Consider the following 115,258-nt stretch of genomic DNA (forward strand, 5'->3'; position numbering starts at 1 on the left):
CCCTTTTCTAGAGTTATTTTGATTTTATATCCCAGGTCGCAGATTAGTTGAGTTGACTCGGAGTTTTTATTTGACTATTTTTTTTAATTGTTTTTTTTTTAATTTTATCATTTCATATTAGATTGTTGGGCCTTGAGCTTTGTGTTTTTTCTTTCTATCTTTTTTATAGGATTATATCAATCTTATATCCTAGGTCATATTATAGTTAAGTTAACTCGAGATTTTTTTTCAATGTTTTTTTAATTAATTTTTTTTTAGGTTTGTCTTTTATCATTTAGCTTGTTTGAGAATTGATCTTTATTGTTTTATTCAACTTCTTTTATATGAAGTTACCTCAGTCTCATGACCACACTATGAATTGGACATGCTAACTTGAGTCGGGTTTAAAATTGATTCTTTTCTTAATTGATCATTTAACATTTGATTTATTGATAATTAAACTTTGAATTTTTTTTTATTTTCATATTTGTTAAGTTATTACATTCTTATTTGTTTTTTTATCAAATAAAATCATTGAGACTTTTTTATAACATTTAGAGGATATCGCAAATATTTTTTTTTTATTGATCATTAAATTTTTTTAATCATATTATTAAATTAATTAAGATTATTAAATTCATTCGAAACAATGAACGAGGTCCTATATTTTTTTTTTATTTTTTAAAAAAGGCTATCATAATCTAGATACTTTTCTTTTTATACTTTAAGAAAAAATTAAATTATTCCACGGCTTAAGACTGGTCACCTATTTAGTTTTAACAAACCAATATCTTATGGATACAAGGATGATTCCGCTTTTTCATATTGGTTTTTGTTGTTGGTCAAACACCATTTTTTAAAGGTAGTTTAAGTAGATTTTTTTTTTTTGGGTGAAATAATATCATACTGATTTTATCGCTATATATATATATATATTGAAATTTATTATTTTTTCTATATGGAAATTGATTTCTATATTTGTCGTAAGCGAATATAATGTTTATGTTTATCGTTATAAATAAATATTTTAGGGAACTTTTGATTATTTTTTAATATATTCTAGACAAGCTTAGAATATATATTATCTTTTTTAACTTTGACAAAATATGCTTATGTCGAATCAGTCAAGAAAACAACAACTCGCAAATATCGAGTTCCAAGTTGGAGAAGATTGATGTGATAGAGAAACTTAAAATAATAGCAACCTTCGTGATTCTATCAAGATTTAAGATAACCGTGTAATCATCATATTATATCATTTCCATATAAAATCATCTACATTAGGTTTATATATATATATATGAAACACCGTTGTTATGTAAATATTTGGACAATAATAAAGCTAGAAGCTGTCGTGGTAAAAATCAATTGCAGCCTGATCTAACAACATTATTGTTGTTACTTGCGTAGTTTTTGAATTCGGTCCGATAGATTATTGGAATTATTGACTTGGACGTTATTGATTTGGTCTACAACGTAATAACTGAATAATAGGCAGGAATTGTTGCTTAACCTGTCAAGTAAGCTAGTTTGTAGGAGTTGATCAGTTCAATTCTGTTTTGATTTGTTTTCCCTTGTATTTCGATTTTTCTGTTTTGTAAGGCTTTATAAAAGCTATAGCTATCTTTGCATTTTCAAATAATAAGAAGTATTAGTTTCCTTTATTTGGTATCAGAGCATACATGGACCTGATAAAGGAACAATTTGAGTGTTTGAGAGGAAAAACACAAAACAGAAAATGGCAACTGATTCAAGAAGCTTCACAACACCATGTGTTCCAAAATTCGACGGAGACTATGATCACTGGAGCTTGATCATGGAAAATCTCCTGCGTTCTAAGGAGTATTGGAGCATTATTCAATCTGGTTTCGAAGAACCACAGGGAAATGAAGTCATAGACGCAGCACAACAAAAAGCAATCGACGACGCAAGACTCAAGGATCTCAAAGCAAAGAATTATCTATTTCAATCCATAGATAAGAGCATATTGAAAACCATCACTCATAAGGAGACTGCCAAGCAATTGTGGGATTCCATGAAAGTCAAGTGTCAGGGAAGTGCTAGAGTGAAGCGAGCTCAACTGCAGCGACTTCGCAGAACATTTGAGACTCTAGAAATGAAGTCAGGAGAAGGTGTGTCTAGGTATTTTGCAAGAGTTATGACTATTGCTAATGACATGAGGAATTGCGGGGAAGATATGCCCGATGTCAAAATCATTGAGAAAATACTTCGGAGTCTCATAGAAAAATTCAACTTCGTAGTATGCTCAATTGAGGAATCAAAAGACATTGACAAGCTCACAGTAGATGAATTACAAGCATCTCTACTTGTACATGAACAAAAGGTGGTTGAGAAGAGGAGCGAAGAGCAAGTTTTACAGGTGATGAACGAGCCAAGGAATGCACAAGGAAGAGGCAGAGGGATATTTCAGAGAGGAAGAATTCACTCTAAAGGACGGGGAAGAGCTAGACCTTTTGTCAACAGGTCAGCCATTAACTGCTTTCGATGTGGAAAGCAAGGACATTATCAATTTGAATGCTCGAGCTCAGAAAAGGGAGTAGTCAACTATGCTGAATTTGACGAGGAGGAAGAACTACTCTTAATGGCACACACAGAAGTGAGCAAAGCTGAAGGAGTCATCAACTATGCTAAATTTGATGAAGAAGAAGAACTACTCCTGATGGAGTACACAAAAGCCAATAAAGCTGAAGAAGCTGAAGACAACTATGCTTCATTTGATGAGGAGGAAGAACTAATTTTGATGGCACACACAGAAGCTAGCAAAGCTGAAGGAAAGGGCATTTGGTTCCTCGATTTCGGGTGCTCAAATCATATGACAGGAGATAAAACTTGGTTTATTGAGCTTGATGAAAAGTTCAAACACTCTGTCAGATTGGGAAATAGTTCGAAAATGGCAGTTGAAGGAAAAGGCAATGTCAAATTTGAGGTGGAAGGTATCACACAAACCGTGTCAAATGTATATTTTGTCCCCAATCTCACCAACAATTTGCTTAGCATTGGCCAGCTACAGGAGAAGCGCTTGGTGATCTTAATCAAATAAGGAACCTGCAGAATTTATCATCAACAAAGGGGCTTGATAATAAATACACAAATGACTGCAGATCGCATGTTCCTGGTTTATGCGAAGATGAAGCCATTGCCTGGTAATTATTTGAAGATGGAAGAAGAAGACTTGGAGATTCTCTGACACAGGAGATATGGGCACCTAAACAACAAGTCTATTCAAATTATGCAGCAGAAACAAATGGTGAAAGGACTGCCAAAATTCAAAGGAGCAGCAGACAATGTTTGCAAAATATGCAATGTGGGAAAGCAACAACGTCAAGAATTTCCAAAGAAAAGCAAATGGAGAGCATTGAATAAATTGGAATTAATTCATGGAGATCTTTGTGGACCAATCACCCCAATCTCCCATAGTGGCAAGAGGTATTTGTTGGTGCTGGTAGATGATTTCTCTCGAAAAACATGGATTTATTTTCTTGCAGATAAATCAGAAACTTTTAAGACATTCAAAATTTTCAAATGTTTTGCTGAAAAAGAAGCAAAAACAGCCATTTGTAGTTTCAGAACTGACAGGGGAGGAGAATTCACATCAAATGAATTCAATAAATTCTGCCAAGACAATGGCATAAGACGACAACTAACAGCAGCTTACACTCCCCAGCAAAATGGAGTTGCGGAACGAAGGAATCGGACCATCATGAACATGGTACGATGCTTGTTATCTGAGAAGGAGATGCCGAAATCTTTATGGCCAGAAGCAGTTAGATGGACAGCCCATGTTTTAAATCGCAGTTACACAAAGGCAGTCAAAGACATGGTACCTGAGGAGAGGTGGACAGGAGTAAAACCAGATGTAGAATACTTTAGAGTATTTGGTTCTATTGCACATGTACATGTCCCTGAACAAAAAAGAACTAAGCTTGATGATCACAGTCACAAATGCATCTTACTTGGAGTCAGTGACGAATCTAAGGCCTACCGTTTGTATGATCTAGTGACAAAGAAAATAATCATAAGCAGAGATGTCATATTCGAAGAAGGTGGAAAATGGGAGTGGAACCTGAGTACAACAGAATCAGAGCAAAATGAGTTAGCTTGGGGAGATGATGATGATGATATTACCACAGAAGAGTTTGAAGGTGAAGAAACTGATGGAGAATTTAATGAAGCAGAAGTAATTCCAAAAATTGGGGAGTCTTCAAATTTTGGAATCCCACAACAGACAAGAAGAAGAAGAGAGCCTGTTTGGATGCGTGATTATGAAAGTGGTAATCGCTTTCCTGAAGAAGAAGTGACACGACCAAAAGCTTGATGTCTTTTCCCAAGTGCGGGAGTGTCGAAGTAATAAATAACCCGGTAAGACCGGGGTCGAACCACAGAGAGGTTAATTGTATAAATTATAAATAGCAAGACAACAACAACAACAATAATTATTATTATTATACTCAGTACGTGGCGTTGTTATACCTAAGAATGATCTAAAAGATCGGGTCACAGGTTTCCAGCCTATATACTGAGTTTATGAAAAGATCAAAGATATATATTATATAATATAAACAGAATGTAAATAATAATAATAATAATAATAATAATAATAATAACAACAACAACAACAATAATGAAGAGAAGGAAGAAATTAATGAGAACTTTGAGTTGAAAGATTAATGTAAGGATTAAACAACGATAAAAATAAATGTCAAGGTTAGAGGATCTACTAATGGTACTTCAAACAAGTATAATATAAACTCTTATTACTCAATTGGAAACCACACATAAAGGAGGTTCCAATCAGATTATAAATTGTTAACATGATTACATTAGTTATCTTATTCGAATAAAGCTAATACTTGTAAATGTTGGCAGGCATTCATGATTATAACTTATGTTAACAACAAATCAAGTTCCTTTCATAGCTCAGGTGTCGGTTATACCATACAGTATGGGCTATGAAAGTACCAAGTATTTGTTGTACCAAGTGTTATACAACATAAATCTAGATTAACCATTTAACAAGCAAAGTATTAAAAGTGAACAAGAAAACAAATATAAAACATGTTAGTATCCAACATTAAGGTCCATGTTAAGTTTATATTATATTTATTCTTACACCATTAGTGTACCCTTTTCACCTTGACATAATTAACTTAGCTGAACATAATGAAAGAAAGAAACATAAATGAACAAGATAAGAACATAAATGAGAAAGAGGTTAACTAAGTAAAGGAAAGGAAATGAAGTGCATAAACTTGATATTAATGAAAGCAAGACATAAGCAATACAAAGAGAGAAAGCAATAGCATGATCTTGATCTGGAAACCAAGATGCCTTAATACATGGTAAGTGCCTCCTTTTATAGGCCAAAATTTGGAACTATTGATTTGTTGACTAATTGATGAGTGGGTGGCCACATCTTGACTTTGGTGACAATCCTTATCTTCTTGTCTGAACAAAACGTCATTGCTAACATCATAATTTGCCCAGAATCCTCAGGAATGTTCTAGGAAATTGTCTCAGCTTTCCAACAAAAAAAAAATGAGGTCATTTGGACTTCTAGAACTCAAGATATGGGCTGAACACTAAATAGTGTCTGGGCTGCAGGACAGCTTCGGACTTCTTCATTGTTCCTTCAATTTGGACTTCAAAAAGGCCTTCTTATATCTTGGGCTCCCATGAAAGTTGTAGGCCTTTGTCTTACCTTTCCATCCATATAAAATGGACCTAAATCCGAGATCTAGAGCTCCAGATATGATCCAATTACCGAGCAATGTTCCGGTTTGGACTGCACCGATATCTCTTTTCTAAGTTTGGCCATCTCTTTGTCCTTTCACTTTCAATACTTAAACTCATCAATCAATCCTTTTATTTATGTATTAGGCCTGCATTTAAGATGAGCATTTACCATAAATTAAGGTATCTTATTGTTGCTACCCAATTTTTGACCCATGTTTTTGACATATTTTCAAAAATCCAAAAAAATAGAGAAAAACAATGAAAATACAAAAAAATATGTTTTTAATATATTTGCATTGTTTTTAGCATTTTCAACGTCGTCTAAAAAAAAAGAATTTTAAATTTTCAAAAGTTTTTGGAACGCGTTTGACTTTTCACGCATCATTTTTAAAATCATTGATTTTCCTCATCGAGTCGACGTTGATATTGCTCGTTTTCAAAAAATACAAAAAAACAAGAAAAATCAAATACAAAAAAGAGAAAAAAAGAAAGTTAAAGGGAGAGGCAACCTAAGGATTTATTATTTTATTTTATTATTTTTATTATTATTTTTTTTTTTCTTCACCTGAAACCAGCCGCTCCCCATGGCCCGCTCCCTTTTATCCCTCTCTTTCGGCTGAAAATTAGGGACTTAGCCCCCACCCATGGTTTTCTTTTCCTGGTTTCCAGCCGACATGGAGGCCCCTCCTCATGAGGAGAGCCTCTATTTCTTCTCATCCCCAGCGATGTCAAAGAGGAGGAGGGGGATTGGGAAATTTTTTAGGGAGGACCCGAGGGCAGTGGGCAGAGACCCACGGATGTCCCTCACCTTTTGAATTTTATTCTTCTCCCTGAACCGGCCAAGAAACACAGCCGAGAGCAGCCTTCGAAACCCATTTTTTTCTTTTCTTCCTCAGCCTTTCCACGGCTCTTCTCCCTTAAACCTGCCAAACAGCCGCCGCCCAAGAGTTTTCTTCTCCATTTTTTTTCCAACGCTGCAGCCGCTCACTTCCCCTTCACCCTCGTCTACCACGGCCAGTGTTTCACCGGCACCATAGCAGCACCTCCACCAGACCTCCACTTCACCCATCGCAGCCACCGAACCAGCTCCCCCTAAGCCGTTCCTTCGTCCCTTGGCTAAACCACCACAACTCCCCCCTCGTGGTCCTCTGATTTTCTCCACCCGGCCGGCCAAACGACAGCAGCAACAAGATCTGCCATCGGCAGAAGAAGAAACCCACCGCTGGAAACAGAGAACAACAGGGAAACAACAACAGCGACAACCCCATTCTCGTGCAGCAGCGCCGTGTTCCCCCAGCAGCGCCACCCCTCGCGGCCGTCACACCTTCTCGCCGCCCGATCTACCACCTGAAACAGAGGAGAAGACAAACCGACCCGCCTGAAACAGAGAAGGGAGGAAGAAAGAAGACCGGAGCAGATCTGGAGAAAAAGGAAAACAGATCTGTAAAAAAAAAAAACTAAAACCAACTGCCTTGTGTATCTTTGGATCTTTGCAGGTGACGGTGACTCCCACCGACGGCGTGGGAAGACAGAGAAGGAGGCGATCCAGAGCCCCTGCTGCTGGATTTTTTTTTGGGTGGCGGCGCGTGGATCCACGCGCCACCAGTGGCGGTGGTGCGTGAGATCCACGCGCCACCACTGTTCCTGCGCCCAGAAATCCTGCCGAACACTGTTCCCGCTGCATCCCTGTAATTTCAGTCGATTTTGGGGTTTATTTTTGTAATTGTAAAATTATTTAATGTAATATTTGTGTAATTTTTGAGTTTTTTTATAGTTTGTATTTTATGTAAATGTGGATGTAAAAAAAGAAAAGAAAAGAAAAGAGGAAGTGATAAATAATAATAAAAAAAAAAAGAAATGTTTGTGTGTGTTTGTATTTTTTTTAAGTATGTTATTGAATAAAAAAAAAAGGAATTTAAATGTTTTTTTTTTTGGGCGGGCTGGAACATCAGCCCAGCCCATGCGGCTGGGCTGAGTCCATATTTTTTTCTTTTTGGGCCGGAACATCAGCCCATGGGTCTGGGCTGAGTCTGTATTTTTTTTTTTTTTTGGGCCGTAACATCAGCCCAGCCCATGCGGCTGGGTTGAGTCCAGCCCTGTTACCAGAGGGATGGAACACCAGCCCAACCCATGAGGCTGGGCTGAGTCCAGCCTTGTGGCTGGGCAATACAGGTCCAGCCCAAGCTATTTATTATATGTATATATATTTATTTATTTATTTTGTGTTTTTTTTTTTTACATATAATTTTTTTATATGATAAAATTGCAAGAATAAAGAAGAATTTAATATTTTGATTTCATCACGGATAAAGAATCATGAACTTACATGTAAGTTGTATTTTCTGAAATTCGATGAAAGAACAGAATTTTTAAAGCTTCTTTAACACATCAAGTCCACAAAGCAGCTTACCTCAGGTAGGGTGCATTAGGGGTGCTAATACCTTCCCTAACCACAACCAGTCCCGTACCCGCGATCTCTGACAAGACCAGTACATCAGGTTTCCTAGTAGCCCTAAATGAATTACTAGGTGGCGACTCCAAAGAACCAAATCAGCAAAACAGAATGAAAAATCGCCAGCCGATGGCGCGCCCGGATTTTTTTTGGGGTGCGACAGAATGGCGACTCCACTGGGGACGGTATTGTTTCTGACATTATTGGACTAAGCTTTGCATATTTGATGTGTTTATGTTTTTGCATTTTTGTCTTATTTTATTTTTGTTTTACCCATGCATTTTGTAGAATTGTCTCATGCATCACATAGTGTAATTTTTAAAGCACACACAAGCTTCAGGTTAGGAGGGGGACTAGCAGCTTACCTTACGACTTTTAGTCAAGGTTTAAGTTTGTGTAAACCCCAACTCTTCGTTGAGTGCCAAGATTGGTAAAAGTTGGACATGTGCCATCTCACTGCCTACTGGCCCCTATATTGCCTTCAAGAGGGTAATCCACTGGGACAACAAGAGACCCTTTTTAGAGACCGAATAGTAAACTACATTTTGTCTCACTTAAAAAGATTAGAACCTGCCCTGTAGGATGTATGCTCCGTAAATATTGTTTTGCATCCGAGCAAGCCATCTTGAACTCAAGACTTGTGGGTGACACCATTGGCAGTCACTCGAAAATTTTTCATTGTAGAGTGTTCATCTTTGGGCAAAAATCATGATTTCTTGTTTCCATCATACAAGAGTTACGACCATATTGTCCCTCTCGAAGGGCGAGTTTATCAAATAGGGTAGATTAATATTTCATAAATTTATCATGCATGTACCGTTTGAAAGGTAGGTCCGCACAAGCTGTGCTGCACGTGATTGAAGAAAGATGATGGACAGGTGAAGAAAGGTGTCGTCGATAAAGGCTCATTATAACGATTAAGGTTGAGAGCCAGTCAAAGGTGAACATAGCTAGACTCAGATTTGCTTGAACAAGTGTTTGAGTATTTAAATGGAAAGAGAATGTCTGCACAGTCTTCTGTGGAACACTGTGCGCGATTTGTCCACGTCCAAGTGAAGCTGTATCTCTCCTTTCAGTCATATAAACAACAGCAATGCTTCAGTCATCAACTAAATGACAACTCTGATTCTTGGTCCAGTTGTAACTGTTAAGTGTTCATCGCCTCCCACATCATCTAATAGAACAAACGACTTACTAGTCTCCTGTTTCATGGTGCGAGTTAGTCTGCTTTGAAGTTACCCTAATTATGAGCTCAATTCCAATTCAGCAGCACAAGGTGTTAGTCTGAAAATCAATGATAGGAATACTGGAGTCAATCTCTACGTGTGGACACGATACGCAAAGCTATACATTGTAGAATCTAGGCAAAGGAGTCAGGCCTGGTCCTGAAAATATATGAGTATGAGAGACGTCGTCGAACTTCTCTGCAACGTGTGGCACGAGCAAAAGATAGCATGTACTAGGTGAGCGCGCGTGAAAGGACTGTAGGTATATAAGCCCAATGATCTCGTCTGAAAATATGAGTGAGTCGTCGAACTTCAACGTGCAGACCAACTACGCTTTTCTACGCAAAATGACGCGACGTGTGACCACTTGAGATGATGCTGCAGAGTTGAGCCATGCGTCAGTGTAAGAGAGGATCTTACTACTAATACATATGCTACATATTTTTCTCTCGTCAATTTAGCACGAAGAAATTGTAGGCATGTTGAAGAGCAGATTTGGTTTTGAAAACATGGAGCAGACAGTCAAACTTAACGTTGCAGAGATCCGTCTAGGAATCTACTTTGAGGATTTGTAATTGGAAATCCAAGAAGGGATGCAGTGTTCAGATTGTCCAATTTTTTTTCCTACCAGTATTGGCATTAAAACGCAAAAAGGTGGTTGTTTGGCGTGTGCGCACGTCAATGAGAGAATCAGCGAGAAAAGTGGCGATAGAGAGTTGTGGATTCATCAGTTTTCTCTTTCCAATTTTGACAATATATGATTCATACATTTTGTTTTTTGCGCAGTGCACATGGATTACTAGATATTTGACGGGTTTCCAACAATCCTAAAACCACAACAAATTGGAAGATTGAAATGATGTTGTGAGGATTTTGCGAAGGATTGAACAAAGCTATGAAGAGAGGAAAGATTGAAGGATCCTGCATGGATTCCAGAACCCATGATGAGAGGTGAATCAGAGATGACTTTGACAGTGTGAAACTTAATTGTATGTGGTCTAGCCAGGTCTCACGGTAGCATCAATTGTCAAATGTCTTTGCCAAGTTTGACATTCTCTGCCGCTTAAGTTTGTCGACCTGCATCTGCCAGATTCAAACTTTTACTTGACTCGACAAATGTCAATGCAACCAAGCCAGGATTTTTCTGGGTGGTGTTAGTCCAGAAGAGATGTGATGTCCTGGTGGGGTCCTCAACCATTTCAATTCAACAGTTGCAAGAATTTCAAGAACGGAGTCTCAAAGTTGGTGAGCAAGGGACAAGTGGAGCTTGCAAAGGAGGGTGTGTTCATTGGCTATATTTCGCCCCGAACATCAGTCAAATGACAAGTGTGATCGAAAGTGCTTGGAAAAACACAGATATTGCCAGAAAAGTTGATTCAAGAATGGAGATGAACAGTCAATCATATTGTTATGGAATTCTGCATTTTGTTTTGGGATCAATCTCATCCTTCAACGAAACATGTCTTGCTTTTGTCTTTTGTTGTTTTGAAATCAACAGATGTTTAGCATTTTATTCTGACAAATATTTTGATCAAACTCCAACATGCGATAAGGCTAATCAATCTGAAGATTAAAAGTGTTTTTGATTTCAAGAAATGACTCATTTCTTGTTTTTGAAATGACATGAGGTTGACAAACAATTTTGAGCCTTACATGAAACTAAACCACACATCATATAGCTAAGTTTTAGCAGTATGCATAATGACATGTAGTGGATTCGATAGTTATGGACTCGTGAATCATGGATCTTACAAGTCCAAATCTTTAACTGGATGGGGTCAAAATTTATCGGTTCTAACGACTTAGCTTGAAATGAGAAAAAGGCCATTTTTTGATATCCTTCACTTTCTAAAATATTATATCCTTTGCAGTCCCATTTTGAGCCTGGTGAAATATTTTCTTTTCAAAAAGAAACCTGACTAGGATCACACCCAACTAGGGGGCAAATGAGAGATATGTTGGAGACATTGATATAATTAATGGATAAAGAGGAAGGCTTAGAACAAAAGTCCAATGATTGAGAGAGAGCTAGAAGAAGACAATAGACTAGGGCATATAAGTAAGTTTTGAGGAAGGATATAAAAAAGAATGAAAAAAAGAAGAAGTTGAAATTGCATTCACTTAAAGACAAGTAAAGATAAATGAAATAAGAACGTTTATCAAGTCTAGGAAGAGCAAAAGAAATTTCATCAAGGAAAGGCAGAACAAAAGTCAATACATGAAAAAAGACTAAGTTTATAAACATGATTTTGGTGTCCATTATAAAGCTCTGATGTTATCAGATGATTAAGGTTGGTTATTCATCAAGGAAAGGTGGATTTGCATTATGACTTATGTTTGAAGAAAAGTCTGAACTTTAAGGCTAACACAGGTTATATGTCGTTTCCTCTATAAAAGACAACGATATAAAAGAGTTGATGAATAATTTATGTTGATCGCTAGGTTCTTTAAACCTCAACACCTTTTTGAGCCTGTGAAATTCCTTTCTTTTCATATAGCCATGAACCATAGTTGCTGCATTACATGCTTTTAAAGCCCTTTTGATCAAGTAAGCAATTGGAATCGATAAATGGCGCTCTTTCAAACTTTAAAGAGTTTTTTTCCATAAGGGTCGTGACTTCAATGAATTAAGCGTATCTGGCTTATTATGCATGTAAATAAAATAAATGCTAAGAAACAACTTTCTTGATAAAGCCTGGGCATAATTGTTTTTGAAATTCATAAAAATGTCACCTCATCACTGACCATCAAAAGATATACCCAATATCAAGGATTCAAATTGATACAAAGAACATGGAAAAAGCCATTTTTAATCCTACATTGGGTCAATTTCTGTTTTTTCAAAATGCCATGACAATCAAAGGACTATGTATTTCGAATAACGTGTGTTGGGTCTTTGATCAAAAAGCTTGATTTTCAAAAGAATTTCAAAAAGGACATCTCTGATTTCATTTCAACAAACTAGACTTTGAATAGACGTGATTTTTAAAGTATGAGAGTTGATTCAGACAAGGAAGATTATCAAACACAGAAGAACAGTGATTGAGTATGCAAAAATTGTTTGATTCAGAAATGACAATTGAAGTTCGACACTCTTGAAAAGTTGAGCAGCTGGGGGCAACAGTGAACTTAAGAAAGGAAAACAATAGTATCCAGATCAGCTTGGGGCAAAGAAAGAATCCATGATGAGTCATCAAAAGTCCATCAAAGTCATCCCTGGCATTCACAAAAGCCATTTGGTTGTAAACAGAAGAATGAGCATGTTCAGATCAACTAGGGGCAATGATGTTCAAAGACATATCCATGATTAGTAAACTTCAGCAGCAATTGATGAGCAACACATGCACTTGAAGGAATTTTCATATCTTCATCTTGGTCACTCTGAAAATGGTTATGACTCCTGACAGATGTTTTTTCCGGGTGAGTGCATTTTGAATGAACATCGAACATATGCACACCACCAGAATTGACTGTGGAACAATGCTGCACTTGAAGGAACAATCTCATATTGTTATCCTTTGAAACATGGTTATCGACAGACGTTACCTACGCACGCTACTGCATTGAATGAATGTTCAGAAAGGCACCCACCCCGAAGACTGACTGTATGGGACAATTTGTTTTGAAGCCAGATGAGCACTTCACCGCATGAGTATGGGTGATAGAAGTGGCATCATTGATGAGGCCGAGGCATTTCTTTTCACAATCTGATTAGAAGAGTTGAAAGGAATCTATTAAGAAAACACTGAGCATACAACCATGAGCCTTTGTACTGCAAGCTATGAGATGCATGACTGAATGACTGAATGAGTTCCAAGAAGCTGATGATAACGATGTACTACATGAAGAGTACTGTTTCAACTAGAGGCAAGTTCATGACTGATAACAATTCTGATGGGTATTGGCATGATGCACACAATCAATCAGAGGATAATTCTCAGAAGAAAAGCAGGAAGAGAAAATCCTTCATGATGAAGTAAGCAGTACCACCACTTGGGGGGCAGAGGTAAATGAATTTCGATGCAAGTCAGGTAATTGTCGAAGACAGCTCGGGATGGCACTGCATTTACAAGCTGAATGGATGGCTAGCACATGAATGAGTCATGCATCGGCAGAAAAAGAAAGCTTTGGGATACAAACAAGGGCACGCCATGATGATGGATAGCATCAAAAGAGGGGGGGGACCCTATATTTCAAATCAGGTAAGGATGCATGCATATCATCTAACCTCAAAAAAAAAAAAAACCATTTGCACATATTTTTGAATTGTTACAAGAAAATCCTAATGAGGTCCAGCAAGATGTTGGAAAGAGAAAGAAGCATGGTGTGTGTGATAATAAAGAATCGGTTTTGATCATGAAAAAAAAAAAATAAAGGGATGATGGGATGAACCCTACCATTAGGAAAATCCAAAGAAATAAAAGATCACCCTTGCAGTCAGGAAACACCGAGTTTTCAAAACCTTATGATTGGGAATTAGCAGGAATCACAAGTTTTCCAGCTCTTCTTCTGTCATCCCTTCAAGGACTTTGCCAGGGTAAGTCCTATTTTTTTAGATTTTGTCATATCACATTCTTTCTATTTTGGGTAGGTCACCCATCATAACGAGACCACCTTTTTTCATATTCTTTCACATGGGGTAGGTCACCATTATAATGAGACCGCACTTCACATTCTTCCATTCTGGGTAGGTTCACCCATTACAATGAGACCGCACTTCACATTCATTCTATTTGGTAGGTCACCCATCATAACGAGACCCACTTTCATATATTCTTTCACATTGGGTAGGTCACCCATTATAATGAGACCGCACTTCACATTCTTTCCATCTGGGTAGGTCACCCATCACAAACGAGACGCTTTTTTCATATTATTTCCACCTGGGTAGGTCACCCATTACAATAAGACCGTTTTTTTCACATACTTTCGTTCCAGTTGAATGAGTTGCCAGATGGGATCTCATGTAGCTTTTGGTTAAAGGGAATTTCATATGGGATTTCAGGTTGACGATCTACACATGAATTTAGGTTCTGGTTAGAGGGATTGCCGAAGGAATTCTCAGTCTATCCAACCACACACAGGATTTTGGTTCTGGTTAGAGGGGATTGCCGAAAGGAATTCTCAGTCTATCCCAACCACACACATGGATTTTGGTTCTGGTTAGAGGGGATTGCCGAATGGAATCTCAGTCTATCCACTACACACACACCTTGGTTATGGTTAAAGGGGATCGACGAAGGGCGATTCTCAGTTTAACCTAATTGAAAAGGATTTTGGTTCTGGTTGAAGGGGATCGGCGAAGGATCTCAGTTCAGCCAACCACACACACCTTGGTTATGGTTAAAGGGGATCGACGAAGGATTTCAGTTTAACCTAATTGAAAAGGATTTTGGTTCTGGTTGAAGGGATCGACGAAGGAATCTCATTAGCCAACCACACAGACCTTGGTTTATGGTTAAAGGGGATCAACGAAGGGATCTCAGTTTAACCTAATTGAAAAGGATTTTGGTTCTGTGTTGAAGGGGATCGACGAAGGGATCTCAGTTCAGCCCAACACACACACTTGGTTATGGTTAAAGGGGATCGACGAAGGGATCTCAGTTTAACCTAATTGAAAAGATTTTGGTTTCTGGTTGAAGGGGATCAACAAAGGGATTCAGTTCAGCCAACCACACAGACCTTGGTTATGGTTTTAAAGGGGATCAACGAAGGTGATTCAGTTTTAACCTAATTGAAAAGGATTTTGGTTCTGGTTGAAGGGTTGATCAACGAAGGGATCTCAGTTCAGCCCAACCAACAGACCTTGGTTATGGTTATAAAGGGGATCGACGAAGGGATCTCAGTTTAACCTAATTGAAAAGGGATTTTGGTTCTGGTATGAAGGGGGATCAACGAAGGGATTTTCATTTCAGCCCAAACCTACACAGACTTGTTATGGTTAAAGGGATCGAGAAAGGGATCTCAGTTTAACCTAATTGAAAAGGATTTTGGTTTTGTTGAAGGGGATCAACGAAGGGATTCAGTTCAGCCCAACCACACAGACCTGGTTTATGGTTAAAGGGATCGACGAAGGGATCTTCAGTTTTAACCTAATTGGAAAGGATTTTGGTTCTGGTTGAGGGATCGTCGAAGGGATCTCAGTTCAGCCAACCATTCATTCACATTTTATTTTTTTTCACTTGGTTATGGTTAAAGGGTGATCGACGAAGGGATCTTATTTAACCTAATTGAAAAGGATTTTGGTTCTGGTTGAAGGGGATCAACGAAGGGATCTCAGTTCAGCCCAACCACACAGACCTTGGTTATGGTTAAAGGGGATCGACGAAGGGATCTCAGTTTAACCTGATTGGAAAGGATTTTGGTTCTGGTTAGAGGGGATTGCCGAAAAGGAATCTCAGTCTAGCCCAACCCTACACATTCCTTGGTTATGGTTAAAGGGGATCAACGAAGGGATCTCAGTTTAACCTAATTAGAAAGGATTTTGGTTCTGGTTAGAGGGGATTGCCGAAAGGAATCTCAGTCTAGCCCAACCTTACACATTCCTTGGTTATGGTTAAACGGGATCGACGAAGGGATCTCAGTTTAACCTAATTGGAAAAGATTTTGGTTCTGGTTGAAGGGGATCGGCGAAGGGATCTTAGTTCAGGCTAACCACACAGACCTTGGTTATGGTTAAAGGGGATCGGCGAAGGGATCTCAGTTTAGCCTAATCACGCAGAATCACTAGATCGGATTTCAGGTTAATCGAGCTACACATCGATTTTTGTTCTTGTTAGATCGCTATCTTCATAGATGGGATCTCAGTAAACCCAATCAAAAAGGAAGGTCGCCCGTGAAAAAGACCCAGTGTGAGTGTGTGGGCAGGTCGCCCCTGAAAACAGACCAGTGTGAGTGTGTGGGCAGGTCGCCCCTGAAAACAGACCAGTGTGAGTGTGTGTGGGCAGGTCGCCCCTGAAAATAGATCAGTGTGAGTGTGTGGGCAGGTCGCCAAAGATAATGAAATCATTTTCCTTTTGTTTTCTTTACAAAGCTTACATATGTAAAATTTTGAGAGTTTGCTTCGTAAGCATTGTAAGAGGGGGCATCTGTTGCTACCCAATTTTTTGACCTATGTTTTTGACATATTTTCAAAAATCCAAAAAAATAGAGAAAAATAATGAAAATCCAAAAAAATATGTTTTTAATATATTTGCATTGTTTTTAGCATTTTCAACGTCGTCTAAAAAAAAAAGAATTTTAAATTTTCAAAAGTTTTTGGAACGCGTTTGACTTTTCACGCATCATTTTTAAAATCATTGATTTTCCTCATCGAGTCGACGTTGATATTGCTCGTTTTCAAAAAAAAAAAAAACAAGAAAAATTCAAATACAAAAAAAGAAAATAAAAAAAGTTAAAGGGAGAGGCAACCTAAGGATTTATTATTTTATTTTATTATTTTTATTATTATTTTTTTTTTCTTCACCCGAAACCAAGCCGCTCCCCATGGCCCGCTCCCTTTTATCCCTCTCTTTCGGCTGAAAATTAGGGACTTAGCCCCAACCATGGTTTTCTTTTCCTGGTTTCCCAGCCGACATGGAGGCCCCTCCTCATGAGGAGAGCCTCTATTTCTTCTCATCCCCAGCGATGTCAAGAGGAGGAGGGGGATTGGCAAATTTTTTAGGGAGGACCCGAGGGCAGTGGGCAGAGACCACGGATGTCCTCACCTTTTTGAATTTTATTCTTCTCCCTGAACCGGCCAAGAAACACAGCCGAAGCAGCCTTCGAAAAAACCCATTTTTTTTCTTTTCTTCCTCAGCCTTTCCACGGCTCTTCTCCCTTTTATAACCCGCCAAACAGTCGCCGCCCAAGAGTTTTCTTCTCCATTTTTTTTTCCAACGCTGCAGCCGCTCACTTCCCCTTCACCTCGTTCTACACGGCCAGTGTTTCACCGGCCACCATAGCAGCACCTCCATCAGACCTGCCACTCACCCATCGCAGCCACCGAACAGCTCCCCCTAAGCCGTTCCTTCGTCCCTTGGCTAAACCACCACAACTCCCCCCTCGTGGTCCTCTGATTTTCTCCACCCGGCCAAACGACAGCAGCAACAAGATTCTGGCCATCGGCAGAAGAAGAAACCCACGCGCTGGAAACAGAGAACAACAGGGAAACAACAACAGCGACAACCCCATTCTCGTGCAGCAGCGCCGTGTTCCCCCAGCAGCGCCACCCCTCGCGGCCGTCACACCTTCTCGCCGCCCGATCTACCACCTGAAACAGAGGAGAAGACAAACCGACCCGCCTGAAACAGATAAGGGAGGAAGAAAGAAGACCGGAGCAGATCTGGAGAAGAAGGAAAACAGATCTGTAAAAAAAAAAAAACTAAAACCAACTGCCTTGTGTGATTAGTACTTAAAAGTGCATGTTTATCAAGGTTTTATATCATCATTTTGCACTTGAAGTATCAATAACTCCTTAACTAAAGTATGTTTTATAATAACAAGTTTGATATTATAAGATACCTTAATTTATGGTAAATGCTCTTTTTAAATGCAGGACTATCACATAAATAAAAGGATTGATTGATGAGTTTAAGCATTGAAAGTTAAAGGACAAAGAGATGACCAAACTTAGAAAAGAGATGTCGGTGCAGTCCAAACCGGAACATTGCTCGGTAATTGGATCATATCTGGAGCTCTAGATTTCGGATTTAGGTCCACTTTATATGGATGGAAAGGTAAGACAAAAAGCCTACAACTTTCATGAGGAGCCCAAGATTTGAAAAAGGTCGTTTTGAAGTCCAAATTGAAGGAACAACGAAGAAGTCCGAAGCTGTCCTGCAGCCCAAATACTATTTAGTGTTCAACTCATATCTTGAGTTCTAGAAGTCCAAATGACCTCATCTTTTTTTTGTTGGAAAAGCTGAGACAATTTCCTAGAACATTCTTGAGGATTCTGGGCAAATTATGATGTTAGCAATGACGTCTTGATCAGACAAGAAGATAAGGATTGTTATCTAGTCAAGATGTGGCCACCCACTCATCAATTAGTCAACAAATCAATAGTTCCAATTTTTGGCCTATAAAAGGAGGCACTTTACCATGTATTGAGGCATCTTGGTTTTCAGATCAAGATCATGCTCTTGCTTTCTCTTCTTTGTATTGCTTATGTTTTGTTTTCATTAATATCAAGTTTATGCACTTCATTTCCTTTCCTTTACTTAGTTAACTTCTTTCTCATTTATGTTCTTAATCTGTTCATTATGTTTCTTTCTTTCATTATGTTAGCTAAGTTAATTATGTCAAGGTGAAAAGGGTACACTAATGGTGTAAGAATAAGTATAATATAAACTTAATATGGACCTTAACGTTGGATACTAAACATGTTTTATATTTGTTATCTTGTTCACTTTTAATACTTTGCTTGTTAAATGGTTAATCTAGATTTATGTTGTATAACACTTGGTACAACAAATACTTGGTACTTTCATAGCCCATACTGTATGGTATAACCGACACCTGAGCTATGAAAGGGACTTGATTTGTTGTTAACATAAGTTATAATCATGAATGCCTGCCAACATTTACAAGTATTAGCTTTATTCGAATAAGATAACTAATGTAATCATGTTAACAATTTATAATATGATTGGAACCTCCTTTATGTGTGGTTTCCAATTGAGTAATAAAAAGTTTATATTATACTTGTTTGAAGTACCATTAGTGGATCCTCTAACCTTGACATTTATTTTTATCGTTGTTTAATCCTTACATCAACTTTACATCTCAAAGCTCTCTTTATTATTACTATTACTATTATTATTATTATTGTTGTTGTATTGTTATTTATAATTTATACAATTAACCTCTCTGTGGTTCGACCCCGGTCTTGCCGGGTTATTTATTACTTCGACACTCCTGCACTTGGGAGAAGACATCAAGCTTTTGGTCGTGTCAAGTTTTTGGCGCCGTTGCCGGGGAGGTAAAATTCTTGTATAAATTATAATATTTATTTTATTTTCTCTTTTCACTTTTCATTTTATTTAAACTTTGTTTCTTTTGTTTTCTTTTGTTTCTTTTTCTTCTCCTTTTCTTTTCTTGCTTTTATTCTCTTCTTACACGTGCATGAGAGTTTTGGTCACGTACATTAAGTGGTAGACTTTGTAGGGTATCCTCATCATTTTCAGAAAATATGGCCGAAGAAAGATAATCAATCACTTCATAATGGGAATAATGAGAATAACCGTATGAGAACACTTAGAGACCACATGAATCCCACAAGAACAAGTGCACCCTCATGCATAGTTTTCCCTCCTGATGCATCTCATTTTAATTTTAAGCCAGGCATTATTCAACTTTTACCATCTTTTCATGGCTTAGACTTAGAAAATCCATACTTGCATTTAAGGGAATTTGAGGAGGTCTGTAATACCTATAATGACTCAAATTGTAGCATGAACACCATTTCGATTAAAGCTTTTTCCTTTTTCATTAAAAAGATAAAGCTAAAACATGGCTACAAAATTTTGAGACCAGGATCCATTCGTGCTTGGGATGATATGCAACAACAATTTTTAAAGAAGTTTTTTCCATCTCACAGAACAAACTCTTTCAAAAGACAAATCATCACTTTCACTCAAAAGCCAGGAGAAACATTTTACCAATGTTGGGATAGGTATCGAGATTTGCTTAATACTTGCCCTCATCATGGTTTTTGAAACATGGAGATTGGTTTCACATTTTTATGAGGGTTTAACACCTAGAGATAGGCAAATGGTTGAATTGATGTGCAATGGAACTTTTGAAGATAAAGACCCTAATGAAGCAATGGAGTACCTAGACTTGCTAGCTGAAAATGCTCAAAATTGGGACACCACAGGTACTTATGAGGCACCAGGTAAAACTCAACCTCATACATCTAGTGGGGGTATGCACAACCTTAGGGAAGATCATGACCTCCAAGCCAAGTTTGCATCTTTAGCTAGAAAAGTCGAGGCACTAGAATTAAAAAAGAGTGGTCAATTAAAATCTGTTCGAGACATCGTGTGTCAAATCTGTGAAACAAATGAGCATGCAACCAATGATTGTCCAACTTTGCCTTCTTTTAAGGAATGCCTCCATGAACAAGCCCATGCTTTAAACAGTTTCCAAAGACCCAAACATAACCCATACTCACAAACATATAACCCTGGTTGGAGAAATCACCCAAATTTTAGTTGGAAGAGTGATAGCAACAATGCACAAACTTCACATCCACCGTTTCAAGCACACTATAATTTTCAAAATTCTCATGGATATGCACCTCCTTATGCTCCACCTCCTAGAAGAAATCTTGAGGACACATTGCATGCATTCATTGAAAAGCAGGAGACAATCAACACTCAACTTGCTCAAAGCATGACCGATTTTAAAGATGCTCTTGCAAAATTAACAACTGCTCTCAGTTTCCAAGAGAAAGGTAAGTTTCCTTCTCAACCACAGCAAAATCCAAAGGGGCAATACAATGTAAATGCAAGTGGTTCTGGAAGCCAACACATGGATCAAGTCAAATCAGTCATCACTCTTCGTAGTGGTAAGGTTATTGAAAAACCCATTCTTGAACCTTGTGAGAAAGATGATGAGTCTATCTCTGAGGGTAAGGAAGAGGTTGAACCTGAACATTGCAAAGAAAAGGCTGATTCCCCGCCAGCACTTCCATTTCCTCATGCCATGACCAAACAAAGGAAAGTCAATCACAACTCTGAAATCTTTGAAATTTTCAAACAGGTAAGGATCAATATACCTTTGTTGGATGCTATTAAACAGGTTCCTTCCTATGCTAAATTTTTGAAAGATCTATGCACTGTGAAGAGAAAACTGAATGTGAAAAAGAAAGCATTTTTAGCCGAACAAGTAAGTGTCATTCTTCAGAACAATAATGCTTTGAAATATAAAGACCCTGGTTGTCCTACAATTTCTTGCTTTATTGGAGAACATAAAATTGAAAGAGCCTTACTTGATCTTGGAGCTAGTGTGAATTTACTTCCATATTCAGTTTTTCAGAGTCTCAATCTAGGTGAGTTAAAACCAACTTCTGTAACTCTTTTACTCGCCGATAGATCTGTAAAAGTGCCTAGAGGAATAATTGAAGATGTGTTTAGTACAAGTCGATAAATTCATTTATCCTGTGGATTTTATTGTCTTGGACACGCAACCTGTTGAAGCATGTAATTCATTTCCTATTATTTTAGGACGTTCGTTTCTTGCAACTTCTAATGCATTGATTAATTGTAGGAATGGACTCATGAAGTTATCTTTTGGAAACATGACATTAGAGATGAATATTTTCAACGTTTGCAAGCAGCCTGGAGATGATAATAATTTACAAGAAGTAGATCATATTGAAGAATTAGTTCGTGATCAACTTGAATCTACTTTGAGTAAAATTGAGTTGGATGAATATGAAGATTTGCAAATGATTTATTCTCAGGAAGAAATCACGGATGAAAAAGGCACCGAAAATATTGATGCCGATCTTTTGTCAAGAGTGACAACAGATTTGATATCTGACATCACACCAATCGATGATTACTTTCCTGAAGAATCCTTACTTTCTCTCAGTTCAATGCCTTGGTTTGCTAAAAATATCAATTTTCTTGCAACAGGAGATTTGCCAGCTCACTGGAGTACCGAAGACAAAGGAAAGTTTTTGAACGAAGTGAAGAACTTTTACTTAGATGACCCTTACTTATTCAAAAATTGTCCTGATCAAATATTTCAAAAATGCATTCCCGACAATGAGGTAAGTAATGTCATTAAACTTTGTCATTCTGAAGCATGTGGGAGTCAATTCTCATCAAGAGAGACGACTGCAAAAATCTTACAAAATAGATTTTATTGGCCCACCATGTTCAAGGACACACATGCATTCTGCAAAACTTGTGAAAATTGTCAAAAAGTTGATACTGGTCAAAACATTTTGCTTTATAATTCTCAACTCCATTTATTTCCTGAAAAACTAAGATCAAGATGGAGCGGTCCATTTATTTTGAAACATGTGTATCCTTATGGGGCCCTTGATATTGAGAATCCAAAGAATGACAATGTTTTGAAGGTAAATGAACATCGTTTAAAAGCTTACTTTGATGAGTTTCCTAGTGAAAATGAATCCATTGGTTTGAATAATCTTATTGATAAAGGTTGATTATTTTGTTTTTCTCACATTTTTTTTTGTTGCTTTTTAGTGTGACTTTTGTTTTGCTAGTCTCTCACCCCGGTCAAATGGCGGATAACGGTACTCCGTGACTCTTAAGTCGGTTCTTTCAGTTTCCCAAATAACTGATATTTGTATATATTTGTACAATTCTCTGCTCTTTCTCCCTTCTTTGAATATTTTCCCCAATTCTAATTTTAAAATGGACACCACTCTTGAAAAGTTGAAAAGGTATTTTCCCGCTTTGCCTCCAAATGCGATTAATAAAATTTACCGTGCTAGGTGTGCAAGATTGAGGTTGTTAATGAATCATGGAATTCCTGAAGATATTCGTTGGTTAATTGAAGCAAAGGTCCGATTATCAGGTGAGTCCTCCAATTCTTTCATTTCACACATGCCTGGAACAGGTAAAAGCACTTTTGCAAAGAAACGTCGTGCAAAACGACTGAAAGTCTGTCATCGATGTGCCAGATGGACTTGTAATGCGACATGTCGTTCTTTAGGAATGGTATCTGTAAACCGTGAAGATAAAATACAATTCATTAAGGATGGCCTGAGTAAGGGGTTTTTAGATAATCTTTTGTTGACCCTTGAGACGCATCCTAGTGGAGATGTGCATCGTGTAATTCATGATTTATGGCCACAATTCCATAAAGAACATGATCGACTTACTCTTGGGAATCTGACTAAAAAAGACCCTGTTTGCCAGTTTTTAAGAAAACTGGATGGGAAGCCTATCCCCGACCCATAGAGGGCGTTTAAGCCGTTCTTGGACGTAAAACCAAGGGAAGATGTGAGCCACAATCACAACTACCTGTGCATACATGCTTTGTTAAAATAAAGTAAAAAGCTTAGATTAGATTTGAGCCTTCATCTGTGAAACCTTGTGTCTTTTGGTTTTATTAATAGCATATTATTTTGTTTTGTTACTTCTTATGTTTGTTTAAGTGTGTTTCAGGTTTGTCATTGTTCGCTATTTCAGGTGATGTCTTTTATACTCTATATTTCTACCTTCGAACATTGAGGACAATGTCTCGTTTTGGTTGGGGGGAGAGGGTGGTAGTTTAAAAAAAAAAAATACTAACTTGCTAACTGTTTTTGCTATTATTAAAACCATTTGACAAAATTGTTATTAGGATGGCAGAGTATGGAATCAATTTTATTGACTCTAGAGACGCATCTTAGTAAGTTTCATTACCAAGGTCTATCATAATACTTCTTGAAATATTCAGGTTTACAAACTCTCACATTGTTATCACTTGATTCTGCTCCTATACTCATTTAACAAGTATTATTAAACCTTTATTTTCACACACACACTTTAACATATGATTGTGGGTTGCACATTGGATTATTACATTAATTATGTTCTTTTGTTGAAGGTAACAACTAAGGGAAAAGGATAGTATATAATCTTTCAAAAAAAAAAAAAAGAAGAAGAAGAAAAAAAAAAATAGTATTGATGATAATAAAACGTGGATAAGTTTGGTTTCGTAGCCTCCCTAACCTAAGCAATTAAGCCCGAAGGGGTGTTTTAACACCTAATACCCTAAAGTCAACTGACTTGGGAGCTATTGGCCCAAAGCTTGTTACATGGGTTAAGGAGAAAAGCTTAAGGGAATCAAACATTGCACTATCTACGTATCAGTATCTGCAACCCGAGTTGTTAAGCTCGTAGGGGTGTCTCAACACCTAATGCCCTAAGACCAACTGGTCTGGGAGTCATTAGCCTAAAACTCGTTACATGGGTTAAAGATACATTGTGTTTTAAGTTGTATGTCTATAAAAATAAAAAATAAATAAAAAGAAGAGAAAAAAAAAATCTCAACTCAAGGAAGTTCACCTTAAACATTTGAACATAATATTGTTTTCTTCCAACAAAAGCCCCATCATCTATGTTTTCATTGAGCACACAAAAAGAAGGTTTATTAATATCTTGTTTACGAAGTATGAAGCAGGAATATAAATTTAATGAGAGTTGTTTATCTGGATAGATTAATGGAAGTTGAATGATGAATGCCTTGCTTGCAAATTGTTTCTCTATTTTAACGCTTTAGATTACTAGGGACTAGTAATAAGCTGGTTGGGGGGTGTGATTAGTACTTAAAAGTGCATGTTTATCAAGGTTTTATATCATCATTTTGCACTTGAAGTATCAATAACTCCTTAACTAAAGTATGTTTTATAATAACAAGTTTGATATTATAAGATACCTTAATTTATGGTAAATGCTCTTTTTAAATGCAGGACTATCACATAAATAAAAGGATTGATTGATGAGTTTAAGCATTGAAAGTTAAAGGACAAAGAGATGACCAAACTTAGAAAAGAGATGTCGGTGCAGTCCAAACCGGAACATTGCTCGGTAATTGGATCATATCTGGAGCTCTAGATTTCGGATTTAGGTCCACTTTATATGGATGGAAAGGTAAGACAAAAGCCTACAACTTTCATGAGGAGCCCAAGATTTGAAAAGGTCGTTTTGAAGTCCAAATTGAAGGAACAACGAAGAAGTCCGAAGCTGTCCTGCAGCCCAAATACTATTTAGTGTTCAACTCATATCTTGAGTTCTAGAAGTCCAAATGACCTCATCTTTTTTTTGTTGGAAAGCTGAGACAATTTCCTAGAACATTCTTGAGGATTCTGGGCAAATTATGATGTTAGCAATGACGTCTTGATCAGACAAGAAGATAAGGATTGTTATCTAGTCAAGATGTGGCCACCCACTCATCAATTAGTCAACAAATCAATAGTTCCAAATTTTGGCCTATAAAAGGAGGCACTTACCATGTATTGAGGCATCTTGGTTTTCAGATCAAGATCATGCTCTTGCTTTCTCTCTTTGTATTGCTTATGTTTTGTTTTCATTAATATCAAGTTTATGCACTTCATTTCCTTTCCTTTACTTAGTTAACTTCTTTCTCATTTATGTTCTTATCTTGTTCATTTATGTTTCTTTCTTTCATTATGTTTAGCTAAGTTAATTATGTCAAGGTGAAAAGGGTACACTAATGGTGTAAGAATAAGTATAATATAAACTTAATATGGACCTTAACGTTGGATACTAACATGTTTTATATTTGTTATCTTGTTCACTTTTAATACTTTGCTTGTTAAATGGTTAATCTAGATTTATGTTGTATAACACTTGGTACAACAAATACTTGGTACTTTCATAGCCCATACTGTATGGTATAACCGACACCTGAGCTATGAAAGGGACTTGATTTGTTGTTAACATAAGTTATAATCATGAATGCCTGCCAACATTTACAAGTATTAGCTTTATTCGAATAAGATAACTAATGTAATCATGTTAACAATTTATAATATGATTGGAACCTCCTTTATGTGTGGTTTCCAATTGAGTAATAAAAGTTTATATTATACTTGTTTGAAGTACCATTAGTGGATCCTCTAACCTTGACATTTATTTTTATCGTTGTTTAATCCTTACATCAACTTTACATCTCAAAGCTCTCTTTATTATTACTATTACTATTATTGTTATTATTGTTGTTGTATTGTTATTTATAATTTATACAATTAACCTCTCTGTGGTTCGACCCCGGTCTTGCCGGGTTATTTATTACTTCGACACTCCTGCACTTGGGAGAAGACATCAAGCTTTTGGTCGTGTCATTGTGTATCTTTGGATCTTTGCAGGTGACGGTGACTCCCACCGACGGCGTGGGAAGACAGAGAAGGAGGCGATCCAGAGCCCCTGCTGCTTGATTTTTTTTTTGGGTGGCGGCGCGTGGATCCACGCGCCACCAGTGGCGGTGGTGCGTGAGATCCACGCGCCACCACTGTTCCTGCGCCCAGAAATCCTGTCGAACACTGTTCCCGCTGCATCCCTGTAATTTCAGTCGATTTTGGGGTTTATTTTTGTAATTGTAAAATTATTTAATGTAATATTTGTGTAATTTTGAGTTTTTTTATAGTTTGTATTTTATGTAAATGTGGATGTAAAAAAGAAAAAAAAAAGAAAAGAGGAAGTGATAAATAATAATAATAATAAAAGAAATATTTGTGTGTGTTTGTATTTTTTTATGTATGTTATTGAATAAAAAAAAAGGAATTTAAATGTTTTTTTTTTTTGGGCGGGCTGGAACATCAGCCCAGCCCATGCGGCTGGGCTGAGTCCATATTTTTTTCTTTTTGGGCCGGAACATCAGCCCATGGGTCTGGGCTGAGTCTGTATTTTTTCTTTTTTTTTTTGGCCGTAACATCAGCCCAGCCCATGCGGCTGGGTTGAGTCCAGCCCTGTTACCAGAGGGCTGGAACACCAGCCCAGCCCATGCGGCTGGGCTGAGTCCAGCCTTGTGGCTGGGCCAATACAGGTCCAGCCCAAGCTATTTATTATATGTATATATATTTTATTTATTTATTTTGTGTTTTTTTTTTACATATAATTTTTTTATATGATAAAATTGCAAGAATAAAGAAGAATTTAATATTCTGATTTCATCACGGATAAAGAATCATGAACTTACATGTAAGTTGTATTTTCTGAAATTCGATGAAAGAACAGAATTTTTAAAACTTCTTTAACACATCAAGTCCACAAAGCAGCTTACCTCAGGTAGGGTGCGTTAGGGGTGTTAATACCTTCCCTAACCACAACCAGTCCCGTACCCGCGATCTCTGACAAGACCAGTACATCAGGTTTCCTAGTAGCCCTAAATGAATTACTAGGTGGCGACTCCAAAGAACCAAATCAGCAAAACATAATGAAAAATCGCCAGCCGATGGCGCGCCCGGATTTTTTTTTGGGTGCGACACTTATAATATCAAACTTGTTATTATAAAACATGCTTTAGTTAAGGAATTATTGATACTTCAAGTGCAAAATGATGATATAAAACCTTGATAAACATGCACTTTTAAGTACTAATCAAGAAGAATCAGAAGAAAGCCTAGCCTTTCACATCTCCAACGATGATCGAATACATTTTGATGAAGTGGTGAAAGAAAAGAAGTGGCAGGAGGCCATGAAGCTTGAAATAGAAGCTATTGAAAGAAATCAGACCTGGGAGCTTGTGTCACTGCCACATCAAGCAAGGAAAATTGGTGTCAAATGGGTTTTCAAAACAAAGTTCAATGAAGAAGCCAAAGTAGATAAATGTAAAGCTAGACTCGTCGCCAAAGGATACTCACAGAAAGCAGGAATTGACTACAATGAAGTGTATGCGCCAGTAGCTCGATGGGATACAATCAGAATTCTGTTGGCACTAGCAGCTCAACGTGGATGGTGCATCTTTCAACTTGACGTAAAGAGTGCTTTCTTGTATGGTGAATTGAAGGAGGAGGTTTATGTTGATCAGCCGGAAGGATTTGTCATAAAAGGACAAGAAAATAAAGTGTATCGACTAAAGAAGGCTCTCTACGGTTTAAAGCAAGCTCCAAGGGCCTGGTTTAGCAGAATTGAGAGTTACTTTAAGAAGGAAGGATTTGAGAAAAGCAATTATGATCACACTTTGTTCCTGAAGAAAAATGGAGATAAATTGTTGTTGGTAAGTCTTTATGTAGATGACTTGATTTACACAGGAGATGATGAGCATATGTGCACAAATTTTAAGTCGTCCATGCAGAAGGAGTTTGAGATGACAGACTTGGGAAAAATGAAGTTTTTCCTTGGAGTTGAAGTCTATCAAAACAAGGAAGGAATTCATCTATGCCAAAAGAAGTATGCTAAGGAAGTCTTGGAAAGGTTTAATATGTGGAACTGCAATGCTGTAAAGAATCCAATAGTTCCTGGCACAGTCTTGTCAAAGTTAGGCAGCAAAAATGTTGATGCAACACCGTATAAACAGCTGATAGGTTGCCTAATGTACCTAACGGTAACTCATCCTGATTTAATGTTTGTGGTATGTTTGATTTCTCGTTATATGGCTGATCCTAAAGAAGAACATATGATGATTGCTAAGAGGGTACTAAGATATCTAAAAGGAACTTTAGATTTCAGAGTCTACTACAAAAGGAGCACAGATGCAAATCTGCTGGGATACACAGACAACCACTATATAGGAGATGAGAATGACAGAAGTCTGCTGGGATACACAGACAGCCACTATGCGCGAGATGTAGATGATAGAAAAAGCACTTCAGGCTATGTTTTTCTTCTAAGTGGAGCAGCAATATGTTGGAGTTCAAGGAAGCAAGGAATTGTCACTCTATCATCCACAGAAGCTGAATATGTGGCTGCCACTGCATGTGCATGTCATGGAGTTTGGCTTAGAGGAATTCTGCAGGAGCTAGGCGTAAAACACTGTGAGTGTGTCAATATCATGTGTGATAATAGTTCAGCCATTAAGTTGTCAAAGAATCCAGTTATGCATCAAAGAACAAAACACATTGATGTTAGATATCATTACTTGCGCAACCTGTCAACTGAAGGAGCTGTGAGGTTGAGTTTTGTTGGAACTAAGGATCAAGTGGCAGACATAATGACTAAACCAATTAAGTTGAACCAATTTGTGCAACTCAGAAGTTGGCTTGGTGTTCGACGGCTTGAAGAAGTAAACTGATGCATTTTCTGTTTATGGGGAGGAATTTGTTGGAATTATTGACTTGGTCGTTATTGATTTGGTCTACAACGTAATAACTAAATAATAGGCAGGAATTGTTGTTTAACCTGTCAAGTAAGCTAGTTTGTAGGAGTTGATCAGTTCAATTCTGTTTTGATTTGTTTTCCCTTGTATTTCGATTTTTCTGTTTTGTAAGGCTTTATAAAAGCCATAGCTATCTTTGCATTTTCAAATAATAAGAAGTATCAGTTTCCTTTATAGATTGATCTAGGATCCGATCAATTCAGAATTGGAATCGAACTGAATTGAAAAAAAAAATAGAAAAAAAAAACCAAATGTGACCTGGCAAGTTGACCCAGTGACCCGGCAAGTCCCGGTCAAAAACCTGATTGTAACCAGTTGACTTTTATTTTTTTACTAAACCGATATCGTTTTCATTTTTAAAAAAAAATTAACTCTGGGCAACTTGGTTAAAATCTAGAACTAGGGCCCTGGACCAGGCTGGTCACCAGATCAAGTCTGAAAACTATTGTTGCTTGTAATTAATGATTTAATTTTTTTTTTTAAAAAACGTGTTTTAAAAAAATTAAAAAATATTTTTTATTTTAAATTTTTTTTTATATTTTAAAATTATTTTGATATATTATATTAAAAATATTTTTTAAAAAATAAAAAATATTATTTTAAATTAAAAAAAAAAACATTTTAAAAAATAATGACTCCAAGAGCCACGAATATCCCCTGAGATTGCTGCTTTCCTAGCAGGCAACTGTAGAGGAGGTTGAAATAATTGACCACTTCAATATGCTTGACATTGCAACAAATTAAATATAATTATATTTGTAATGGAAAGGTCATAAGGAACCCTTAATTCTACTTTGGCGTACGTACTGCTGATAGAGAACAATATCAGAATTTTTTATTTCTGTAATTAAGTCAGCTAAACAAACTCCACAGGAAACATTAGAAAATTGATTCTTCAAATCATTAATTAGTTTCATTTTTATATTCTATAAATCAATAAACTAGCAGGATATTTATGTTCTTCACTTATAATATCAATATATATCCCAGTGTCGCAATTGAGGTCTTGGCCTAGTGGTGGAAGAGACTTGTTCCCTTTCTCTACATCAGGGTTCAAACTTCATTGTGCACGTCTGTCACTCCTGCGGTGCCTTACATGCTCACTAAGTTTGCAGGATGTTCAGTGGACCGTGAGATTAGTCGTGGTGCACGCAAGTTGGCCCGGACACTCACGTAAATAATATATATATATATATATATATATATATATATATATATATATATATATATATATATCCGGTGTCAAGGTACATAAGATTTGTTTATATTAAATTTTAAAGTTAATGATAGCATAATAACTATAGCTATAAAACTCAGACCAACTAAATAAATCAATCCGAAACTTAGCTGATATAGACCTGAATCGATCCGGTTTATATTTATATATATAAATATATGAAGATTGTTCAGACTAACCCAATAAATAAATGATTAATTTTGTCTTATCCAATTAAAAACCTGAGTTGATTTGCAACCCTATCAACTTAGAAAAAAGTCTTATTGATATTTTTTTTAAAAAAACAGTTAGTCAAAAAGAAACTGTCTTTTCTTTAAAAAAAAAAAAATTGAGTTAACCTAGTCAAACACTCTTAATTTATTATCTAGGTCTTGTCATGGATTGATCCCTTGTCAAGTTTAAAATATATGATTTAAACCACTTTTATTTTTATATGTTTTAATGAGATAGTTTTATAATTAAAAAAAAATTATATCAATATTTTTGAAAAAAATTTGTTTTTTTAGAAATGTCCCAATGACACCTTATATTTTGAAAATAAATAAACTCACTTTATAATTATGACAAATTTATTTTTTATTTTTATTTTTCAAATTTCTATCCTTTCTATCAAGAGAAAGTAACTAAATGCTTAAAAAAAAACCACTACGTATAACATGATTAGAAATGGGATGGTGCCGTATCTTTTGAGGGATTAGAAGTGTGACGACAGCAAACGAACTAAAGGAATGCAGGGAAGGTAGGAGAAGTGAGAGAAACTGATGGGCAATTCCAACAAGTCAATTGACTTTCCAAGAAAAGGCTTAGTAAAATGAAGAGAAAGAGCAATCCACAATATCTAAATAATGTATTAGGATGTTTTTGTTTTTTCAAAAGTAGTTTTTAAAAAATTATTTTTTAAATTATTTTATGTTTGTTTGTTATTATAAAAGTTGATAAACAAAAAATATTTTCAAGTCAAAAAAATTTAGCTTGAACGGTTGACACTTTTTAAAAGTTGTAAAAAAATTTAAAAATATTATATTATTTATTGATTATATCAAATTTAATCCTTTAAAATTTAATTTTTATATTAACTTTGGTCATTATTTTTATAATTATTATTTGCTTTTATCTTATCATTTTTTAATTAAAATTTTTTAACTATCAAATTTGATTTTTATTATTTTGATTGTTATTTATTTTATTTGAAATAATTTATAAAATAATAATTATTATTATTTTAATTTCTTCATCTTTCAATTTTTTATTTTTAGATTTGATCTCTATTATTTTGATTATTATTTATTTTATTTAAGATAATTTATGAAATTATATTTTTTTTTCAATTTCATTCTCATTCAACTTTTTAATTTGTAAAATTTATTCCTTATTATTTTAATAAACTTGAAAAAAATAAAATATCAATAAGTTATTTTTTCAGCTCATTTTCCATAACATAACGAAACACTGAAAAATATTTTCCAACTTATTTTTTATTATACTACTAAATATAAAAAAATAATTCACTTTCTAAAAGTGTTCCAGCAAACAAACGGCCTTCTTACTCATGGAGGCCTCCTTCAAAGGATGGGATTAATTTAAAGATATGAGGATAAAAAGACAGAAAAATACGTGAGGCAAGAACTGATATTAGATAATCCAAGAGATCATTTCAAGCAATTTGAAATCAGCCCACTAAATTCTGAACCATCATCTGATCAAGAACTCCTTGATTCTTTTCCAATACTACTATTAAGAAATAGAACTCTTAGCAGTTGAATGTAAGTGTTAAAAGGGAATGACATTACTATTTCTGATAATAGAAAATAGGAAACTAAAACCTATCTGGCCAGACAAGATGTTCAAATTATCTGATTATGAAAAGGAAGAACAACGACCGCAACGAGCATGGAGGACAGAACCTTTCGAGGGAAGTGAAATGATACGCAGAAAGCAGAATAATCCAAGACATCATGGTTAAGGCAGTAGAGTAGCTTACGTGAAAGTCACTGATCTAGTAGTTCTAGGTAGGTATTAAGAAAAGAACGCTTTGTCAAAATCTAATCTGTATGGTTCCAGTATTTTATAGTTCTTTGTCATTAGAAACATGCATAGCTTAGTTCGGTTGAACAATGAAGTTCAAATCGTGGAAACTCGGACAACAGATGATGCATGACTCCAAGTATCCAATAGCATTTATGAGTGCAGCAACAGAAATCACAACTTCAGAGGTCAAATTCATAGTTACACCACCTGTGCTGAAGGTTTGTTTCAGAATTACATGAAAAAACAAACCAGTAGAGTGGAAAGGGCACGGAATACGGGAAAGTGCACGCTACAATGTATTGATTTCAGAAACAGTAAGTGCCCTTGCATTCCCGTGAAAATTGATTCTGCGTCAGCATTCACACGGTATTGTATCCTGCACAAATGCCATACAGAAGCCACAAAAGGAGCCAATTACAGCAAAATTCACGGTAGCTCTCAAAGCAAAACATTAATTATAGTTTCAAAGACTACTTGTAGACCAAAAGCATGATTCCCAGTCCCAAAGGGGGCACAAAAAGGATTTAGAAAATTAGTAAAGAATCCAATCAGGTGTCGATTGAAATATATGAATCAGAGCAAGAGCCTTTATAATTAAAAGTTGGGTAGTGATTTAAAATGAGAGAAGAAAATTAAAAGCCATACCAGAAAAATTCCACTTCAAAAACATTTTTCATCATTGTCTTCAACGTCTTCCTCGTCTCCTTCTTCTTCAAGCAGTCTGGCACCACCACCTAAAACTAGGAAGGGTAGAAGCGCATCCTTACTGTTAGGATGGTCCCACTCCACTGATTCCCACCATTCTTTTGGATCTACATAGATTTCTTCAAGAGAAGGGGGAGGAGATGGCCGGCCATTGTCAAGCACGGGAAGGCAGAGTGGCATCCTCTTCAGCTTCGGACAATCTCTTACTATAATAGTTTGGAGAGAGCTGCAAATCAGATTTTCCCTACATATGCTTTTCAGTTCTGGTAACAATATGAAGCTCAAATGTCTTAACTTTGGGAGATTGGATTCAATGGAACGGCAGCTACTGCTGCTTTCTTCACCCATAACCCAGTCTACTCTTGTTTCTATTATCTCCTCCATTTTGTCACACCTCTCGACTGAAATCATTTCCAGGTTTAGGAGGTTCGGCAGCAAGACAAGAGGGAACAGCTTCTTCATACTTGTACACCCATAACAATAAAAGTCTTTGAGATGAGAAAATATGTCATTAGATGGAAATGGTAATGGAGTAGAGCAGAACCAAGAAGATGAAAGCAAACTCTCCATTCTATCACAAAACACAATTTCAATGTACTCCAGCTCAGCTGTATACTGTGGTGATAAAACATCACATAAACTTTTTGCATCAATACTTTTCAAAATCACCAGTTCTTGAATGTCAGTTGGGAACTCTAGGCAACTTCGATTATTGAAGTTACACAACCATACTATTTTACTTCTGCCAGAAAATTCCAAAAAAGCTAAATGGTCATTATTCCATTGTCCTACTAAAAATTTGTATGTGCTTAGTGATAGGGTCTTATTCCAAGATTTGAGATACCCCACGAAGTCGGAAAAAAGTTCAAAATGACATTCCAAAGTTTCCAACTTCCTCAAGCATGCTAATTCCTTTCCCTCAACTATTACTGGAGCGTATTGTCCATTCACCCAATCATCTAATACAAAGACTTGCAGGCTAGAAAGTTTAGGTAATATTCCAGTAGGAAACTCTTTTTGTCTACATCCATTGAGTTTAAGATACCTGAGGTTGGATAGGTATTCCATGTCTTGAGGCACGTTTTCAAGTACAGTATCAATGAGATCCAACCTCTTCAGTGGCCTGAGCTTTTTTAATGATGGAACATGCCTCAACTGCTTGCATCCTTTGAGCAATAATGCACGAAGACTCACCAAATCAGAGCCGGAATCTGGTAACACTTCAATGCTTGTCCTGGACAGATCAAGAATCTTGAGCCTGTTCAAATGCTTAAAAAAAGAATCTGCAATAAATTTCAAAGCGTCATTACAGGGTAACAATAAGGTTGAGAGATGGGGACACCATGGTGAATGGCTAGGAGAAATTTCCTTCAATTTACCACTTGTCCAGGACACTCTTACAAGATCCTCTTTCCACTTGTCCACATCTCGTAATTCTTCGCCAACCATGATTGGACAATTCATTAGCTGTATTTGGTGGGTCATGTCCCTAATTAAGTCATGCATCCTGACACCTCTACAACCATTATAATCATCACAACTTTCCAGTAAACAGACATTTTCAAGTTCATTGAGCATCGTATGGCCCTCGTCAAATTCTGCTTGCCTGCTCTTAATCCCATAGATTATTCCCTCATCAATCAAATAACCTATCAAGTCATCCCTACTGATCCCTTCAGGAAATAATGCACAGTATAAGAAACATTGTTGTAGTGCTAAATCATCTAAGCGATCATAACTGAACCTCAATAACCTGAATCCTTCATCTTCCATGTCCCTAACTTTTGATTCTTTCAGTTTCTCCAATGTATTCCTCCACTCATGTAGGTCATCCACCCCCCTCATGCTTCCTGCCATTGTAATAATTCCCAGTGGCAAACCAGCACACTCCTTGGTAACCAATTTTGCTATTTGCTTAACTTCTGGAGAAAGTTCTACATCATGCTTAAGTTTCTCCATAAACAAAGTCCAAGCTTCATCACAAGTGAGAGGCTCCACTTTGATTTTGTGTATGCAGCCCATCCCTCGACAAACTTTTAATGATCGAGTTGTAATAATCAACTTGCATCCATCCTCTTGAATGGGAATGCCCACCTTTTCCGGATCAAAAGTGTCCCACAGATCATCCAAAATGAGGAAATGCGGTCGTTTCGTCCCTAATGCTTCTGAGAGTTCCTGAGCTCTTTGCATCTCGTTGTCTTCATTTGAAAGATGTAAAGCAAGGCATTTTGCAATACGATTCTGCAATTTATAAATGCTAAAATCTTGTGACACGGTGATCCAGTGAACACGATGGAAAGTGTCTGATTTTCTTCGAAGCTGATAATAGATATGTTTCACCAGTGATGTTTTACCCACACCTCCCATCCCATAAATGCCAATACAAAAGACTTCATCATTCATTAACCAAGACCAGATGGCATTCTTATTCTCTTCAAATGCTTGACCAACTAGCTCTCTAATGGGTAATGCATCTTCTCTAGCATCCCTTTTGTTGAGAATACGGCCCCCAAAAGAGCTAGCAACAATCTCCACTAATGCTTCTTCTGTCTTGTTATCTGTATCATCATCATCCTCCGTTGACAAATTAGCTCTGATTTTAAGTTTTTTGTTGGCACCCTCCGTAGCTAGAAAGGCTGCTTCTTGAACATGTTTAGGCACCCGTCGACAAATGGCAACACCATGGCCTGCAATACCTGACCAGTGCCATTTGATCCTCGAAATGGAAGTACGAATAGCAAAAAGATGCCCACAGAACACACACCTCTTGCTGCAATCATTCATCTCCTCAACATGAGCCCAGAATTCATCATCTGAAACAACCATTTTTCTCCTTTATCCTTCAGTGTCTCTATAAGAAATTTGTCAAAACAACGAATTAGAAAAATAATGAAAGTTGAATTAATTGGGAAAAAAGAAGAAGAAAGAAGAAGCTAAAAAGCTTGAACAAACTCTTCTTGTTTAGAAGTAAAAAATAACAAAATAAACATGGATATGATTATATCCATACATGAAAATAATAGGAATAGGCAAAGGAAAAGGACAATTTATTAGACAAAAAAAAGAAGGAAAGAACTTGATTATTTATAACTGAGAAATCATGGCGACAAATGAAAAGATTATAAGATTATTGGGTTACCTGGCCTGATGAAGATGTTCTCCAAAATGAATATCTTATTTAACTCATGGAAAGAAAGGGAAAGGGTGAATTGAAGAAGGAGGAATTCATTCTTCTTCCAAACCACGCAACTCAATATGTTTTTATTTGATTTTCACCTTCCAATGAGCACCCTCACGCGCCATCAGCCCGCACCAAATTAAAATAAATAATTATATTTTAGAATTAACTCTCTTCTACTCCTTTAAGCATATGGATTTTATTAATTTCCTCTCGAAGATTTTTCATCTACTAATTACGTCCTCCATATTTTATTCATTATTTATCAAATTGCAGTGGCATTATTTTATATTTACGAGATGGCATGCTCGTGCCTTGTTGCAGATTTATAAAATAAATATATTTAATAGTATTATAATTATGAATCAATGTTATATATGTAATAGAAACTAAATGTATGATGAAACCAATATTTTATAACGGAAAAAAAAATTATGCTGGTAATAAAAACTTAGAGACTAAATAAAATGATTTGTAGCAATTCACAGTGTTTTGTAAGGAAAAATATTGTGCTTTAACCACATGATTTAGCTTTTATATTAATAAAAAGCAAAAAAATTGCAAAGCTAAATTATCTACCAACTTAATATTAAAAAAATCAACAAAGATAATTTTGGAAGGAAAAAAACCCATGAGAAAAAACATTGTAGTAATTGACAATGTTTTGTGAGAAAAACTATAGTGTTTTTTCCAATACAATCGATAAAGATAATTTTAGAAAAAAATCATAAAAAAAAATCATTTAGATAAATATTATAGCAATCTACAATGTTTTGTAAGGAAAACAACAATGCTTTCCTCATATGATTTAGTTTTATTGTAATTATAATTTTTAACCAACTCAATATTTTAAAAAAAATCGATTAGGATAATTTTTGGAAAAAAATCATATGGGAAAACATTACAGCAATTCACAGTGTTTTAAAGGAAAAAATTACAAAACTAAATTCTCAATCAGCTCAATATTAAAAAAATCAACAGAGATAATTTTGAATAAAATAAAATAAAAACAAAAAAAAAACAAGGATAAAAAAGCAATGCTAGAAACACTGTAGCAATTCACAGTGTTTTGTAATGAAAGCTACAGTGCTTCCTCATATGATTTAGTCTTATTTGTAATGACTTGTAATTGTAATTCTCGACCAGCTCAATATTAAAAAAAAAATTAAAATAGACAATTTTGAAAAAATCATAAGAAAAAAAAAACTATCTAAAGAGACAATGTAGTAATCCACAATGTTTTGTGAGTAAAGTTACAGTGTTTTTCCCACATGATTAAGTTTTATTACAAAGTTAAATTATAATCAGCTCAATATTAAAAAAAAATCAACAAAGATAATTTTGAAAAAAAAATATTACAAAAAAAACACAAAACAAACTCGGAAAAAAAAAACCATGTGAGGAAAAACTATATTAATCTATAGTGTTTTGTGATGAAAGTTACAGTGTTTTCCCCACATGATTTAGCATTACTTGTAATTGTAATTCTTAACTAACTTAATATTAAAAAAATAAAATTGACAAAAAAAAAATTTAGAAAAAAAAATATGTGGGAAAAAACATTGTAACAATCCACAGTAATTTGCGAGGAAAGTTATAGTGCTTCCCTCACATATTGTAACAGTAATTTTTAACTAGCTCAATATTAAAAAATAAAATTAAAAAAGATAATTTTGGAGAATATCATAAGAAAACAAAAACAAAACAAAACAAAAAAAACCATATGGAGAAACACTGTAACAATCAATAATGTTTTAAAGAAAAAAATTACAAAACTAAATTTTCAATCAGCTTAATATAAAAAAAATCAACAAATATAATTTTGGAAAATAAAAAAATAAAATAGAAAAACTATATGGAAAAACACCGTAACAATCCACGGTATTTTAAAAAGAAAAAAATTACAAAGAAAAATTTGTAACCAGCTCAATATTAAAAAAATAAAATTAACAAAGATAATTTTCGGAAAAAAGGGGGGGAAGGCGCAAAAATGACAAAAAAAAAATGCATTGTGGATTGTTGTTATAATCCACAGTGCATTGGGTGTGGGTGAACAGTGAATTCCCCACACCCTTTAGCTTATTACTTCATATTAATGATATTTAAAAAAAAAAAATTGCTCTTTTCATCCTTGTAACAAACAAGTCCAGGAAAAAAAAAACAAAAAAAACAAATTCACAGATCACCTTCCTTCCTCTCTCTCAGCAAATAGTGTGTTAGAGAGAGTGGTGGCTTTTGTAATTACAGTGGTAAAAAACTAAAATAGTTTTTATTATTATTATTATTATTTTCTTTTGGTTTCGTATAATAAAATATATGTTTAGTTAAAACTATGATTAAAATTATTATTGTCTAAAAAACAATTTATATGTGTTTTGATTAAGTTGTTTTTTGTAAGTGCTTGTATTTATAAAATTATCAAGGACATATATGAATTTTCAAGTTGTGATTAGCATTTGTGAGCATTTTTTTTTTTTTTTGTAATACATAAAAAAATAAAAATGTTATATTATTGTTGTTCTTCAATCATCTCATTAAACTATTTGTTATTTCATCACAAACATAATTCATTCAAGAAGGCCTCTAGTTACCTTCGCTTTGAGAATATGGAACAACATTAGCTAAAAAATCATTATGAATAAAATTAGGATTGCGATCATATTATGTAAATACAACATCTTCTTATGACTTCCTCCTAATATAGTTATGTAGTGTCATTGATGCCACTACAATATACACTTTTGATTTGTACAGATATGACAGCATGTTTTATAAAAATTTTCATCTTTGTTTTCACACTTTAAATGCACGTTCAATGACATTGCAAAGTGACGAATATGCACAATTGAATCGCTCTTTTCGGCTTGTTGATTGCACTCAACGCCAAAATTTTTGAAAATGATATCTCTCACATTTATATGGACCAAAGATATTCATACTTATTTTGGTACCCAACATCAACCAAATAATATTTCCCTACAATAACAAGTAAGAAAATTATAGCAAATTTAATAAACATATTTTAAATTTAAATAACAATTAATTATTGTCATATATTTACCTTCAAGAGGTTTTGAAAATTTTATAGTTTGATTGTCAATAGCCTCAAGAAAAAAAAAAAAAAAGTATCATGATCACTACCTTCTCATCCTGCCCAAATAAATATGAATTGCATATTAAAACTACATGCAATCATTACGTTATATGTTGGCACATCTTTTCTATCAATAAATGATATTTGATTTTCTTAAGAAAAAGAAGCACGGACATGTTTGTCGTCTATCGCACCTGTCGCACGTCGGAAAATCCCGCGCGCGGCATCGGCTGGCGATTTTTTTATTGTTTGTGTTTTGCTTGGTTCGTTGGAGTCGCCACCTAGTATCATGGTCACTAGGAACCTATGGTCTGCGAGAGTCTGAGTAAGGGACTGGTTGTGCAAGGGGAAGACGCATCACCCCCAGTGCACCCTACCTAAGTTAAGCTGCAATGTTGTTTGATTGTTTTTTTAGGTCGAATTTCTATTTGTTGGTCTCTCTAAGGTTCAAGGCAGATCTCCCCTCGTGAGGAAGTCTCTACCTTATTCAGTTAAATCCTAACCATTCTAAAGTCTTAATTTTTAAATTGCTTTTATTTACACCTTGTATCTTTAATAACCGAGGATGTACATTATCGCGTAATTTTACACCCCACAAATATTAAAGTCTACATTCGAATCCTAGAAAAAAAGAATTGGAAAAAAGTTTTTGATATTTTGGCCAAACCCTAATGGATAGTCATAAACTAGTTATGATATCCATTTTTTTTATTTTAAAAAACGTGAGAAAGATGCATTTTTTTGTGAAATCATGCTTGGAAAATTCTTTAGGACTTGGCTGTATGCAATAAAATATTTTTCTTCTTCTTTTTTTATATATTTTTTCTTTCGGAGAAAACCGGGTATTTTAATACCGGACTTGTATCTTACAATGTAAGTATACAACTCAATATTAAACAAAACTTGGTAGAAAAATATTTGAGAAAATTACAATTTTTTTAAAAAAATGATTTTTTGATTTTTTTGTTTTTTTTTGTTTTTTTTTTTAAAGTATATAATATAATATTATATATTAATTGCAGAACGTGAACAGTAGGTTCACGTTCTGCATGCAACTTCACCGTTGCAGGGGCGGAGCAAAAGCAGGAGGCAACCTTGCGGAGGAGAAGAAGCTGTTGTCACTGGCCTGGCGTGAGGTTGGAGGTGGTCTAGGTAGTCTTTCTGAAGCTGGTTGCGGCGTTGATGAGAGCATGGTGCTGCTGCTGCCGGTACTGGAGAAGGAAGAAAACGAAAATAGTGGTGCTGATTGGTTGCTGCTGCCGTGGAGGAAAAAGGAGGAGCTTTCGGTGGAGAGGGTGGAAGACGAGCTGGTGGCAGCGTTGGTGGGGAGCTTGGCCACCGAAGTTACTACTGTGCAGGAAGATGAAGTTTGCAGAGGAGAGAGACACGCTGGATGGAGAAGAAAGAGAGGTTCACGGTGGCTTCTTGGTGGCCGGTTGGAGTCCTATGGTGGAGCTGGTGTTCGTGGTGATGTATAGGCTGGGTTTGTTAATTATCTCGCCGGAGTAAGCAGTTGTGAAAGGGATGGAGTGAGTTGCAGAAGGCTGACGGGGAAATAAGAAAAATGGAAACAGGGGGAGGCTTTTTTTTGCGATATTTGGACCCCATTTTCTCCCCCCTCAGAGCACGAAATTGGCTCATATTTATACGCATGGAAAGAGGGTAATCTTGTCTTCAACGGGGAAAAATTCTCAGCCCTTGATTCGACTCGAGGAATCCAAGCCGTTGGTTCAAAGTGTGCACCTCGAACTGCAAAATTTGGCAATCCAAGGCTGCAGACTGCCCGAGGGTGCCACTTTGGGCTAATAAACGGAGCCGTTTCCAAGATTTTCGACCCGACCGGACCACTCCACGGGATAAAGGGATTTCAGGGGAACATGTCGGTGCATGCCTTGTCGGATTTGGGGAACAAACGAGGTAGAAAATGCGCCTAGAAGTCTGCCACTCGGGCAGCTTCACGGAGAAGATGATGAACAGTACCCGCGTTTTTTTTTTTTTAATTTTTTTATTTTAAACACAAACACGGCGCCGTTTTCCAATTCTTCAATTTGACCCCCGGATTTTATCAATTTGACCCCTATAGTTTGACGCCTTTTGCAGATTGGTCCTTGGCTTTGGATTTTGTCAATTTAACCCCTAATTGGCCCCAAAACTTCAATTTGCTTTCAATTTGGCCCCTGATTTCAATCAATCATCTTGGTAAAAATTAAATTTGGTCTCGTATAATTCCATTCTTCTCAATTAAACCCAAATTAGGCTCCCAAACTTAATTTTTTCACCAATTAAGCTCCAAATAAAATTAATTTGACCCATTTAAAGTATAATTAAGTCCTTGCACTTAATTAAATCCTTCAATTGGACCTAAATTAATTCTTAAACATAATTAAAAATTCAATTTGGCCCATGATTAAATCAAATTAGCCTATTAAAATTTAATTATGTCCTTGGACTTAATTTTTATGCAAATTCGTCCAATAATCATTTAATTTAACCTTGAATTTGCATTGTATTCCTAATTTTTTGGGCATAATGGGGGACAATTATGCCTTGAATTTCCTCCAAAAATTGCAATTTGATTTCCCGACTTACCTTCTCCGCGTTGCCAGCCTTTATTTTATTTTTTTGAATTTTTATTTTGAAAAACATATTGATTTTTGGGGAATAACCCAGAATTGGGTTATGACAGCACCAATGCAATTCTACAAAACAAAACAATAACCAACATTTCATAAATAATGGCTAGTGGAATCTGATTTTTGTGACATTAATTATTATAAACATGATATGTCTAACCTTAAAATGAGGCAAAAATCTCGGATTCATCGTAATTTCTCTTTAAGTGTTTAAAAAATCAGATTCCTCTCGTTTAATTATATCTATCACAAGCAAACTAATTGTCTTCAACACTTCATTAAAATATCGACTCACAATTTCACCAGAATGTTGAAAAATTTCTTAGACTTGCTTATTTTTTGCACCTAATGCAATGGTGTACAAAAATATTGACACCTTCTTAATAAAACTTATCCTTTTTTAACCCATATTGTGTTTTCAAGTCATAACAAAGGTTTTGTAATGTAGTTGCATCCACCTAAATATGTTAACACGTTGTTTCTAGTGTCCTCATATAACTTCATTCAACTATATGATCCCTGTATTATATGAAATCATACAAAGTTTTTTATGCACATAAGTAGCATAATATATGTGTAAAGCATCAGTGGTGCTTAACAATTGTTTTTTACGATCAAACTCTTGTAGCCAAAACAATTCATCCTTGTCATTAGTATAATTTTCATTTTCGTTTCCATCACTATCATCATCATCATTAGTTTCACTGGAATCATCCCCATCATTGCCACCAACATTAACTCCTCTATTACCACCACCATTACTATCATTGGCAACTCCACCACTACAACTGGTACCACTATAATTAATATGATCAATTACACAATTCATCACATTGTAATAATTGTCATCATATTTAACACCAAACATAGTATGAACTCATTTATTTGTCATATCTATCTACACAAATTCAATTACAAACATTTGTGTTCATAACAATTCATATCATAAATAAAATAAAATAAAATAAAAATCCATCACTTTTTATATATCAATTGACAACATTATTTATCAGTTTGAAAGATATGGAGAAAAATAATATCATGTTATAGATTAATAACATCAGTTTTATTCATAACATATATGGAAAAAAAAAATTGAACTTCATGTTTTTTTTTTGCAAGTTTGGAAATGGTAAGCAAAGGATGACAAGGAAAAATACACATTAGATTATATGTATGATTTTTCATGTGAAATAAAAAATTCAATCAACTGCCTTTGACTTAAATATTTGGATTGACTAGAAACTTCATTCGATGTTGCATATCACTGAAATGTATGTAAGCAAAAAACCATCATAAAAAATAGTTTGAGGACAAACTTTAGTAAAGAATTGCATATAATCCATGCAAGATTGATAAAAAAGATATGGTTGGGCTTGTATTGAAAGATCATTGAACTTCATTGGCATTGAATTTAAAAATAAATAAGCCTTTTTTTTGCACTAAAAGTTATGGAAAAAATTGGAGGACATAAGAGTAACTTACAACTACAATTAATTTTGTAGGAGCTCCCAAATCTGAAAGTTTTCTTGTTGTAGTGTATTGAAACATTCATGAAGGTCATTTCTTATATTGAAGTTACAACATGCATTATATAGGAATATGCAAGTATTGTAGGATTAAAAAAATGACAAAAATGCTTTCATAAGTTTTAGTAAATTATTATAACCAAACAAATAACATATAAATTATAGTCTATATCAATGTACTAGGAAATGTTTTTACAAATTGACAAAATACTCTTACCATATGTCAACTCTAATTACGAATATGCCTGATATATATTTTTTACAAACTTTTTATGCATTATATCCACTACTCAATTGTCATTATTCCTATTTCATATTAGTACGAGTAATTTCTTTAAATGCTTTGATGAGGTCATAAGTAAATAATTATTGAACTTTGGTTTGCTTTTCAGTTGTATGTACTCCAATTTCTTTTCAATCTACAGCCTTATATATAATTACTGTCAAGAACAAATTGTTGGAATAGTTTTATTTCACATGACTTGTATCACAAAATTCAAGCATTAATCATATTGTTTTGTCTAAAGCTAGACATGATAAAAAAAAGAAATATAGAGTTGTTATGCTGAGAACCACGACTTTATTAATTATTGATGTTATAAAAAAAATTGTCAATTCAATTTACTTGTTGTAATTTCATGTTTTGGTTTTCAATTCTTTCTTCTAGTGTCTCATTATTTTTTTTATCCTATTATGATTTTGAACAACTTAAAAATACATAAAATTTCTAATTTTATTGGTGATGTGATTTCACCTTAATGTTTCATAAAGGATGATACTGGGAATTCAATATATAATTAGATCCATATTGTTATTGCTATCAATAACATTACAATAATAGAACTAGCTGGGATTTGAAATTTTTCTCCATGGATAAGAACATTCATAATAATTCATCATCAGCATAACAGCAGACAACACCACAAGTTTACCAATATGGTTGTACATTTAAAACATATTAGATTAGCAATCCGCAAATATAATTAAGAAAGGTAGTTCTCTACTGAAATTAGCATTACTCTTCATACAATACATCATCCTTAGGAGTCATTGCCCTATTATTGCAAACATGCACATCATTTGGCACCACAACAAAACTCTCGTAACATCCAGTTGTTAATGCAATTGACAATAAAATATTTGAATTAACCACGACATAATTGTTCAAGACATAACAAAAACTGAAAGCAAAATTAAAGCAATACTAAACTTGATTTAGTGCTTTTGACTTCTCTGGTATATTTTTTTAAGCCATTAATACTTCCTATCAATATCTCCAATTGATGCCTACATCTCTCTTTTATTCCTCATAGACAAGTACTTAGTAGCAAAACAGTATAAGTCATCACCAAAAGTAATTTCAAGTATGGAATGGGCCTCTATCATAACCTCACTAATATTATACCCTATCTTATCCCTAATATCATTCCTGGTTGAAACACAATCAAGTAGTTGATCCCAACATGAAAGTAATTAAACTCCAAATTCATAAGGTTTTTTGCTTTTCTTTCTACTTTGCCCATCGTATTGTTCTCTTGCTTTTCTCTTTCAATTGCTATTTGTGGTACTGTTATTTCCCATATAACTCCAGCAACTAAATTATAGATATTGTCTACATAATTGGGAATGACATCTTTCTCTGAATCACCACTTCCTTTCTCTAGTTTTTCATTTTCAATAACATTAACATCCTAAGTGATTTGATTCACAACATCATCATCAAATAAAGTTCTAGAAGGTAGAGTCCAATTAAGTGTAATGTCTAGTTGTCACAACATTGCTGAACATTCTATCAAACTTAATGCAAAGTGAAGGGTCAATCATAACATGTCTAAACTTTTTAAACCCTCTGATTTTCTATATAAAAGAAATATAATACATTAAATGCATAAACATATAAAACATGCTAAATATTTGAAGACACAGGATAAGACAAAAAAGGTATCAATAACTAACCTGAGTTTTTTCTCTCACCACTCATTACTAGCACTAATAGTTCCAAGTTCACTATTTCATCCTACTTCTATTTCATAAATCATTTTTTTTCAAATCCTCCAGTTCTTTTTTGCACCATCCCATTTGTTTTTAAATTGAGTCTTACTAAAAATATGACCATTTTTCTCTTTGAAGACAACCATTTCCATTCGACCTTATCGAAATGAGTGTTTGGCCTCATTCCTCTATTAATAGCGACAATACAAACATTATAGAGTATATATAACATCTCTTTAATCCAAAATGCTTTATCCAAGCTTTCAGCATTTTTCATTGATTATTTTTTTCTAGCCTAATTCATCAACCACAAAGGGACACAAAAGCATTTAAACTTTGCAATGATTATTAAAGATGTTATATACACAAGAATTCTTACAAAATTGATATTAAGAAATGTGATAATGTTGTCATCGATGAAGTTAATTTAAATAAATATCCCTATTGTGTTTATTTATGCAATAGATATATATATTAATGACAATGATTAATATGGTAGATAAATTAACCTGAAGTTATAATCCTCAAAACTCCATAGCTAAAAAGAAATAACGATAGAACCATAATAAACATAATAATAATAGTTGAGCTTTCCCAGCTAACATTTCCCTTTTAAGTTCCGACTATTAAGCTACAGTCCACGTGTGTGTGTGTTAATCTCTATGAAGAGTATGAAACAATTGTTATAATGACTAGTAGATAATATTTATTGTGGTTCAGCAATGTTAACGCTCTTGGTTGTTGAGAATTAATTAACCAAAGCAATATTGATGAAGTAGACGTTGCAAAGCAATTTAAGCTGAATTTAAGAATTGATTTTAAACAGAAAGATCGATGAAAAAATAAAATGAATTTATTATTTTTTTATTTTCAAGACAGTTTGAAAATCATCTTTGTGATTTCACAAATATCACCCATATAATGCACTGTGAATAAAGTCTATAAACATGAGATGTAATTATAATGCAAAAGCCCAAAAGCAAATATGGAACAAATACCAGTTTGTAATTACTTTGTAAGGGCTTTGAAACATGCAGATAAATCTTCACAGTGATTGTACAACCATGTTACAAAGCAAGCAGGGTTAGAACAAAAGAACTTCAGATGATATGCATTATAGTTCTAATTTAACAAGTTCATGACCACGAAATAGACATTATTTGGGTACTAGTCTTTAACAATCCAAATGCAGAACAGGGAAATGAAAGAAACATAGAAGATATGAAACGTATAATCTATTACTCATACCCAAACAAATAAAGCATGGAAACCATGTTAATGGCGAAGTATTAAAAAACCCAGTAAAAAAAACAGACAAGAAATGAACGAATCAAAATAGAATTATCAGATTTGTAGCAAAACTCAAGGTGGGTGTAAGACGGTGATCGCAACCAGATTGAGCGAGCTTTTGCTATCAATAATAGATGGGTTTATAGAGTTGCAAAGAAGAAAAACAAATCAGATATAATTTGATATTATTTGATTTATAAAATAAAACTGATGTTTAACTTGTGGACACCACTCTCCTACAAGCACACAAAACCACAGCCCACTCCTTTCTCATTTCAAATCACAGCACCACTCTTTTCAAGGCAAATTCAGCGACCCAACGCCTTAGAAAACCGACCCGTGTGTCAAATATGTGAAAGAACAGTTCATCCAGCTCTTGACTATTACCACCAATTTGATTTCCCATACCAAGGCAAACATCCTCCAGCTGAGCTTCCAACAATGGTGGTTGGAACTAACTCTTTTTACAAACATCAGGTTTGGTGTGCCGACAGGGGAGCAAATGCTCACATCACATCATAAGGATGGAATGTCACATCAATACTTGTTTTGAAGACTTCAGCTCGCACAAAATCTGTCTTTATCCAGTTCAGTCAATAGGTTAGAGATTTTTTATGCTTGTCCATCAAGGAAAGCCAAACAATTACCTTTTTATTAGTCAATCTGTCAGTCTACGGTACCTCTGTCATCAGTTCTTTCAGATCTTTGGACTTCACCTGTACCCTTTAGATTCTGCTACTCAAAACTCAAATGATGAAATGTCTGTCGGTTCCTTCTCCTCCATTACAGAATACAGATAGAACACTCTTCACAAAACTCATAGATTGATCACGTTTTACCCTCATTCGAATTACCAACTCAGACAAATCTCGACGGTCAACGGAACATGAGACAGCCCCTTACCACAACCATCATCACTAGGTCCCGGACAGGTCATAATATGCCCAAAGAGTTTCCTAACTACGAGGTTTATCATTCTTCCACTAAACATCCTTCGTGTGTCTTCTCTAGTGTTTTAAATGAAACAGGAACCTCCTTGCTTTACACAAGCAATGTCTCGTCCAGAGTGGCGTGGAAATTAATATCGCAGTGTTTTAAATGATTTATCATTGTAAAGTTTCTGTATAAATCAATATCAATAATATACTGTCGTGCATTGAAGTCAAACACTACTTTCAATCTTCCCTCTTTTAGTTTTACATTTTCAACCTCTTTGTTTAGTTCCCTTGAAGAAGTTGAAACTGTTTTTGCGCATGGCATGATCTTAAGCTTTCTATTTTTACCATTAATAACAAGAAAGGGTGTTTCTTGAACATCTTTAGGCACCTTTTCGCAAATCCTAACGCCACGCCCTTTGATCCTTGAAATTGAAGTACCAGCGGAAAATATATAGCCACAAAACGCACACTTGAAAGGACAATCATCCAACTTCTCCGCGTAATCCCAAAATCGATCGTTAGTCTTGACCATTTCCTCCTTTTTGCCTATAATCATATGGAAAAACTCAGAACCATTAACTGAGAATGGAGCTTATTCTGGTTCAAAAGACAGCAACAATTTGATAACTTTAACTAATTTCTGTTCAATAATTGTCCATCGATCAGGTGTCACAGAACCTACCATGCAAGATAACAGGTTGTTTCCAGAAAGAATTTCACCAACAGAAGTGCATATTCTACCATCTATAATTTATTCGAAAAGTACAAAAACTACACAGCAAGCATCATTGCATATTATAATGATCAGTTCTTGAATTCCTTTGGGATGTACTGGGAGATCTCTTTTTTTATTATTATTACAATGACATATCCCGTTGAGCTACAGCTTAGAAGATCTACTCTTTTACTGATATTTCAGTTATGCAGCCGAACTTCCTAACTCTGCATTTAGTAACCTGGAAAGAAAAGGATCCGTGATTCTTCCTTTCCAGCTATAGTCATCGACACCAGTAATCATTGTATTGTAAGTTTTATTTTTATATACACACTACAAATATGTTGATGTATTGCAGATATTGTTTATTAAACACAAGTACATTGAAAAATTCTAAAACCCAGCCTGAACCCAAAAGAGCAGTAGAAAGGAGGGCAGAACCAAGCAATAGCAAGAACATGTGCAAGTAAAATTGAGCAAGAATGAGAAATGTAGACGTTCAATTCATGGTATTGGCAACGTACATGATATAGCAACGTTACTGTTACAATCCCAATAGCCTTAATGAGTTCAGTGGAAGAATTCATGACTTCAAAAATAAAACACAAAGATACGTTTTCCCCAAATCATCCAATTATAGAAAATAATAATTCGATAGAAAAAAGGTAATTACACAGATCATAAGGGGAAAAACACGGACTAAAGGAATCCCTAGTGAAAACGAAGTGATGCTGATGAGAGTGAATACCATTATCTTCTGGTTTACTGCTTGGGAATTGCATGATAGCATATCGCACATCAAGATTATATAGAGGAGTCAAAGGATATTCTTATCATTTGGCTGGTCCCACTCCACAGATTCCCACCATTCTTTTGGATACACCTGGATTCTTCCAATAGATGGAAGGCCATTTTCAAGCGGGGCTAGAGAGAGAGGTATCCTCTCTAGCTTGATGCAGTAAACAACTTCAAGTTCTTGGAGAGCAAATCATTACCCAACTGCAAATGCTTTTTAGCTATGATAAATTTCTCAATTTCAAAAGCTGCAACTTCAGCAGACTGTCTCGTTCGGCTGCTATTATCTCCCCCATTTTGTCACAAAATTCAACTTCAATCACTTCAAGGTTTCTGAGGCTCTGTAACAAGCCAGAAGTAAACAGCTTTTTTTTAATTGGACAATAATCACCTCAATTGTTCCAAGACAGGAGAAGGGTGCCATTAGATGGCAATGGTTGTAAAGAAGCTCCTTCTCTGCCAAAGAGGACAAGTAAGTTCTTCAACCAATAAAGATGAAGGGTTTCAAGTCTTTCAAGTATATCGGTGGAAAATTTGGATAACAAGAGCAAGCAGTCTATGCCATCACACTCACAAATTACTAAAGACTTCAGTCCAGTTGCTTGTACATTGCATAAGTTTCTGGCATCATGGCATTTAGCAATCAACAGTTTTTGTATGCCTCAGGAAGTGCTAGAAAATCTCCTCTCAGCCCAATATTGCAGTTATATAACTGAACCTCTTTACTTGTATGTTTCTTTGAAATTGTAGAAAGTATAAAATATGTTATGACATGGCCACCTAGTTGTCCTAACATGAACGTACCTGATAGCTGCCTCTCTTCTAGAGATTTTTGGAGACACTAGTTGAAATCAATGACATCATAGAAATGGCATTTCGAAGATTCCAGCTTCCTCAAGCCTGCTACTTCCTCCACTTCAACTGATCTGAAACCTCCCAAAGACTGGTGCAGGCAGAGAAATTGTAAATTGGAGAGATTAGATAACATAGTGGCAGGAAATTCCTTGAGTCTAGTTCTGTCAAGATTAAGATACCTCAGATTGCACAGCAATTCTAGCCCATGAGGCATCTCTTCAAGTGTAGCATAACAGAAATCCAACATCTCCAATGTCTTGAGCTTCGCAAATGATGGTACATGTCTCATCTTGTAACAGCCCATCAGCAACGATGCAGTGAGACACGCAAGACCAGAGACGGAACCTGGTAATTCATGTATAGCAGTAAAACAGAGGTCAAGAACCTTGAGCCCACACAATTGTTTGAGAAAAAAATCCGTAATTAATTCCAGTTTGTAGTTTCCACATAACAATAAGGTTCCAAGTTTGGGATACCTTGGTGAAAGGTTAGACGGAATTTCCTTGATGTCAATCTCCATTAATTACACTGTCAAGGTCCTCGGTCCATTTCTCCTCATCTGGGAATTCTGTTAATTGAGCACCAGCTTCAACCATGGCTCTTGAATCATAATTTGGAGGGCCATATCCCTGATCAAGTCATGCATCTTGACATATCTATAATCTTCAGTTATAAAACTCTCCAATAAGCATGCACTCTCGAGTTTATTAAGCATGGAGTGGCCTTTATCAAATTGGGATTGCCTGCTCCCTATTGCTTCTATTATTCTCTTAACAATCAAATACTCTATCACTTCATTTCTGTTGATCTTGGAATCCTCTGGAAATAACGCACAATGTAAGAGACATTGTTGCAATAATGAATCATTCAAGTGGATATAACTAAATTTCAACATCCTGAACACCTCAAGTTCCATGCTACTTTGTCCAAGTTTTGATTCTTCCCATTTCTCTAGTTCTTTCCTCCACACATAAGCATCTTCCACTCCCCTCATGCTTCTCGCCAAAGTTTTAATCCCAAGGGGCAAACCAGCACATTCACTCGCAAGAAGTTTGGCCAAAGGCTCCACATTGATGTCATAACTCCCTAGTTCCTTGGCAAACAAAATCCAAGCCTCATCCTTAGAAAGAGGCTCCAACTTGACCACGTTCTCTAGGCAACCCATCCATTTACAAACATCTGATGATCGAGTTGTAAAAATCAACTTGCATTCTCTCTCTCCAATAGGGATTCCCACCTTCTCTGCGTCAAAATGATACCACAAATTATCTAAAATCAGTAAAGATTTTTGTTTTGAAACGAATGCTTTTGAAAGTTTTACAGCCCTTCTCTTCTCATCAACTTCATTTGAAAGATCCAAATCAATGTTTTCGGCAATCCGATTCTGTAACTTATAAATGCTAAAATCTTGTGTTACTGTAATCCAATAAACATGACGAAAATAGTTTGGTCTTTTTAGAAGCAAATTATGGATATGCGTCACCAGTGTTGCCCTCACCACAAACACCAATAGTTAAAACCTGCTCCTTATTTAACAGACACCAAAGATCATCCGTATTTCCTTCAAACGCTTGACCCACTTGCTCCGTTATCGGCCATGCATCTCCTCTTGTCTCGTGTACCCCTTCTGGAATCAAATCTACAGCCATGCTCTCTCTGCCACTCTGCCACAATTCAAATCATCGTTCTCCGTTGACAAACCATATATCTCACGCCAATTTTTTTCAATTGATTGACCAACTAGGTCCGTTCTTGGAAATGTATTTCCACTAGTCTCATGTGCATCAACAATATTCCCTTCAAGAGAGCTGCCCATTTTAACAAGCTGGACCAATTCTCCAGCACTCTTGTTCTCTATTTTATCGGTGCTTTCAACTTCCATTAGCATCTCTTCTACATCTCTCGCAAGAGTTTCAAATTTTTTCTTCTTTTCTTGGGAAGAAGTTGAAATCATATTAGCCACCCCATTATTGCTTGAACTTGGCATGGTTTTACGTTTCTTTTTTGTGCCATAAATAGCTGGGTAGGCTGCTTCTTGGATATCCTTAGGCACTTTTGCACAAACATTAATGCCACGCCCTTTGACTCCAGCGAAATGCGATTTGATCCTCGAAATTGAAGTAGCAGCAGCAAATATATACTCACAAAACATGCACTTCAAAAGACCACCAGTCATCTTCTCCACATAATCCCAGAAGGGATCATTCGGTCTAACCATGTTTTACCTCTTTTCAAGTTGATTCCTACATACACAAACAAAATTCATTTGAGAAGAAAGGAAGTTAAACTGGATTAACTGATTCAAATTAGAATTTCTTTTCTTAACAACTAATTTACAAGGAAGTAGAGGGTGGTGATTTTGCCACACCACCCATATATATAACGGCACACTTCACAATAGTGGTGTAAGATGCCGTTGTCGCTGAGCTTACAAGGGGCATGCCGTTATAAAGAAACTGTGCGTTAGAATCACCACCCAGAAGTTGATGATACCAAGAGTCAACAAGCCAACCTATAAATAAACATACAAAAGGTATGAAAAACAAAAGCATGTGTAGTTCACCGTAAATTCAACAGACAGCAGAAAATAAAACAAATAAATAGGAGAATGAAATGAAATGAAACGAAACGAAGACAGCATAGCATACCTCCTAGCTCTAGCTGGCCGGCTGGGTTTGGTGTTGTTTTCTTCTTAAAAGCTGTTGAGGCTAAGAAACGAACAGGCAAACTAGAATCTTCACCTTCAACGAGTCCACCACACGAGCTTTTATCTTGGGAAGATGCTGGTAAGAAATTAGCATTTATTGTCGACAGACCGCCGCCTTTGAGATTACGTTTTGGTTAAGAGTTCTCGTCATGAGTGAGGTGAGTAAAGGGACAAGTTTCTTCTCGTAATTTATGCCAGCTTCATATGAGATTAAACTCTTACCAATTCTGGTCCTCGATTTTGTTTCTTTACCGCAATTCGGCCCAATTACAAATAATCCAGATTGAATTACCTTTTCTGGATGATTTTGTAGGTGTAAAAACAAAAACAACCAAATCCTTCCCACGCTATCCTCTCGAATTGCATCATCAGAAAGAAATTTCACAGCAAGAAAAGCATCGATGAAGAATTAATAAATAATTAATTTTGGTGAAAGCGAGAGAGGGAGAGAAAAAAAAAGGTTAATTTACGAAACGTGAACAACCCGGCAACAAGTAAACTGTTCTTGTCTTCTTCCTTAATAGTGTAAGAGGTTTGTCTTCGTAAAGAAAAGTAAGAAAGATTAACTGCTCTTTAGTCTTACATTAAAATTATATTCTTTTCTTTTCTTTGTTTTCTTTGTTTTTTTTTTTTTTTTAACGATGATGATATTAATGAACATTGCAGGACGCTACTCACACGACAACCAGGTTTATAAATTTTCCAGTACGAGGATTGCCGACAAAGGCTCAGGCAAAAATTCAAAGCATTTCAATAAGTCAATGAATTCCCATTTTTTTCCTTTAAACAAAGATGAGATATTATTTATGATTCCATGAATGACGACCGACAGAATGTGAAAGATATAGTAATTAGGAACAATTTTATACAACATCATACTTTTTCCCAGATTCGTATAATATCTGAAATTAATAATTACTAAGTTCAGATAGGATATAAATATTATATTGTCCGACTCGAAATCCTAAACCCTGCCCGAACTGGACTCATAACCTAAAGATTTAAAAAAATTACAGTTGTACTCATATATATATATATATATATATATGAAAAAGCTTCTCTTGCTCTATTCTCCGATCTCCAGCTAGCAAGGTGTAGAGAGGATATAATCTCCAAATGGTGGATGAGGCGAGAGCTACTTGTCTTGCTCAAACAAGGTAATTAACCTCATTTCTTCAATTTAATTATGCCTAGCTAGAAAGATTTGCATAAATATTAATGCTATGTTTTATTATTCAGATATATATACACTTCTCAATATGCTTGGTTTGATTCCTTCTAGTCAGTCAATTCCTTACGTACTTTTTAATATTCGCCTAGTCGCTTTGCTTTTGCACATTTTATGCTCAATTTCTATCCAAATTTCAAGTAATTTGGTAGTAATCTCCACTTGATTTTATTTAATGATCATTCAAATATTTTCTGCAGAAAATTAATTGAATTTTCAAGAATACTTGATACCCAAAACCTGATCGGATCAAATTTAATTTAATTTATTCCTAACAGGGTTTGAATTGTGTCCGGATAATAAATTTAGGTTCAAGTTCTGGTTTAGATATGGATATTAAAAAAACCCGACTCATGATATCCATTGCCATCCCCATCCCTAATTCCATCTCTCCCTGCTTCCTTTTTTCGCCATGCCTTATGAGCCATTTCCATGTCCAGCTACTACAGAATAAAAGCCAGCGATCTGCCCAAAGACTATTACGTTTATGGGCCTAGTTCATTTGGATGAACAGCCATTGGTTCAGTTTAGACTGGCTCGTTAAGCAGCGAGCATTAACCACCAGTCCGCACGGGAGGTAGGTGATTTACTTCCATGTTCAAAAGGAAGTTCTGATAGGTATCCATTCCCAAACAAAATCAGTTATCTTGGAGCAACATAAAACTGAAACTGAACTCCCAAGAGAGAATGAAAGCTGAAGCAAAGTTTACGAGAGAAGGACTCATATATCACTAGCTGCTGGTAGCTATCCAATTGCCACAGATAGTTAAAAACAAAATGGGCAAGAAGGACCCTCATCAAACAAAATATACAGAGCACTTTCCTGAAAACAGCTTCAGAAGATACAAGAACTAGATTTCAGCCTACCGGTTTTCTTCCCACACGGCATACTAAGGTCGAACCATATCTGTCACACCTTGGAGATACAGTCTGGAGATTAACATTCTGTGATGATGTTTGCCAACCTGCAAAATCAAATTTATCAGCAACAATGAGGGTGGTGTGCAAATGAATTATTTATGAAATGTGCACGAATGAACAAGCAAGGCAGCCATTGGTAATTAGAAACCTTCACATCCTAAGCATCTTTGACGTGCAAAAGGAAAAGATGAACCATTAGAGATTGAGCAAAAAACAAAGAAGGGAATGCACCTTGAAATTTAAAAGGCTTACTAAAGTTCAGAGACTCTCCTAACATGTGATGGTAATGCAATCTTAAAACACAGAAAGAGAAATATCTTAATGCCTTAAGCTTTGGGTTATGAAATATCAAGCATTTAGAATGGGCTATGACAAAATCTTTAACTGAACTAGCTCCATAACACAGACGCAATGAAGTTAGTTGAGTTCAACAATCTAACTATCAAGCTAATATGCAAAACTGGAATGACAGAATCATGTCAAATTTTCAGCAAAATTGAACCTTCCATCCACCATACCACCCAGCCAGTTCATCAACTCAAAACATAAGCAATTACAAACAAAACCAAATTCTAAAACACAATTTTCAAGGGTAGCTTACCAAAGCACTGGGAAATCAATCACAGATGCAACCCAGCAAAAAGTAACTCCAATTCCTCATCTTGTGATACAGTCCTCTAACAAAATTGAAAAAAAAACAAGAAGAAGATTTTCAAATTTTGCTGTCAAATTAGCATCTCTTTTAAGACCACAACTTTTGCTGGTAAATAATTCGGATACCTTAATGGACATAAGTTGGAGGATCTTATTGAGAACACGCAAACGATGAGTAGCATAAGTGCTGGTTGCAGGGAGTTGATTAATTCTCTTCATTTCTTCATGAACTGCTGCCGTCTTCTCTTCCTTACCCATCTGTTTCCATCGAGGCGTGGATGATTGTGTATTTGTCGTAGTATCCATAGCCTCCATCGTCAACTAGGCCACAAAAACACCAATTTCCTTCAAATATGTGGAAACCCAATAAGATAAAGATAAGAATTTAAAAAAAATACACGATTCAAATTAGAGTAATTATTAATTGAGATAATCGTGCACAGTCCCTTTACGAAAGTGTTTGGTTGCTGAGAAAATAGAGAATAAAGAGTACCGGATCTTTTCTTTTCTTGCAATTTCTCGGTAACCAAACAGAGCGTAAAATTAGAGGGGGAGACAGAGAGGGTTGCAGGTTTCGTTCGTCTGCCGATTTGGGAGAGAGGAATGTTTTACACGTGTTGTAGAGCGAAGGGGGAGAGACAGAGCATCAAAGCTCACCGCTTTTCTTATGGCTAACGCTTATATTTCTGTATTTTAAAAAATAATTAAAAAAATTTATATTTTTATTTATTTTAAATTAATATGTTTTTAGTGTTTTTAAATTATTTTAACGTGGTGATGTCAAAAATAATTTTTAAAAAATAAAAAAAATATTTTTACATGTATTTTAGCATAAAAAATATTTAAAAAAGTAATCATATTGTCAAAAATTGTTAAGTGATGGTTTGTTTTTGTATTTTAAAAGTATTTTTAAAAAAATATATATTATTAATTTTTGGAATTTTAAATTCATTTTAATGTGCTGATGTTAAAAATAAATTTTAAAAAATAAAAATATATTATTGTTATGCATTTACAAGCATAAAAGTATTTTAAAACAATTATTATCACACTCACAAATACCCTCCAAGTTTTTTTGATATCTTATGTTATTTATATAAACTCATTTTATCTTGTATTGGTTATTAAATATATTAAAATAATATTTTTATATTTTTTAAAATTTATTTTTAACATTAATATATCAAAAAATATTAAAATTGTTAGCAATTAAATAAAAAAAATAAGTTTTCCAACGAATTCTTATGTTATTTATATAAAACTCATTTTAGCTTGTGTTAGCAATTAAATATATTAAAATAATATTTTTTTTTTATTTTTTTAAATCTATTTTTTAATATCAATGTATCAAAATAATTTAAAAATTAATTTGAAGTAAAAAAAATATTTGTTTTCAAAATTATTTTTGCACCGCAAAAAATAAACAATGTCATATTGTTTAGTATTGTGATAGCAATTACTTTTTAAAGTACTTTTGATATTATCATATTAAAATAATAATAAAAATAAAATAAATAATTTAAAACAAAGAAAAAATATTTTTTAAAAAAAGTATTTTTTAAAACATAAAACAAACTATCCACACTTCAACAAGTTTTAACATGTACTTTTATAAATTCATTACCGACTCACATCTATCTCCATTATCAATATCAAAAACACTAAAGATCCTAGTAATATTATTGCGCATCTACTCATGTATTATTATTCATTATAATAGTATAATTACAAATTTATCCTAGTAAAAAAAAACAATGAACTAAGCTTTTGAGGTAAAATTGTTTTTTCATCATGACACAATTGTCTTTGATATATTTTATGGGGTTATATTTGTCATTTCTTTTTTTTGCGCAATAAAATTACCATTTTAGCCTTGGAATACAAAACTCGTATGCTTTTGCCTTAGAGATGTTTTTGTCCTTTTATTTTTTAGAATAGTTAAATTACTTTGGTGTCCTTTGAGACAAAAAAAAAAATATATAACTCTTTAATAAGAGTATTTTGGTTATTTAATATTGGTTTTCTTGTAGGCTTTGAGGTTTTCTTAGAGGTATTATTATAATTAAAATATATTTAATATTATTTAAAAATAAAAAAATTGTTGGTGCATGGGGGCACCTTGCCCCTTTCATGCATGCAAGGTTTTTAGCCACAAAAATAGCATTTCAGGGTGGCATTTGAAAAATCTTAATGCCCTTTACATGATGGTGTGATGCCTTTTACATAATGGTATGGCGCATGTAACAACATCGCCGTGTTGGTTTAGCGTCGAAGTTTTTTTTTTTTCCTCCTCTCTCTCTCGACCTCAAAATTTGTGCCACCCAAGAAAATTTCATAGTAGCCCATGGGAAGGGTGATTGTGATTTGATTTATTATTTAAATTGTTATTTTTTTCATTTTTTTGTATGATTGGAATTTTTTTTAAAAAAAATTATCATTTAATATTTAATTTATTAGAAAATTAAATTTCATGATTTTTCTAGATTTTGCACATTTCATGTCTAATACTCGGGTAACAAGTTAAAAAAATTGACACATTTTTTTTAAAAAAAAAACATTCATAATTCTTTTTTATTTTTTTTAATAGATTATTCCAGGTTATATAATTTGAGTTGTGGGGTTTGATATGATATCCTATATTAGCTTAGCTCTAATCAATGTTGTTACATATTTGTTATGAATAATTTTTTTTATATATTTTTTTAACTCTATTTTAATATATAAATATTATTTTTTATACAAAAACAAAATATTCAGACTATGCGTGAAAACGTGAACATTGAGGCTTACACAACAGGACCGAGGGAATTTTGATGACTGCCGAAGCAAAAAACTAAAAGAAAAAATATATATATACATACATATATATATATTATATATTTTTAATTTGCATTGTTGATCAGCTAATGACTAGATAACATGTTGGTGTTAATCAGATGGCTGTCGAAAAAATCTTGCCACATAATTTTAATTTTGAGTACTTTAGTTAAGTTTTGAGTTTAATTTTTAATTTTAATAATTATGAGTTTGAGTTTTTTTAAAAATCATTAAAAATTTATATAACCATTAATTTTAAAATATAAAATTAATTAAAGTATATATACAACTAGTTCTAAAATCATTATAACATAAACTTCTTCCAATCATTGAAATTAATAAAAAAAAATCTTGCCACATGAGGTCATTCCAGTTGGATTCTTGTCGAGATGGTGGTATCAACAATGTCATCCAGTGGTGCTTGATGATTCTTTGGGATTTTTCTTCCACATTCTGAAGATAAAATTCCCAACGAGTCCTTTTCTTCCAAAGTGGATCAAATTTCTTCAAAGATATAATTCGATTCATTGCAACTATGTTTTATAATAATATTCGATTTATGTTCGGAATGATTGCCCCATGGAACTTATCATGTTCGAAGAGATGGAGGCAGTCTGGCAGCTCCATCCAATCACCCAAGCCTATTAGTTTTGCAATTTTGTTTTTTATTCATATTTTAAATTAATATATGTGTATTTTTAATAAAATTCAAAAAATATATATATTTATTTTAAATTAATATTTTTTGTGTGTATAAATTATTTTGATGCGTTGATATTAAAAATAATTTTTAAAAAATTAAAAAATTATTATTTTAATACATTTCTAAATAGAAAAAATTTAAAAAAATAATACTATCATATTTTAAATATTTTTTTAATTTAAAAAAATTGAATATTTTTTAAAGTTAATATTAGCATACAAGTAAAAGGAAAGAATCCCACTAGGGGAATTCTAATATTAGGATAATTCTTTTTCTAAGAATCACTTATCTTATCTCAAAGATGGAATCATACTAATTAATAAATTCTATAAATGCAATGATTGGAGATCCCCATTAAGTAATTTTGGAAAGAATATTTAGATAAAGTTAGTATTAATCCATTAAAAATACATTAAAAAGAATGCACTCCTAAGTAATGCCACGACTTTTAATTATAGAACATAAATATTTATTATCTGAAAGATAAATATTCAGTACGAGAAGATTTTCACCGTTCACTTACAAATTCAGTTATAATTATTTTACTTCTCACAATCTGGTAATAACGTAAAATAATATAATGTCATGGATAAATAAGAAAATGGACACCGACAACAATTAACATTGAAGTCCTGATTTCTTTTCAACATTTTGTCATTGATAGAGATGCTAGCATCCTTTTTGGAACGCACTATGCTGTTAGTGGGTGGTTCCACTCATGAAAAATAATAAAAAAAAAAACAAAAAACAAAAAACAATGCTGATGGGAGATTTTAACGGGACAATGTTCCAACACTCTTAATAATTAACAAAAACTAAAACATATAGGTACATCGTCATAAGGTTTTTCACTGTTTATCATTTCATAATTCATAGTGCAAAAGAGAGGAAGTCATCAAATTTCAACTTAAAAAGAAAAAATTATTATTGGGGAAGATATAGACTACCAAAATATTTAATTTTTGTGTTATATGATTTCATATGATAATAAAGGTTATAATTAGGTGTGTTTTTACATTAAAAAATACCTAAAAAAAATTAGATATAAGTTCAGGAATATTTTTTGGTTACAGGTTAATTTCGGATTTTCGATCGATGTTACATATTTTGAAGGTCATGAACTGGTTTAACAAAGTTATCAAAGTATTTCTTAAATGTCCTAGGTAAAAAATGAGTTAAAATAAGTTTTTTGGTCAAAATAAAATAGAATAGTGTTTTTCCAATCACACTAGTGGCTAGATTCTACGATTTATAAATAACACGTTGTCTATTTTTTTCCAAACAGTCAAGATGAATGACGCGTCATTTGCCCCATTTAACTTTTTAAAAAATAAAGGCCCGCACGTTGGGGCCTTTCCTTGATTGGGTCAGGCGTTGGGCTTGGCTTACTAGACTTAGTAGCGTTTGACTTCATTCTTTTTTCTTTTCATTTTTTTATATTCATGGTTTTTTATATGTTTTTTTTTAATTTATATTTTAATTGATATCCATTATGTATGTTTTTTTTTAGCCCTTGTTGAATAATGATTATTCGGCTAGTTTTAGTTTTTTCAAATGTCAGTATAATTTATCTATAATTTTTTTGTATATTTTATATAAATTAAATATTTATTTTTATAATATTTTTAATATATGCAACTTTGTATAATATTTTTTTTTCTTTTATTTTATTCAATAAATTTTAGATGTGTCAATCTCTATTACAAATTGATTTTCATAAACAAATTCATTAGACATAACTAAGTAAATGACATGTGTTGCGATATTAAATATATTGATCTATATTGGTATCTTAATTTTTTCCAATTATTTTTTTATTTATCAATAATTATTATTTTATTTATTTACACAATGATTTGTGATTTATTTAATTGGATGCATGCATAAGTTTTTTTTTATTTACATTTATGATTTTTTATATAAAAAAACACATATAAAATTTTTTACATGTTCAAATTTTTTTGATCATATATTGATATTTTTAATTTAATCTTTATTCTTATAATTGTTTTTTCTTAACTCTTTTATAAAAGTTTTATTATTTTTATACTATCTAATTCAAGTTGATAGTTTATTTTTTTTTTGCTTCTCATTGATGGATTATATATATCCATTTATTGTTATTATCTTTTTTAAATAAAAATCAATTTATTTAATTAATCAGAAATATAACCCAAGTTATCACTACTAATAACTTACATTGCCTATATGTGTCAAGGGATGGTGTTACCTTTTTACCGGGAGACTCTAGAGGCAAGGCTCCGCTTTACCGGTTTACCCTCTATCTCATCAGAATTTAGTTTTTAAATGAATATGAACTTACTCTTGCTTACTATTTCTAGGCTCATAATGGTAAAGGCCAATTTAATACTGGGAAGGCTAGCCTTCGTGTTTTTTTCGTGAGACCAGATTATTTTTTATATAAAAAATAATATTTAGATATTAAAAAATAATAATATTTAGATATTATTTTTTTATGGGCTACCAAATAACATCAAAATTGAAAATGATAAATGGATAAAAGCACTAATTAAGGTTAAAATAACATTATTTATTTTTGGATAATGTGCGCTACTCATAATAAAAAAAATAAAATTATATAATAAATTTTTATTTTTAACTATCGTGAACCGTCTTACATGCCACCCATAGTAAGTGGTGGCCCTAACATGCAAATAGTTTTTTTTTAAATTTAAAAATGTTATTTTAAATATTAAATTATATTATCACCCTCAATCAAACCTATAATTAATTACAAAAATTGAGGTTAAAATACTCTAATACCCCTAATTTCAATTACTTATATTTTTTAGATTTAAGTGCTCATGTGTAATTTGATTATTTATAAAAAAAAAATATTTAAGATATCCTTGTCCTTACTATGTTGATTCTTTTATTTTAGGGGTATTTTTTACTATTTTACTATGGTTAAAAATATTGAATGAATAAAAAAAACTCTTGTGAAAATACAAAAAATCCCTTGCTTCAATATAAGTAATTTTTTTTCAAGGTCATAAACATTAGTTAACTATTATAGTGAATTATAAATTATCTATATAATTTTGAAAAAAATTAATATTATTACTACTAATTATTATTAGTATTGGTATCTACGGGCCGTGGTCTTTTGTAAAGAGTTGACGGACCTGAGGTGGTTGTCCATTTGGGAGCTCAAGGTTGTCCTATCCTTCGCGTCCTCTCCTTTCATTTTGACCTGCCAGTTGACCATAATATCCTCCTCCCTCCAGCTATCCCCTTTCTTCATCTGGCCACCTGACATCTCCGTTTGCTTGTTGATTAATTTTTTATGATAGCCATGAGTTTTTTTATCGAAATTATAATAGATGGCACCAACTATTGATGTTGGTGCTTTTAAGGTTGTTTAGAGCCAATTATAAGGTAATTGAATTTAATTACAGTATCTGGTTTAAATTTAATTGATAAATAAATTTAATTTACTTGTTTAAGAGAGATAAAATTCAATTTATTTTACTTTCTATATTACTTTTTATTAATTTCATAAAAGAACTAGAAGAGTATTATGAGAAAATTAGTTTTAATATCAAATTTCTCCAATTGTAAATCAAAGAGATTGATCTTTTATTTATTTTTATTTTATAGTATTTTTAAATATTGAATTTAATTTTAAACTTAATTCTTAACACTCAATAAATTAAAAACATGCTGTTATGAATCCTATCAGTACAAGAACAAATCATTTTGTGTCGTGTAAATATACTATACTATATGCCACATGTTAGTTATTGCTGCCAGTCCTACTAGAATTAGTTTTTTCTCAGCAAATTTATTCGTATTTTGCATATAATCTAAGTGTTTCAGTCATATAAGAGATTGTTCCCAATCTCTTATTTGTTATAGACAAGTGTAATTAATACAAGCAAATAAGAAAAATTAAAAGCACAAATATTACAGGAAAATCTCTTGTTTCACGTGTGCTGTCATTGTCCATGTATGTTGTGTTGTCATTATTCCAACAGTATTTTCGTTGCCATGTCCCTCGATTTGGTCTCTGTAATAATTAAGTAATAAGCTAAAGGGTGTTTCACCTGTATCCAATGCACTGTTGAATATAATAGTAATTTAAAGTGTATTTTTTTTCTTTTTTATTTTTTTGCACTTTTTCTTTTTATTTTTTTCTGTTTTTTTGTCACTTTTTCCTCTCTTTTTTTTACCCTTTTTCTTTCTTTTTTTCAAAAATTATCTTCGTTAATTTTACTTTTTTAATATTGAGCTGGTTAAAAATTTTGCTTTGTAATTTTTTTTCTTTAAAATATTATAGATTACTATGGTGTTTTTCCACATGGTTTTTTTATATATTTTTTTATTTTTCAAAATTATATTTGTCAATTTTATTTTTTTAATATTGAGCTGATTAAGAATTTAGTTTTGTAATTTTTTCTTTAAAACATTGTTGATTGATATAGTATTTCTCCACATAGTTTTTTTTTTTTTGTTTTCTTATGATATTCTCCAAAATTATCTTTTTTGATTTTATTTTTTAATATTAAGCTGGTTAAGAATTACAGTTACAATATGTGAGGGAAGCATTGTAGCTTTCCTTGCAAATTATTGTGAATTGCTACAGTTTTTTTTTTCCCACATTATTTTTTTTTGTTTTTTTATGATTTTTTCTAAAAAAAATTTTGTTAATTTTATTTTTTTAATATTAAGCTGGTTAAGAATTATAATTACAAGTAAATACAAGTAAGGTTAAATCATATAGAGAAAACATTGTAACTTTCCTCACAAAACACTATGCATTAATATAGTTTTTCCTCACATGGATTTTTTTCCAAATTTTTTTTGTGTTTTCTTTTTTTTTTTAATATTTTTTTTAAAAATTAACTTTGTCGATGCTATTTTTTTTTAATATTGATATGGTTAGATTTAACTTTGCAATAAAGCTTAATCATATGGGGAAAGCACTATAGCTTTCCTCATAAAACACTATAGATTGCTATAATGTCTCTCCACATAGTTTTTTTTCTATATATAATTTTTTTTCAAAATTATCTTTGTCAATTTTTTTTTTTAATATTGAGCTGGTTGAAAATTATAATTATAAGTCATTATAACTAAGGTTAAATCATGTGGGGAAGCACTGTAGTTTTCATTACAAAACACTGTGAATTGCTACAATGTTTTCAGCATGGTTTTTTTTGTCCCTGTTTTTTTTTTGTGTTTTTATTTTATTTTATAAGCACTATAACTTTTATCACAAAACACTGTAAATTGCTACAGTGTTTCCAGCATGGTTTTTTTCCATGTTTTTTTTGTGTTTTTATTTTATTTTATTTTTTCAAAAATTGTCTTTGTCCATTTTATTTTTTTTAATATTGAGCTGATTATGAATTTAGCTTTGTAATTTTTTTTCTTTAAAACACTGCGAATTGCTGCATTGTTTTCTCACATGATTTTTTTTTATTTTTTTTTCCAAAATTATCTTTGTCGATTTTGTTTTTAAATATTGAGTTAGTTAAAAATTATAATTACAATAAAACTAAATCATATTAGAAAAGCATTGTTGTTTTCCTCACAAAACACTATAGATTACTATTGTATTTCTCTAAATGGGTTTTTTTATGATTCTTTGTAAAATTGTCTTTGTCGATTATATTGGGGAAAACACTGTAGTTTTCCTCACAAAATATTGTCAATTGATACAACGTTTTTTCTCATGGGTTTTTTTCCTTCCAAAATTATCTCTGTTGAGTTTTTTTTAATATTAAGTTAGTAGAGAATTTAGCTTTGTTATTTTTTTTTTGTTTTTTATTAACATAAAAGCTAAATCATGTGGTGAAAGCACCATATATTTGCTCACAAAACACTGTGGATTGCTACAAATCATTTTGTTCAGTCTCAAAGTTTTTGATCACCAACACAACTTTTTTTTTTCGTCATGAAATATTGGCTCCATCATACCTTTAGTTTCTATTACTTATCTAGCGTTGGTTCACAATTATAACACTATCAAGTACATTTATTTTATAAGCCCGCAACAGCGCACAGGCATGCCATCTCATAAAAGTTATATGATGTTGAGTTTTTACTATTTATTTTTATACTGTTCACCAAGATATAAAATACTGTGGATTAAAACAGTGTAATAAAGTGATTGTCTTTACCAAAAAAACTTATTAGGCATGTAATTGGGGGTGAGGTTATCACTTCAATGTAATACATTTGGCATTGAATGGTGTTTGAGGTCAATTCGGGTTTTTTAGGGTCTAACGTTGGGGAATGACATGACTGACATATACTGGCACTGGGATCAGACATGTCAATCAGACCCTAGGCTCAAGGACTAGACTCGCATGCTTGGGTATGCAAACCCCGTAAAAATTCAAATCATATATTCCCACTAAAATAGTTAATGTTTTATGTTTATGAATTTGTTATTCCTTCAATATAAATTATATCTTCTATTATTAGTATGAATATTATTGTTATTGTTGTTGTTGTTGTTTTTGTTATTAATTTATTATCATCATTAATAAATTTCAAAAAAATATTATTACTATCAAAGAAAAACCATAATTTTAGTTTCAAGGGATTAAAAACTATAAAAACTTGAGTCAGACATGTTTTATATTATTATTCATATTATTAAATTTGAAATAAATATTATTACTATCGAAAAAAAAAACATATATTTGATTTGAAGGGTGAAATCAATTAGTATTGTTATTATTATTATTATTAACTTAGGTGTGACATCCCCTTCCAGACTTAAGTAACTACAGGTTGAAAAGAGGCGCGTGACTTAAATTGCTTGGGTCTGGCAGGGGCATTGACCCAAGTCACTTGGATCTTGCATCCATGCTTGGTCCAAGGATCTTGGGTTCGAGCTAGAATCTAAGGCTCTTAAGTCCACGCCAGAACCCTAAGCTTTAGGATCCGATGTCCATACCCAAGATTTTCAGGTCCGGTGTTGCAGCTGAGCCCAAGGCTGTTAAGTCTGACGTTTAAAGGGATTAAAAAATTATAAAAATTTGGGCCATACAAGTTTAATATTATTAAATTCATTGATATTATTAAATTTGAAATAAATATTATTACTATAAAAGATTATAAATTTGATTTGAAGGGCAAAATCAATTGTTGTTGTTATTGTTGTTGTTGTTAACTTAGGCCTGATATCCCATTCCAAACCCAATTCTAGCCCCACCTGCCCTAAGGATCTTGGGCCTGATGTCCGGCGTCTGACCCAAGGATTATGGGTCCGTCATCAAGACCCATGACTTTTAGGTCTGGCGTTCGGACCCACAACTCTTGGGCATGGTGTCCAAACCGAGGGCTTTTGGGTCCAGCGTTGTAACCAGACCCAAGGCTCTTGGACTTAACATTGCAGCCAGACCCACTTAAACTTGAGACATACATGTTTAATATTATTATTACCATTAAAAATATGATTGCTTGTATTATAAATATTCTTATTCTTATTATAATTAATATACTAATTATAAAAAAAAAACATAGATATGATTTGATGAGTAAAATAAATTATTATTATTATTATTATTATTATTATTATTAACTTAGGTTTGACATCCCTTCTAGACCCAAAGGACTTGGAGCTGGAAATGGGCGGCAGACCCAAGTTATTTGGGTCTGACAGGGGCGTCAAATCCAAGTCGCCTAGGTCTTGTAGCCATACTTGATCAAAGACTCTAGGGTTTGATATCTGAACTTAAGGTTTTTGGGTCTAACATTTGGATTCAAAGCTCTTTGTTCGGCGTTGCAGTCAAATTCAAAGCTCTTAGATATGGCGTCTAAAAGGGGCTCAAAGTTCTTGGATCTAGCATTGAAGCTAGACCCACTTGATATTGGGCATTCAAGTTTAATAATATTATTAATAAATTTGAAAAAAATATTACTAATATTAAAAAACAACCATAGATTTGATTTGAATGGTCAAATTATAAATTATCATCATCATCATCAAAATAAAATATTATTACTATTGAAGAAAAATCATAAATTTGATTTGAAAGGATTAAAAACTATAAGAACTTAAGCGAGATAAGTTTATTATTATTATTATCATTAATAAATTTTTTAAAAATATATTATTACTATAAAAAGAAAACCATAAATTTTATTGGAAGCAATTAAGATCTATAAAAACTTGGGTTATACAAATTTAATAATATTATTAATATTATAAAATTTTAAATAAATATTATTACTACAAAAAAATATAGATTTGATTTGAAGGGTAAAATAAATTATTGTCATTATTACTTTCATTATTAATTTGCGTTTAACATTCCTTTTCATAACTAAGTAACTTGGAGCTGGAAAGAGACATTTAACCCAAATTACTTAAGTGACAAAGCCGTTAGATCCAAGTTTTTTTGGGTCTTATAGCTCTACTTGATTAAAGATTCTTGAATCTAGCATTATAGCTAAACCAAAATCCAATAATCTTGGATTTAGTGCTGTGAATCTTATTTTTTTTTTAATATTTTTTATAAATATAAAGTTGATATGCAGTATATAGCGGGCTAGTTAACTAGTTTCTTCTATAGTTTTAGAATACGTTTAATGTCAAATAAAAAAACATATTGGAGAACAACATTTTCCATGTCAATTGCTTGGGCGTGATCAAAATGTTTCTGACGAGAACCGTGCGATGCAACTAGTTACACCCGACCAGGTCGCACAAAAGATACATTTCTCCTACGCGCTTCGCGTCTTAATCCCATTATCTTACACGTACCAACCACGATAGATAATAATAATTTGTTGTTTTTATATTTTAAATTAATTTTTTAAATATTTCCTAATATACTAATATCAAAATAAACTTAAAAAATTATTTTAATAAAAAAAATATTTTCACTACACTTTCAAACATCCAAAAATAAAAAAAATGAATAAACAGATAAAATAAAGATTAAAAATAAGGAAACGCTTGAATAAATAAAAAAAAACACCCCTCTTTCTCCTTCCTCCTCTTCTTATTGTGCTGTTTGGATCGCGCACTAATCAGAGGGAAAGAAAGAGAGATAGGGAGGAGAAAGTGGTTCTAAAAAGACCAAATTGATCTTGACCTCTCTATCTTTTGCAGCTACGACTTTCTTTCACTCTCTCGATCAGCCAATTTCTTCTTTCTGGCGGTTATTGCAGGCTCACCATGAACGAGAAGGCCAACGTCTCTAAAGAGCTCAATGCCAGGCACAGAAAGGTTAGTCTTTTTTTCTTGATCGAAATCTCTATCCTGTTTTTGCTTTAATCTCGATTTCTTTTTTATCCTTATGATTATGAATTAAGTGGCGATTGATTTGATCTGATGTGTCTTGCGGTTTTAGATTGGATAGATGATTAATTCGATCATTGATATTTATTTGTGCTTGATTTTACATTTTATTTAATATTTTTGGTATCGATGAAGTACGTCTTGATTATGGCGATGGTTGTTATACTAATTAATGGTGATTGTGTTAATTTTTTGGAGTTAAACCTTTTAGGGATGTGAATTTCAAGTTTTAGATTGGCAGAGATTTATATTTGATATGATGCGATTCATTTGCATTATTGCTGGTTAGTTATATAATATCTTGAGATCAAAGTAGAAGATTAAAGTTGCATTTTCTCTGAATTATATATCCTGGTGGTGAAATTTCAGTCTAATTCGGAATGAAGAACAAAGAAATTTTCTCAACATTCTTGCATTTTGTAATTATTAAGATAGGCTGAACTATGTCAGTGTCCTTGACTATTTTGCTGCTTGTGATTTGTTTTCTTCTCTAATGCTAAATATAGGTATTTCTTGTTCATCTTTCACGAGTGCTGGTGTGGCATTATGGAATTAGGAGGGATTGAATTTCTTCTACCTTAGAATTTGTTTGGATTCCGAGTGCATTAACTACAGGGATTATATGCTGTTGGGGTAATTTGTGTTAAATGGGATGGAGTGCGCATTTTATGATCGAATCTACGTGTATGGTATGCATAATCTGCCAACTTGGCAGTCTGATTCTTTTGTTTTTGGGGAGCAATTGTGAATTGAGCTTTTTGGGATTAAATATTAGTTTTTTATAAGCTGCTGGAAATGTGATTTCTTCCTGATATTTGATTCATAGTTGCACCATGGAGTTTTCTAGAGTCTTTATTGATTTCCATCTTGTCTCTTGTATCATGCATTCCATTCTTATAGTGATTTTTTGAACCTCATGGCAAGGTGTTGCTGCATTTGATATATGTCAAAGTTTAGACTTTATGACTGCCATTGGGGCTAACTGCATGTGATGCTGTTGGTCATTGAAGTGGACTATGATTTTTGCTAATAATTTTTTTTTTTTGCTTTGTTGTTTTCTGCATTCTAAATGTTTTTACTTTATGAATTCTAGTATCAATACTATTTGTTCCGTTTTTATTTCTTAATAATGTATTATGTTGATTTACTTCCATCTTTTCTGTTTGTGCATATGCAGATATTGGAAGGACTCCTGAAATTGCCCGAGAATAGGGAATGTGCTGACTGCAAAGCCAAGTATGTACCTAGAAGAATATCAAGATATGATACAATTAGCATAATAGTAAATAATTAGCAACATAAAAATAAAAAATTACTCTAAAGTCATGGATCTTCTCAAGTGGCTGGATACTGTTAAGTTTTTTTGTTGCTTTACAATCTGTTTGAGCTACTGAGTCTAACCTGTTTCCGTTGCAGAGGGCCAAGATGGGCAAGCGTAAATTTGGGTATCTTTATTTGCATGCAATGTTCAGGGATCCATAGAAGTCTTGGGGTGCACATATCGAAGGTGACTAACTGTTTTGTAATCCAATTAAGCATCTTTAACTGAAGACTAAGATAATTTTTAAAAAATTTGGGCATAAAGTAGGAATTTTAGATGAGACCTTCAAGGTCTTCTATGAAGAGTTGCTTTGTGAAAAACAATGAAGAAATAGTTTTTGTATTAGCCTCTTTTGATTACAGAAACAGAAAATTTAAAGAAAAATGGTATGGTGATTATTTACTATTATGAGATTAATGACGCGCTGTCCATTTTTTTCTTTTTTGATGTTCATGGTAACCAGGCCTACTGTTGGTTGATCAATAAAGTTATATCTTGCTGTTGTCTATACCTTTTGAATTTGATTATTAATTTTCCACTTGGAGATGCTGTTTATTAGACATCAAGCTGCAATTATCCTTGAGGATATTCTGACTCTAGATTGGTTCTCTTCTGCAGGTTCGATCTGCAACCCTTGACACATGGCTTCCAGAGCAGGTTGCATTTATTCAATGTAAGCTCAATGGCTTGTTCCAAACTAGTGATTTATTCTGATTGATTTTCATTTACTTTTGAGTTTAATAAATAGCCTGTTTTGTGCTGTTTTTTTTGTAGCAATGGGGAATGAGAGAGCAAATAGTTATTGGGAAGCAGACCTGCCACCAAACTACGACAGAGTTGGAATTGAGAATTTCATTCGTGCAAAGTATGTCTATAGTTAGAACCCTATTATTAGCAAGTTTTCTCAATCTGTTTTGTTTGGTCATTCTCTTTGTGTGTCCATATGATTGCAGTGTGCCTGATTGTTACTTTTTTTCTCAGGTATGAAGAGAAGAGATGGGTCTCTAAAGATGGAAAACCACAATCTCCTTCTAGTGGGAGGGATGAAAGGTCTTCTTTGCATTGGCAGAGACCTGCTGAAAGAAGCGGGCATGGACACACCAGCAGTTCTGAAAATTTGTTTGAGGAAAGAAAGAATTTTCAAGTATCAAATTCAAAAAACAGTGCTCCTGCTACAAGAATAAGTCTTCCTGCTCCTCCTAGGGCATTTGAGCAGGTATGTTGAATTTTACCTTTTGAGTTCGAGTTGGATTTCCTGTATTCAAAGAATATGTTGTGGACTACTTGATCATTTCTTTCCTTTGTTTATGTTTGAAAAGACAGCTTCAATAAATACTAAGATCTAAGAGCATCCACATCCATGTTCTTTACTTTTTAGCTAAGTCCTAGCTAAAATAGCTAGAAAGCCATTTTAGCTAGCTCTCTAAAACATGTGATCACATCCATGCTCTCTAAAATAAAGAGTCATGAATATTTTATTATTATTTTTTGTTATTCAAATTATATGTGAGATGAATATTCAAGTGTATGTTATTTCTTGTTTTTGATTGCTTTCAAATTATGTTAATGAATATTCTAATTATTCAGTGACACTTTTGAAAATTAATTATTTTAATATAGTAGAAATTAAAAATAATAAAAAGAAAATGCATACACTTTAAAAAAGAAGAAAGTTTAAACAATCCCTACTAATTAAAATCACTATCACATCATTTTACTAATATCTCCATTTGATGCATCTCATAATATTCAACCAATGTCAAGGCATGCTTGTTGTATCTATCAACATTATTGTCTCTTCACCTTGTTGTTTCAATTAAGGTTCTTGCATCATAACAATCCTGCCTCTTTCCGTCTTTGCCTCGACATGTTTTGCCTTTACTTTCTCTTTCTCTAAAGCATATGATTTTTCAAAATTTTCCTTCTTCTTACGTTCCATGTCATTTTATATTCTTTGTAATCCTCTAAGATCGATCAAACATGAGAAATTGTGCTACCCTTTTCTTTTTTTAACTTGCTTCTTTGCCACCTTTGTACCTATCAGTCTCTCCATATTGTCATTGTCACCAAGTACAACATCATCTTCATCTAAGTTGATTGAACTTTGAGTAAAGGGATAATGAGTTGCAGGAGTTGCTGACCATCAATCCTACATTTATTGCACCATGGAGAAAAATATTAGCTCCCAATGTACGGAAACTGACTGTCAAACACATCAAACAGTTATTTCTTTCATGTTTCATTGCCTCTCTGTTTCATTGCACTTGCACATCAAACAGTTATATTCTTTCATTAATGAATGAGCAAAGCAAGTTGATCTGATTCTAGAATAATATGGAAATTCATCAGAACCGTCAAATTTAGTTAGCATCTTCAATGTCTTAATCTGCCTATTTACATGCATTTGGAAAGAACTGGACCTTGTTTTTTATTTTTCCCTTTTTATCTGTACCACAACTAAAATTCCTAGACAACCAACTGCAAGTTTTTCTTTTTTGAACACACAAAGTACTCACAACTAAAATCCCAATGCAACCATAAATCTATCTAGTGTAAGATGAATCTTCAAAGACAACATGCAAACAAGTACTCACAAGGATGCCATATTCATTGCATGTATGCCTTAACTGTCTACTACTTTTTGCACAAGAAAATCTGATTTTAATTGTCAATTCATCTGAGTAATAGATGCTTTATAGGGTCCTTCTACAAGTTGGTCCAAACATGAGCATTTTTAAAACTATATTGATGTTTTGGAACGTACAGGTTTTTTAGCATCTTTAATTTCTTCAGAAGCAAATGCAACTTTGATCAACGTTGTATGTCTGGTTATACAGCATGTCACCCTAGCATGTATGAAAGGTTTAAGAATCACATATGCTATTAAGGCAATTGACAATATACAAATCAAGCTGTATAGCATCACCCTAGCTTCAAAGTGTATTAGCAACCTGATTACGGATCACATGACAGTTTTGGAAGTTATAGAAAAAAGGGAAATAAAAAATGGAACTTTTCCAGTAAATAGGCTCTAAATAAAAAATTTGAACACACATTTGAATCCTAAGCTCACAATGGTTTTGATTTCCCAAAAAAGAAAGAGCATTTCAAATAGGTGTATGACAAGGATAGCCGTGTGAGGAAAAATGGAGAGGTATGACAAGCACAATTTGTTCATATGCAAATATGAAATATCAAAAGAAACAAAATGATGGGTGTCTAGTATTGCATCAACTTTTTAATCTTCATCTCTGCAAAATTAGAAAAGAAAATCTGACCAGGAGAAGAAGAGAAAAAAGCTGTAATGTGATTTCTTCAGAAATTCGTATGATTTCACATACAGCTAAAGAAAAAAGGAGTTGACTTGGTGGCTGGAAACGAGTTTGCAGAAAAATGATCAAGGAAAATGTTAAATGAGCCCAGGTAATCTTGCATAGAACTCCTATGTAATGACAGCTAGGAATATCACACCCTCACAAATGCCTCACTGGCTGCTGAAACTTGTGTATTGCTCTCATTCATTTAAAGCTGCTAGACCATGCAACAAAGGCAATGCTTGAAGAAAGTTGCAATACTGTAAAAAAATTATGTCAATGTTGCTCTCAGTAAAATTCAAAGAGATTTTTGCTCTCTATTACAATTTAGCCACTCATTCAAAGAATATCGACAACATACTGGGCCATTGAACTTTTTTGCCCATGGAATTCAGATGAATCAAAGAAAAATATGTACCAGTTTTTTTGTCTCTTTGCCTCTTTATTATAAAAACAATCCATAGTAAGAACAGACTGAGGCCTGGGCAATTCTGTAAAGGACTCAGATTTTGTGTCTTGCAGCTAAGCACTGCCTGCATGTCTAGAATCATAAACATCATCTTCATCCTCGTCATCATTCGCAACCTAAAAAATTCAACATACAGAAAATGCAGATTAACACGAAACCCGACAACAAAAATAATAAAAAAAATCGCAACATCAGAAATCAAGAATCTCATGTGGAATACCATGTCCCTGAAAGAAAATCAGCAACCAAGTTTTAACACATGGACTGTCCAAGTTCTGTTTAATTCAATTACTGGTTGTGCTTCATACACTATATAGATTGATGTGCAAAATGGGATCTAATGAAGTGTAACCATCTAGGATTGCTAATTACATTTGACATCACAAACCCAGATGATAAAAACCACGAAGAAACCAAATTTAGGTTGCAAAACAGAAACATGAATGAAGGCACAAACCCTTTTAGCTAATGCCCTTGCAGAAGCAGATCTTTAAGAGGAAAGAATCAAGAAGCAGCTAAAGAGAGGGAGAGAGATGCGGAGATGTACCATGGTGGCTGCACCTTCTGCCTTGTCGAAGCTGGAGATTTGTTGATTTGGTAGCTCTAGCAGAGAAGAGGCAGAGGCTTTGAAATCCAAACCAATTAACAAAAAATAACCGAATAAATTTCCTATTTTAACAGTAACTAGAAGTTGCAGAAGACAGAAGAATGACAGCAACACCAATAAATTTCCTGCGAATCACTTCTTCCTTTTCACCACCACCGCATCACCACAATTAGAGTGCTACAGTATACACTATATATATCAAGTACTGTTTACAAAGCCAGAATAGTAAGTGCTTTGAGGAGCTACAATGCTACGGGTAAAACATATATTTTCTAGCTATTATAGCTAGGGAGTTCAATTAGAGTATGGATGTGGATGCTTAAGGGTATAAAAATCTTGTTATGAAGAAAAGGTTTCGATAAGGTAAAATCTATCTCCAAAAGCACAACCAATCAGAATAACCCAATGTTTATATAAAATCAAATCATGCTATATCTAAATCATATGGATCTAGTTTCCTGTCTCTTATGCAATGACTACTGGTTTGAGGGGTTAAATGCATGATTCTCATTGTTTCCTCACTTTGCAGTCATCTCACATCTTATTGCTGTTTCTTTTTTCATTGCCACGCATAAAACTCCTAGATGCATCATTATTTGAGCATACGATATTTTTTCACAAACAGGTCACTGCTCCTGCAAAGCCTCAACAGGTTGTTGAAAAAGCTGAACCAATGGCGGAGGCTACTGAAGCTGCAAAGAAGGTTGCAGATGCTGCTCCAGCTGTCTCTCCACCCAAAGTTGATTTTGCTACTGACCTTTTCGACTTGCTCTCCATGGATGGCCCTACTGAAAATGGCTCGGAGGTAGCTGCTAATGATGATAACAGTTGGGCAGGTTTTCAATGTATGTTTTCATCTGTTTGGGCAATCATACTTACCATGACCTTTTATGTGTAATTTGCTGATTTTTTCTTTTTCAGACACACACACATATATAGTGATTCTTGTTAACAATGTGGACTCTTCCTAAATTTGCAGCTGCAGCAGTTGCCGAAGAAGTATCAACAACTGGAAATACTGGTCCAACTAAAGCAGTACAAAATGATACCCCGTCCGTTTCTGGAATTGAGGATTTATTTAAAGATTCACCTTCTTTAGCAACCCCTTCAGTCTTGGAGAAACCCCAGAAAGATGTAAAAAATGATATAATGAGCCTTTTTGAGAAGGTATATGCTTTGGCATCATTCATGCATCTTTTGAACTTTTCCTCAAAACTTTTTTTGGTGATTTATTAGATTCTAACTGGATGTTCTGATTTCTTGATCACATCTATCACCTCCGTAAAAAACCAACTTAGTTTGAGTTTGCACTGGAGTTCAACTTTGTGGAATTATCGTGGAATTGAAATATTATCTGATGATTTTGTTCGCAAAATTTTATAGTCCAATATGGTATCACCGTTTGCGATGCATCAACAACAACTTGCTATGCTGGCACAACAGCAACTTCTTATGGCTGCTGCAGCAAAATCTGCTGGTGGGGACCCAAAAGAGATAAACCAACAGCAACTTGCTATTCTGGCACAGCAACAGCAACTTCTTATGGCTGCTGCAGCAAAATCTGCTGGCGGGGACCCAAAAGCAATGAATCAACAGCAACTTGCTATACTGGCGCAGCAACAGCAACTTCTTATGGCCACTGCAGCAAAATCTGCTGGTGGGGACCAAAAACTTTCAGGCAGTATTCAACAGCAAGGGCCAAATGGTATTAGCATACCTGCACAAAACTGGCCAAATATTGGATACCAAATCCCTGGTTTGATGCCAGTAGCTGGGCAGGGTGACTTACAGAAACTTAAGCAGGTTCATATTATGGAATGGATTGCCTTCATTTTTGCCGATACTTAATTGGCTTAATTCAGTAGTTTTCTGATGATGTTTTTTTTTACTGGGCTAGACTGCTGACATAAGACTGACACATCCTGGGGGAAGCTCTGTACCATATCCAACATCTAGGTAATTTGTTTTCCCTAGTCTACTGTGGTGTTGATGAATATATATAACCTGTGATCGTGCTTTGAACTCTGTTGAAACTGAAACCATGAATTTTATAACCTTTTTCCTTTCCCTTTTATTTTTTTATTTTTTATTTTTTTGTTGGTGTTTGTGTGGGGTTTGGGGGAGGGCCACCCCGTCAGCTGTTAATTTGTTTGATCAGCTTGTTTGCGGCGAGTCAAGTTTCAGATAGTATTAGACTGCCAGAGAATATTTTTAACATGCATATCTTGTTATGTGCATAGTAGCTTCCTTTTATTTTGGCAGAAGTCCAACAATCATTCCTCAATTGGTAAAACTGGGCTTGCTTTTAAATTTGTGGTCTTCAAGTAGACAGAAATGAAAAATCATATGACTACTTTTTTCATCTTACTCTCTGTATGCTATCTTCCCTCCCCACATTTCTGTGTGCATGTCTATATCTTCCTGCTTGAGTTTGGTCCTCAGTCTTCCATTGCACGAGGTATAAAATTGCTAATTACTCAATTGTTTCCAATTATAACATTCCATGAAGAAATTCACGTAGTGTTGTGGAGTGAAGACAATGGAAGTGAGAAAGCTATAGCATAAGCTTGTTGCTGCATTTCTTCTTTCCCCCCCTTTTGTTACTTACAGGATGGAAGCTCCGAGCCACTTGAAAAGCACTGCAGTTTCAAGTTTTACGTGAGCACATGTATTCCTGTTTTATAGCTGCATAGAGTGTAAAATCCTCAGACCGTTATTGTATTTTCTATGTTAGTAAAATGATGTTGCCATGATAAAAACTTAAAAGAATGATTAGAAATGCTGGAATTTGAAAGTTTTTTACAAGTACACTTTGAATTCATATCCATAAATGCTTCTCTTTTCCACTTTTAAAAACTGTTCTCCCGTCTAGATTTTGAGGTATTTTCTGCACTCATATTCTTACCCTTGGTGCTTGCAGCCTTTATAACATTGAGCAAGCTACCCCTGCTAATGGTGGGACAAACAATGGAGTCGGGAAAACTCAATCGTCATCCTCGGTCTCATCGGGTACTTCAACACCAGCCGGAAAGGATTATGACTTCTCCTCTTTAATGCAAGGCATGTTCTCAAAGCATTGAGTGCCATCAGGAGTTGAAGTTGGCTACATCATACAATACTAAAATAGTTTTATTACATGAAAATAGCACTTCAAAGATTTTGTTCTTCCCTTCTGGATTTGCGATTGTAAACTATTCTGTAGAGGCAGTTCCAGTTTTTCCTTCATATTTCATTGATGGTTCATTTGTACGAGTATCGGAGTAATAAATATGGGCTTAGATTGTTTCCCCTTTCCCCCCTTTCTCCCCAAGTTAAAATGTAGGTGTTCTTCTGCTCCAAAACGTGTTGGTAGCCATGATTTAGAGATCATAATTTCTATAAAGGAGGCACTTCTATTTTCTCTTCCATTCGGATAGATTATTATAAAGCAATATTAAGCACTGATAGCGTTTATAATTTTTTTATTTTTTTTGTAACTAATTGATATTAAAATGACAGTCATTCTTAAGCTGTACCAATAAATGCAAGTGATTTATTTATTTGTTTTTCTAATCCAATTCTCAAAATATATTTGTTCGCTGATAAGTAAAAAGAAAAATTGCAACTTTTTATTATATCAATGAACGTTATGACTTTCAAGTATAAAAATAGTAGCATTTAAAGTTGCAAGGACATGGTTTATGGTTACTCCTTTTTAGAGCTAAAGTCTAATGAGTTCAAAGGAAGGAAGGAAAGGATATCTAAATTAGCAAGGACCAGCTACACTGCCTATAAAATGGATCTTTTTTTATATTATTATTAAATATAGTGTGGTCAAACCTGAAAATTTTGACATGACTTTTTATTTAGTTTAAATTTTAAATATATTTAGGTGGAATTTTTTTAATGTGACATAGTAAATTTATCGGGTTAAAAAAAACAACTCAAACTACTAGTAAAAACATGATTTATCTTTAATTTTTTTTTCAAGATAACATTTTTGTTTTAAAAAATATGAAAATATTAGATTGACAAGGTTTCCATGGCTTTACCTGCTAAATCCATAATATGGATTATAAACTCTGTTAAGTTTAATAACTTTTTTAAATTAATTTTTATGTAATTATATGATAAAAAAATAATTACTCACAAAATCAGACACTAACCAAATATTATGATGTTTATTTGATACCACAATAACCTTATAAAAAAACAATATGAAAAAAATCATGAATATTAATTAAAAATTAATTAAATATTAAAAGATAAAATTAAGAAAAAAATTCAATAAAAACTTAACATTGAATAATAAAATTAAAAAAAATTAATGACAAAAAAATAGCTCTAAAAAAATAGCTCAAGTATGCAGGCTTGTGTGAGCTATTTCGCTTGAATTTTGTTTTATTTATTTCTTTTTTAAATCATGTTTTTTTTTTAAAAGAGTAACAAGTGACATACTGCCTAATGCTCTACATAATCTAGCTATTATTGTAGTGGATAAAAATTTAAAGAAGGGTTTTTTGGGTTGAAAAATTTATTTTTCAACATATTTTTATCCAAAACACTTAATAAACACTATACAAATCATCCTAAGCCATTTAACAACTTCATAACACTCCAAAATCATCTAAAAAAAAAAATAAAGATCAACCAAACCAAAAGGACTAAAACAAAACATGATCTCTTTTTTGAAGCATGCTAAGACACAAAACCTACAATCATCAAACTACTCTAGTGTAATGAAATCAACTACTACTCTAGTCGATTGAAATCGTTTGATATCAAGAAAAATGAGTTTTACTATCAAAAAATGGTCAAACTAAGTAATCTTTTTGTTTGTTGTATTTAGGTTATTCTTTCTCTCTTTTTTTTCAACCCAAAGACCGAAAAAAAATACCAAAAAAAAAAAAATAAAAGGTGTCACTAATATGATATTAGTTATATATTTTCTTTGTTTTTAGATTTTAATCTTCAATATTTTAATTTTGTGTTTTTACAGCAATCTCAAGTTTAATTTCATTTAACTAGGCTATAAAAAAAATTAATTGAAAAAAAAAGGTGCTTCAATGTTCACAAGTTAATAGCTCTCCTGTTTTTTTGAACAAAAGACTATAGGTGATTTGCTTGGTTAAAAAGTGCACGAGCAGGATCTAATAGCCTATCATCGCACACATGGATCTAACTGACTGAGAAATTTGATCATCTCCAAAAAGAAAAAAAAAAGAAAGAAAAGAAAAGAAAATCAAGATAATCATAAAAACTAATTAATATAGCAATTCGCTAATTCTTGAAAGATGAGAAATAAAAATAAAAGAAAAGTAGATCCAAAGATCATATTATTGGGGAATGCATAACAGGAACAACTACTTCACACCACCAATTTCTTTTTTTTTTTCTACAATTATTGTTCTTGGAGCAAAGCTGAATACACAGCTCGCCATCCCTCCTGCGTAGGGTGCACTGTGTCCCAAAAAAATGTAGTTTCAGGATCATCACAAACTACATACTTTTTCGCTCCGTTCGCATCCACACTTCCACAGCCATATTCAGTGGATATTCCGGTGCAACATGGCTTCAACGGATTCTCGAACTGCGAACTTCCTGAGCAGGGCAATAAAAGAAAAAGGAAAAAGAAGGAAGAGCTCCGGTCAAGAGCATAGCTTGAAAATATCTTAAACTGAGACAACATGCATGATATAGCAAGCCCGTTTAATTACTTTGCTATGTACTAAATGATTCATGTAATAGCTGAAAAAATAAAGAAACAAACCTGGAGTTTTTCCTTGGCTTTTGAAAACAGCCATGAATGCCTTGTAGAGATCAAGAATGGCAAACGTAGAATCCTTGGTTTCATTGTTCAACTTTGTGACTGCTTGTTGCAGCAAGAGGTTGTGGAAACCGACAAGCTCGTTTTCGGTTCCATTACATTGCTGGAACGAGGACGTGAAGGTGCTGCGGGGAAGACACCCCAGAGGTTGGAGGGCGGTGACAACCACTTTGTTCACTCCCATGCCATGAATGCGTTTCATGTTCGTAACTAGTTGATTCACTACTTCTATAATGAAAGGTTGCCAGCCCTACCATAGTGACAAGAAATTAATTAAGATCACACATTCCATCGTCTAGTGTTGAAGGCATCTATTGATTAGAGAGGCAAACGAAACAAATTTTTCATCCTGAATTTCCATTTATGTTTGGATCGTTGGAGCCCATGCTTCCAGAAAAAGAAAATACAAAACTAACATGATGTAACATCATCATCTTGAACAAATACGTGTGCATGGATGAATTCGAGAACAAAATACAGAAATAAGAAGAAAACAGAGGAGTACGGATGATCGAATGTTACCTGTGGTGAGCCGTTTGTGGTAGCATAAGTTGAATAGTCATTACCAGCGACGGAAACAAGGGCCATAGAGGAACATATGTCTGATTCAGAGTAGATTTTCTTATGGATTATATCTTGGAAATAATCAATCTGTGTGGTCATGTTCGGATCCGGAGCCAAGGTAGGGAACACCCCAGTGCCTCCATATGCGAAATTCATCCCGTTTTTCCAGTGCTCGATCCCCACATTTCTCCATCTGTATGGGATCGGAGACTTGATTCCGAGAGACTTGGCTGCATATATATATATATAGTTTTTAACGTTAATTAAATTAAGCTTCGTACTTGTAGTTTCTCTTTTCCTATTTCTCAAATAAGAAAACTAAAAAGGAAAGAAAACATGAGATTGGCGAAAGAACTAAAATGATATGGATGGATTTGAAAAACAAAGGGATCAAACCGACGGATTGTAAAACCAGGGACTAATCAATTCATTTTCTTAAAATACAAGAATTAAGTAAATAGGTAAACCTTAAATTGCAAGAATTCGTTGTCACTTGTAAAGAGTGCTGAAGTGTACAATGTTGTCGTATGGGCAACAACAAGTTTCAATAATTGCAGCAAAGTAAATATCAACATAAATAAATAAAAAAACAAAAAAGAAACTATCTAGACGGTAGTGGTGGGGTAAAGATGGATGATGGGAGCTGAGACAGTGGAAGGAAGATAGAAGAACCTTTCGAAAGTACTGAAACAAGGTTTTTTGTTTTTTTTGTTTTTAAAGTTAATCCTACAATGAAGCATTTTACAGCTTAAAAAAAAAAGTAGCAGAGTCAGTAGTGATCGTCACAAGACAAGACGATAAAATAGTGGGAAAACCCCACCACTAAAATATAATTATACAGCTACAAGACTAAAAGCAAAGTAAAGCTGATTACATGGACACACCTAAGAAAGTAAAGCTAAAGGTGAAAACACATCATTAGGCAGAGGAATCCACAGACACCACTTACCGATGAAATCAGTCAAGACACGGCCATCTGAGAACCGACCGGCAGGTTTGCCGGGAAATGTGATTCCATAGGGAACTTTCCATGAACTTGCTAAGGAATTCCTGTTATTGCCTGTGTCTGCGTACGAGTCTCCAAATACAAAGAGCTTGCTTGGTCTAAAATTGAAGAGAGGACGATGTCTGTGGTGGTGGTGGTGGTGGTGGTGAGATGAACCGTACACCCTCGTGTTCTCTGCAATACAAGAGTAGTTTTATACAAGTTTTGAAGAGAAAAAACAAGCCCAAGATCATATTCCTTGAAAAAAGAAATCAAAGATATATATTAAAATGGTTAAAAAAGATAAGTAACATCCATATACCTGAGAGAAGCAAAAGGAAAGAGAAGCAGAGAAAGATGTGGAAGACGAGTTTTTGTTGTTTGTCCATGATTAGGACAGCTATAAAACACAAAGCCAAGATGTCACAAGAGTTTAAACTCGCGACAGAGATGGTGGCGGTGGAGAAGGAGATGATGAGGGTGATGTAGAGGTGTATCCCGAAATGAGTTTTGACTGAGGAAAGAGACACGATCACCTCCTTAAATAGTGGTGGCAGCACACACCATAGAGGTTTGCTTTTTGCGTGGTCGTTGTTCTTCTTCGAGATGTTCAGTCCGAACCTCTTTATGACCGCAAAAAACTAGGTTCTAGCAGCAGCTTCATTTTGATTTTTCTCTACTTTTTAATCGATTTTTTTCATATTTTTTACAATTTTTATTCCGAGACGCGGAATGTGATTGGAAGGGGTATTGCAATTTTAATTAAAAAATGTGCTTTGATGCTGTAAATTGAACGGTGTATGGGATTTCAAAAAGAAAATAATGGAGCTAGTCAATTATGATTGCCCCTTTCATCATTTGGATATTGTTCCAAGTCTAGACCATGCCTTGGCTTGACCAGTGGATATTTTGATTTGGAAATTCTCTGACTTCGTCCATTAAGATAGCCTGTTCCGGATTTATTCGAGAGTGCGGTAGGTATTATGGTTTATGTATTTTTTTTTTTTGGTTTAAAAAAAAATATATTTTTTATTTTTTAAAAATTATTTTTGATACAGTATATTAAAATAATCTGATAATATAAAACAATTAATTAAAACTTTAAAAAAACACCATTTTAACTATATTTCCAAACATAATCTTAGTTCAGTGTTTTATAAGAAATTAAAATTTTTTTAATTTTAAATTATTTTTTAATATTTTTATATTATTTCGATGTGCTGATGTCAAAAATAAATTTTTAAAAATATTTTTTTTGAAATATATTTTAAAAAAAAAATACTTTGAAAAAACAATCACCACTATAATATTAAACCCTACCTCAATATATGGGTTTTAAAATAAATAAATGTAACTGTCTGTTCTTGAAAAGGGAGATTTTGAGTTGCCATATTTTTATATCTTTATCTTCTGAAAAAGAAGAAAAAAGAAGTAATGTGTTTACATTCGAACTATGTTAGCTAATGACATTCACACAGCGCCAACAATTTGCGATTGTTTTACATCATAAGGTAAGATGTTGCAAAGTAAATTTAAGAAAAAATAGTTTCAGCGTTGCCCTGATACTTAACTAAATAGTTTGTAGATCTCGCTCGGTTCAAGGTTTGAGTTCCAAATTTTAATTGGGTTATTTGAATCAATTTTTTTAAAATCAAAACGATGTTATTTTAGTAAAAAAAAAAAGTCAACAGATTATAATCGGGTTTTTGACCAGGTCACACCGAGTTTTTTTTCCTTATTTTTTTTCAACCCGATCCAGTTTCAGCCTCAAGTCAGTCGGATCTTGGATCAATCCGTCGAACCGGGCTGAATTGATTTTCTAATTCGAATTTCAGGACCAGCAGTCACATAATTTATTAAGTTTTTTTTTTTTTCCTGAATATTCTACATTGATATGGAAGGTATTTTTTTAAGATTGTTAAAAAAATAAAACTTAACATTAATTAATGAGCAAGCTGATTAGACGACGTTAGAAACCTATCATATTGAGTAGCTTGATAATAGTTAGCCTATTTAAAAAAAAAAAAATTAATTACCTCTCAAATTATCTTTATCTTTAGTCGCGGTTTCATTTTTTTTTTTTTTTTAAGTCCATGCACTTAAAGTTAAATTAAGAGAATAAAATTTGAAATATTTGATTTTAAAAATTTCCCATTGCCATATTCTCTTAATTTCAATGTGTTTTTTTTAATAGATTATCACTAAGAAGAAAGCCAATTGTTTTTTTAAAAAACAATTGACTTGGTAACCTACTAGTTTATTGATAGCTATTTCATTACGGTATGGATTAAAAAAAAATTGGAATGTAAAATAATAATATCTAGACCATTATAAATTTTATAGTGTTGTCATTAAACTTGGTATAACAATTCAAACTTGAAAAATCTTGATTCGAACTTTTTATATAAACAGAGTTTTAAATTAAATCATATAAGAGTTGCACTGACATGATCTTGTTGATCGGATAGGTTTAAAGAAAAATATCAAAGGAAAAAAAAAAAGAAACGTATTAGGTTCGTTTTAGTCTACCTGTAAAACTCGTGACCTGAGTTATGGACTTCAATAAGTTAAATTATATTTTGTTTTATTATATAATAAAAATTATAAAAAAAAAAATTATAATAAATTAAATATCAAATATCAAATGATAAAATTTAATAAAACTTCAACATTAAAGAATGAAAAAAAAAAGCACAAAAAAAAACCAAACAATCAATAAAAAAAGTCACTTGTTTATATAAAAAAAAAACACAATAGCATGGACACGAAGAAGAACAATGTGCCTAGGCTAGTTTTTATTTTTGTTTTTCGTCTCAATAATCAGTCTCATATAATGTTAAATTAAATAAATAAATGGTTGTATGTAATGTATTTTTTTTAAAAAAAATAAACCATGAAAAAATAAATTTAGCTAGAAGGTAAAGAGGGAATCAAACCTCCAATCAATTGTATGATCAATGTATTAAATAACCAATTTAATTCAAAAACTTTAAGTTATTAGATGAAGTTTTAAAATATAATTTATATTATTATATAACACACTTTCCTCAAATAAAAACATTTTAGACTCGAAATTTGCACATACTCACATTATATTATGCTTGATTTTTATTATATAAATAAAAATGATGAGATTTAATTCGTGACCGTTTAGTTATCAAAATTCTGATACATGTCAAATAATTAATTCAACCCAAAAAATTTAAATTATTAAATAAAATCTTAAAATATAATTTATATTATTTTCTAATATAATTCACAACAAAGATTATCTTAAACAAAAATTCATCATGTTAGCTGTTATTACCCCAGAGGGCACGCACCTTCCACTCTAAGCTCTTCATAAGCTACGCGTGTTGACCATTAAGCAAAAACATGAATTTGTAAATTAAACTATTAAAGTCATATATTAATCTTTTTACTAGCCATACAACAATTAACAAGAAATAAGATAAGGCGTGATGACCATTGTTCTCCACCACGGGTCAAATAAAAAAACAATTTGACGACAATTTTTATATTTAGTCAATGCTTGCGTACTTCAAAGAAAAAAAATTAACATAAAAACAAAAAAACATATCAACCATGTTACAATAGACCAAATATTAAAATATAAAATAAAAATAAATTAATCATACAAAAAAATAATTTAAAAAATAAATTGAGCCCACCTAAATTAATTCATCAAACCTATGAGTCATGTGATGTGATGAAGATTAAGATAATTATATAAAAAAAAAACCATAAAACTTATTTTTTTATAAAAAAAATCATTGTCAAGTAATGAGATAAAGAAAATAATTTTTTTTTTATCAAATTGAAGTTTATCCTTCAATATTATGTTAATGGAGAATGAACTTCATAATATTTTTACTTTACTTTTTACGAGGTTATCCAAGTCTCATAACCCGGACAACGGGTTTGATGAGTTAACTCAATTGACTCAAGTTTTTTTTTAATTGATTTTTTTTAATTTCATCATTTAATATTGAGTTAATTAAGAATTAGGTTTCATGATTTATTTTGGTTTAATTTCTTTGAGGTTATCTCAGTTTCATTATTCGAGGTCACAAGTTTGGCGGATTAACCGAAACTTTACTCAAGTTACTTTTTATCCTTTTTTTTTAAATGATTATTTTTTAATTTTATTTTTTAACATTGAGTTAATTGAAATTGAGATTTATAATTTATTTTAATTTGCTTTATATTGAGAGTTAACCCGAGTTAATTTAAATAATTTTTTAAAAAAAATTTCATCATTCAACATTAAACTTATTGGAAACTAAGCTTCATAATTTATTTTGTTTTGTTTTATTTCTATAGATTATCATAGTCTGATGATACCTGTTTTATTACCATTTTAATTTTTATAAAAATATCATCTTAAGTATTTATTTTAAGTTAAATTATTTTTTTTACTAGTTATCCAATCGTATTTAAACTATCAAGTTAACTGGGTGATATTAGAACAATCCTCCAACGGTTTAAATTTTTTTTTAATTGTAAAAAATATTAATAATGTTTAAATAATTTTTTTCTATATATTTTTTTAATTTAACAACATGAGATAGTATATCAAAACTATTTGTGTCATGTTGTGAATAAAATCACTAACTGTTTGGTAATCAGTTACGGACATAACTTCAAAGTTCTTATGGAAGATATTAAAATAAATTACTTTAAAATATGAAAACACTCTATCCTTAAGATCAAAAGTCATGAGTAATATAAGATAAAAATAAAAATCAAAATGTCATAAAATATTATTCTAAGAACTAGGATAAAAACTATAAGTTAAGGTAAACTATGCAACATTAGAATTTTTGTGATTTAAAGTTTTTTAATGTTATTTTTTATTTTAAAATGAAATAAGTAATCTTTTATCTCAACCTATGTTCACATTATTTTTTAAGTAAAATCTCAAAATAATTTTAAACCTGTTTTTTATAAAAATCACTTTCCTTTTTAAAAGTTAAACAGTTGATTTTAAAAAAATTATCAAGTATTTTTTAATTTGCTTTAAAGCAAAGCGGCTGGGGACAAATAGGCTATTAACTTGTATGCAATGACGAGGTCCAAGATGGGCAAGCGTGAATTTGGGTAGTGTGGGCCATTGACTTGTCACCTGTTATGGGCTTGCATTTGTCTATGTGGTCCGTTCAGGTGCTTGCGTTTCTTTCACTAAGACTGTTTAGCATATCGTGTCTTGAAATTATCTTTTGAAAATCTTCAATATTAGTTTTTTTTAATATATATTAATTATTTTAATTGTACTTTGATATTTTTCAAATAAATATTTAGAAAAAAAATACTCACCATGCGTGCGGAAATACTAGAAAAAAAGTAACTATATCAATAATGTAATTTAAGAAAAGTAAGACAATAATTTAACAAAATGTTAGGTTTTCAACTAAAATGTTAAATTGAGTTTAGACAGTCAATTTCACTTGGGGGTGACCAATTATTTTACAAAAATGGTGGGGATGGTGGAAATTGAATTTTTTTTTCTCTAACCAATAGCCCAACCACTACTATAATTTTTAGATTTACTGTCAGGCTTTTCTGTTGATATTCATACTCACTATCCATTAACATGAATTTTACTGACAGACTTTTTTGCCAATATTCACACTAACAATCCATTGGAACGAATTTTACCAATAGGCTCAGATGGAAATAATCCGTCGAAAAAACTCTCGTCGATGATTTGTGGTATGTTAATAATAATTTTACTAATGGATTTATTGACGAACAAAACGTGCTAAAAAAATTTACTCGCTTCATTCCATCGGTAGTTCCATCGATGAATATAACATATCACTGGTAGAAAAGCTGTATGCCATTCCATCAATGATTTTTATTTTTTATTTATTGAATAAAAAGCTTTAATTCATTATAGTTAAATAACATATGATTATGTGCTTGTTCAAATTCTATTTATATCAAATATGTTTTTCTCACAATATTTTTTGGTACGGGTCATCCAGGATGAGAGAATATTAACAAGTTCTTACTCAAAGGCACTTCCCTACGTTGTCATGCCTTGAAACACGATTAATTCTTGTTCTTAAGTGAGGCTCGAAATAGCACAAGATAAATGTTGAGATCTTTTCAATAATATAAGCCTCATATATCGAAGCCTCAACATGTGCTTTATTTTTTACTTTTCTTTTAAGGTTGAACAAGTACCTGCATGGAATTAAATGAATATTTTGAATATTTTTTTTAAAAAGACAATAGAATTAGAATTATGATGCATGTGTAATCCCTAATCTCTTGAATGAATACAACCATTTATATTGAACCGAGCTTTTAACTTTTTTCTAAAACGGTAGATGTATTGGCAGATGTTCCATAAAGTCAAAGAACGATGAAGGGAATATCATCTCAAGTTTGCAAATTGTCTGAATGATATTCGTTTCAATCCTCTACATGTGTTGTATTTGCAACTTGTTAGAGTATATATTTCTAAATAAGTGATTGATCTCCGTGAGTGCATCTTATATCTTTTTTTACAATAAATTTTGTTAAGGTTGTGGAATGAGTGTTTGCATAAATACGTGATAGTCATAGTTCTTTAGTCCATACATGTTGCAATCATTTAAATTCATCAATATTGATATGTTCGAAGCATGTGCATTAGAAAAACACAGACTCTTAAGTCATCAGTAGACAAGTAATTGTGCTTCTAAGATGAAACTGGCTTTAGGCTTTGTGACCCGTGACCCGTGACCCATCATAAATTAACCCCATAATTTTACAGTGGCAAAACAATAGTTAACAATAAAAACAAAAAATTTCAACTAAGTAATAAAATTGATAAAATATAAAACGGGCCCATTAAATAAGCTATTATTTATTTCATAAAAAAATATATAAGTTACAAATTCAAATTAAATTTAATCAATTTACAAACAAATACAATTTTACAAGATCTTAAACAAACCTTAACATGTACAAATCAAACATTCATACAAAAAATTTCTATGGAAAAAAAGCTATAAAACAAGTAAACACCAAAAAAAAAAATACATATAATACAAAAATATACAATGAAATTTAACATTTAAAAATTGAGTTCAAATAAAAAATGGAATAGTTTTACTTACTTGAAGTGGAGAATCCTCAATAAAATTTGAATCAAAACATAAATGCTGACAAATTAAGTATTGAGATGGTTAGATTTGTAGTGGGAGGTCGATTTGTGATAAAATAAGGAGTGGGGTTTGTGGTGTTTGTTGCAAAGAAAAATGGAGGAAGAAGAATAAATGGGGGGGGAGAGAGAGAGAGGAGGGTTGTTTGTCATGTCATAAATTAATTATTACCAACATATTTAATTGACGGATTTAAATCTATTACTAATTTTGTCTGTAAAAATAACACGTCATTGTACTTTTTGGCTTTTGTTTTCTCATTCATTCTTTTTTCATTGTAATTCTTTCGATATATATTGATGAAATATTTTCATCAATGTTTACTGATGAATACTGTGAGGGCATATGCAATTGAAAAAACTCACTGTAATCAACCGATGAAAACATTATGTCGATGTATCCGTTTGTATTAGCAAATTTTCTTGTAGTGAACATGGGTGGTATTTTAGGGTGGGTTACAAATGAGAGAAAGAAAGAGAGATTAGTCATTTGTTCACTTCTTTTTTATATTGTATACAAGGAAGTTTGATCTTTTTGTTTAAATTTAAAAATTGAGTTTATGCAGGATATAAACTATAATTTCAAAAAATAAAAATAAAAATGGAAGAGTGTCCCATTTTAATATGATAAAAACCAAGAGAAATGCAAATTCTACATAAAGTTTGTTATGTGGTGGTAAAAAGAGATTCACTTCATCATAAGCATAAGAAAGAAATGTAATGATAGTGTAAGGAAACAAATGATTGATCAAGAAATAGAAATTAAAGGCAATAAACGAGATATAACGGATTTATTTTATTGAATTATTTTAATGCATAACATTGGTTTAATTTGTTTTCCAATAAAAAAAACTTATTTCTCTTTATATATTTATTTTGTTAGATCAATAGAAAAGGCATTTAAAATGACATAGAAATAATAGAGATGATCTTATCGCGTGCAGAAAACTAGTTTCTACAAAAAGAGGCTTTTATTTGCTCTTCCATGCAAGCCACACTGGGCATTCATGCACTGATACTGGAAGTCTGGAAAAGGAACATACTTTCTCCGAGGAAGCTCCATGATTGATAGTATGATAGCTGAAATTTACAATTCACTTGGCTCCTTTTTTACAATCATTTTCTACTAGGGCCAATTGTGTTTATGTTCTTGGCAGTGATAACTATTAAATAATATTTATATAGTTTTATTTATTAGAGTAGAATAGTACTTTTAGTTTAACCTATATATATTTTATTTGTATTTAGATTAAGTTCATAAACTTATAATATACAGATTATTCAAAATTCTAGCCTTCTTTTTATGTTTGATCTTAATTATTTCAACATGATATCAAAACTGATTTTATAAAACAAAACTTAATTTTGAACTCATAATTTATTTTTGGAGTGATATTTTGTCTTTCATTTCTATAAAAAATTTGATATTTTATCTTTCATTCATCCTTTATAATTTGATATTTGTGTTTAATTTTTGTGATTATTTTGATATTTCATCTTTTCTTCAGTTTCAGTCCTAATCATATCTTCCTACGTTTATCATTTCAGACTTAACATTCAGGCAACCTACCTTTGTTCCCCGCTCCTTCCTACGTATCTTCAAGTCTGTCATAATCGTTACGGGAAGATTTAAACATTCAGGCAGCCTACCTTTGTTCCCCTCTCCTTCCTACGCATCTTCAAGTCTCTGTCCTAATCGTTATGGGATTTCAGCCACTTATCTATCAGCATGATAATTAAGCTCCGTTCGTGCTAATCACTTGATATCATCATCTATCTATGACCATCAGAACGTGATGTTCCGTGGAATCAATCAGTTCAAAGAAAAATCAGTTCAAAGAACATTCTTGTAAGAGCCTGGTGGCAAAGGGCTTGAGATCTGCACAGCAGGTCTCGAGTTCGAGTCAGGGCATGCATCTCTTGTAAGAGCCTGGAACAGCCGGAGTTTTACTTACTCACCTGAGCCCACAAAATACGCTTTCCGAGTGGTGGGGTTTTCTCGTAACAAAAAAAAAAAAAAATCAGTTCAAAGAACATTCTTAGTGCTAGCAGCATTGCTGTGAAGGTGGGAAAGACGTGGATTCAAGCTTCAAGCCCAATTATTTGGTGCTGTGAGTGGGACATGACAACAATTAAGGGGAAGGTATCATAAGCAAGGAAGAAAAGTCAAAGAAATTAGAGTTTAGGTGGTGATTTAGATCTAGTGGTCGAGACTTGAGATTGATGCAAGGTTCAAAATGATGACTAATGTAGAGAACTTATTGGACGAACAAGGCCAATGTCGAAATTATTTGGTGTATGTGATTCTAATAACTTCTACAATTATTATCTTCTTCATATAAGCTTCCAAGTTATACATGATCTATGTTGTTGACTAAATATATATTATCATTTTATATTATTAAGATTAAATGCTAGCTAGTTGGAAACTTGGACTCGTTTCTCCCACTATTTTGTTTTGACAAATTAAGAAGATCCTCCAAAAAATATCGACAGATTATTATAGATAGTCCCTGCATGCTTACAATTTTATAAGTTAGTCCTTGTAGTTTTGACAATCATAAATTAATCCATTGATCAAGATTGACAGCAAATTCTTCTTAAAAATCTTATATTGTCCTTGAAAATAAATAAATGAGCTCATGTCGCCATATTCAGTGCTTCCTCAATCACTAAATAAATTACCTAAATGAAAAAACACAACATTTTTAAGGAAAATTTGTAAGAACATCTTCTCGTCTAAAATAGTAAGGAGATCACACTGGAATGCACGTATGTGTACGTATGCGTGTGATTTTTTTTTAGAAAAAGAAAAAGAAAAAATCTTGGATCGTTGAATTGTGGTTTCGTGACGTACTTACTTGAAAGAAATGTGAAAATAAATGAGAAAGATTCTGAAACATATCAAAATCGGACAATGATTGCAAGGTTGAAAGTCCAAGATTTCGAGACCTTCACCAATCACCCGAGCTATCTTGTTTGTTAGAATTTGTAGCCAATTATCGGCTTGCACGTCGTTACTCCATTTTCCACCCAAAATTAGGCATCGATCGAGTGGACTAGCACAGAGGGTCTACCTAATGTAATCGGTAATTGATGTTTGCTTTTCCAAGATGTCTTTTAGTTGAAAATAAATTAAAAATATTTTTTAATTTTTGATATAGACATGTTAAAATTATAAAATAAAAAAACATTTTAAGAAGTATTAATTTAATAATAATAAATTGTTAGTGATAATAACTTCTTGTTAAATATGTTTCCCCATCGTTGGAATAAAAACAAAAAGTATGTAGTAAGAGTAATAATAAATCAGCTATATATAACAAATGATGCGAATCGGAGAGATAGAAATCTCAAAACCTACAATAACACGGTCCAAAAAATTAAAATGAAATTGGATCCACAAATCTTTGTCATTTCAAGTTATCGATGTTAAAAGAAAGTGGAGAAAAACAACAAAATTAAGAACATTAAAATGTGTGTTGTTACAGGCAAAATAACAAAGCATTTCACATGTCTTCATTAGTCGTCGGGTATCCGTGGACTTTCTTATCATTTTGGACTGAGCAGTGCCACTACTGCCATGTCTTCATATTCCTTTTGTTACAGTTTTCTTTCCGAGGAACAAACTCATGGTCGGCACCCATTAGGCTGCTCGGCACATGGGAAACCCATAAGACTAACCTCTCGAGCATCACCGGAGATTTAGGATCCCTCCGACTCTAATGGTGAGATTATGATTAAAAAAAAAATCACATGTTCTAGCTCACCTGTGTAGCATTAAGCATAAAAAATCAGGGTAAGCTTTACTTTTGCCCCGGAGTTCAAAACTTCTCAATGCCACCCTTTTAGTTCCAGAAGGTTTCAATTGTACCGCTAATTAATCATTAAATAATCTGCCTTTTGAATTTGGTGTTTTGAGAAAATTTTTTCAGGTTTTTCAATATTGTAATATTTGTGGGAGTTTAAGATGAAATAATTAGAGAAAACAAGAAAAATAAAACAAATATGAAAAGAAATGAGGTTTGTCCTTAGTTGTTTAATTAGTAGTAAAGGGAAAAAATGAAACTTTTCCATTCATCAAAAACTTAAAAAAAATTAGAAAATTATAGACTATAGTTGTAGAAATGGAACATTGATGAAACTTTAAAGGATCATAACATATAGTTTACCTAATATTTTTCTGAGGACATGAAAAGGTTGTCGTGTTTAGATTATAAAAGAAGATTATTCAAGATTATATTAAGCGTATAGACTCTAGAGAAACCATGACTAGACGTTCCTCTATAAATATATTTTATATATGCAGTGCATGCACAAGGAAGCCAGAATAATATTATTTTTTATAAAAACAAAATTAAGAATCGACGCCAATCCTTTTAATTATATTTTATGAAGTGCAATGGCATGCATTTGTTTTGTAGCTAGTAGATCTTGGTTTTAATGGTTAAATTTAAATATTAGGAGTTCACATTAAAAATCCTGTAATGTTTTATTCAACTCAACAGTGTCTGTACACATTTGACAACCTCCATGCACATGTTCAGTCCTCCCCTGGCCCTATGTCGGTTTGGAAATGTATATGCGGCAGATAATGCTTGTGGATGTTCTACTTGTCTACCTCACATCTTGTTCTTAATAATTACCTCTCTTTCCCATGCCATGTTTTGATAAAATAGCAATGCCTTGCAAATTAATTTCATAATTCCACCACTAGAAATTTACTTACGGAAAATATTTTATTACTGTTTATCATAGAAGATTTTCATCAATTATATTAGATGAAATTTGTTATGAAAAATTTTTTTGCTAACAATTACATCTGCATTGCTAACATGTTGAATTACGAACATGATAATAATTAAAACAAAGAAGAGCATTTTGATATTTAAAAGGTAATTAATTGATTTAGATATGATATTTTATGGTGTAACAAAATTAAAAAGATATAAGGTTTTTGTTTGGTACTTGAAAGAAAGTGAAATTCTGCACTTTTATACCTTCAATTAAAAAGGTTGTAACTTACAAGCTTTATAGACTGCAAATTCTATCCTAAGCAAGTAGGAAATCTATTATAAGTAAGCCAATTATAATAGTTGTAATTGGCTCAATCTCGGCTAATTACAATAGGAAATCTACGAATTAAGTAGTTGTTCAATATCTTTCCTTTAACATTACCCCTTAAGTTGGAGTGTGAATGTCTATTACACCCAACTTGCGAAGATAAGATTGGAACAAGGGTGTAGGTAGCGACTTAGTGAAGATATTAGCAACTTGATGTTTTGTTTGCATATGAGCTGTCTGGATTTCTCCATTTTAAATTTTCTCACAAACAGTATAGCAATCCAACTCGATGTGCTTGGTTCGTTCATGATAAACTAGGTTGGCTACAATGTAAAATGCTGCCTTATTGTCATAAAATAAGGTGGTAGGTTGGCGATGTTCCACTTATAGGTCTTGTAAGAGGTATCGCAACCAAGTGAGTTCACAAGTGGTAATTAGAGCGATACTCGGCTTTTACAAACGACCTTGAGATAATAACCTGCTTTATGCTCTTTCATGATATGAATGACCTGCCAAGAAAGATACAATAACTAGTGATAGAGCGCCTTATAAAATGACATCGTCCCTTAAGTAGCTACGAATTAAGTAGTTGTTCAATATCTTTCCTTTAACACTCCTCCCTTAAATTGGAGTGTGAATGTTTATTATACCCAACTTGCAAAGATAAGATTGGAACAAGGGTGTAGGTAGCAGCTTAGTGAAGCAACTTGATGTTGTGTTTGCATATGAGCTATCTAGATTTCTCCACTTTGAATTTTCTCACAAACAGTATGGCAATCCAACTCGATGTGCTTGGTCCGTTCACTAGGTTGGCTACAAGTGGTAGCTGCCATATCTTTCATGATATGGAATATGCATAACCCCTGGTCGGGAGCTCCTTAAAGGTAGTGAAGGAGCCGACATGTTGTGTTAAAATGGTGTTTATGGGGATCATACATAAACTGACTGAGTGTATTTACTGCATATATATGTGATTTATGATCTTGTTATTGTTAGATAGATCATTCTTCCAATAAGTCTTCGCTAATGAGTGGGATCTTTAAAGGTGTCATTCCATGTAGACATGAAAGCAACATTGGCTTTCATAGGAATTTTTTCAAGCTTGGCACCAAATAAACCCACATCTTCCAAGATATCTAGTGTATACTTCTGTTAATAAAAGAAAATGCCAGACTTGAACTGTGCAATTTCAACCCAAGGAAGTACTTTAAAGTCCAAAATCTTTGATTTGGAAACAATTACCGAGCCAAGATCTTTGATTTTGAAACAGTTACCGAGAAAATGTTTAAGGTCTCGTATAACATCATCATCATTTCTAGTGAGTATCATATCATCAATGTATAACAATATAACAGTGAAATGTTTTCCATGTGTTTGTGTAAACATAGAATAATCTGCTTTGAATTGAAGGAAACTAATATTCTGTATAGCAGAGGAAAACTTACGGAACTAGCTTCGAGACGCTTGTTTGATGCCGTATAAGGATTTGTGAAGATGACACATAGTATACTCCCCCTGTCGGCGGTACCTCGATGGTGGAATCATGTATACTTCTTCATGGAGGTCGTCATGAAAAAAAGCATTATACACATCTATCTGATGTAGTGGCCAATTGCAGACAGAGGCAATAATGAGAAAACAACAGATAGTGATAAGCTTAGCAATATGAGAAAATGTTTTAGTATAATTGATTTCTTCATATTGGGTGAAGCCTTTGGCTACCAAACGGGCTTTATGTCTCTCAATGGAACTGTCAGATTGGTATTTAATTTTGAAAACCCATTTACATCCAATAGAACGATGGCCAACAGGTAAGGGAACTAAAAACCAAGTGTTCTCCTCCAGAGCTTTAATTTCAGAATTCATGGCCTCAACCTAGTGGGGGTGCTGGGTTACCTCCTTATAGGTGCTAGGTTCAACCAATTAAGACATATTATTGATAAAAATTCTATAAGACGCAGAAAAATTAGAGTGGGATACGTACCGAGTAATGGGGTAGTGAGTGCCAGATGTGACTGGGGAAAAAGAGCTAGGAGCAAACAGGGCAACGTGGTGAGCTTGGTAATCTTTAAAGATGGGAGGTGGTTTAATAGGGCTAGTGAAGTGACGAATAAATGGGAGATGAATGGCTATAAAAGGTGAGGAGAGAATAGGAGGAAAAGGCAAAGGGATGGATGGATGAATGAGATGATGATGGGGCGTCATTTATAGCAACATAAGGATGATATGGGGAAGTGAAAGGCGGATCAGAGAGGGTGAGGGCAGGGTGTGCTTGGGTTAGGGGAATGGATTCAGGTAGAAGTAATGAGTCATGAGATGCGGTGGGTTGGACAGGGAAGTCATTTGGATTGTTAAACGAGGATGTGGAAAATAGGAATATATTTTCATGAAAAAACACATCTCGAAAGGAAAAAAAAATTATGTATCAACATCATAAAGAAGATAACCCTTTAAACCAAGGGGGTAACAAAAAAAAAAACACATCAATGAGCTTATGCATCAAACTTGTGTTTAGGAGAAGATTGGTAGCATAACACAAACAACCAAAAAACCTATAAGTGAGAATAATCAAGGGATTTGTTATGTAAAAGTTCATATGGTGATTTGTGTTTTAGTAAAGGTGTAAGAAGATGATTTATAAGGTAGCATGCAGTTTGTAAACTTTCCCCTAAAAAACATAAGGGAATGTTGGCCTGGATATGAAGCGTCCTACCTACATTCAAAACATGTCAATTTTTCCACTCGACGATGCCATTTTGTTAGGGTGTATATGGGTATGAGTGTTAGAAAAAAATGCCTTTATTTCTAAAAAAAAAGATTGGAGAGACAGAAATTCACTCTTATTAGATGATGTTGAAGTAGATAGAGAAAAAAAAATAAACGAGTTTTTTTGCTAAAGGACAAATATTGCAAACACAATTTGGATCACGGGTAATTTCTGAAATTTTATTTGAAATGAATTGTGTAGGTGCGTTGGATGAATGCCTTAGACATAGGTGCCAAAGATAGAAGGTGTGGATTTTGGGTAGCTTTAAGATAGTATAGCCTATTAAAATGCTTGCCTAGGTCAATCATCCTTCTCGTGTTCATGTCTTGCACAATACAAAATTTATCAAAGAAAATCACAATACACTTCAATCCTCGTGTCATTTTGCTCACAAATAATAAGTTCATATTGAATTGTGGTACATGAAGAACACCATCAAGAGTTAAGGCTTCAAAAAATTTAATCGACCCAATGTTTGTAATTATTGCTTTTCTTTAATTAGGTAAATTAACAAAATCATGTTGAGTGTTGATCGTGTTGTGTGTAGATGCAAAACATGAAATATGGTTTGAGGCTCCATTGTCCAATATCTAATATATATTTAAATATGGGTCATGTTGTGAAAGATTGCATGTAGATGTACCAATACCTGTTGCATTTGCAAGTGAAAAATTACCGGGTCAGTTGTGCAAAAAAGCGATCAATTGATTGTATTCTTCGGTAGTGAAGGTTGGACTTTCGTTAGGTTTGCTATCATGCACTAAAATGGTCTCCTTTTCAACCATATAAGCAATATGTCTTTTATTTCTTGGCTTGACATTTTTTTCCATGTAGCTTGTTGCCCACAGGAAAACCATTAAGATAATAGCACTTTTCAATTGTGTGAGTATCTCTATCATAATAAGAACAGTTAAGAGGCTTCATTTAAAAAGAGTTGTGCTTACCATCTCCATAGCCAACACCAAGGGGTTTCGTGGCCACTAAGTTATCAGATCTTATGCTGCTTTTAGTATAGCAACCAGTTTGCATAACATGTGATCCGATCTGTCGATTTGCTACATCCATATGTCGTTTGTGTTGAAGGATCAAGCCATGAACGTGGCGTGTGTCGGAGATTGGCGACATCATTAAAATCAACCCATGCATAGTTGAATAAGGTTCGTTAAGACCTATTAAGAGTTGAATAACTCTCCTTTTTTCTTCTTTTTAGGCAAGTGTTTTGGAATCCTTACGGGTGCAGATGATAGGTTCATGGTAGAAATCTAATTCATCCTATAGGGCTTTGAGTTTCTTGTAATATTCTGAAATCGTAAGGTGCCCTTATGTTCGGCGATTTCTTGGCGGATTTGGAAAATCCTGGAATCATTGCTTTGTGAGAACCGGTCTTTAAGATCATTTCACACCATAGATGTGCTAGTGTAATAAAGTACACTGCTTGCGATATTAGGATTTAATAATTGCAGAATTCATGATAACACCAGATCATTGCATCTCTGTCAAATAGCTGATTTGTCATCGGTGCTTACTGGAGGTTTGATGGTTCCATCAATGAATCATAGTTTGTTTCTGGTACTCAAAGCAATGCCCATCGAATGACTCCATTAGCTATAATATTTTTTTTTTTAATAATATTTTATAATATATTATATTTATATTTGCAGGATAAATTCGCTATATGTTTTTTTTTCTAATTTGTGTTCTTCATTTCAATTCTCAAAGAGTGTTTTTTTTTTTTGGTTATGATTGTTGGTTTATGAATGATTATTGATAGGTGGTGGATTATAACAAAATAATAATAATAATAATATCGAAAACTCCGACGGAACAGACAATGGAAAGACAAAACACTTTATTTATTAAATAAGGGTGATGATTGATTTGATCTTTTGTTAAAGCTCCATTTTGCCTCGGAAAGGAATTCAAAGGCGTAATGAGGAAAACTACATGGTAACTCATAGGATCTAAACCATACCTTTTCTTTTCTTTGAAAGTCGGGAACCTAAAATTAGTTGGAAAGGCCGGCCGATAGTGGCAAACATATTTAGAGGGGCATCAAACATGGATTTGATAATTATCTAACAAGATGTTGGTGCTCGACGTTATCTGATTAAAATGTCTGAACCCTCATCGCCTCTAATTCTTACATGAGGCATAATTCGTTAGTTGTCACTAATGGAAATTAAGCCATCTGATCTGATCCGTATGATCACTGTCATTAAGGTTTGGACAGTAGTCTTATATTTTTCTAATCCAATTACTCCCGGCCTTCTCATTCAAAGGGTTTGGACATAAATATCCAGTTTAGAAAAATTAAAATTTCAACAAATATCACTTTGATTGGTGTGAGAAACGTCTGGCATGCATGTTCGGTAGACAAACATGTTCATGGCCTGTCTGGTGGACGAAAAAGATTGCCTCTTTATTGTTGTCTGATTAATGAGGTTTTCAAATTAGTTATAATCAGAACTAGTGTAGAAGAACATGATCATCCTGTCTGGTGGACGAAAAAGATTGTTTTTTTATAGGGAAAATTAGCTCAAGATTAAATACATGAAAAACCCTAATGGAACTCTTATTATACAGCAAATAACATGTGTTCTACTTTGTACGTGGAAACACCGCTAGGCCCCACACCAGTACTGCCCCTTGAATTCTTACCTTACCATGTCCTACTTTCATCTTTGGGTCCCCATTTCACCACATACTCTCTGCAACTCCACTCCATATAACATACCACCTTCCATTCGCAATTTTCTCACATTCCCTTCTTCTCTCTTTCTGCGATCTGCTCTTGTTAAGAGCCCGAGGATCTTGAACAATCTTGATTCTTGAAGCTCCATTGTGAGTGAAGAAGAAAATAATGGTGCTTCCTGCATCAAGTTCTGGAAATCCAATGCTCTCTCTCAAAGTGGCTTTGATATCAGCTGGGGTACTGTTATCTTTAGCGGTGATACTAAAGCTATCGGTCCTTTCAGTAGTAGCAGATTTTGCAGTCTCTGAGCTACCTATCATGTACTCCTCCGTTCTTTCTTGGCTTCAGCCACCTTATCTTTACTTGGTCGTCAACTGCATAATCATCTCTATTGTCGCCTCTTCCAAGCTTCAACTTCAAAAGCCAAGCCAAGAGCAACAAGAACCCTTGCCATCATCAGCGGATATTATTGCCCCTCCGGTGCAGGTGGAGAATATTTATGTTCGTGCAAGAAGTGATTATGATAATGATGCTGCTGTGGTTTCAAGTGATCAATATGGTAGTAATTATCAAGATTCGGATGTGGACTGGAAGGCTGCGGCTGTGGAGGATTGTTCGGTGAAGACTATTGGGGTATATGAAAGGGAAGAGGGTGGGAAGGCAGCCCCATCTATGGAGTTCTTGTTTGAGAAAGAGAAACCATTGGTTTCTGCAAGATTGGGTCGCAGGAGATCTTTGAAAGCAACTCCTGAAGGTAAATTCTCTCTTTTAATTCCTACACACAAAAACCAGTATTTTAGCTACTAATTGCTTGTGAATTAGCAAATACTAAGCAGAGTTGCACCAATTACTATTACAATTTGTTTACTAGATTCCCAATATGCATTTCTTAATGTTTGGGGCCAACATCTGTCTTGGGATTTTTATTCTTACAACGACAAAGCTGCTTTGAACAAAAAAGAAATTATTTTTAATTAAAAGGTAACCCAACTTACGAGACTTTAGATTTATTTTTCAATAATCAAGTATTTAAATCTTCTCAATATCAGACTTACACTGTTATTAATTAATTTAAAATTATAAAATTAATTAAGATATGTGCGATTATAATAATAAAAAATATATATATTTTTCCTCCTAAACCTCTTAATAATTCTTTTTATTATCTCTTAATTATTTAAGTTACGAGTAAAGGAGGATTAAATCCATGTAATTATTTTACAGGATAATCCCTCTTGTAATCGAGGTCATGATTATTCAATAAATCCATAGAAAACTAGTTATAAGATCCTACAAGTTAACTTGGTGATTCGTCTTCCGTACCGAGTCTTATAATCATGGAGAAACATGAATCAAGGTTGCAGATGATTAATGATAATCATAATGAAACATTGTTGGGTAAATTCTTGTTTCAGGTAATGGGAAGGCAGCAGCCCCAGCAGCGTTGGGAGTGTCAAAACCAAAACGGTACGACACGCTGGAGAGCACGTGGAAGACGATAACGGATGGCCGTCCGATGCCACTAACCAGACACCTCAAGAAGTCCGGCACCTGGGACACGCACGTGCGCCGAGACAGCACCAGCCCACCAAAACTGACGAAGAAATCTGAGACTTTTAACGATAGGAGCAGCAGCAGCAAGCCAGAGAAGCTTGCTCGGAGTCCGCAAGGGTCAGGGAAACTCTGTAGAGAACCTTCACTGGGTCAGGACGAGTTGAACAAGCGAGTTGAGGCGTTTATAAAGAAGTTTAACGAGGAAATGAGGTTGCAAAGGCAGGAGTCTTTGAAACAGTATCAAGAGATGATCGATCGTGGAGCATATTAGACCTTGTTTGTATTACTATCTTCTCTTGAATGAAAGGGGTAAGAATTAAGTGAAGAAAGGAGGTGATTTTAGGACCGTCCAATGTTGGTAAAGGAGCTGATCACGGATTAGATGTACCTTATAGATACAAAATATCAATGTATTATAATTAATTTTAATTTAAACCCGATGCATTTCCTCTCTTTTTAAGAAAAAAAATAAAACGGTACTGTCCCAGTTTTTATGTCGGATTTGGAATTACTTCTTACTATAATCAGTGAAATCTTCTGTATTAATAAGATTTTTATTGGGCATTTATTGGATACTCGCATGAATAGTAAAATATTATATATTAATAAGAGTTGAGAAAACTAAAGCATTTGTATATAAAATGAAACTATAATCCATTTTTGAGTTGAGATAATGTTCATCATTAGGTGTAAACCTGTTCATAGTGGCAAATATGCATTTTTTAAAAGAATAATTGAATAACAAAGTCCTTGTCTTATAAAACACAGCATATAAATGTTCACGATTTCTGTAAATGTTTGATTGAAATGTTTTGATATTCGGTTTACTTTGATGAGATGTGAATTTGATTTCCAAGGCTCCATTAAGAGGACAATTTGACCAAAGTGGATAAGAAAATAATACACACACACACACGCCATGACAAAATAATAATAATAATTTTATTAAATAACAACACTAGTAACGATCTTGGTGGAGAAATGATATTATATTACAATGTCAACGTGTATTTAAGTAACAAGTACTGACCAGCAACATGAGCGAGCTCAATCCTGCTGTATGCAAGTTTCCGAATGTATAGTAAGTCTATACAGAGCCTGAGGATGGTAAATCTACATTGCCATCGTGGGTGGGAAGAGCCTATCCAAGAAAGTGTACAAGCCCCCTCCTAACAAAAGTGCACCACTGCCAACCAATCAAATTCAAACATGTATCAGAAAGGAGACTCCAGGGAACCTGAGACCTGAAAATACAAGCTTATGACATGCATGCAGTTTAATAAGATGGCCACACAATGGTGCGAGTTCCATATGACAATAGACCGATCAATATGGCCATATATACCGTCAAATTGGTTAATGAATTGATGGATTACGGGAGTAAGAAGCAGTAGTTTGCCTGTCATAAAATTCAAAGCATTAAAGATTCTCTAATAATACCTCATTGGATTGATCCATGCTGAGAACTTGCGGAATGACAGCAAGCTCTGCAAATGTAGTTAGAGGTCAGGTTTTCTAAAAATGAAAATGAAAAATCAGAACAGAAGACGACAAATTAATCCCACTCCATTAACCAAGTTATACCTGTGCTAAGCTATTACTAGCACCGCTAGTTACAGGAGTTAAAATAATTATGCATTAGGCCCAGGCCCAATTCCAGGCACTAGCACATAGCTGCACATAATGTTGATTTAACTGAAATAATGACTGTATCCCCAACAGTAGAAAATCAAGTACCTGCAATGCTCCAGCAAAAGAAGCTGCAAGAAGTAGAGGAGCAACATAGCCAGTTGTGTATGTTAAGAGTAAGCTGCCTCCTACGACTGGATCCTGTTATTGACAAATATGCAAAGCAAACAAAATGAGCCTTCAATAATGAATTCAGGATACAATGCGCCAAACATTACTCTGAATATAACTAATCCATTGCCCCACTGATGTTTTCCCTTCCTTTCATTTTCTTTACCTTTCCATGCAGCATTTCAGTGTGAACATTCACTCAAAAAGTCATCACTACAAGCCCTTCAACTTTCCAAACCTTCAAATAGAATTTGCACTGAGCATAGAACTCTTTCTTTCCTCTAGGTGTACTAGTGATTAAAATATTTCGGGAAAAAAAAAAAAAAGCGCTCCCAATGTGACTGATTTTTAAAAGTTTCAGATAATGAAGTTTACATGAAACAAAATAACTGCAGTAACTAATCCCAACAGCGCAAGATTAGTTCTTCCAACAAAAAGGCAAAAATTTGTGTTTTATAACCGGCAAGTTCAAAGTAGTACATTTATGCATATGTGTCTGATCTGCAATCTTAAAAGAACTTAAGCTCAATAGGACTCAGAGAACTCTGGTAGTTTTAGAATACCTTAGATGCAGCCACGTATCCCAGCAAAGTGGCCAGCACAGGTGTACTGCAAGGTGAGGCTGCTAGTGCAAAAGTAAGCCCAGCTAAATATGCTTGCACACCTAGAATGTCATACTTCCATCTTATTCAAAACATTGAAGAACATGCAGAGAACACAGGTCACCTTGATAATGAATAGTTGACAAATTGCTTAGAGTTGAGAAGGCCAATTACTTGATGGAAAATTAGCAGCAGCAGCTCGAGGATCAAAGTTGTTGAAAAAGGAAGGTAGTTGTAATTCAATAATCTGCACAATGACCCACAAAATGAGCCCATAAATAGGAGGGAGATTTAGATAATAGACAGTCAAATAAAAGAAAGTCTATCTGTAACTGAACCATTCAAAAGCCATCTCTGTAACACTGAAAAATCCATCATCAAGTAAAAACCCTAAAACTTGTGGTGCACATAAATCGAACATCAATAAAAAAATATCATCACCTCAAGAAGATTTAGACCCATAATAACAGCCAGACCAGAAGCAGCCAAGGGCAATCCTTGTCCTATCTGCCCATATGTCTTTCCAGCAAACGAGGCTGCTATGCCTAGAAGAGCTAGTGTAGTTGCCAATCCCAAAGCAAATGCAACAGAATCCCCAACAATCTAACCAGAAACACAATCAAACATGTTTGAGGCTTTGAGCACGAAATATGTGTGAGTGCATATTTGACCATCTGTGTGTCTGGTGTGTGCAAGAAAGTGAGACAGAGAAAGGGGCATTTGCATTGCAAATTTTCAGTGCTCCGAGAGAAGGACCATATCCTGCCATAACATGATTTGTATAGTCTTGGTGGTAAAAAATGCCAACAAGATCTTTGACTTCTTTTTCTACTCCAAATATTTTAAAATCTTTCCATTTCATTCTTTAATTATGTACTTATTTCAATATTTGCAATTTGAGCTCAATGTGTGAAATAAGAAAGTAGGGGAAACATAAAATGCAGATAAGCCGTTTAACAAGTCATAACCTCTGCCCTGCTCTTTCCAGAGCCAAATGCTCCTGCATGATCCAAACAAGGCCGAAATCAAGTATCAGAGCTCATAAGAGATGCAAAAGAGTGAAGGAATATTACAAAATAGTAGTATAAATCCACTCGCTGCCAAATCTACATCCAACAAATACTTACCAATGTAACCAAGGGTCAACGGTAAAACACTTAATGTACAAGGAGAAAGGCTGGTTACAAGCCCTGCTCCAAAAATCACTGCCAAACTGTAAAGCAGAATAAGCAGTGAAACAAAAAAAGCAGTAATAAATTTTCAGAAATATGATAGCAAATTGAAGGTAAAAGTGTAGAAACAAACCTAGTAAAACTGAGTGCTGATAACTGGTCTTGAACAGCTTCATTAGCTTGTTGCCCAGATGAATATAAGAAACCTCCAAACCAGTCCCCAATGCTTCCATCAGCCAAAGTATAAACAGAAGCAGCCTCCTCCTAACTCAAAAGGAAAAGCAAATTGAACCCTTTAGCTTACACAAGCGATATATCAGTAAAATACTCCAAAAATAACACAACCAATTGCAATACACGGACACCGAATATGAAAACTTCAAAATAGAAATAGGTAAAAAAAAATGTAAGTATAGGTATGCTTATTGAGAGAAGTGAAGAATTAAAGGGAGCAAGGAACTAATGGTTTGAACAAAATATGAATCAAAAGCTTCTCTTTGGCTCTTTCTCATGTGGCCAGTTCAAGCACGCAGACAGCATGGATTCTTACCAGTACTTTATCCAGAGTTACAGCCTTTGCCATGTCTATCGCAACCAAATTTGAGACTGAGAAAGCACAAATAAGAAAAAAAAAATTATCATTGCGAATACAAGCATACAAACAATTGTGAACCTCTGGATCAATTCACACAAGCCTAAAAAAACAAAAACAGAATAGGACCAACTAAATTCTTCAAAAGTCTCAATATTAAGAAATTCGATTAAATCCACATGCTCTACATACACAACCAGTACTTTATCCAGAGTTACAGCCTTTGCCATGTCTATCGCAACCAAATTTGAGACTGAGAAAGCACAAATAAGGAAAAAAAAATTATCATCGCGAATACAAGCATACAAACAATTGTGAACCTCTGGATCAATTCACACAAGCCAAAAAAAAAAAAAAAACAGAATACGACCAACTAAATTCTTCAAAAGTCTCAATATTAAGAAATTCGATTAAATCCACATGCTCTACATACACAACCAGTACTTTATCCAGAGTTACAGCCTTTGCCATGTCTATCGCAACCAAATTTGAGACACAGAGCACAAATAAGAAAAAAAAAAAATTATCATCGCGAATACAAGCATGCAAACAATTGTGAACCTCTGGATCAATTCACACAAGCCAAAAAAAAAAGAATATGACCAACTAAATTCTTCAAAAGTCCCAATATTAAGAAATTCGATTAAATCCACATGCTCTACATACACAATTAAGGTGAAAAAAAAATCTTATTGAATAATTAAATCAGGTTGAGGATTTAAAAAAGAAAAAAAAATCATAATTACTTACCTGCTATGGAACTAATAATAGTGTTAATTCTAAGGCTGCAATTCCTATCCTTCTTCGATAAAGAAACAAAATCTTCTTCCGTTTTAGAGGATTTGCTACTCATTCTGATTGGGGCCTTATGTTTCCCTGCTAATTACAGAAATAAATTAAATATTTTGTAAAGCCAGCAGATAATAAAATGACCCAATTTGAACTCACCATTATTGCGTCCCTGGTTGACACAACAGTAAGTAGCACAGTAGTTTATAAGCATGCTCATTACTGTGAAGGTGAGAAAGGGGAGTATTGAAGCTATTCAATGATGTTTGGTCGCCGAGAAAGTGCGAGAGAAAATGAAAGGAAAATTTTGGGAGCGGGAGATATTTCTGGTCTCTTGGATGAATTTGTGGCGGCTAAGTTAATGACGTTTTAATTTAACGGTTATTTGGTTTACCGCTTTTATTATACGGCTGCGTTTTGATGAAAACATTATTAAACCAATAAAGTTCCTGGATTATTGATTAAGCATTTTTAAATTCATAAAAAAATAAAGCAAAAAAAATCTCAAATATGAACGTAAAACCAAACTCTCATTGGTGTGAGTTTGTGATACCGTACTTTTGTAAAATATAACACAAGTTAATTCTAAATTTCAATGTAATAAACTCATAACTAAAAATTATAAAAAGTAACATGGTGCACACACAATAAATAAATAAATAATAAAAAAATCATGTTTTATGTACACGGATTCAAAAGTCCTGCATTAGCTGTTCTGTCATTCTTGCCTTTTATAGATGCCATCTTCTGACAACCAATAGAGAGATTTGCTGATGGCACATATCATCTATATATATATCTAATTAATTCAGCCCCCTCATCATCCTGGTTCTATGGTGTAGTGGTTAGCACTCTGGACTTTGAATCCAGCGACCTGGGTTCGACTCCCGGTAGGACCTTTTTGCCCTATTTATCAAATTCTTATTATAAGATTAAAAAACCTTTTTTTTTTATCTATCCTTGAAACGAGTATAAAAAATGCGATGCAGCAACATTTTTCAGAAACATTGCTTTCCTTCTTTTGGGAAGTATTTTGCATCTTTCAATCGATTCGCCAGGTAGATCAATTAGGATCACTGTATAGGAATGAGTTTTTTTTTTTTTTTTTTACATGGGTGTCCGGGCCAACTTGCACAAATCACGACTAATCTCACGGCTCATTGAACATCCTGCAAACCCAGTGGGCATGTAAGGCACCGCGGGGATGACAAGCGTGCGCGATAAGGTTTGAACCCAGGATACAGAGAAAGAAAACAAGTCTCTTCAACAGTTGGACCAAGACCTCAAGTGCAGTATTTTACCACACTCATATTGATCTAGCACTCAGACTGAAATATTAATTAATCTCTGTTTCATCAGAATTCTCCGAGGCCTCCTCCGAAAGACAACCAGACATTCACACATGTTTCAAACTCAAAACGCAGATTCCACAGCCAGACAGCATGAAGTTCAACGTGATGATGGCTCATAGATAGCCCCACAAGCGAGGAAGAATCTTCTTCCCTGTGAGCCCCAGTTCCTTGTCATTGAACAAAAAGAGAAGATATCTTAAATATTGTGCATTTCAGTCCCTGTCATTCTAGGCTGGTTGTAGCTCAAAACAAAATCGAAGTCCTGTCTCGGGAACTCATCCCTCACTCTCTTGAATGAGCTTAAGAATCCTATTGGATTTCCAATTAGAGGTCTAAATACTCATTAAATATCAAGTTAATCAGTATTCGACCATTCGGATTTGTATGAATTTAACTGACTCTAGAAACTCGTAGAGAGGAAAAATAATTAAATCACAAACAACACAGCAAAGGAAAATAATAAGATTAACATGGAGATGGAAAGACATCTAAGGTTAAAGAAATTGGCTTCCTTCAGTGTTCACTCGTACAACTTTTTTGCTGATTGAGTTCTTGTTGTTTTACCATCTTTCTTCAAACCTTTCTCAGCAGTTATCTCATTTTTAGATATAGCTTTAGCTATTGCTTTCATCTTCCGAACATTCTTTGATCTCTTCATCGGTCTTCCCTTTGTCTTTCTGTTTCAACAGAAGCTCATGATCAAGATGGGGAGAGTAGAAAAAGAAGGGGAAATTAAGCAGGATGCAAAGGGCTGGAAACAAAAACCAAAGGATCAAAATCAGAAGAGGTTTCCGTCTCCTTGGAGGTGAAACTTAAGTTTGGCAGCACATGACATAACAAAAACCCAAGTACTAGAGCCCTTCAATGTTAATATCTAACAGTTTCCTAACTAGTTTGATATAGTTTCCATTTGACATATCTAACAGATGCCTATTCCCATGATAATAAACACAAGTAGCGTATATGCAAACCATAAGAGCAACCTCTAAAAGACATGTTTAATCCTAAAACAAACTGTAAATCACATCCCCAACCCCAAAATACGAAAAGTTATGAAATTTCATTACAAAAATGTCCATTTCCTCTTTTTTGTATAGTTAATTGCAGAATTATAACAGCAAAAGCAGTTTCTACAAAACAATTATTACAATTTGATATATGCTATGTAAAGCACAACTCCAAAATACGAAAAGTTATGAAATTTCATTGCAAAAATGCCCATATCCTCTCTTTTTATATAGTTGATTGCAGAATTATAACATCAAAAGCAGTTTCTACAAAACAATTATTACAATTTGATATATGCTATGTGGACTATAAACTGCAAGCTAGCTAAGTTCAAGTCATAATTAATTATTATAAGCAATCAAGAGAAACCACAAGCTCATTAGCACTGACCTAACAGAAGTAACAGGAGCTGATTTTTGAGCTCCAGACTCTGACGTGTCCATCGCTGCACGTACAATTTTTCAAGCTTCATTTTCTTGGCTTATTATTATTCTTTCTTGTAAACAAAACAGGAGCTATAACAAAAAAAATTAAAAAAAAAATGATTGGTAGAGGTACCTTGAGGAAGATCTGAAACAGTGGGCTCTGCGACGTCCATTGAAACGGCACCGTTCTTCTCCTTCTTCTTGTTTCTGTTTTTCGCCATGGTTGAAGAAGTGTTGAGGGAGCTGAGAGACGGAGAGACTGCTAGGATGGTTAAAAACAAAACCCTAGCATTTATAAGTGAATGACCAATGGGCTTTTAGAGTGAAAATGGCCCGACTCAATAACAAAACAGTTTGGGCCAGCTATTCCCTGTTTCTTATGGATACCATTCATGCACGTCCCGCCATGCTTTCAAAAAAATCATGCTACAAGCAAGTTTGACTCAGGGCTTGGCCTGCATAAAGTGGATTAGCCTAGATTTACTAAAATAAAATTATAAAAAATTTAAAATAATATTAAAAATCAACTGGTTTTTAATCAGATTTAACCTGGATCAACAAGATTATAAGTCAAATTTTTAATAGGGTTATATCAAATTAATTTTTCTTTTATTTTTTGTGATACTCGAATAGAAACAATCTTAAATCGACTGACTATTTAATTTCTAATAAGTTAAAATAGTATTATTAATTTATTAGAAGTTGATGCATGTTATCCACATTTGCATATATGTGCGTTTGCATTTCATTGTTTGCTAAAAAACTCTAATTTATATAAGTGATAAGTGCGATTGTGTTGGATGTTATAAATATATGATACAAGTATTTTTAAATATAAAATAATAAGAACTTTATACATGTTTTCTCAATAATAGATTTCATGTCTAGCTTGTACAAAAACATTGTTGGTGGGATACAACTATACAAATGCCCACCTTTCATATACAGATACAATGTAAACCCTAAATAAACAGCAAAAACAAGGGATTTGGAGACATGCTTTTAACAAAAATAAAAATGAAAATATAAACTCAAGAAAAAACATAGTTACAAGACTCGATTTGAATCCGATTATTCAATGGATTATTTCAATGATTCGTTGATCCGACATGTATACCAGTGATTCAAACTATCTTTTAAAAAAAAAAAAAGTTTGGATCAGATCTCGTGACTTTGAGAGAGGAGCAGCAAGGAGCTAGTAGTAGAACAGAAGATCCATTGACTTGGTAACTACTCAATCAAAGGACTGTGATTTGTGGGAAGCAAGAAGCTGCTTATCTAGTAAAATTTGGCAACAACTTTTGGACTTTTGTAGATCACACTGCCTATTTTAAGACACATTCTGTTAAAATTGACAGCAACATTTCATCTTCATCGTAACAATGATGCTCAATCATTAAAAAAGGTGTCTTGGCACATGCCACAAAAAGAAGAGGCATCTTGTGGCTTTTACACATGCGATCGCTCAACTGCTGCTCTCTTTCAGGGCCCTTGTGTCAAAGCCATCACACTTCCATGGCTTACATTCCAACCTCATCAACAAGCACACAGCTACCTATCCTTCATTGATAAGCTGGTGGTGAAGCTCAACTCAGTCGTTTTACATGCAATCCTACCATCTTCTTGGTAGGATTGCCTCGAGTCGCTCTAAGAATCTTGTGCTGATGTTAATGGTTCTTGAAAATAAGTAGCAGAGACAAACAAACAACGCAAGATTGAACTATATATATAAACCCATAAAGGTAGCTTAATTACTGGTTGAAAAATGGGATTTAACTTATGAAACTATATATATTCCAAGCCCCTTCATCTATTCTTGTGAGCCACAAAATGACTTTATGAGTCTCATTTCAATCGCAGTCACTTTGAATCTGCTAAAAACATATATATTTGAAATCTATCTAACATACACTTAAAAGATGCATGTGAGCTCAAGTTCCTCATGGTACATATATATAAAAAAAAAACCCTATATATATGTGTGTGTGTAAGAATGGATTATTAAGAGTATAACTTGATATATTTTAGGGTTTATTTCATTGATCATCAACCTTGAGATTGGACGAGTAAAAAGAAAATTTATTTCTATTCTTATGTGAACCCAAAAAATAATAATAACTGGCTGTCTTTAACCCCAAGCAACAATCATTAAGAAACGTGAGTTGGATTACTTTTTGTTAATCGATTAGATATTAAGTATTTATCTACTATGCTTAGATGCTTGATCTAAACCTAGCTCTCCTAAATGCAAAACACAGCTTTATTTAGAATAGAACTGTGCGGCCATAAAGGACATGAATGATGAGCGTTCAAATCAAATAAATAAGACAAGAGACTTTTAATAGATGGTGAACATGCAGTTATTATTGGATTCATGATAAAAGGGGGAAAATAATTATTTGATGTGTTGTTTTAGGTGAAGTGGGTTCATATTAAATTTCAGACAGACTTTTAGGTGAATTGCATGCCCCGGGAAACAAACGGGGAACATTTTTATGAAACATATCACTTTCTCTTTTAGAACTTAGAAATTGCTAACCCAGAGGTTAAATGCAGCACAGCCACGTACAAAAACTATCATGGATTTTGCCAAAATCCAGGTTGACCAGCGAGAATCTTGCCAAAATCCTAGCAAGGATTGTATCACTGTTTATACTTGCATTTGTAACTGCATTTTAAAAATGTATTTGGTTTTAAAAAATATTAGATTAATGTTTTTTATATAGTTTTGATGTACTAGTATAAATAAATAAATAAATAATCTAAAAAAAAATCTTTATTGTTTAATTTCAAGTAAAAAATATTTTACATGGCATATGTATTCAAATTTTGGAATTTCTTGATAATTAATTGAGTAATTAGAGATATTTTAAGTTTTGCATGAGGTGCATTAGAATTTTTTTTCATTTCTTTTTCCACAAAGGAAGAGATGAAACAAAAACTAGCTTCTCGTATGTATGGATAAATGTTCAATCTATCAACTAAGCTCTTGTTCAGTATTGTATTCTAGAACGAAGGGATGGCTAAAATTTGAGAATTTATTAAAAAAATTTAATTTTTATGTTTTATTATTACTTTGCTGATATTAAAAATAATTTTTAAAAAATAAAAAAATATATATATATTATTTTGATATATTTTCAAATAAAAAATACTTTAAAAATCAACCGCTACCCTCACACACAAACACAACTTAAAAGCAAGAAAGAAATATCAACAGGAGTTAGTTCTTAATTTAAATATCAAAAGTGGCAAACACTAAGATTAATTAATGAATATATGTATCTTCAATGAAAGCATTTAATTTTTAGTGGAAATCTTGAATGCCCGTGATCATCTGTAAAATTAATGTTGATATATATATATATAGGCTTATTGGCTGGCACAATATAACAACCTTAATTATTTCCGAATCTTCCAAATCGATCATGCTGTAAACTGAGTAGAATCTTGCTACTCATATTCACGATAAAAGTTCCACATTATGCAAATAAATTGAATTCTTAGAGAAAATTGTCTGTTTGGAGGGGAAGGGTAGGCTTCTCCGAGGATTCCAACAAAGTGGGAAGTCATAAAATCACCTATGAAATTACGACATCATGGGACTTGTGAAGGGCTAGTGACATGATAGCATATTGCCCTCGGACTAGCTTAGTTGCCCTTACATGTCATGTAAAACTAATGACATGATAACGAGTGATGTTAATAATTACAAGGAACAAGTTTTATTGATCCGATGACTTATATTTTCTCTGAAACTTGTTCTTGCTGTTTCTTCTTTTTAAATACTATTTCTCTTAATAATATAAATGAGATATACAGCGATTTTTAGCACTTAAATTTGTATGATTTTCACAATAATTAAGTGTTGATTTTTAATTTTATTTAAATGGTGTCTGATTTTTTTAATTTTGCATAATAAATTAAGTATCTAACTTCGATTTGTATCAGTTAAATAATAATATATTCATTAAAGTAAAGAAATGAACATAACTGGAATTTAAGATAATATTTAGGATTCATGTTATTCTAGTATTTTAAAAAGCTTGTTTAAAAGCATAGTTGTTGTTATTTTTTAAAGTATTTTTTCATACTGAAATGCATTAAAATGATTTTTTTTATTTAAAAAAATTATTTTTGAGAATCAGCACATATTAAAATTATTAAAAACACATAAAAAAAATTAATTTTTAGTTAAAAAATTGAATTTTTAAGGAAAACCACGTTCCAAACGTTAAGTTTTTAATCCTTTTAGAAGCAATCTATATATATGACATCTTATTACTCTTAAATATTATTTGACTAACATACATCCATTTACATATTTTATTATACAAAATTAAGAAGTTTAATACTTATTTTAACTAAATCAAACACCACACATTCTATTACAAAAATCATGTAAGTTCATTCACTTGAATCCCATTATTCCTAATATATATGTGTGCGTGGCTCTTTTATTTTTTATTAATCCTTAAATTTAGAGTAAATAAATGGTCTAAGAAATTATTTGAAATTAACTAAAAGTTTTATACCTTTTATATACACTTAATCTTTAGTAAATTACCTGATGTCATTTTAAGAGATTGCTCAAGAGAGAAGTAATGTAGAGAGGAATGGTAAGAAAATTGACTTGCAAATAAAGTATCCATACCTAGTTCTGATAGAAATTGATGTATCAACGAATGTCATAAATGATCAGCTTCTTGTTAAAATAAAAAGTAATTAATACATGTTTTTGTATGAAATCTTTGTATAGAAATTGTATTTGTATAGTATTACTCGGAATGGTATATAAACTTATTGTAATTATATATATAACACACAAAAACCCATATTAAGCATGATTCTTAAAAAACAAATCCATTAAATTTTCTAAGAAAAAGCTTGGTTATGAACTCAATTTCAACTTGTATTAAAATAATAATTTTTATTTTAAAAAATTAAAAAAATTATTTCTGACATCAATATATCAAAAATGATATAAAAATATTAAAAAATATATTAATTTGAAAACAAATAAAAAATAAACACTAATGCTATAAAATCCATGGGAAAACCAAGTGTAGTCACAATGTAAAATAGCTTTGAAAAAAAAAAGGAAGGAAGGAAAAGGTTTAAGGGGATTAATATTATTTTACGGATGTAGTGTAATTTGTTTTTTTATTAAAATTTAAATATTTTTTTTATTTTAAATTAATTATTTTTGGATTGTTTTGATACATTATATATCAAAAATAAATTTTAAAAAATAAAATAAAATATTTTTATATATATTTTCAATCAAAAAAAGTTTAAATAACAACATGTACCTCAATCTAAATCAACTATTAGATAGAAAAGAAACAACTAATAAATTCCAACATTGCCGAGGATTAGGTGGGCTTTGCCTGTTCAAGTTTGTTGCTAGCTTTTGTTGTTGACTTCTCCATCACATTGTCTGTTATGGCCGTTGCCTTTTGCCCTTAATTATCGGGGGCCATGCTACCGTTATCATTAATCTCCCTCCACTTTCGAACAAATTATAAAATCCAGGGTCCCTCGTTGTCCAATTTAGATTATTTTTTTTAAAATTAGCACTTTTTTTTTTAATTTGCGAAATAACACAACTTGAAAAATAATTAGCAAATGTTAAGATTGAAAAACATGATATTTAAATTTAACATTTTTATAAATGCAACATTTTAAAGAATTTGTGAAATTGATTACATAAATTACAATAAGAAAAAAAGAAAAGAGAAAATTTTAAAAACTAAAAACTTTAGAATACATAGAAATTTTGATTACAACACTATTGGTATATCAGAAAAATCTTGACAAGATGAATTCAATGACACCAAGAAAAATCATTAACGTTGATTGAATTGAGTTATATTTACTGCTCAGAGATGGCGGGTGACTCATTTACCTTTAGTAGCAAGTGTGGTTCACTGTTGATTTTTTTTATTGTTGTTGGATTTATCTCATCAAAATTTTTTTATGTTACTGATGATATCGTAATAAAAATTTTGGTATACCTCGAGAGCCTTTTTCCCTTTTTCTCTTCCCCATCCCTTCTCATTGGAATTTGTGAAGAGAAATAAAGAAAAAAAAAGTAGAGAAGGGACCATGATTGCACATCGAAGCTCCAATTACAACACCGCCAATATCAGCAAAAAGATTTTGATAAAACAAATATAATGGTACCAGAAAAGGTCATCAACGGTGATTGGAGTGGATTGTACTTTATACCAAAGTCAACTGCCTTCTTTGGGTGGCAAATATAGCTCACTCCAATTATTGTTGATGATCTTTTTTGATATTGTTGGATTCATTTTATCGATATTTTTTTTATGGTACTAGTGGTATCACAATTGAAGCTTTGGAATGCTTTTAGAGTCTTTTCCTTTATTTCTTTATTTCTCAATGATCTCTTCTCTACCCTCTTCATAATTTGTGCAACTCATTTCATAATTTTTTTTCTTTGAAATATTGCATTTATAAATAATCACAAGTTTGAATGTCATGTTTTTCACCTGTACACATGTAAAAGTTATGTTATTTCATCAATTTTTTTTCAAATTGTGTTATTTTAAAACTTTTTTTTTAAAAAAACAAAAACCTTGCTAATAGGCAAAAATACCCTCCAATTTAAGATAATCCAAATTACTCGCACACTGATTGACTAGAAACTTAAAGGAGTGTTTGTTTTTGGAGTTGAACCTACTTTTCACCTGAAAAAGTA

General features: G+C 33.4%; 6 protein-coding genes, 1 long non-coding RNA gene and 1 other non-coding gene across 15 annotated transcripts; 3 read left to right on the forward strand and 5 right to left on the reverse strand.

Moving 5' to 3' along the window:
• Positions 1-32,267: 32,267 nt before the first annotated feature.
• LOC118058591 (probable disease resistance protein At4g27220) lies at positions 32,268-36,441 on the reverse strand. Its single transcript, XM_035071305.2, has 3 exons — positions 36,306-36,441; positions 33,107-36,017; positions 32,268-32,837 (listed from the first exon to the last, which is right to left on the reverse strand). The coding sequence occupies exon 2, from the start codon at positions 35,990-35,992 to the stop codon at positions 33,122-33,124; it is 2,871 nt and encodes a 956-aa protein (XP_034927196.1). The 5' UTR covers positions 35,993-36,017; positions 36,306-36,441; the 3' UTR covers positions 32,268-32,837; positions 33,107-33,121.
• A 12,584-nt stretch (positions 36,442-49,025) lies between these two features.
• LOC140955426 (uncharacterized) lies at positions 49,026-53,507 on the reverse strand. 3 transcript variants are annotated; one of them, XR_012169463.1, is made up of 6 exons: positions 52,834-53,502; positions 52,618-52,697; positions 50,662-52,428; positions 50,365-50,530; positions 49,905-50,273; positions 49,026-49,786 (listed from the first exon to the last, which is right to left on the reverse strand). It is a non-coding gene; the product is annotated as an uncharacterized lncRNA (long non-coding RNA). The 3 variants fall into 3 exon arrangements; XR_012169464.1 differs by having other exon boundaries at positions 49,026-50,273; positions 52,523-52,697; positions 52,834-53,507; XR_012169460.1 differs by having other exon boundaries at positions 49,026-50,273; positions 52,834-53,501.
• Positions 53,508-68,144: 14,637 nt separating this feature from the next.
• On the forward strand, positions 68,145-77,616 carry LOC118058592 (ADP-ribosylation factor GTPase-activating protein AGD5). Its single transcript, XM_035071306.2, has 11 exons — positions 68,145-68,426; positions 69,676-69,734; positions 69,915-70,005; positions 70,438-70,492; positions 70,594-70,684; positions 70,801-71,035; positions 74,835-75,054; positions 75,189-75,376; positions 75,593-76,012; positions 76,107-76,165; positions 77,130-77,616. Exons 1-11 carry the CDS (start codon positions 68,376-68,378, stop codon positions 77,287-77,289), a joined length of 1,629 nt encoding a protein of 542 aa, XP_034927197.1. The 5' UTR covers positions 68,145-68,375; the 3' UTR covers positions 77,290-77,616.
• A 1,820-nt stretch (positions 77,617-79,436) lies between these two features.
• Positions 79,437-82,227, reverse strand: LOC118058594 (GDSL esterase/lipase At5g03610). Its single transcript, XM_035071307.2, has 5 exons — positions 81,887-82,227; positions 81,529-81,759; positions 80,538-80,809; positions 79,959-80,265; positions 79,437-79,789 (listed from the first exon to the last, which is right to left on the reverse strand). Exons 1-5 carry the CDS (start codon positions 81,951-81,953, stop codon positions 79,590-79,592), a joined length of 1,077 nt encoding a protein of 358 aa, XP_034927198.1. The 5' UTR covers positions 81,954-82,227; the 3' UTR covers positions 79,437-79,589.
• Positions 82,228-99,290: 17,063 nt separating this feature from the next.
• LOC118058596 (uncharacterized) lies at positions 99,291-101,564 on the forward strand. The gene is made up of 2 exons (XM_035071308.2): positions 99,291-99,994; positions 100,656-101,564. Exons 1-2 carry the CDS (start codon positions 99,409-99,411, stop codon positions 101,063-101,065), a joined length of 996 nt encoding a protein of 331 aa, XP_034927199.1. The 5' UTR covers positions 99,291-99,408; the 3' UTR covers positions 101,066-101,564.
• Positions 101,565-101,714: 150 nt separating this feature from the next.
• LOC118058597 (cytochrome c-type biogenesis ccda-like chloroplastic protein) lies at positions 101,715-106,117 on the reverse strand. 6 transcript variants are annotated; one of them, XM_073410761.1, is made up of 12 exons: positions 105,909-106,117; positions 105,711-105,839; positions 104,919-104,974; positions 104,502-104,632; positions 104,324-104,409; positions 104,165-104,196; positions 103,636-103,799; positions 103,371-103,453; positions 103,158-103,216; positions 102,532-102,624; positions 102,235-102,281; positions 101,715-101,980 (listed from the first exon to the last, which is right to left on the reverse strand). In XM_073410761.1, exons 1-12 carry the CDS (start codon positions 105,967-105,969, stop codon positions 101,908-101,910), a joined length of 1,014 nt encoding a protein of 337 aa, XP_073266862.1. In that variant the 5' UTR covers positions 105,970-106,117; the 3' UTR covers positions 101,715-101,907. The 6 variants fall into 6 exon arrangements, with proteins under 6 accessions (XP_073266862.1, XP_073266832.1, XP_073266876.1 ...); XM_073410731.1 differs by having other exon boundaries at positions 103,158-103,258; positions 105,711-105,836; positions 105,909-106,116; XM_073410775.1 differs by having other exon boundaries at positions 103,371-103,443; positions 103,638-103,799; positions 105,909-106,116.
• Positions 106,118-106,576: 459 nt separating this feature from the next.
• On the forward strand, positions 106,577-106,648 carry TRNAQ-UUG (transfer RNA glutamine (anticodon UUG)). The gene has a single exon. It is a non-coding gene; the product is annotated as a tRNA-Gln (tRNA).
• Positions 106,649-107,547: 899 nt separating this feature from the next.
• Positions 107,548-108,826, reverse strand: LOC118058598 (uncharacterized). Its single transcript, XM_035071318.2, has 3 exons — positions 108,668-108,826; positions 108,500-108,554; positions 107,548-107,778 (listed from the first exon to the last, which is right to left on the reverse strand). Exons 1-3 carry the CDS (start codon positions 108,753-108,755, stop codon positions 107,622-107,624), a joined length of 300 nt encoding a protein of 99 aa, XP_034927209.1. The 5' UTR covers positions 108,756-108,826; the 3' UTR covers positions 107,548-107,621.
• Between the last annotated feature and the right edge of the window lie 6,432 nt (positions 108,827-115,258).

This window comes from Populus alba, chromosome 1 (genome assembly GCF_005239225.2).
Source record: "Populus alba chromosome 1, ASM523922v2, whole genome shotgun sequence".
In the NCBI taxonomy this organism is placed as follows: Eukaryota; Viridiplantae; Streptophyta; class Magnoliopsida; order Malpighiales; family Salicaceae; genus Populus; species Populus alba.

Coding starts and splice junctions, on each gene's coding strand:
- LOC118058591 (XM_035071305.2), bottom strand. CDS start 35,992: ATGGTTGTTTCAGATGATGAATTCTGGGCTCATGTTGAGGAGATGAAT.
- LOC118058592 (XM_035071306.2), top strand. CDS start 68,376: ATGAACGAGAAGGCCAACGTCTCTAAAGAGCTCAATGCCAGGCACAGA. Junction 70,685..70,800: donor GAGAATTTCATTCGTGCAAA/GTATGTCTATAG, acceptor TTTTTTTCTCAG/GTATGAAGAGAAGAGATGGG. Junction 76,166..77,129: donor GTACCATATCCAACATCTAG/GTAATTTGTTTT, acceptor TGGTGCTTGCAG/CCTTTATAACATTGAGCAAG.
- LOC118058594 (XM_035071307.2), bottom strand. CDS start 81,953: ATGGACAAACAACAAAAACTCGTCTTCCACATCTTTCTCTGCTTCTCT. Junction 81,760..81,886: donor TTTCCTTTTGCTTCTCTCAG/GTATATGGATGT, acceptor CTTGTATTGCAG/AGAACACGAGGGTGTACGGT. Junction 79,790..79,958: donor AAGCCAAGGAAAAACTCCAG/GTTTGTTTCTTT, acceptor TGCCCTGCTCAG/GAAGTTCGCAGTTCGAGAAT.
- LOC118058596 (XM_035071308.2), top strand. CDS start 99,409: ATGGTGCTTCCTGCATCAAGTTCTGGAAATCCAATGCTCTCTCTCAAA. Junction 99,995..100,655: donor TTTGAAAGCAACTCCTGAAG/GTAAATTCTCTC, acceptor TTCTTGTTTCAG/GTAATGGGAAGGCAGCAGCC.
- LOC118058597 (XM_073410716.1), bottom strand. CDS start 105,969: ATGAGCATGCTTATAAACTACTGTGCTACTTACTGTTGTGTCAACCAG. Junction 105,840..105,908: donor CAACCAGGGACGCAATAATG/GTGAGTTCAAAT, acceptor TTCTGTAATTAG/CAGGGAAACATAAGGCCCCA. Junction 104,410..104,501: donor TCAGCACTCAGTTTTACTAG/GTTTGTTTCTAC, acceptor TCTGCTTTACAG/TTTGGCAGTGATTTTTGGAG.
- LOC118058598 (XM_035071318.2), bottom strand. CDS start 108,755: ATGGCGAAAAACAGAAACAAGAAGAAGGAGAAGAACGGTGCCGTTTCA. Junction 108,555..108,667: donor TGTTTCAGATCTTCCTCAAG/GTACCTCTACCA, acceptor TTGTACGTGCAG/CGATGGACACGTCAGAGTCT. Junction 107,779..108,499: donor GCTCCTGTTACTTCTGTTAG/GTCAGTGCTAAT, acceptor CTGTTGAAACAG/AAAGACAAAGGGAAGACCGA.